This window comes from Pleuronectes platessa, chromosome 9, assembly GCF_947347685.1.
Source record: "Pleuronectes platessa chromosome 9, fPlePla1.1, whole genome shotgun sequence".
In the NCBI taxonomy this organism is placed as follows: domain Eukaryota; kingdom Metazoa; phylum Chordata; class Actinopteri; order Pleuronectiformes; family Pleuronectidae; genus Pleuronectes; species Pleuronectes platessa.
The window spans coordinates 4,905,241-5,027,197 of NC_070634.1; the positions used below are offsets into that span (position 1 = coordinate 4,905,241).

The 121,957-nt window shown below is 40.8% G+C and overlaps 2 protein-coding genes across 3 annotated transcripts in view; one reads left to right on the forward strand and one right to left on the reverse strand.

Moving 5' to 3' along the window:
- Positions 1-10,896, reverse strand: part of brdt (bromodomain, testis-specific) — a 17,609-nt gene extending 6,713 nt beyond the window's left edge. The window contains exons 1-7 of the mRNA XM_053430659.1: positions 10,568-10,896; positions 6,790-7,024; positions 6,456-6,593; positions 6,044-6,185; positions 5,261-5,382; positions 1,671-2,027; positions 1,456-1,584 (exon numbers count right to left, since the gene is read on the reverse strand). Of these exons, the coding sequence (XP_053286634.1) occupies positions 1,456-1,584; positions 1,671-2,027; positions 5,261-5,382; positions 6,044-6,185; positions 6,456-6,593; positions 6,790-6,981 (1,080 nt within the window). The 5' untranslated portion in view covers positions 6,982-7,024; positions 10,568-10,896. The remainder of the gene's footprint in view (positions 1-1,455; positions 1,585-1,670; positions 2,028-5,260; positions 5,383-6,043; positions 6,186-6,455; positions 6,594-6,789; positions 7,025-10,567) is intronic.
- Positions 10,897-19,741: 8,845 nt separating this feature from the next.
- On the forward strand, positions 19,742-88,895 carry tgfbr3 (transforming growth factor, beta receptor III). 2 transcript variants are annotated; one of them, XM_053429851.1, is made up of 17 exons: positions 19,742-20,016; positions 25,176-25,359; positions 41,578-41,765; positions 55,020-55,157; positions 62,671-62,854; positions 65,391-65,553; positions 65,985-66,132; positions 70,109-70,295; positions 70,533-70,783; positions 71,596-71,751; positions 73,167-73,316; positions 73,792-73,977; positions 75,469-75,762; positions 76,404-76,530; positions 80,705-80,734; positions 80,982-81,089; positions 84,679-88,895. In XM_053429851.1, exons 2-17 carry the CDS (start codon positions 25,299-25,301, stop codon positions 84,795-84,797), a joined length of 2,490 nt encoding a protein of 829 aa, XP_053285826.1. In that variant the 5' UTR covers positions 19,742-20,016; positions 25,176-25,298; the 3' UTR covers positions 84,798-88,895. The 2 variants fall into 2 exon arrangements, with proteins under 2 accessions (XP_053285826.1, XP_053285827.1); XM_053429852.1 differs by having other exon boundaries at positions 80,708-80,734.
- Positions 88,896-121,957: the final 33,062 nt, after the last annotated feature.

Genomic DNA, 121,957 nt, shown 5'->3' on the forward strand with positions numbered 1-121,957 from the left:
ACTACATAAGTGGAATTTTCATACGATGGGTCCTCTAAAGCACTCTGTTGAAACAGTGGAGCCAGCCGTTACTGATAAGCATCACAAAGATTTAAAGGGGACATATTATGAAAATTCCACTTTTGTAGTGCTTCTACACGTTAATCTGGGTATCTGGCATGTCTACCGTCCCAAAAACTCTGGAAAAAAACAACTCCCGCGATTTGTTGTGGTTCCTCTATGTCATAATACGCTAGAGTGCGTTGAATGGGATTACGAGCGAAAGGACGTCATAGCCACACCATGCCCGTGTAGGGAGTCTTGCTACATGGCCGGAGCTCGCGAGCTAACGCGGAGCCTGCTCCGCGAGCTCCGGCGCCCGGCACCAGCCGGCTCCGGCCTGGGAGCGGCCTAGCGTTAGCTCGCGAGCTCCGGCGCCCGGATCTGCCGGGGAGCCGGCTAGCGTTAGCTCTCGAGCCCACCTGACTTTGGTTCAAAACGATATGGTTGCAAGATTGTATCTTCGTCTCCAGTAGCCATATTTCTACAGAGGTAATGGATAGCTAAAAATCTAGGCGCTTGTATCTCGTGAAGGAGAGATGAGGGGTGGGGGGAACTCAAAACCGGTCAATCTGAGGAGGGCTGCTTTAGACAGGTTAAAAAGGGTGCCGTTTTAAATGATCTTTGTGGTATTTTGACCAAAATATGTTAGACATTTCATTAAGACCCCAAGGGACCATATCAACTGTGGTAAAATGGGCATACGATGGGCCCTTTAACAAATAAACAGCAATGCCCACAACCACTTGTTGCCGTCCATACTGACAGTGTACAGAGGCAAGCCAAGAACACTAATGTGCATATGCAGAATCTGAAGTGAGGTACAAGATTTTGAATCATGAAGCCTCCTGGTTTCCATTTCTAGTTTGACCGATAACGTTTGAGCTGTGATTGCCCATAGGAAGACTCTTCATGTGGATGATGGAACACAAGAGATGGAACACATTGACCAAAATGCATCGGCTATCAGGTTTTTGATTGATCTGCATTTATATACACATGGCAAATATACATATAAATGATGAGTCGAAATGTTGTAGGGGACCTAAAACACTTTCAGAAATGTTTCGGTTTTGTGTGGAGAAAAATAAGACTCATGTGATGGGAAAAACCAGACGGTGAACAGTGTAAGGCGCGGATATCCACCGGAAGCCCTAAAACATCAGTTGTTGTCCCCAGAGACTAATTTGTCATCAGACGAAGCCAACAGGCTCCGAGATTAAGAGGACAGAGACACTTTCCCCATGAAAATGGTCACTGCTAGCGGGAGTGTTAGCGTTTAACATTAAAATAAGATACAAATGCGTTTGATAGACCCTATGGATTCTCAAAAATGCATTTTGGTGAATAAAATCATGACTTTGGCAACTGAATTGTTCGACACATAAATACAAAAATGAATAAGTAAAAGCATACCTGGAGTTTTCTTGCCATGTAGACGACTTCATGTGTGGGTGGATTGTATTTGTAACAGTTGGAGAACATCAGCCTCACGTCACCAGCAAACTCCTTTACAGTAGCATATTCTCGTTGATCCATTTTTTTCTGAGGATATAACAGTCAGAGAAACTGCTCTAACAAAAAAATTATATTATATACACTACAGTTAATCATCATTATAGTAATTTTACCCTGATGGTGTTCAAGTCCATTGGCTGTTTTATTACGTCATGGTAGTCGCGCAAGCCCAAAGCCACGGCATCAACAGGGGTATAAAACGGCCATGCATGTGCATAGTGTCTCTTTGAGAGCAACTCCTTCAGGATGTCACTGCAGTACGTGAGCTGCTCAGACAACTTGACCTTCTTTTCCTCAAAGGCTGGTAAGTCTTTCTTAGGAGGTTTGATGGGTCTGCCGCCACCGCCGCCTCTCCTGGAGGATAATGTGCCTGGTGCTGCATGCTCCTCAGCAGGGGTTAACGCAACGTTGGTGATCGCTGAGGCGGTGGAGGATGGGGGTTCTGCTCTTCTTTTAAAACCTCTTTTAATCTATATAGTTAGAAAAACAAAAAAACAGTAAGTCATCAAAACTGACCAAAGTTAATTTATCCTATGTTTTACATCTTGGCATTTTAAAAGTTGTGTTAAAGGCACAAACAGGCTATGAAAATAGCAGGGTGATTTTGATATGACAAAATTTGACTTTGGCCACTAGGTATCTCTCAAACAAGACATCAACAAAAGACCAAGTTTGAAGCATCATCTTGAAGCAGCGTTTTATTCATGGGAGGCTTCATTACGATTGCTTATGAAAATCTATTTGACTCGATTCAGGTGTACACGGATGAGGTAATGTATTAAAGTTTTATTCACATTACGCAAAAAACTGCAGTGAATAATCGTGATTCATTACGAGTGACCCTCTGGTCAATAATAATAATAATAAGATAGTAAGTCTATATAATTCCCCCTATAATGGGTTCACAAGGTAAATCTGTAAATTATCTATCTCCTATTCTTTTGTAATTTTATTTGTAAAATATAAGATTGATAAGATAAACAGAGGATAAATAATGAAAGGACATACAGACAGAACATAATGCAGTTTAAGTGATGTGTATGATAATGTAATGATGAAATAAGGGTTGTGTATGCCTGTGAGCGATGTCTGCATGACTTTATGGTACATATCCATGTTTATAGAGCTTGTAAGGTGAGGTGTGGCACCTGACCAGCCGTCCGTCAATGTGAGCGAGGGCCCCCCCCCCCCCAACTGTTCCACAAGCACCCACTAGAACCACAGGTGCGAGCCCAATTTGAGGACAGGCGGTGTAGGTCAGTGAAAGTGGCCCTCCACTTGTCCTTCTTGGCGACTTCAACATCCAGATAGAGAAGTCGTCTTACTAACTACAGTTACTTTCTTAATTTGCTCTCTCGCTCTCTCCTTCCCCACCTACTCATAAAGCTGGCAACCACCTTGATATTATTTTTACCAGGCACTGCCCTACCTCCAACCTCACTGTGAACCCACTTCACGTCTCTGACCACTTCATCATCTCTTACTCTCTCCCCCTCTCACAATCTGACAACCCTATCTCATCAACTCTGTAACTCAGACTCTGTACCTGTCCATCACAACATTCGCACCCTCTCTCCCTCATCCATTTTATCAGCCCTCCCTTCATCTGACTCTCTTACTCATGTGTCCTAACTCTGCCACAGACACTCCCCTTTCTACTCTGTCCACCTCTCTTGATTCCGTCTGTCCTCTTACTTCACGACAGGAGCACTAGTCTTCCCCCAACTCTGTGGTTGTCTGACTCAGTGCTCGCCGAAGGGGCCACTATACAAGCACCAGAAAGGAAATGGCGAAAATCAAAACTCCCTGAAGACCGGCTCACTTATCAGTCTCTTCTCTCCCCTTGTCTGCCTCTATTTCTGCAGCCAAACGTTCTTTTGCTCAGACAAAAATTGATAAAGAGAAAACTCTTATCGGTGAGAACACTTCCCTGTCAACTGTCTGTTTCCCCAACTCTCTTAAAGAGGCAAGAGTGAACCCTCTCCTCAAAAAACCCACCCTCAACCCATCTGAAGTTAACAACTACAGACCTGTCTCTCTTCTTTCTTTTGTCACCAACACACTTGAGCATACCATCTTTTTAATCAACTCTCCTCCTATCTTCATCCTCACCATTCTGGTTTGAAGGCAGGACACTCAACAGAGTCTGCCCTCCTTGCCGTCTCTGAGCAGCTTCACACTGATAGAGCAGCCTCTCTCTCCTCTGACCTCATCCTTCTAGACCTTCCTGCTGTGTTTGATACGGTGAACCACCAGATCCTTATTTCCTCCCTTCAGGACTTGGGTGTCTCAGGCTCGGCTCTCTCTCTGCTCTCATCCTACCTCAACCCCGCACTTAATGGGTGACTTGGAGAGGATCTGTGTCCGAACCTTGTCCTCTCACTACTGGGTTCCCTCAAGGTTCAGTCCTGGGTCCCCTCCTCCTCTCTCTGTACACCAACTGTCATTCACTCACATGGCTTTTCCTACCATAGCTATGCAGATGACACCCAACTAATTCTCTCTTTCCCCAATCTGAAACACAGGTAGCAGCACAAATCTCTGCCTGTCTGACATCTCTCAGTGGATGACCGCACACCACCTGAAAATTTACCTTGACAAGACCAAGCTACTTTTCCTTCCAGGGAAAGGCTCTCTCACCAATCCTCCAAACCTTACTATCACCATCGACAACTCTGCTGTAGGCCCCACCCAGACCACAAAGAACCGGGGTGTGACACTTAACAGTCAACTCTCCCTTACTGCCAACATTACTGCAACAACCTGATCGTATATATCCTGCACAACATCAGGAGAATACGTCCCCTTCTCACTCAGAAGGCGACACAGGTGCTGGTCCAGGCTCTGGTCATCTCACACCTAGACTATTGTAACTCCCTCCTGGCTGGTCTGCCTGCTACTGCCATCCGAACTTTGCAGCTCATCCAGATTGCAGAAGCTGGACTGGTCTTCAACCAACATAAGTTCACTCACACTACACAGCTCCACCACTCCCTTCACTGGTTACCAGTGGCTGCCCACATCTGCTTCAAGACATAAGTACTTGCGTACAGTGCTGTGAATGGATCGGGCCCGGTCTACACCCAAGACATGGTTAAACCTTACACCCCAGTCCGTCCACCCTGCTCTGCCAATCAGCAAGCAACTAAACAAAATCACGACTGTTTGCGTCCCATTGACGTCAGGAAAGCAGAAAGTCTACACATCTTCCGCTGGCTGAAGAGTGAATTGACATTGGGCTGGGATGGAATTGAATATCTTAATGAATTTCAAAGGATTTTTTTTGACAGTTGCTCCAGGTATATCCAAGCAATATTGTGGTTGGTTTGATGGATCCATTTAGTGAGTTATTGTAACTGATGTCAAGTAAGTAGAAGTTTTGAGCTCAAGCCCGCCAAGAGATTTCCTTATTTCTGTAGAATGTAATGGTGTCAGGCAACACCAATTCCCTAATAGAGAATGTTTTCTGTTGTTATTTTTGTATTTGGTGTGGTATGGATGCAGTTGTTATGTTTTCGGTCCAACTGCCACAGAATGAGGACAAGAAAAACAGTGAAAAAACTAAATATATTTTCCTGCCAACACGTTTGATTTATTACTGAAATAATATTTAGCTTCAGAACTGTCTCGTAAACAAAAAAAGACAATTGACTCCTTGAGTTAAATTGAGTATCCGGTGTGCAACTACCATTAAAATACTTACTGCTGTGTCAATTTGTGCAGAGAGCTGTATGGGTGGTATGAACTGAGGCACATGAGGAGGGATGACCGTCACTGTCTGTTGGAGAACAACTTCTGAAACGAGGGATCTCTGCTTAAACACACCTGCATGACAGTAGTTAAAGGGCATCATAACCTGGTACAAATTTTGATTGTAAATCAAATCATATAATTACTTTCCAGAAAAAAGATGCTTGTTCTGCAATAGCAGTGCATGTGGACGATACCGATATTTACATCCTTCACATGGCCAATACACAGATACTGACAATAATTTCAAATTCCTTAAAAAGAAGTGCATAGCCTGTAGTTTATGCATACCTGAGGGTACAATTGCACAATATAGTAAGCAATATGGATGAATTAACATTCCATTGTTAACACAAACAAATACATAATCGTAGCAATTAGGAACTCTAAGGTGACTTATGAGATTGGTAGTGTTAAAATATGCAAATATGTTTCCCCTTCTATGAACTTTTGCACATTTGTTGCAACAAACACTGGTCCAGGCTCATGTCATCTCACGGCTAGACCTTAACCCTACAGTCACTCTCAGAAAGTGCTTCCACACCAGGGAAGCAGTTTATAGTTCTGACATATGGACAGCCACGGATGTATGACGTCATGAGCACGTTTATTGGACGTTTTATCAGCTATCATTTCTAATTCCAATAAATAAATAATGTAAAATTCCCATAATAGAGCCGATAATATATCGGACCGATACATACCGTGCAGCCCTAATTATCATTGAACAATATACCTGCATTGGACTTCTTCACCTTCACTGGTTCCTTCACTGGAGTGACTGCTGTAACATTGTATTCGTCCTTTGGCATTTGGGGCAACTTCTGCAAAAAAAGCTTCTCCAGAATCTCTGCCATAACAACAATGTCATCTCCAGGCTGTGGAAAGAAAATGTCCAGAATATAATTAAATAAAAGCACTCATGAGGGTGATATTTACCTTTGTGACAATCCTGTCTGAACTGTGTATATATTAAGCACTGATAACCTAAGAAAAACATTAGCCATTCTGGGTGGGTGAATATGATCTAATATTTTCATTATGATTAAAAAAACAATGTCAGGTTACAGACTCATTTTCAGTGTATTATATTTTATGTTCAGTTGTCAATTTTGGCATCTAACAGCACAAAAATCATATTCTCTTACCCGATTGTACATGTAGCAGTTGGTAAACATAGTGTTGAAGTCTTTAATACACTCATGTGCCTCCCAGTAATATTTGTTCTGAAGACGCTTCATAATAGTTCCCAGATCCATAGGATTTCTTATAATTGTATAATAATCCTGAAAGACAACAAAGACACCAGCATTAATACATTAGTCTTCCCTTCCCAGTTTGCATCCTAATGGAACTGATCCACCGAGACAACCTGCGTTACTGTATTATAAGTAACAGAGACAGAAAACTCATGGTTTACAACATCAGCAGTATATTTACAGTCAGGCTCCTACTTGATCTGTCGAAATTTGTCCCACTTACTGGCAGACTCAGTTTCACTGCATCAACAGGCTGGCGAAAGGGCCATGAAAAGTGATGCTTCAATAATGCTTTGATCACCACCTTCTCCAGATACTGTAGCTGATTGGTTACACGCCCATGCTTCTTGGGATTGGTGACCTCTGGTGGAGGAGGATTTCCGCTCCCAGCAGGAAAGGCGTTTACGTCAGACATTGTGTTGTCCAACGCTCCAATTTGGCACTCATAACACGCTTCCCTAAACAAGGAGTATGGAGTCATTTCAAGCACTTTGGTAAAAATGTAAATTAGTAGTGACAAAAGTCTTACTACTACATCAGTGCTGAATGCCTCTGAGAGCCATTAGAATATTAACAAGCATCCATGCTTTATATGAATGCTTTGGTAAGAACATCCAATTTGGTAACATCACATGTCTAGCCACAACACATTGACTAAGAATGTGGAGCTTTAAGGAAAAGGTCTGGAGATATTCAGTGATGCCAAGTTTATAACCAAGTATTTGTTACTATTAAGGGGGAGTACTTCAGACCGAGGAGGGAAGTCAGAAAACACTGCTAGATTCTATTCTTTAATGCATAATTATATGACGGTCATAGAATTGTCTTTCTTAAACATATAGTCATTGCTTCAATGTAATTAATTTGAATTAAGAGGACACGTTGCAATCCTGAAGTAGTCCATCTGTTTTGTTGAATATTAAACTAAATTATTTAACAGTTCAGGATTTTGAGTTGAGTACACCTGACAGAACCGTCCGTGATCCCTACTGAGGTAAACATTAAAATAAGGTTGATGATCATTGAGCCGGCAGGAAAGATGCGATCACCTGCGTACAATCCTGTGTTATATTGCTCTATATACCAGATAGCATTTTTTTTTAAATCTTATGGAAACAAATCAAATAGAGAAGAGGAAACATTTTCCAAGATGAACAACACTAGTAATCACCTCCACCTCTTTGTCATGGCATGGAAAGTAAGTAGCATTTGCTTAAAAAGGTCAATAGTGGTCATCAACAATGGCTGCACGTAAGGCATCTTTCCAAAAACATGGGTAATATTGCCATCTAGTGTACCTCCCAGAAACTGTGCCATTTAACATTTCAAGGAGCAACATTGGACTATGACAGATGAATGTTTCTAAATAACACTTTCAGTATTTGAAGGAGAAGGTACTACAAGTTAGCTAAAATATGTCCCACAAACTCTGCCTGGAGGATCCTAGTACCCATATATTTACATTATTATAATTACAAGCATGGTTAAAGGAGGCCAAGCAACAGGGATGGTCATTTTCTATTACATTGTGAAATAGGGCATTTTTCAATGGTTTCTGTGTTTTCCCACAGAATAGTGAATAAATGAATCTAGATGTAAAAAAGCAGAACTTTGTTTTTTAATCTTTGACTTAATTTAAGGATTGTTGGTCCTTGGCAGAGGTATGTACTCTCTATTAAAGAGTGCTATTCTAGTTAAAAACTGAAGTTTGCTGTCCAACAGACATCTATAAAACTGATCAAATGGGCCATCATTTTATTCTCAGAAGCACTTTCAAATGGCCACTATACTACTTATGAGATTAATAATTAAGAGTGGGGCCATACAACCTGCACATTCTAAATGTTTTCCTGTCCCATCTTTATTTGTGACCCAACCCAAAAAATTAGCATTGCAAATTCTGTTCATCTTAGTTGCATTTGGTTTTATTTCCAAAAAAATACAGCAAGCAAACAAAACTTTCACAATTGAATGAATCTAGTGAAATCCAGATTCTTATTGACCTATTACTCCTTTTGTTTGGTTTATGTAGGCGCCAACATTGGTGAATTTCAAGGAGCTGTTGATTTAGATTAAAGTGCATAGTCCTTACACTTTACTATGTCTTGCTGTCACAAAGACAAGGTGATGAGTTAGTCGTTCATTTGAAAAGTCCGGGGGGGTCATGAGCTATTGTACTTTTAAATTCATCATCAAAAAAAAAGGAGACAAGTATCAGCATTATTGTCTTTTGGAAATTACAAATAAAACAGCTAATTATGAGTAGGGATGGGGAAAAAAAAAAATCGATTCAGTTACGAAATGCGATTCTTATGAATGACATGTATTGTTTTTATTGGGGGGGGGGGGGGGAGGATATATGGGGGGGAGGACCAACCTCACCCCAGAGCATGTTGTTTTTGCACAAGAATCTAAACATACCCAAGCACTAGCTTTGCATAGCCTACATGCAAACAACAGTGAAGCCTACTTTTTGTTTATTTCAAAGTTTATATTTTAAGTAAACTTTTATTCATTCTATTTAATTTAACTTGTATTTATTGTTTAAAAGTAGCCTAAGTGGCATACATTTCTTAATCTGTCAGTTTGTGAGCAGTTGACAGGGACTATACAATAATAGGGCACATTTTAATTTATTTTCTCAATTGGCTGTCCAGCAATCATTAAGTTAATGGTAATATTTGAAATAAAACTTGTAAAACTCTAAGTGAATTTGACTGTTGTATTTGAACGGTATGATTCAACTGTTTTCCACGGTCCAGTATTTTAAAAAAAAACACAAAAAAACGCAAGAAATCGTAATATCGAATTGCAATACATATCGTATCGCCACCTAAGTATCGTGATTGTATGTTATCAGGAGGTCCCTGCCGATTCCAATCCCTAATTTTGAGTAAAACGTTGGTGCACTTTGAATATTCAGACAGAGGTTTTTAGGTGAACCTGCCATGCATTTACTGGTGTCCTTTAATTTAAACAAAATATACACAGTTGCATCCTTTAAACCCGGCCCAGTAGGTTTACTCCTAATCTGGAATAACCTTTAATTTTCAAAAGGAGTGTGATGGCGACAATAAATTAATTTCCTCTTAATAAATTTAACACATCAACTGTTTAACAAATTCTGCAAACACACTTCTGCACTGGTTGTATTAAGGCCTGAACATGTAAAAGTCACCTTTTCCTCTAGTGAGGTACCAGGCGATCTATCGTTTAACCTTACTCCTGTTCTAATGTATAACTATGAGATCAAAGTATTTTAAACACTATGTTAGCTAAGATCTGCCAAACTTGATTTCGCGATGAATTCAACAACCACGTGCAGGATGCGTCCCTCCAGGATGTGAACAGCAGACATGGCGGCATGCTGCACTGTTGACACTCCTCTAGCCAACACGTGAAGCCAGCAACACACCCACTGCTGGTTGGTTAGCATAAAGCGTCAGCCGGCTCGTTTGCACATGAGCACAGCTGAGAGGAACAATGGTAAAGAGAGTAATGACGCTAGCTGTCAGATTCGCGTGGCCTGTAAAGGGAACAATGCTCGATTAGCTAAGGCGGTCGCATTAGTTACCAGCATCTGTGGTAGGTTGATCAGCTGAGAAAAAAGGCGAAGGTTGATCGTCGCCCTTGGGCGCTACAACTTTAGGATATTTGCCGGTTGGTCGGTGCTCGTTAACTAACGACAGATTGTCATTTTCCTCGTCGTGTCATTGGTGCATTTATGGTTGTATCTGGGGAGACGAGGCTAACGAGGGTTGTCAGTTGCATTTTCCTAACGTTTCGCACAAGTGTCTAACCGTAGCTGTGTTGTGCTAAAAACGGCTAACGCTGCACACCGGCTGCCCGTTGAGACGAAGTTAACGTTACAGATTCCTTGCTAACTCGTGTTAGCTTCCTCCACCGTTTGACTCACTAACCAGTAAACACACCAGCTACACGGAAACACGTTTACACCGGACAAAGTCTACATTCAGCAAGTGTTACCGTGCTAGCGTTACCTTCAGGGCATGACAGCTTGTTGCGTTCAGCTCCCCGGCCGCAGAGGTCTCTACGGTAACCGCCTCACATTTATAGCCCTCAGCTCGAGCCTCCACAAGTGATTGGTCAGCGTGCGACTTACACGTGTTGCTGTTCGCCTTTGTGCGGACAAACGCGCTCAGAGCGATCCCTGTCACGCAACAACAACACGACCCGGTGTGTGTGTGTCCTGCAGAGGTGCAGTTGACTGTCTTTAAAGAGGAGGAGAAGTACGTTTTGTTAAGTTGTTCCAAACAAAAGGGCAGCTCGGTGTCACGGAGGGGTCCTGGAGCTTTTTCACTCGATGCTGACACAGGCAGACAGGTGTCATGTTGATAAAGTGTGTGTGTGTCAGGCAGCAGCAGCTCGCACACTGCGGCTTTGCGGCTGCAGACAGAGGAGCGACATGTCTGAACTGAAGCGGGAAAGATGCAGGACTGGGATCTGGGCGGAGCGTTGGTTTCAAGTCCTGATCCACACTCGGAAAACTGAGTTTCATTCAGCACATGCACGCTACCAGACTCTCTAGCCACCTATGAATGCTGCCTATAGTAACTGCGTGATACAGTAGATGGCAATTATGTAAAAATACACATATTAAGCGATATCAAGGCATTTACCTGCTTTGCAATTTCACTATTTGTACCATATTGGTATTTTGGGGTACTTTAAATGTTAAACCTCAAACTGAATGAACAGAAAACTGAAAGAACTATATATTTGCACGGTAGAAGATTATTATAATAGTTTCCTTAGTTACAGAATGAAGAAAGCTTATAATAATAATAATGAAGCGAGTGAGTTTGTGCTTTACGAGGAGCACTTGAACTAGATATCGCTTTACTTCCTGTGAACTCAGCCAGGTTGTAATGTTTCAGGAAACTACAGTCTATCTATGGTCAGGACCAGCCACGTTGATTTGTTTATATTGTGTTCATTGAACATAATATGATTAAAAAGTATAAATATATCAAGTAGAAAAAATTATAAATTGACTTTGAGATAATTCCCCCTCCTAAAATCTGGTCCAGGTCCCCTGCTCTAAAAGGGCATGCCCAAAATAAATAGTGTTTATCTGCAGCTACAGGGTCGATATGAGTAAACTTGGTATCTACAGTATATAAACATTACGCCTGGGAAGCATCAGTATAAATGGAACTCGGCTAGGGTAGATACAGATAGAATACAACATAAATGAAAGATTTCATGTCGGCCTGAAATTTTAATTTGATTATGTATATCCCATATGAAATCATGAGATACAGCCCATTACCACAATGTCTCAGTGGACTTAATGTACAAGGAATACATGTGGTATCTTAGCTTATTGGAAATTATCATCAGCTGTTAATTGTTGGATCAATAAACATAATTAAGCCTTATTACTGATTTACTTGCATTGCAAATATAAATATCAAACATGATTACCCAAGGATGTTGTGAGCAGTGGACTTTATTCACTTAGAGTGTATAGTGCACTTCTGAAAACTGTCTTTATACTGTATACAAAAGGTTTGGTGATCAAACAATGTTAGGCAGCACAAATCTATATAACCAATTTTGCTAAAATAATTATTTTATCATTATTTTATATTTGTTTTATTGGACTCTGCTAACTTGACTTTATTTAAAACTGAAAATATGCTTAAAATGTTGTACAATATACATATTCAGGCTATTACTTGATTACTATAATAGTCAGGGAATGTGTGACACGATTCCTCCCGACGTTTCTCTGCAATCACAATAAAAACTAAACTAAATAAGTTTCTTGGAAAATCTTACATCCCCAGTATTTTAGTTTTTGAATAAAAGTACTTCTAATCATCTTCGAATCATTTACAGTTTTTGCCCACAAGATGGGGCCATGAACTAAAATGTATGGTTTACTTTATCCAAGGACAGAGTGGCAAAAGATTGAAGAAAGTTGTTGTTGTCTGTGATTTACGGGTTGAAAAGTGACTACCGAACAATGTGCAGTTTTGTTTGGACAAAGAAATGTACCTATATGACACATGACATAATGGTCTTTGGCTGCTAAAAATAAAAGTGGGAATTTGTTTCTTTTTAGGAATGGTGTTTGTTTTATGCAAGGAAGTACTTCACATCTTTGACTCTTTAATGGAAATGATGAAAACAATTAAATGGAAATAAATGTTTAATTTAAGTTGAGTTAAAGACAAGGGAGGAGGGGGGGGGGGGGGGGGGGGGTGCAGCCATTTGTCATCCAGCTGGAGCATTTTTGGTTTAATTTGCTCTTCTGTTTTTAAATGATTGATTTAGAACTTGACTAATCATTCAAAGTTTCACCAAGAAAATCCTGCAGTTAATTTGTAGCTCAATCTTATTATTCATGGAAATTTGGAGTTGGAGAGCAATAGAGACAATTTTAAGACGACGAGGCACATTTTCAATATGGCAGTCTGCAATACAAAAGACAAAAGTCAAGTTTAGGGAAGTTTAGAAAGGGAAAGGAATGTATGGATTGTTAGATTGTCAGATGTCCTAAATGAGCTTTGAGTCGGACCATAAATACTGACACAGTGTCTGTTCCCCGGACAATGGCAGGAAGCTTGTTCAGAAGGGAGGAGGTCATAGAGGAAGAGGCTCTGCCCCCTGATGCTTGTGAGGAGTAACACAGGATATTTGTTATTGAACGAGTAAATATAAACTCCTCAAAACAAGAGAGAGAGAACTATAGCTGACACTCACTACTTCTGCTACTTAGTGCTTAAATGTAAGTAAGTACATTTACTCAGGACCTATTTTTATAATGTCTACGTACTTGTAGTATATCTGGGTATTTGTTACTAAAGGCAACAACCTTTGCCTTTTGTAAAGTTAACTCTGATGCATTTCTGTAGACTACAGCAACCCAAATGTGAATTTGTTAGTCCTCCACCTCAAACAGCTGCAATTTTAAAATAAGTAACATGCAAGTAATAATTCACTGCTGCTATTACCACTACTACTAATGATAATATTATACCAATAATAATAGCAATAAAAAAAAAAAACATTAATTATATCAGCATTTTTTTGTGTTTGTAGTTAGAAGTGTGCGAAGCACGCTTCACTTGTTTAAGGATAACCTGGATCTGAATCATCCATAAGAGGGCAACAAAAACAACATATATTTGTTGACAAAATCATTGCAGTACATGGCACTTTGTTTGAATTTTAGGATGGATTTCTTTAAGTGTTATGTTTAGCTTATTGTATACATAAAATGCTGAATTATGAATTATAAACTATTGTCAATGTGCACTTCAAAGAGGAATTCAATAGTCTAAATTTATGGAAGCATTCCATCTGTTTGGGTGTGGAAACAGGTGGTAGAGGCGCTGAAAGAGATGGGTCTGACTGTTAAAAAAATACTTTAAAAGTTGACTTTTTTTGTGGAACCCCGCAGTCGACAGGAGCAGCACGCTCGATGCACACAGGGATCGATTATTAAAAGGCTTTTCACCTACTAAGTTTATGCTTAATGTGTCCCATATGTTGGAGGTAAAAGATGTGGAGTCAGATAACCAAACACGTAAGGAGTGGTCCAGTGGCATATGTTTTAGTTTTAAGGATTTTAGTTAAAGTAATAGAAAAGTAAAGTTTAAATATAACTCAGATGTGTCTCTGCAATGATTTAGGGCATAAAACCCGGTATTACAGAATCATGAATGCTCTACAACAAGGAAAGTCATCTCGTCTTTCCTGTTATTGGTACGTATTCTGAAATTAAACTGAGAACATATGAGAAACCGTCTCAGTCTGCTTAAAGTCACTGCTCGGTAAGAGCCAGCTGGAATCGAGTTTTAATGTGGGATTTGGCCTTATGAGGCAGTGGATCCCTCTTCACTCTGTCCATCTGATAACTCAGTAGCAGTCCAACAACTATCTCTCCACAAATCAAATATTTACAGTGTCCAAAAGACATGGCTGGAAAAGGGACAGAGCAATATAAAAGATTAGAAAAGAAAAGTAAAAAAGGCAGGAGACATGTTAAGTGTTATAGTTTGTTACAATAGCAAGCATCAAGTATACTGGTTCTTTTGAAACTTGTAGTTACCTCATCCACTCCACTGGCTGTACAACGTCTACTGCTGTTTACTGGCAGTCATGATGAAAGGGCCTATTTAAACAAAATTTAATTTACGTTTCTCTTGGAATCAATTAACAAGTTCAGCCTTCTTTCATTTGGAGTTGTAGCAGTCCCCATGGGGATAAGGAAACGTCATGACACTGCTTTACGAATCAACTAACACTCCTGGTATTTTGAATCCCTATTTTTCTTTAATAACATACAGACGGTCCCTGTTGCAGAATGACATCATGGACCGCAGAAACATTTCAACTGTACATTTTCCACAAACACAACATATATTCTCTGAAACATTTTATCTTATGTTGTCAACTTCACTTAGTTCGTTGCTCTAGTATTAACTATTATTACTTACCATAATATGATTCATCCTTTAAAGACTGTGCATTTCTTAGAATTTTTTTCGTTTTGTTTTCTTGTTCAAGATAACATATATTTTTAAATACAATTCTACTTCCTTTTTAAGTAATGTAACAATTTCTTTAACTTGTTAAACTTGACTTCTTTGGTCTTTTCTTATTCGGCCTGTATCTATATGGTTGAGAATAAAGGTAAAACTAATTATATTTGTTCCTCTCTTCATGGTGACGTAAACATGGTTTTACGGCTAAAGCACTTCGTCATGTGCTATACAAATAAATAATTACATTGACATGCTGCTTTCTTCGTGGAATCGGCTTTACTTCCTGTATGTCTTGCACATTCACCTTTAAATGAACCTGTTTAATGAGTTGAAGGTGACAGTTCCTCATCCTCTGGACACCAGCTTCCAGGTCTGAAAATCACTGAGTGTCTCTTCTTCCACTTTTGGGATGCACACAGAAGAAATTTACATCTGGTTTCATCTATTCACAATGAAGTTTCGTCATAAACTCATTATGAAAAGTAAACAATTGAATTCACAGTGTATGGTTGACTCCTTGATGCAAATATCATCAAGGAGTATATGATAATTGTTTGAATTATCATACACAAAAAATACAAGAGTAAACGTAAAAAACGTATACAAGAAATACAGGCTGCCTAACCTCTAAGTGAAAAATAACCATAACCCCATCATATAAATCAACAAAGGTTAACTATTTATTTTCAAAAACCATTAACCGCAGCTTCTTTACTGACATAATATCATGCAGTACTGATATTATTTGTTAGGACCTTATATTTTAAACCCTGTCAAACTATTTGTTTGTTTGTCAGCAGGAAAACATATAAAACTATGGGACAGATTTCCACAAAACTTAGTTGGAGGATGGGACATAGGCCAAGAAAGATCCCATTATATTTTGGGCAGATCCGGACAAATAGAAAAAAGATCTTAAGAAAATTTAGCAACGTCTTATGTTTATTTAGTCTCTCACCTTACAGATGGATCTGAATCTTGTATTGCAGTCTGAGGAAGGGGTGAGTTGGGGTAGAATGTGTGACAGTTTGTGGTCAGAGGCTTTTTGGTTTTTATGTTTGTATGTTGTTTTCTCTCTCTTTTGATATTAGTACATATTGAATGAGACCCCATTCAGGTGACAGTATTAATCTTCTGGTCCCTTTGTTATTCAGATGTGTATGTTTATGTTTTTTTATATGAAGGCATGCTATTTTTTAATGATCCTTCATAAGATATTAAACAACAGATCTGGTTAAGGGGCTGGATCCAAGAGTTCGTCTCGCATGAATTTCTTTGACATTGTGAGATATTTTTTTGACACTCTCACCAAATTCCCAGATAACACATGACTGCATAGGAACCCCCCCCCCCCAACTGATCTTGCACCCATCCATCTCCCCATAACAAGGACAGTACCATCTCTTCCCCAGGACTGTAACATTCAAACCCACCAGAACTACATATGTTGTTATTTTACTATAAATGCTGCTATTTTACTCATCCTGTGGAAGAACATTACTTACATAACAACTGCACATTATCTGTACATTAGCCATACTGTATTTGAACTGCTCAATCAATCAATACAATTTGATTTGTATAGCCCATATTCACTAATCACAATTTGTCTCATAGAGCTTAAGTAGGTACGGCTTCCTCTGTCCTTAACCCTCAATAAGAGTTAGTAATAACTACCATTTTGGAGGGGAAAAACGTAGAAACCTCAGAGAGAGCCACATGTGAGGGATCCCTCTCCCAGGATAGACAAAAGTGCAATAGATGCCCCATTGTGTGTTGTGTACTTATATGTTGTGTCAATTATATGCTGTGTACTTGTGATTTTACTTAAATGTTAACACCCATAGATACACGCCATTTCAATCCTGTCTATATGTGCATCCGGAAAAATTGACATAAAGTTTTCTTTGACTTAATAATTCTTGGATCTTGCTGAAAACAAATCAGGCATTTTTATGGGACAGATATCCTGTATGTGAATGTGTGTAATTTGGTGCAGCTTGATTGAATTGAAGGGGTCTGTTGGCTCTTGATGAATGTACGTTCTCTACAGAGTGCCATTATAAACACTGATACTAGGTAGCGTGATCACCTAACTCTGACAGAGCATGGTCTGGACTCGACAGCTACAGTGTGATCAAGTGGGTCAATACAAACCCGATGATACGAGTGACATAAATGCATCATGAAGATGCATCTGACTACCCGCATTTTTTATGTACTGTTGCCTTACCCCCCCCCCCCCCCCGCCTTCATCTCAGCTTTATTCACAGCCCTAGCCCACTGTAAATAAACAGAGTGGGACACTTTAGTGGAGACATGCATATGTATGAGATATAAAATAACGTGATCCCTTTGAGCGTTTCCTTGTCAACTCTCACAAGAGACACATCAGTGAGTTTTTCTGCGTTTGCCACAACAAAAGTTTCCTTCCCTCTTTGCACAGGTGCCATCTCATTAGTAGTAAATCACTGAGCTGACACATGTGTTGTACCCACTCACACAGCATCTCCTCTTCAGCGGAAGTCTGATATCACAGCAAAGCAATGCAGTGTTTGCTCAGGAGAGACTTCACATCAGTCTACACACACAGTTTAGTGCTGTGGTTGGAGGTTGTGGGGGTGAAATGACAGGATGTGACAAAAAAGTCTTGTCAGAGCTGCAAAAAATATATTTTACATCCTAATATTAGAAGTCAACTAAAATTAAAAAGTGTAAATTGCTGAGAAGCTTAATATGTGATTCATGTTTATTGTGATTTTATACATCACAGCGTTAAGATTAAAATAATAAGGAAGTGCCTGCTAACTCTTCTTTGCATAAAAACAAGAATTATTCATCATAATGAAAATCATTTAAGGGGTTGAGTGCACTTGTTGCTGAATGACTGTCAGAGAGTTTTTCTCTGCCTCCACATATTCCATTGATTACAGTGAATTATTGTCTCTGGTGTCTTGTTGTTCCTCAGAATCCTGCAGTGGTAAAATATTGTATGTTGTCCCTAATTAGATCATTATAGATCACAACAGGAACAATTTATTTGTGTCACTGTCATCCAAGGTTCCTGTCACAGTCCCATCAGACAGATTAGCAGAAATAGAAGTGACTCTTGATGTAATTGTTTCTGTTTCAGTGATGAGTTTCTGCTCCCGCGATGTTTGAGGCCGGCCCTTTGCCATTTTATATTATCACATAAGAAATAATAACCAGATTTGGGAAATTGACTCATTATTCCCTAAATAAACAAATACAAATGTAAAGATCTTCCCCGTGGGGAATCAGCGAGTCACAAGATAAGTTTTGAAGGGTCATGGCAACTTTTACACAAATTTCCCTTCGGGGATGAATAAAGTAATCTATCATCATTACTATTTAATCACATTATATTTGTTTCTGCTGTAACAGTGAGCACACAGAATTTGTCTCTATTAGTTCAAGGTAAAATGCAGATTTCGTTTAGTGTCGGGGTTAGTTATTTTCATTATCATTGGATAGGATCTTCACAGAGATTATACAACATTACACGTCCATGTATTTTTAATTAAAAGCTTAAAACTCCACAATATTACCGGTATATAAAACTTTTTAATTGTTGCTGAACAGATTTTCCCTCTAGCCAGTCAGGCAGTATTGCCGATAAAACACAGAAAAATTAGTAGGTATTAAACCGTATGGGTAATGTTCTGGCTATTGTCTAATAATACATCGCACACAGTGTATGAAAATAGTTTGACTGATGCTTAGTGTCATGCATTTTTATGTCATTATCAATCGATTATATCAATAAGCTAAAGTTCTACATTTCTGGTTTAGCCCACAGGCTTTTCACCTGTGTTTAGTGTCCCCACTGATCTACATGCAGCTGTAACTGGGATATACTGAAAGGATGCAGTGCATGCCAGTCTGCACTACTGTGTAAATGGTAAGGATGCAGTACAGGTTTAGAGTGTGTCTTACAGTGCATATTGTCAAAAATGTACGCAAGCTTGTTTTTATTGTCAGGATCGTATAGCTGAAAACAAAATAAAAATAGCTGAAATTGTATGGACAGGCTGGGAACTACAAATGCATAATGAGTTCAAATAGAAAAACAAAAGTTGCCTGCTAAGGTGGTCGTCGTTTTTTGTACATTGATTGATATTGGAAAGATTGAATCTGTAAAGCATTTTAAGTGTAATAAGATGGGATACATTCATCCTTTATGAGTCCACAATGGAGAAATCTTACAGCCGCAAAGGGGAAAGTAAAATGACTTCAGTGAGTAAATGTGCAATATACACATAAGAAAGTATGGAAATAGCAATAATATATGAAATGTAAACAGGATTCCTCGTTGATAGATATGTATTATTGTAACAACTCAGACTTCAACATAATCTGGAATGAGGACCCCCGTGCAGCTACACATCGCTCTGTGGACCGGGCCCCCATGTTATAAGCCTAGCTTGTTGTTACAACACTGTAAGTATCGCTATTCTGTCTGCAATGTAAATGATTGTCACTGATTTTAAAACTCACTCCAACTTCACACAAGTGACAAGTGGGACCTGATGACCCAGCAGCAGGGGCCCCTGACCAGCCCGTGCAGGCCGCTCTGGGGACCCTCTGCAGCGGCCACTCTCTCGCTCTGTCAGCCTCCTCCCTCCAGGCCCCGCCTCCCGCGCGAAGCCCTCCGCAGAAGAGGAGGCAGACAGAAGACGGTTTAAAACTCCGAGCCGGAGACGCTGTTTGTCCAAACTTTGTCAAACTGTCGCCTCAAGCTCGTCCTCAGCTCAGTGTTTTTTTTATTCACCACTGGAAAAAAACAAGGGTTTGAAGAGGAGAAGAAGAAGAAGAAGGAGAGTGGGTGATATCCGCCTCCAGCAGCAGCGGAGCGACTACAAACTTTCTCCCCAAGTTGACTTCACAGTTCTCGGGAGACTCTTCACTGGGTACGTCCGCTCCTTTTCTACCAGGGCTACTAACAAGTACTCACATGTTAGCTTGTTTGTAAAAGAATGCAGTTCATTCAGTGGCTGTCATTCTGTCAGAGTCGCCTGTGAGTGGAGTAACACACCGTATTTTCCAGTAAGCTCGTGTTTACTTCACCGCCCTTAAATGCAGCTGAACATCTGGGTGAAGACATGCAGCCATCCTCCTCCTGGAGCTACGAGCTGTTAGCTAACACTCACGTCAACACGCTCCGTTCCCCTGCCCAGGCTGGCTTATCAGAAAACAAACAGGTAAACGGAGGTGAACCTCTCCAGAGAGAGAGAGAGGCAGTGGTGTTTGGTGCAGCAGATCTGACTGTCAGTGGAAACACGCGTGGATGTCTTTTAAACGAAGGAGTGAGTTCATCTGCACATGGAGATGGAGGCTGGTTGAAATGCTGCCTTGTGCGTTTGAGCCGCCGAGGTCAGTCTGTGATGCTGTGACTGGACGAGCTGGGTAACAATAGAAGCAGCTGAGTTTTGATGGATGAACTCAATAAGCACAACTCATCTGATGATGAAGTGACTGTAACCCTATAGACCCCTGATTGACCTGCATCTACTTTATTACATTGGTCCTTTAGCCTTTAGTCCTTCTGTTGTATCTGCACACGTTTGTGTTTGTAGGATCTTCCCACGTTGTGTCCATGATATCACATTTGATCGATCAACTGAGAGCTGCAACTTATCATTAGTTTTGCTATTGGTCAATCTTTTGATTAATCGTTTAGTTGCCCGGTCGATGTCAACAGTCCACAATCCTAAGTAGTTCAAGTTCATATCATACATGAATAATGATGCTTTATTATGCATGATAAAGTGAAACACGACTGAAATGATTGAATGCAAAATATCTACAGATCAAGTATCTTGTCAAGTAATTAATCGATTTTTCAAGTAATCATTATATCTCTAATTTAAGAACCTATATATCAAGTAAGTAAATAAGTAAGTTTATTTATTATGGCACAGAACCTTTCACAGAGCAAGTCACAAAGTGCTTCAGAGGAGAAGAGCTGCTATAGTGCAGATAAACAATAAAAGAAAGAGACAATTTCATTTGCACAACAAAACAAACTGAGACCAATACAATCAATATTAATATAGTTTATAAGAACTTGCCATTTGGTGGACTTGTGATCAAAAGGCTACATTGTGACCAATACAATCTGGTTTAATTATTTGTTTTACGGTCAGTCCCAGATATACATTACGGGTGCAGGCTCTGTGTGCATGGCAGCGCAGCAGGACAATGTGCACACCGTGCATCACAGTCTCAACTCAGCCCTGGATGTTTTGAAGCATTTTCTTACCTGAAGGTGTTTGTGTGTGTGTGTGTGTGCTGACATGTGTTTGGCTCTGTGAGAATTAAGGCCATGAGAAAGACTTGTAATCAGTCATCCAGAGCCGCATTTTTCTGATGTAAGGGGGCGAGAGGATTGGTGGTTTGCCAGTTTGACCCGGCCACACATTCATACTGGAAGGGGAGAAAAGCTCAGGCAGGATTATTCAGCAGGTCATCTGACCACGCTAACATCTGTGATGGCAATTTTACGTCGTCGTCAGGAATAAAGAGTGAATCAAACAAACAGATTGTTTGATTATTTTATTACGAAGCTTCGGACACAAGTCAAACACAGAGCAAGGCTGTCTGCTTGAGAGTGCAAAGAGCCTCTCAGAACTCGCAGTTTAAGAAGCCCCTCCGAGTTCCGCAAAACAGTAGCAGGAACTTAAAAAAACACATGTACTGTACACATGGAGCAGGCAGATCATCTGATCAACACAATAACGGTATATAAAAAACAGAAGTTCAACCTTTAAGAAACAGCATTGAAACAAGAACTTTGTCTAGACACAGTCTGGCCGCACATTCTGGCCGCAGATTTTTAGAGAAAGTTTCAGAACACACATACATTCAATGACTCATCTGAAACTAGTGGTGACAAACATTGTTTCCAACAATGTTTTAATGTTAGCCTGGTCACTGATGCAGATGTATCAGATTACAAATTATGATTAGGTAAATTTGTACCTGTGTTGTGTTTACAGGCACTACAGGAACAGTAGAATTTTCTATTACACATCTCCATGACTTATTACTGTATGAAAGCGGCTGCCTGATGAGTAAGTCTTGCTCACCCACCACTCAATGCAGAGTGTAACGCTGACGATACCTCAGTCTTTTGTTTTGCTGCTCCCTTCACTTATGGCTTTGTGATTATGGAAACACAGTGTAATCCCTCTTCATTCTACAACATTTAACTGCAGTTGCATGCATACGCAATGACTCGGATAAAAGCCAGGCCTTTAACACTGAAGTGACCACAAGTATGCAACTCGCTTTCAGTAACGTGTGGTACCTTCAGTCTGGGGTCTGCACGCGCTGATGTACTTTCCAGATCTTCTCTGGGTGAAGTAGCGGCTTGGTTTAAGACGGTCAGGGTTGAGGAGAAGTCACATGAGGTGATTTCGAGTTGTTGCTGCAACAAAACCGGGGCCACGGCACGCAGCTTTTGGTGTAAAACCGTCACGCTCAACTTCAAGACAAGCTCCAAAAGTCTCTTGCGGTAAATCTTTCTAGATAATGAGAATGTTTTTTTCCCAACAGCTCTTTTAATCTTCTACCTCAATCTGAACCCTGTTCCAGTCTGAGACGCATCAGAGGAGTAAGAGGCTGTTTAGTTTCAGCCCCGAAAGTCACCTTCCTTTGCTTTGGTGCAGGTCTCACAGCAGAGTTTACCTTCGATTAGTCAGTGAGGAGGTGAATGTCAAAGAGGGACATAAATCAAACAGAGGTCACTGGCTCTCTCTCGCTAGCTGAAAGTGCAATATTTGTCATGATCTTCCAAAATGACTTCCCAGCTACCGCAGAATGAAAGGCCCTTTTGTCCTTTGCAAGCTGCTCTCGCCGCAGGGCGATGCACCTCAGTACCCTAGGCATTACTTCCCATTGCAGCCTGTGCATGAGTCGAGAGGTGCACATCTGTTTCTTCCACGTGGTTCTTTTACTCGTCACACTGGCAGACTTTAACCTGTGAACATGTGCGACTCCTGTCACAGCACCTTCAACCACATGGTTCTGACATTAGACGTGAGCTCCGGTTCCAGGCCTGTTGTCGTATAGCATCAGATATACCTAAGAGTAGTAGTCTGCAGAACTTTGTCTGTGGATCGATAACAATCAAGAATTAGAGTTTGAAAAGATATTGGTGTCAAATAAACCTGGCTCAAATTTTAGAACAGCTACTGTATTAGTTCCCATGTCTTTTTATTGTATATCTTATTGAGTATGAATGCATCTAACCTAGAATCCTCTGCATGGGTATTTCCTGTGGCAGCAGGTGACAACTGCGGGGCGGCATTGCTAGGAGACCCGCTGACATCTTTCACGGCGCGCTCTATTAACCACAGCGTGTCATAGCCTCATAAAGACGACGGATGTTGATAAAAGATTTTACACAATGTTACTTTTTGTTTATGCTTTCAGCACCAACGTAATAGAAAAAGGGGGTGTAGTGAGCATTAGCTGTGGCTCCTTCCCCAACAGATGTGTTGATGGTAATTTATCAGACTTAACAGCAACAGGCCTGCACCCTCGTATCACAAATGGCACCATAAGGGATGGCTGGTTTACTGACTCTGTGGCTGCTGGAACCACAGTCACATACCAGGCAATTTTCTGCGGTCGCCCCCACATGTATATTGCACCAATCAAATTACAGCACCAGCAGAGTCAGCTGTAACCAAAAAAGTTACACCCTTTAGGGAACACTAATGTAGACAGAAATAAATTAAACTGCAGTTTCTTCTTTTTGATATACTAGTGCTGTGCCCGTTTTAAAGGTTCAGTGTGAAAGCTGGAAAATAGGGATGTTTTCACTAGTGAGATTCATCTAAATCGGACAAATTGTTGTTTTTTTCCCTCCAGAATGAGCTCTTGATATTTTAATACTTTATATTTACATCGGGAGCGGGTCCTCTCTACAGAGGCCACCACGTTCTTTGGAGTAGCCCAGACTGGACAAACTAAACATCTTTTGAGTTTCTATGACAACTTAAGGCTACCACAGGTTCTCTTTCATGTTTGGAAGGGGAGGGTGAGGTGAGGGGCATTCAGCTGCAGCATGAAACTTCACCACCAGATGTCCCTAAATCTTACACACTGAAACTTTAAACCTGCCTTTTCGAAATTTGTGTTATATCTACGGAGCTACTTCCGAATGATTCCGTGTCATTAGTGAGTCCTCCTCAAAAAGTTTTACAATAAACTGTCTATTGTTATTGTTTGTGTGCTGGATGTTATGTGCAGAGCTTTTTATTAACAGTCCATGGGGCAGAGTTAAGGTATACAACTTTGTTTTCATCTTACCTGGTCTATCTGCCAACAAGATTTTATAGTCAGTGTTTTTCACAAAATGAAACTGGATTTGTTTCATTACTATTCACGTATATAGATTATATATACAAGTTTGAATTGTTGACTCAACTGCTGTTATTTTAATACATTGCCACATACAGACAGACATTTGTGGAATTAGTTGGTAGATTTTGATCAAATAAGAACACGGGTCAAAAGTCAAAAAATAACATTTCAGTTTCAGAATCTTTAGAAGTTAAATCAGTTGTCACTTCATTGCGCACATGTGTAACTCATAGTTTGTATTTGTTATAAACTCTCTCCAAACTGAATAGTAGTAATTTGTAATTCATGGCAGCCAGTGTTTGGAGTCAGATTACTGAGGTCAAAGCTTCAGATGAGGTCCTGCTGATTAGCTTGGTGGTATTAAGCTTCTTACCCAAGACCCCACTCGAGCATCCAGTGTTGCCTGACACCCTCAGTGAAAGTGTGTTAATAACCTGTGGCATGTTCAAATGTGTTTCTCACCCAGCAAGCCAGCAGCCGTCCCACCCTGCTCACACACTTTGAGCAGCGGGAAGGTGTGTGTGTGTGAGTGTGTACCACGGCCCTTCGAAGCATATATGTGACCCCCCCCAATTAACCCTCGAATTAATCCCCCAGTCTCCAAACTGCTGCTACTCATGTCTCATCTCATCATTGTCCGAGCCCATAACCTCCTGATTCTTCAGGTTGACTTTCTCTACTTTTGTTCACTTTGCAGCTAGAGCTGGAAGCTGACTACCTGTACGCCACTTCATAGAGAGGGAAATCCTTGTGGAGGAAAGCAGGAGAAAGGCCCGTTCATCCACCGTCCTCAAGCTGGAAGCTGCAGGATAATATCAATATGGCCTTAAGATCCCCCGTTCCTGTGTTACTTCTTGCAATATGTTGCCTAGCATCTGCAGGTAAGTTTCTCTCACTGCTTCTGTTTATGAAAATAATGCTCTTAACAGATTCATGTGACGGTTGTTTACAGCAAAAATCTTGGTTTTGAGCCAAAGTCCTACCCATTTAAATGACACTGATCAGATTCTGCATGTGAATATACACATGCATTTTGTGACTGTTTTACCAATCACTTTTGAACATGCTTTGGTTGCCGGGCGGTAAACAGTCCATGTGGAGAGCAAACGAGGCAGAACACATTGACTGAAATGTATTAGCCATCAGTTTTTTTATTTATCCGGATTCATATGCACATAGCTGTAAATATTAGCTGAAATGTTGTCTGGTCCTAAATCATCTACGAAAAGTATCACTGTTTGTTTTTTGTGTGGATAAACGTTCGACTCATGATGAAAGGAAATGTGATCGAACTGAAAACAGTGTAATCTTGTATTAATCCCTTTAATAGTTTTAATTGTGGATTGACTGACTGACAGAGTTTGCCATAGTGCCCTACTGCTAGTATGGCTAAAAACAGAATTAATATGCTACATTCTTCTTCAATGTAATAGCCTAAGGAATATGTTATTTTCATTGTCACAGAAAGGTAAATGTGCCAGTTAAAATGTCAATGGTGTAAACAGAGGTTGGCACCAGGGGAACCACTTTGGCTTTGGCCTTTTTTTATATAACTGGGAATTACGACAATGATGATGTAATTGAATTTAATGTTTTCATTATTGCAGAAAAAAACTTGGATTTTCTGTTTCTGGTGAGAAGTTGGGCTGTAGGCATATCTGCATTGACCAGAAATGGGTGGAGTTAGAAGTTGTGGATTTGGCCTTGAGGTGTAATAAGAAGAGCTGTCACTGCTGTAACATTCACATTGGCTTGAAAATCTAATGGCGGTTTCTGTAGCTTAGTAACGACCAAAATATAAATAAGCCCCATGGTTTGATGAAAAATCAGTTGGGCTACAATCTGGCGGTATCTGCACTGAGAATACTGTACATTCCTCCTCTATTTTTCAGACTGTGATACGCTCTGTTTACAGACACTGGTTTTACAATGTATGACTTTGGATTTGAACTCGCTCCAGCTTTAATCTGCAACATCCCGTGTAGTTTTACTGTGGGTAGCACAGGAATAATGACCCAGTAGGAGAAATGCTGCATAACAAGCTCTACATAAAAAAGTGCGGTTCGCATTTTTCATGCATTCAGTCGGATTCCTGTCAAAGGTTATTATTTCAAAAGTTCTTCTCCATCCTCTGGAGGTTTGAACCGCACTCCAGAGAGTTGACTTTTACTCAAACAATAGCAGTGCAGTCAGTATGTGCTGTGGGTAGAGCAAACATAATTTCTCCCACAATACCAGGATCTCCAACACAATGAAGTCGCATATGAAGTTTTCCTCTAAATTCTTCCACATACGGCAAGAAGCATTGTTGTACTTTGTCACAAGGGACAGATATTTACAGTTAGATGACCAAAGGCCCCTTCCTCCAAAGTGCACTTGCAGAAAGTGTGCTTAGTGATGTATGGTCTAATCTTCAGATGCTCTTGAGTAAACCAAACACTTCATTTGTGAACAAGTAAAATACAGATGAACATTCATTTTACAAGACATTCTTCCATTTATTTGGCAAAATTAACATCTTTGTATACATCACCAATACAGATAATTTTCACCTCTCCTCTCACTCTCTCTTATTCTGTCTATTTCGATTTTCTCGTAGCATCTGTGTAAACAGTCACATCTGCCCCTAAAACTTGTCAGGAGAGCTCTTACGTAATGTTTAGATTAGTCTGCAATGAGTCTTCTCTCAGTGTAATGCAATCCAGGATCTGGGCCTCCTCTCATAACTCTTAAAAGTCAGACTGAGAGCACCTTGACGTCCATATTTCAAGTCTTTGGTCTGCTGCTTCACTCTACTACTTTTTGGTGTTTTATAACCCCCCCCCCCCCCTCCATATCCTTACCACAATTTTGTGGCCGTCTCTCACCAGCTTGCCAGAACGGGTATTTTATGAAGGACACTGTATATTGTGGAACTTCGGGCTGACCGTGGGTTGTGCAGGAGCCAGGCCAGATATTACAATTTAGGCACTTGCCAGAAACAGCTCGGGCAGGATGCTGGTCATACTGGCATAACGCTGTGCTGGTCGCTCACTGAAAAACAAACCAGTGTTATTGAGTGCTGCAAAACATTTGCCTCCTCTTATATACTTTCCCCGTTTTAGTTATATGGCAGCTTGATGAATGATGAAGCAATCAGAGTGACTCTTTCTTTAGCTATTCATTGTTGAACCACATAGTCTTGCATTGGGATTGTGGAACTAAACAATAGCTGGAAAAAGGAATTGAATGGTGCTTGTATTAACAAACCATATGTTTAACTTAAGGATTTGAATCGCTCTTTTTTACAGTAAACAACTTTCTCTCCATCTGCGTTTTTGTATATTCTTGGCAGACGATAGTCAACGTGATGCCAAAAGTGGTTGCAATGTTTTTTTCCTCCTGTAGTTGAGCAAAAGGTCCGTCTCTATACCCACAAGTCTTTCTTAGGGCCAGTCAGAGGGGGGACTGCCAAAAGGCATTGTGCAACCCCTGTAATCTGAGAGGTGGGAGAGCAAGGGGGAGGAGAGAGGTAGGCGCGGGCGTGGGGCGCCTGGTCCAAATCGACACACTCCACTCACGTACGACGTGCCAAACCGACAAAGTCCCTTCCAGCACGCTAAACCAGATGTTGCTTCATGAGAGGAGCTGGAGCGGCGCAGCACAGAGGCTGTGTGCTGCTAGGCAGAGTGGTTGGGATGTTTACATAGCAACAGGAGTCCTGAGCGTGTCTAATTACAGGTCTGCTCTCCCCCGCGATGATGCCTTTATCTTAACAGCGCTGTCAAGGAGGAGGCAGCCATTCTGGCTCTGACCGTTTATTTAACTTACTTATTTAATGGATGTCCCCCTGGTATTACCCAGTTTAATTAAAAGCAGTTTATAAATTGAATTATGGAGTATTTACAAACTGCTTTACTTTATCTCACTCACTTTTTAGTTTCCAACTCAAACACACACACACACACACACACACACACACACACACACACACACACACACGCACGCACACACAAACACACACACTCACACATACACATACACATACACACACGCACACACACACTTGAATGAGCTTCAGCAGACAGGTCTCATATCTCGCGTCCAGGTCCATCGTTCCTTGTCAAAGTGACGCATATGCAAATAAGCTGGAGTAAACCGAATCCAGCCCCTTTTTTTTCTCTATCTCTCCGTAGTTCCAGTAAGAAGGCGTATAAATAATTTTGCTCAGAGCCAGTAATGAGAGACAGCTGGGGTGATCGTGCGTTTTCCATTGTGTTTCATTGCCCTGTAAAAAAATATAAAAAAGAAAAAGAAAGGAAAAGCCATCGGAGCAGAGTTGGAGTAAGAGAGCAATGCAGAGTGTGACTTCATTGAAGAAAGAGAAAGTAATAATAAAAAACTGGACTACCTCTGTTCAGTTAACCTTTGAAAAGAAAATGTTGCGCTATAAGGTTTTAATGCTTGAGGTTTACACAGCTAGTGTGAGTTTACACTATAAGAACTTGCGTTGCCTAATCACGTTGCAAGTCAACTTTTGAGTGCATGACTCTATCTCAACAACAGTCCTAATATGGGATGCTAAGTGACGGCTTCCAGGTGGTGGGTTTCATCAGACCAAACCCTCGCTGGGCCTCACCTTCCGCACTCCATTTCCACCAGATGAGCCCTGCTGAAAGGCCTTGTCCCAATTGTTTCTGAGCTTCTGTCCGAAAAAATGACAGAAGACCCTTCTCTGAGCCCTCATCTCAAACACACACTGCTTGTTTATCAAAGTTTTATTTCAGATATGAAATATAGACAGAAGTTGTGATCTAGGCTGCTGTAGCAATAAGATATTCATAGGTGCAATGGTCCCTGACAACATTGGCTTTATAAAGGGTGTGATACTATTAGAAGGGGCAGCACGGTGGTGCATCCCGGTTCAGCCGGGGGTCTTTCTGTGGGGAGTTTGTATGTTCCCCTCATGTTTGTGTGGGTTTTCTCAGAGTCCTCGGGCTTCCTTCCATAGTCCAAACACATGCAGATTTAGGGTTAGGTTAATTGGAGTCTCTTAATTGATCAGCGTGAGTGTGAATGGTTGGTTGTCTCTGTATGTTTGCCCTGTGATGGAGTGGCAACCTGTCCAGGGTGTACCTCACCTTTCTTGGTGATGTTAGCAGGGATTGGCTTCAGCTCTCTCCCCAGTGACTCTCAAATGATAGAGCGGTATAGAGAATGGATGGATTGGTGCACTTTCTCTTCCTGGAAGCATACTTCATACACAAAGCATTGTAGCATTTAATAAGTCATTCTTCTTCTTTACTCTCTCCACCCTGAAGACAAAGAGGACCGGTGGCCTGTAGCCCCCTTTCAGCCTGTGTGAAAACGCTGTCTGCCTTGCCCTTTTCACCTTTCTGGCTCCCTCACGCTGGGCTCACACACTGGCACAAAGGCCGGACATTGTTTCACTCTTTGCTGTCTGTCGATGGCAACCTGCTGCTTCTCAGAGGCCCCTAATATCACATCTGAGTGATGAGGAACAAAGGCATCTTTCTGGATTGTCATTTGATTGATGTCAAAGAATGTACTTGATTTAGCAAAGTCCTCTGTGCACGCTGAAGTGGTTGTATGATTTGCTTAAAGGTTCAGCTTTGTTCAGTAGCTGTCTGTAGAGCTGACTGATAGTTACATGTAAAAAATTATACATAGTGGTGCCTCACAAAATCAACTTTGGCCATGTAGACAGTGTGCATGGAATAATTAACAGTACAAAGTTTCGTATCTGTTGTTTCAGCAACTCAGAGAATTAAAATTAAGTAGCCTCCGCTAATGGCACAGTCACCAGCTTAAACACCTTTCACAGCTGTTATTTTGTTCAAACGAAACTGAAAAGTTCAATGGTCTGGACCAAACAAGGTAGGTGTGAAAGCGCCCTAAGAAAATGTGAGTCTGAGGAGATTGTCCATCACCTAGAGGGTTGTCAATCTTCTAGTCCACATGCTGAGGTGTACCTGTAGTGTTACGTGATTTGAGTATTAAAACTAGAAATGCGCTGTACAAATCCAGTCCTTTTGCCATTACATTTCATCTTGTGATTTGTAATAAAAATACCAGCTTTTGCAATTATTTTATTGCATTCTTTCAAATTGTGGTTTTGATGTAAAACATCTCACTGTTAAGCTTTAAGAGTGGAGCTTTGGAGTGTTTCGTAGGCTTTACAACATGTTTTATAACCTCTGTTTTATAACCTTTTAGAATTTTCTGACTCATAGATGGTAATTTAAGTATTCTTCAGTTTTTCAACTGAACTTATTCCCAACCCTCTCCACCTCCATGACTTTTCATTATGGGTGTGGATGATATTAAGTTATGTACATGTATGTAAATTGATGAGATCTGGGAAGGCAGATGATCCAACACAAACCAAATTATGCTCATATGCAACCGCACAAGTGACCCCAGGGCGCGCCTCCCTGATTCCCCCGCTGATACTGAATCTTTGTGGATGCACGTTGATGAAGTGGTTGTTCCTTTACCCCCCCCAAGCTTCTGTCAAAGACTGTGTCTTATACATCTATGACCGATGATTGATATGCACTCGAAGCAGCGGGACAGACTTTTGTGCCTTAGCCATGTTTATTCAGGCACTTCTCCTCCGTGTTCTGGGTTAGCTGATGCCAGCTCTTAGGCACTGATGGAAACATGCATCTTAATTTCTTCTACTTCTTTATTTGTATATGTCTATACAGTGACGCTGCACCTTTTCCAGTGCAATGTTATGACATTCAATGACATTCAACTGACATTGGCGCATAAATAGCTATGATTGTTTGTGTATATGTACATTTTGAGAACAAATTGCAACAGCAAATGTTTCTCCTTATCACGCAATATGTTTCACGGTAACACCACGGTCCTTGGTTCTTTCTCTGTTGTTTGTTGTATTTTCCACCTCCAAACTTGTTTCTGGAGCATTCGTAGCATTGATTATGATTCACCATGTATCTCACCCAGGGTCTGAGATATTAGAGGACTGTATTGAGAAATACACCTCGCAGGGAGGGTCCAAAAATGAAAATGAAAGCCAAGAAAAATAAAACTTTCACTTTCCAGTTTTATGTCCTTAAAGGAAAAGAGTCAATCGCCTTTTTTTAACGGGAGTACCTGCATTTAAAAAAAAAAAAACTACGTTTATTCAAAAGAGGTATTCCTGTCGTTCTATATCAAGCTTCAGTTGTCCTGGTAGTGACAATAAATAATTTGGATCTAATTGTTCTCTCATAAACAATCATTCATATTTTACTCTCTTAAATATTTGAATGCATTTTAAACACTTGTTTTAGTTTACTGATGCTGGACCATTTGTTCAGTTGGTCTCATCCATTCACTACTTTCTGGTTAAACACACTCATTCAGTTCTTGTTTCCCGATTGCGCTGACGTTTGTCTTCTTTAATAATATAGGTCCAGACAGCACATGTCAGCACCCATCAGTAAAGACATACATCGGTAGCACATTCAGTAAAGTCTTTATTCATATACACACACTCTGGATCTCTCCCAGCGGTCTCACTTTACACAGTGGCTCCTGTGTTCCTCTGGGAATTAGCCTAGTCATCCACCTCTTCAAAGCCCTTTGATTTACTGTATGTCTACTTTTAGAGGTAGAAAGGAATGTGGCCACTTCATCTTATCTGCTCGTAGGTTCATCTGCTGCTTGTAATTAGTTAAGATGTCTTTTCCAACTAAGGTTGATGGTTTAACAACAGGTGCCCAACTGTGTCTGTCACAGCTGATGAACAATAGCCAGACTTTCTGTCAGGAATGGAAAGTGTTTCATATTGTTCAAAATCAGTCCTTTACAAATCAACCTATACTGCCATTACATAAAAAACGACAGGTCATTTTATAGTTTTATTGATTTATTTGATGAAATCTCTCTAACTGACTCGCTGCTTAAATCCATATCGAATAGGCTCCAACTCAATCAAAATGTTTATTTGCTAATCCAACTCACTTTCAATTCATCCCGTGCCCTCAAAACCCTGCCTAGGGTTTTGCCTTTCAGGCCATAAATAGGGGGCCAGTGTTGCTGAGGAGATAGAGCAGTTGTCCTCCAACGAGAAGATTGGTGGCTAGGATCCCAGCCCATGCCAAAGTGTCCTTGGGCAAGACTCTGAACCCCCCCCCCCCCCCCCCACCAAATGGCCTTCAATGAATGCCAATTTTAATTGTCGCTTAAAAGCGTCAGCTAAATGACACGCATGTAAAATAGGCTGCTGTATCATCTGGCTAAGAAAGAGCCAGAAGCGGAAGACGATAAGGCCACTCAGAGAGCACATACCTCCACCAAGGCTGATCACCATAATGCATATACATCAGATACATATACCAACAACTTAAATATAGGCAAAATATTGTTGAAAGGAATATTTGTTACATTACAGTAACTGAATAAAGATAACTCCCCTAAAGATACTTTATTTGATTCTTAAAATACAGATCATTTGCTGGGCCTGCACCTCATTTCACCTGCTCTAACCCTAACCCTTTTCATACAAATATCTGCATTATTTGTTGACAAATTCCCAAATAATTGAAAAACAACATTAAAGAAAGTGACAACAAAATTCCTGTATCCACCCCCATAATTGAATCTGCTCCAAAAATAAATGGGTTCTTTCTTTGCCACACCCCACCCATCCACTAAGTTTCAAGATAATTAGTACAGTAGTTTTCACATAACATACAAACAGCAAAGCAAACTTAACCTCCTTTAAGTTAAAAAGGACTTGAAACATTTTGGGGGAAAACCAAGGACAGGTATGAAGTTGGTGTCTTGTTCAGTCTAAATCACATTCCTGCTATGGGCATGTAGTTCTCTGCATGCAGAACTTTGTAACACCCGGTGGCTGAGAAGAGAGCAACATAAATGAGTTGCTCTCACTGACTATGCAGTCATCAGAAACTGCAAACGCTTTTGGCTGGCTGTTTTTATTTCATTTAAAATATCTTAAAAACTATGCAAATTTGAACACAGTTGAAAGAGAGGACAGGAAGTGTTATTTTTCGTAAAAGATGGAAATACAACATTATTTATCGTGTGGTTTCGTAAATAAATGTGATTGTACTTTTCACACATTAATAATGAAATTGTATATATAGCATTTCTAATCTTTAAACTGGTGGTTTAATAATTTCTTTTTTTGTTGTTATTCTGTCATTAGGTATTCACAATTAGTTATTTAAAAGATCATTAGCCATTTTCCTTGACTGTTTCCCCTTTGCTTCCCTCTATGTTCTGTGTCTTCACTGTTGCTGAAGCTTTTACATCCACAGTAATGTAAATCTTTGTCTGTCCACCTGTTATCACACTTAGGCTTTGCTTACATATCCATACTTGTATTTGCGTCACATCTCCCACACAAATGAAACACAACCCATTGAAGCTGCTGTTTTTTCACAGTTTTTTCAATCGCATGCCATCTGACAAGACCACGATAGATGGATCTACCAACAAAGTGTTTGGGTGATATGGAGTAACGGACAGGTTTGGAGGATATCAGACGTTAGATTTTACACTTTGATGGGGAGAGTTTACGACTTCCCTGATGGAGTCCGGGCTCACCCCTGCCCTCCCCCCTTCATCCCATTCCAGCTTCCTCCTCTCTTGAATCCAATTTTACAGTCCAGAGATAAATCCTTTCATAGGCCCAGCCGATGAAGTGAACTTACACTACCCTTATGAAGGGCTTTGCTCACTTCCTGTAGTAGTGGCTTCAGGTTCAGGGGTGAGTGGGCTGTGCTAATGTCAACACTGCAGAACTAGTTATTCTTTAGTCCAAAGCCCCTTAGGAAAACAAGAGCAGGCAGAATATTACGTTCCCTAAACTGGTCTGCATGGGTTTTGGTTCATGGGAATCGTGCCCTGCAGTAAAAAAAAAAGTCCAGAGGATTCACGTAATCCTGTGCTTCATAGGGGAACTGGGATAAAGATAAGATATAAAGCACATTTTTGAAACAAAGAGGCCCTTTTCTTCTACTTTGTATTTATTGTAATTAAATTGGCCGTATTATATCTTTCCATTATTGAAAAAGTATATTCCATATGCATTAAGTTTCATTATTGTCTTCCTCATTGTTTTTCTCATATGTGGTATTATGACATTGGTTTTTACGAGGCATGTGTTGACATTAGTGAGGTTATCTTGACTGTCCTGACTGAAGAAACACAATCGGCCTGCTTGCCGCAGAACACTGGGAAACTTGACATGTGAGGATGTGTACACACACACGGAGGGAAGGTTCTGTTTGTTTATCTTCGGAAATGGCTTTGTGGGAATATCAGATTTGTCCCTAACTGGCACACAGGCTTACATCACTTCCTCTACCCAGCTCTTGGCTCAGTGCCCCGATGTGGAGAACAACAAAGTACATTCTCTGGAAACAGATGCATTTATCTCTTGTAGGGCCTAAGATACCAGAGGACTGTACTGATAAGTGCACCTCGCAGGGAGGGTCCAACATTTGTTATCTCTACAAAATTAAACCCAATTTTAAACACACCATCCACTTTTCAGTTTTATTTCCTGAATAGGTGGTAACAGGGGTGCATGCACATGTGCACGAAATGCAAATATAGGTAGTGACAGGTAAAAGATAAGATATTCTGTGAGAGCACAAACTGCATTGCAGGCCACAACTGCAGCTTAAACTATGAGTTCTTACTGTCTGCGTGGACAGTAAATACATAATGGAACATAACACAAGCAGATGGTAGCCCCATCAACTTCACTTGATAGGGTCATACTGTTTCATTATTTTCTCATGATACATTTTCTTAAATTTAATATTATTTGAGCATCATTTTAAATCATTGTCAAGAGAGTTCCACAGTTTTAATATATATAAACAGAAATACACTTCTGCTTTAATGTAATGTTTGCATATGTACTTTAAACTTCCTTCTACGATCCTCGTCACTTGTCAGCTAGCAGTCCATTGCTGGCTTCGCACATAAATGCGTTGATACTTTCTGCTGCTAAAATACGATGTGACTCAATTTTGAAAAGCTTCTATTCTGAGAGGTGTGAATAGGAAAGCAGAACTTTTGATCAGCTTTTATATGCGTTACACTTGTCTGGAGTAAATGTGTGTTGGATTTAACTGAATTTAATATTGGTGCCTTATATCCCAATGGAGGTCACAGTCCACAAGTAGCCTCTCAAAGACAGTGAGTAGTGTCTGATGACATCACTGCCTTGACTTTACACTGTTTAAATATATCAAAAGTCCTTATTTATTCAGTCTCTCCCTCTTTAATTTGGATATACTATGTTTACTTCCTGACTTACCCCCGACAGTATCACATTTTAGGCAGTGGACAGTTTAATCATAGAATAACTTAATTAAATTTCTTCACAGAAAATAAATTCCTCTTGCATGTGGTGTTATAATGCCATATCATCTCTTATTGTTTCTTTTAGGAAAACTGTGTGTTTATCTGGTGCTAATCCCCACAAAGGCATTACTGAAGAAACAAATATTTAACTGGGGGATTTTGAGAGAAAAATGTGTAAGTTGCACGTCATGTTTCATAATCATATCCTTTACTTGCCGTGTAGAATGAGTCACATTATGGGCAGGAATGAACCACCATTAAAGAAAATATCATAGTAAAGTCAAAATAAAGCTAAAGAAATTAATCTAAAATGAATTTTAAGTTGAAATTCGGGTTTATTGCTGTTAAGGATAATTTCACCTACTTATGGAACTTGTGTTGGACTGTATCCACACTATTTCAATTACTTTTACAACCGATATGTAAACAGACAATTCAACTTCTTTCATTTTACTCTTCATTTAACATTTCAACTGCTTTCAGCATATATGTCAACGTAAAACGTACGTAGTTCCAGAAGTAAAAAAATTGCCTTCATTTTTTGAATAGATATTTGATTATCAGCCATAATATTTTAACCATCCGCAATAGACTTAACGCAGGCTACGAGATTTTGAAACTATGTTAAATGCTTCTGTAAAACCCACAAGTCTATATTATATCAAAGGCATTTTAAGAAAAATATTCACAATTTCAAGAAGTACTTCCCAATCCTCAGGCTCAATAGTGATGTGACGTCTTTGATTGGTGGAGCTCGCTGTTACCATTGAAATGTATACCACAACCACGAAATTCTGTTGATGATGATCAGCTTGTTGAGCATTATCACGCTAGGGTACTACACTATGCACTATATAAAATGAAATATACATACATATGAGCTACAATATACTGCAACATTGTGTTAACAACAAAGTTCAATTGAAGAAGATATATTTTGCTACAAATCTAATGTTATATGGTAACGAATCATCTCATAACTGATTTGACTGGTTCCAGGCAGGTTCCACTCTGTTTATATGGATTGTCTGAACCGTCAATGGAGAAAATGAATGGGAATTTCAGTTCAGGAACCATAGATGTTCTAAAAGTGGGTAGTCACTGTTACTCTTTTTCATGTTTTTTATGAAACACTGAAAATATAATGTGTTATAGCTATAGTTTTATTATGGTAACCAGTAGGTTAAAGACTATCACCTAGAAGTAGCTCAGGAAATAATCCAGCTCGAGTCATTTTAACTTCCTGTGCTCACCTAGTGAGCTGAGGGTGAAAGTTGCGATGGAAGTTTATGTAGTTTTTATCCAACTCGTAAGTTCCCTCTGTTTTGTACTTTCACAAGTGACACCACAACATCTTTTTTTTCTGTCACACTTGGCTTCATGCACATGCGGCATTTGTCATAGCTGCCAGTCCTGATGGCAGATATTTTGAAGACCTAATTTTCAACAGTTAGTGAAATCCAGCCTGTTCTATGACAGCAACAAAGACGGTCTTCTCTTTGTCTTTACAAGAACAGATTTAATGTTGAAGGCCCCTTCATGTTTGTCCCACTTTATTTCGGACAGTGTCCGATAACAAGCATCTTTTAATTTATGCCTGATCTATTTCTTATAATTTGTGTGTCAGCTTTCAAAATGCCCCCTGTCAGTCACATTAAAACGCAACAGACTGTCAGTAGGTGGCACCCAGTCTAGTTCAGATTCGCTTTGTTCACAAGTTTCAAATCTTCCCCTTGTTTAAACAATGTCAGAAATCCCAGCATGCATTTCTAAAATGGCACATCTGAAGGTATGAAAAGAGCACAATGAATCTCCATGAGGCATTTTCTAAGACTCTGAACTGACCTCATTTTAAATGTTCAATTACAATACAAAAAAGGGACAGCAGGTCACAGCTTGACCGGGTGGAATGATCGGGGCGATGATGTGATGTTGATGCTGAGTCTGTTGGGTCGGATCAGGACCTGGTTGTCCTGTTAACTTTTGGTCCTGATGCCTCAAATGCTGTTGATTTAACCTGACACAGACAGTCCAATGAGAATGAGACTTACGAATGTCAACAAGATTAATTCAGGATTTAAGTTATTGTAATGTCAATACGGTCTGGTGGCCATGGTTGGCTTGGTTGAGATTGATGGGATCATTTACCATATATTATCTCAGGTATCATGAGTCAGATCTTTGGGAAATGAATCATCCAACCACTTTATTCCTGTATTTTCAAAATAATGTTAAGCTCCAAAACTTTGCTGCAAATAGCCATATTTTTGTAATGGATCATTTTCATTTAATTTGCTGCGGTTTGAAGATATTAGTTTGTTGCTTTCAACGATATAGCTGTATAATTTTGTACTGTGGTACAAAATTACGGTGGTAATAAACAAAGAGCCTATAAGGATCCAACTTATTTTTTTGGGGCATACTTTATTATAGGATGTAGTTCGGGTTACACTCTCAACTGCTGCCATATTTTTACACAGTTGTGTCTCTGAAGACGTTTAATAAATCTCAGAGATTACTGTTACAGCTGGAGAACCAGATTTACCGTCAGATTGCGTTGTATATTTCGAGTTAAGGATGCATTTGTGATGTGTAGTCTGCAGAGTGTCTGGTAGGCTCAAGCTGGACTTGTTTTTCTGGCAGAGTGAACAACAGTTTCTCTCATTCCTCTGCTGTGGGCGTTTGGCCTGGCCAGCTTAAAGCCACTAGTGGCAGCTGGACAGGACATACTCTGTGCTCCATCGATGACCAGGGAAAAAGAAAAGGTGGCTCTAGTGGAGGAGAGACAGAAGTGGGGAGAAAAACAGACAGACAGGCAAGGTGACAGAAGATACAAAGCTTTGGCAGGGCCAACAGATGTGAGCTTTTCTTCCTCCACAACTTTTTTTCCCTTTCCATGGAGGTTGTAAGATAATGGCAATGGCATATGTGATGGATTAGAACTCAGCTGGTTTCAACTTGATAGAGTAACTGAATGAGTAGTGGAAGCTATTGTCTGTTGCTTTGTTTTTTCTATTGCCGCACTTTTTTTTATAACTCATGATTTAGTCATTTGCAATGGATGATTTGTGATCGTTTAAAGTAAATATAATTAATCATTTTCAAATAAATGAACTCAGTTTAGTTAAAAATGAAAATTGTAACTTTTTTCAGCTTCCTATTTTTTAATTAAACAGAGCATCTATTTCTGCATCAAAAAGACAAAACAAGGTCACACATATATGCGATGGCCTATAAAATTGACACTGTCCAGGCTCTGATCTTCACAAAGATAGTTGTGATTCATCCTCTGGGGGACATGAATTACAAATTCCATACAAATCTGTGTAGAATTGGGTGAGATTTTTTAATCTTGAACAAAGTACACAGACTAATTTCAGACTAATTTTGCCTTTCACCAACTTTGCAAAATGAAACATTGAATGTCCTTCTATTCTGTCAGTCTGGTACCCTTTTTTTTTTTTCCTTTTCTGTTGGATTTTTTAGCTATTAAAAATCAGATCACTGCCCAACAAGTTCTGTAATCTTTTGGATGTCTCCCAGGGAGAGCTGCATTTTTCTTTGTTTTTCTGGCAGTTGTTTGTTATTCTCCATGTGTGAGGGGAAAAAGTGAGCTGTCGTGCCCTCAGACCTGTTTGTGGGAGTGAGGCGTGATGACATGGTTCAAGAGGGAATAGGCTTCAGCCCTGTGGGAGGAAGAGGGAGGAGGGGAGAGGTGGTTGGGGGGGGAGGCTGAAATACTGATGCACCACAGGTTTTTGCCATTAAACCCTATAGCAAGACTTTGCCATGTTTTAATATATGTTTGCTCCCAATAAGAAGTTTAGAGTAAATCTCTTCAGGCTCGCGGGGAATTCAAGAGAAACGAGCAGCAGCGCAGAGTCCTGGTTGAGACATCTGTGAAGAGCTCAAGAGGCAAATATGGCAACAATGAAGCATCTGTGTTTTTCTCGCTACAAGGAGAGATGAGCCATGCCATGATCTCTGGCTTTATGCTGATAAAACATATGCTTATTGGACAGCACGAAAAGTGAAAACAATAGCTATTTGTTCTGAGAGAAAAAAGATTAAATAAATAAATAAAAAAGTTCCCCCCCTGGATGTACCCCACTACTTTGGCACTGGACTACGTTGGCAAGAATTTAACATTGTTATCGAGCTGTCTTCCAGTTAGACTTTAATTATTTCCAAATGTTCCATGCGATCGCTATTGGAAACCTTTACGTCTTCCGCGTGATGTGTTTGAAATGTGAGTGGGCCTAGGCTGGTATGAGGGTATTGGGTAATACACGAGGTCTGACCCTGAGTGAAAAAGTCAGCCACAGAGGCTCTCATACTATAATGGTAAAGAGCTGTTTGGTACCTCACTCAAACCTCACTGTAGAGTTTTATTGTGCAGCCCTGACGTCATGTGAGATGTATCTGAGCACATTTAAGTTGGTCATGAAGGTGTAAAATGTAAAGGAAGTTTGCAGTTTGAAAGATCTCCGGCTGTGGTTAACCACCTGAAAGCTTGTGGGCGAAGAACAGGAAGTTCCATGTCATGCAAGAGTTAATGTGCAACCCTATATACATTAGACAAGCTGTGTTTGAGTCAAGTTGTCCCGACATTTGAAGATCACCGAACTCTTCATTTTCTGTGACTGACTGAAATTAGAACATACAGAACATTCTACAGAGTAAAGTGTGTATGTCTGTGTTGTTGTTGTTGTTGTTTTGCGGGGCCGAGGCAATGATTTACAATAAAAGCTTGAGTTTTGAATCACTTGAGACAATTCATCAGATTTTCTGTAATTCTTTATCGAACCTCAACTGCTAGTAACTTGACTACACATGACTACACATGTGTAGTCACATGTGTAGTTGACTACACATATGTAGTCAAGCACCCCAATGTACTAATACTTCTGCTCTAACTGTTTTGATTGTTCAGTAAGGTGCCCTATACAGCATCACTTTCTTCATACTGTCCATCGATGCAGCTCATCTTTTCTGTCTCTGAAACATGCAAGAAAAACTTCCAAAAACTCTACATTATACACTGAAGAAAAGATAAAAACTAAAAAAGCATTATGTGTCCTCCTTAAAACATCATCTAAAGCAATTTTCAAATATTCAAGCATGTCGACCATCACCAACACCATGCATCAATGAGAATAGCACTATAAATAGTTAAATGTTAAATGTTAATACTTAAAGGTTCAGTGTGTAGAATTCAGTGACATCTGGTGGTGAAGTTGCATGTTGCAGCTGATTACCCCTCACCTCAACCTCCCCTTCCAAACATCAGAGAGAACCTGTGGTCACCTAGAGTTGTCATAAAAACGGTCTTTAGTATGTCCAGTCTGGGCTACTGTAAAAAAGATGGCGGCCTCCGTTGAGCGAACCCGCTCCCGATGTAAATATAGTGTATTTAAATATAAAGGGCCCATTCTACAGTAAAGAAAACAATTTGTACACTTTAGATGGAACACACTAGTGCAAACATCACTAGGATTATTTCATTTTCAATTTCTGCCAACAGATTTCTTTCACCTATATCCAACACACTGAAGCTGTAACTACATGCCCTTATCTGTTATAACCCTGAGTTCTATTCTGGAGTACATAATTTTGGCCATGGGACATCACCATGTCCTCTAAGTACTCATACAAGCTTTCAATAAACAAGTTAAATCACTTATTTATTAACTTACTAATGAACTAATTTACATGATTGATGTTTTTCATCACCGCAGGTCCGTTGTTCCGCAGCCCATGTGAGCTGCTGCCGGTGGGGATGGCCCACCCGGTGCAGGCCATGTCGAAGAGCTTCACTGTCCTGTCAGGCTGTGCAAGCAGGGGCACTACCAGCCTCCCTCAGGAGGTCCACATCATCAACCTGAGAGGACACACTCCAGAGGGACCAGACAACACCCCGGCAGAAGTGAGTCATCTCTGGGGAAACACACAGGGCCTGATCTACTTTGCGCATGTAAAAACGTGTGTAAACTAGATTTCACCTCTACTTACGGTGCACACTGAGGATTGCTTGCAGAATAACACGCTCTGTCCTTTTTGTACGTTTGCCTTAATGAATATGCAATATCGGGCATTTCTACCCTATTCAAATACTTTCAAATACTTTAGCACATGGTATGGGATTACAAAGCCTGAAAATAATTGTGTAGGTTGTGACTGCATCTATATTTAGTACGTTTGAAAGTTAGGTGCTAATCGGCACAGCATTAACGCACAGATTGCTGCAGTTATTGTGGTGAGGAGGAGACGGCATGGAAGAAGACGGAGAGAACGGGTTTTTTCTGCTAGTGTTAGCATGTTTGGATTGACAGAGGCCAAAAATAATCCCTCTTTTGCCAGGGCGGCCATTGTCACACCAAATACAGCGCTGACCCGCTGCCTGGTGTGTGCTCCGTGCCGCGCCTGAGCGCTCGTGCCACAGAAAGGGAAATGCACCTGCTGCTAAATATTGGTCCGAGGCATCTCTTCCACAGCCCCCCCACCTGTTTTATTTGAGGTTATTTTAATATTTCTCTGCTGTAGCTCAACAACATGTTTATTTACCTCTTCCTCTAACAGCTCTAATTCCATGGCTTTAAATTTGCTTTGCGCTTGCGATCACGTTGCTCTCTGTGATGCTCCATGGTGGAAGCCAGCAACACACGCAAAACATTCATTTAAATACCACTGCCTCTACCATTTTTGCATTCAATTATTTTTAGTTGATCACCCGCAAAACGCCCACAATCCAAACGTGCAATCTGTTATAATGCACACACAATTTAGCTCTCTGTATAAGGAATCTTAGTAGATCAAGACAATATGTTGGGCCACTTTTTTCTACCACTATAATTATTTCTACAACAAATGCAGTTTGTACTTGACTTTAAACAGCAGAGAATAAACCAATCTTTAATTCCATATTTACTCTTAGTAAATTAAATATAGATAAAGATCTAGAGGCAGAAAGTTGTTTAATCTGTTTTCAAAATGATCAAGATGGTCTGCGTTCTCTGCCATCTCATCCACAAGAAACTGTACTCTTCAGCCTGATAAAGAGTTTAAGATCTGCTGCACTCCCACTGCTTTTGTTTGCTCTGTTTTAATCAGTGACTGTGATAAAGGCCCCGCCAGACCTTTTCCCCTTTAGCTTAGAGAAAGCATCTTGGCCAGAGCGAGGGAGTTAAGGCCTTGTCACATTGAAGCTTCTTAACGTGTCCACACAAGTGCTGTTTGCATGGTAACTGCAGAACAAAGGATCTGTGGTGATGAAAAACATGTTAGCAACAGAGTCCTGCACCAAGTGAAGAACCTGCGAACAGTGAACTAGCTAGTGGATCAAATAAAGACAAAAATGGTAACAGGTGAATATTTACTCAGTGGCTCTGCTGCTTGTAAAAAGTGTCAAAATGTAGTAGCTTTGGAAAGCAGCAAGCTAGGTGCTGCGACAATTGATGGTTATTTTCTCTCAAACTCAACTCAGCCGCCAAAGCAGGGGCATAAGAGGGTTATAAAACATTTGATGAATGTATGTAGGCATATATGTTAAATCCATTTAAACAGGATGGGTAATGCGTCATACAATAACAGGGTGGGGAAGGCTTGGATACGATTTTTTATTAATTCAATGCATTTTTTGCTATAACTTCATACACTAATTATTAAATTCCTTCAAAGTCTTCACAACATATATTACATTATATTACATAAGTCTTATAAGGCGTAGAAATAAGGGGCAGCAGTGATTCTAGTTTTACTCAGGTTAGAACACCATTTCAGTCAACAAAGATTTATTAAAAGTAAAAAAATTGTTTTACCATACTCATTAATTCAACAGTGAGTTCACACAGTTTATTTAGAAGATATTTTTGACACTTCTATATCTTGTCTTGTAAGTAAATCATTGCTCTCTTTGTGGAGTGGTTTAATCTGGGACCCAGGGGGTTATTTAATAGTTGATAATGCTTCACATCTAATCAGCTATAATAGCTTCCTCTATTTTGAGCTTTAGGGCTCTGGGTTGCTCTGCGTTGCCTCACTGTCAGCATGGCTCATTGTTGGTCGAATGCAGGAATTTGTTTTAAGAGTTCACCAAATATGAACTGGACATGAAAATAATTTACAAATTTACTTGGTCCTCATGAGTGACTTCAAGGGTGGCAATTATATCAAAATTAACGGATTTCTCTGCAAAATACTGTTATTTTAAAACCCTTGTGGCATGTCCTTAAAACATCCCTGTTGATGTCAGTGTTGTTGGAGACTTGAAAAGGCTCAGTAAAATATATTCTTAATTTCAGTCAAAGCTTACCTCACCGATCTGCGACCTTTGAGATGGTGAGAAAATTAGACAGTAATAAAACATTTAAATGTTTCCAACTGCTCACTCGTCCTTGTTTTGAGCAGAACTGTTTATTGCACTCTTTCAACTGTCAACATATTAATGTTCCAAAACTCTGAGCTGTTTTTTTTAAAAACCACTCCCTGTCTTCAGGTGTTACACATCATGTCTTATGGCTTGGCTCCACAAAAGTTCACCATAGTTTGAAGATGAATCAGAGGCCCACGGCCTTAGAAAACGCTGTGTCTGTATTTTTTAAACTGTCCCAAGTTCCCATCCCCCTCAATCACTGCAATGTGAAAAGCAGCATGTATAGACTTGCTATTGCAAATTTTGCTGCTGATGTCGGCTCAAACATTGCCAAGCCCAAATATGGCACCTCCACACACATTGTATGTGAATGTGCGGCATCAGCAGATGAAAAGAGAAATGTACTGTGGTTTCAGTGGCTGTGCTTGTTCCTGGATGTTATTGTTATTGATATCACAACAAGAGACAAAGAATTAGTCTTTGTTGTAGTCTGTCAGGTTTACTCCACACAGTGTAATGTAGAGGATTTGAAGCACTTATAGTGCTTTTTTAGATATGTCAGATTATGTTCTGTTTGCAGTCTGATATTTTGTCAGTTGCAGGTTGTGTCAGCATTGACATTGCAATGAAAGCGTTTGCAAAATACCTTTTCCCTGCTGGTTAGTTACTAGCATAATTTCGTGTTTTTTTTTAATCTCAAACAAAAACAGTGTAACCTAGCTGATAAATCGTATATTCGATATTTATTCAATTAAAGTGCGGTCTGTGGTCTGCTTCCATCACATCAAAACATAGTTTGTAATGCCAGGATTTGAGGTGGTGTACCTATCAGCCCTTAAATCCAAACACATGCTGCTCTGAGTGCACTGTACTTCTGCAGAATGCTGGAGTGTCCTTTACCCTGTTTCATCTCAGATATCCCTGTGTCTAGGTGGATTAAGATGAGACGCAGAGCGATGTTCACACAAAACAAACCAAAGAGGGTTTTGTCTACACCTGCTTTCAGATAAGACTGTCAGTCTCATGCATTCCACACCTTCAGGTATTTCTCAGAGCGACTGTCTGAGTTACCTTTTGTGGGACAGATCGCTGAGTTTAAGTTAAAGTCTGACGGTCAGCTGTAAAGATTTTCAACGTAAACACCAAAGATTGTTCTTGTTTTTTAACTTTTGAACTGTTTAGACAATCAAATCCATATTTTTGCTGTTGTTAAAGCTGTCCCAACCCATTAAACTGGCTAGCAAATCTTGTTTTTACTTGCTCTCAGGGGAGCCTTCTGTTGGTAGTGATGAACCAAATAGAGGGTCATAGATACAGTTGACTCACAAAGCCTGTCTGTAAAACAGATTTTCATGCTTTAACCCCCTATTTCATCCAAAGTTAATATTTTGGGTCTTCTGCCTAGTTTATTCATCAGGATTTATAACAGAAAGGTATAAGTGCAACAGTGAGGAAAAAGCTTTCTTGTGACTTTGCTACAGTTTAAGGAGCTTAGGACTTTATGATTTTTTTGCGTTTAAATAAATCTGACAGCTGGTATAAAGACTTTTATTCGACAGTTTAAACAATGCAAAGAGGATGTGCATTTGTGTTTGTATTTTACATAGAAAATGAAGTTCTATTTATTTCTCTTATTATAAAGTCCCTGGTTAAACTGTAAAATGTCAAGCCTCAATTACATTTCAACCTAAGGGTTTGATAACAAAATAGGCTTTGGCATTGCCAAAATCTATATATATCTATATACACATATTGGCTGATTGTATCTTACTTCTTAAAATCGGTATCAGTCCCCAAAATCATGTTGGATGTGATCCCCACAACTCCCAAAGGGATTCCTGCCAAATTTTCTAAAGAATAATACACTCTTTAATTCTAAAAATAACCAATCATAGCATTACTACTTTAAATTCACACATAATGCCTTTGGTTTGAGTCTGTAGATCTATCTGTACACATCAGTTTGGTGACTTGTAGGTAAACCTTCACCTTTGTGGTCAACTGAGGACTTAACACAGGAGGCTGAGTCCAGCTGTCTGTTAACTTGCCTACAGCCTTGGCTGCAGAGGGTCCCTCAAGCCCTATGCGGAGATTATGTGGCCCTGCAGAAGCTCGCTGCGTGACCAGAGGATTCTGCTTGTGATTAGATAAGATCTGCTTAAGGACACTTGGACACTCTGCCCACTCTCGCCCCAGTCCTTGATGACTTTTCCACCTGAGACATGGACACAGATCGACCTGTTCAGACACATGCAGCCTCCTCCTAAGTGCTTAGCCTTCACCGGGACAGTGTTGGAGGGCGCATGGTGCGTCAGACAGTTTCATTTACACTCTCTGCCCCTGATCTTTCATGACAGGAGGAGGTGTTAATCCAGTGGAAAAAGGAGTTATAGCTTGAAACAAATAGTGATTTTAAGCCGTTTAAGACCGTTGCCAGATTTGGGCAAGGCTGCTTAAACCTAAAGGGCTGCGGAAAAGGACAGCATCGCTTTTATATCCTTTATCCTTGACCATTGGGAACCTACTGCAGGAACTTTGTTCCTGGTTATGAAGAATGTAAAATCTGAGTCAATGGAAAGTATTGTAAAATTCCTGAAAACTAATTTTTAAAAAAAACTAAATTAAATGATTAAGGCAAATGAGGCTGATACATTTAAATAATAACCTCCTTGGCAATACTATTTAATCTAAAATAATTCATTTCCAGTTGCCATTGACAGCAGCTCCATAATTTGTGCGTATTAATCCATTTTCTTTCGTCTTTTGATTTGGAAGCATGCAAATTAATTTGACTCACAGTAATGGGTCTTTTCCCCTGTTTGCCTTGGCACATGTATCCTTTGCTTATTTTCTAAGTCAGCAGCGAGGTGCCTGGTCAGTCTGTGATTATGTAGATTTCCCCGACTTCTCCTCTTCACCTCTGCCGATGGGGAGGAAGTGGTGTCTGGGCCATAGAACAGACTGTATATGGGTGTTTTGAACGATGGCCTGACGTACAAGAGGAGCCTGTGGCTGGGACCTGGAGCTGCTGGAGAACACGTCGTGCCCCAGTGACTTCTCACAACGTTTCTGCAAAGGAAAAAGTCACGACCCGGCAGAGGAATAAATCTGCTATTTCACATGGTGCGCATGGACTAATATGGATAAGGGGATCACACGGTCAGTTTCAGACACATTTATCCACACAAATCATCCAGCTGCGATGTGTGAGGCCTGCTTCACATCTCTTTCACGTCCGTATGGGAAAGTAACGGCTCACTGTTTGTCTATATTTTCAGTGAAGACGTGAGAGCAATGAATTGTTTCCGGCCTGCACCAGTGAACCCATTCTGTACGGGTATTAACTGAGGGGTATGAACTGTTACCCGCAGAAAGACACGCACAGCTGGACTCAGAATACACACTCTGGCTCTTTGCCAATCTCCACACCAAAGCTGTGTTATTAAGTGCAACAGAACACCTCAGTAGTGACTGTGCATGGCATTTAAAGGGCTCGTAGTCACCATAGAATAACAGACCAGAAGGAGAAAGTGGGATAATTATTCATTTAAGAAGCTAGGAGTGCAATAACATTTTGGGTAGTATTCCAGCATGTGTGAGAGATCATGTCTGCATTTCTGCACAGGTGATGGTAAAACATCATCTGAGCAGAAATGTCTGACCGTGATTCAAAGTTGCTGATGCTGTAAGATTGAAAAAAAAATAAACGAATGAATTCAAATGAATGAATAAATCTTGTTTTTTTGTTCTTGATGAATCCATATTATGGATCACTTTATAATAGAGGTGCTGTCGATTTATGTTAACAGCTAACAACAGCTGTTAGGTTCAACACGAAAAACATGTGATTGTTCAGGTCAGTTTTACAAGCTTGAATCACATTTGTGCAGCTGCCTCACAACTGGTCCAGAATTTTATCACCTGGTTAAACATTAAAACTCTTCACTAGTGAGCAGCTAATTACTTTCATATTGTTGCTGTAGTGAATCATGATAAAAAAAATCATAAGTCATCGTTGTGATAGATTCAGTCTCACGTCAGTGCTGCCTTCACTGTATGCTGAACACCTCATTATATTTCATTATTTATTTGTTTTACAAACAAACTTTTCAAATAGCATCTTCTATCTAAGATTTGAATTGATCTCCATTCAGTTTACCACTTTGGTCCTGACTGAAATGAGTAAACAACTATTTGATTGATTGCGATGATGTTTGGCACAGACCCTGGCCGAGGATGAATTTTAACAGCTTCAGTAATCCATTTAATTTCACTTCTTTCAACACCATGACAAATCTAGTTTGTCCAATACTTTGATTTAAGGCAAATAACCACTAAGATATTTAACCATATGCATTAGCTGTGTGTTTTGTGCTAACTAGCAAAAGTTAGCTAACTAAGACGAGGAAGTTCTTAAACATTGTACCTGTTTAATATCAGGTTTTTATTTCAGTGTGAGTTTTTTAGCAGGTCAAATTCGTGTTAAGTGTATAGTGCAGCCAACTTTGCTGTAGAACCTACGAACTGTTAGAGACCGATATAGTTAAAATAAAATTTGTTTATGAGAAGAGACAATTAATGTATTATTTTATTAAACAAGATGCAATGGCTGACAAGCTAGAGCTGCACTGATCTATTAAGGTGAAAAGGACTATTGTGTTTGTTGTGTTGTTTATATTGAGACATTGATAACCACCTCACGTAGTACCCACTGACCAGTTAGACCAATTCATGAGCTGGCTTTATATGTCTACTGTTTGATTTCAAACAAACACTCTTTCTTTTTTCATCATATTCTGGCTTTTCACTTAAAATCTCTTTCAGACAGTGGGCTGTGTGTTTCAATGACCGCTCACCTGGACAATAACTTTTTTTCTTAAGTGTTATTCACATTTGTCTGAAAAGTGATGGATTCCTCAGCTTCAGCTGTCTCGATCAAAGTAGAAGAAGCCTGTGTTTTTTCTCTAAAGAGAAACAGACCAGTTTGGAAAGGCAGTAACCTCGGATTGGTCTAGTAAACTGACTATTGGTTGGGCTGTGCCAGGTCGAGTCTGTGTGTTTCAGAAGTCAGTGATTTCCTCTAATAATGGCAGAATCATTTTCACATTTTATCAAAATTCATTATGCTTTTTAAAGATCTACTCTTGTAGAGTGAGAAAACAAATAATACATTCAAAGTTACATTCAAAGTGAACTGTGTCGCCGACTACTACCTCTTGGGATTTGGAGGCAAATTAGCTTTTCTCAGGTTGACTATCGACCTGGAGGTGTTGGTGTTTTGCCACTTAAGCTCTACCAAAACAATGACCTCATTCTGGTCTGTTCTTTTCTGTTCCCCTTGCTCTGGTTTGACGGTGAAGGTATCAAGTTTGAACATTTTTCCACATGTTCCCCTCTGTCACATGCTAAAAGGGGCCTTTTGCACCCTGATAACAACCCTCCACAACATGTGCTTTGATGAGGAGCTTGGCATTTCGGGAGACACCTTGTTCCCAAGTTGCTTCAAATCTGAGAACAAAAATAAGACAGTCAAAAGGGAGGCCTGTCGGGCCATACAGTCGGTTGATAGGGTGGAAAATAATCAAAAGTGGGCCAGTGATATCGCCACACGGCCATCTTTCTCTAATCAGTTTACCAGAGGCGGACATCTAACAAAGCCACTGGCTCTGAATCAGGGTGAGGCAGAGCAGAGGATTGTTTTATCAGCTGGAATTCGCAGATATCTTTCAACTGTGCTAGTGACAAGCTGGAGGGGCTCACCAGGCACAACAGTTGGCGTGAGATACGACTTGCACGCTAGGGCTGAATTCTCTCCCAGGAATTTTCCTGATGTGAGTGCATTTTGTGATGAAGGTAGAGGGATGAAAACGAATTGAATAAAAATCTGAATTATCTCTCTCTTTCGCTCACTGTTTAAAGTAGTTAAATATAAGCTATAAAGATACTGTTTAGCCAATAGCCAACATAAGCATTTTCCCAATTTTGTCGGGGAGCTGACATATTGTTTGTTAACAGTTTTTACTTTCTGCAACATTCAACATAGGCTACTAGATTCACAAATGGAAGTCATCGACTGCATACAAAGATCAAAAGTGAAACCAAAACATCTTGATCGCCACCTGGTGGCTGGCTGCTGTATAGTTCATAAATCCCATCTCCTCTATTTCCATTACCTATTCGCATACACATTACATACAAATGACAGCACTAAGTCACCATCTAACAATACTAACTAACGAAGACAAAATATATTTTTTGAGATTTTTTTAAGTATACAATGTGCTTGAACAGGGAGCACATTTTCCAAATTTTTTCTTTTAAGCTTAAATCTAATCAGTGTAATCTTGGCCTGCCCTCCTGACCTCGGCCTCACTGCTTTGTTATTTTCTTCTGCATGTCCTGCAAATCTGCCATATCACTCAAAGATTACTATCCAGAGGCCCGGTCTCACTGTGATGTCTTTTCAAGCTGATTCCTTGCAGAGCGGTGTTGAGCCGCAGTGCAGGCCGATTAGCATCAGAGTTCAGGTAGCATCCCCATCTGCTCCCATATGTGGGTGCCACTGATAAGAGCCTTCAACAGGGTTTGGGCCGCCACCCCTCTGTCACTGAGCTCCCCTGCCCTGGCTCCCATTCTCTTTTACACTCTCAGTGATCCAGAAAGGACCAAGATCCAGACAGACAAGGCACACGCACAGAGACACACATCAGATTACAGCCTATGATTGGTCCCAGGCTGGGCGACCATGTAGTTCTTAGCCAGCCTTCTTTGTTTTCAGGTTTTGCAGAGCTCTGAGGAACACCTTGCAGCAGTTTGTCTGCCCAGTTTAGAGTGTTAAACATTTTTTTATTCTAATCTTTGACATGAATCTGTATTAATTTATAAAAGTTCAGTTGAATTGTTATTCAGACACTGCTCAGTATGTCTCTATTTCATGCCATGCAATACCATGTGCAGTATTTCTTGCTTGAGTTCATTATTATTTCCTGGGAAAGAGATTAGTCTTACTTTTTGGCTGATTAAAGGATGTTTGGGGTTTTCTCTGAATCGTCATGGATCATCAGGCACTTAATCAACTCTGTCAATAAAAGAAAACTCCCTTTTCCTGCAAGGACATGGAGTCGCGCTGATACTGAGAGTGACTGCTGCTTATACCTCTGGAAACAGTATTCATATATGAAGGCATCACATCGCAGTGTTTATGAGAGTCGCCCATTACAATTTACAGTATCACAGGTATTTAAATATAAATCCAACTATGGAGTTGTGTTCTTGAGTAAAGACTTGTGTGCGATTTGTATTGTGGGTTTTCACTCCAGTTGGCACTCTGTTTGTTGTTGGAGCTGATATAAAGCTTCGCGTTGAAGCCGTCATTTTTTACATTTCTATTGTTTACACTTGCTACCACCACTAATGGTATGCTCTGTGACGGGCCTTGCTTATCCTGCTACAGCTGTCGTCCCTTGTGTGGGGTTTAATTTCAGTAATGTGATAGGTCTAGACAAGCCTCCATCCCTGGCTGCTGGCAAATGTGCTCCTTAACTGTAATGTACACTAGTCCCCAAATCTCTATGCCAGCCTCCTGATAATCAATCAGGCGTGGCCTCTCATCCCCAGCAGACTCCCCCTCTCTGGTGGCTTTGATGCCTGGTGCCTCTGCACCTCTTCTCTCCACACCCTGCGTCTGTGAAAGCCTCTGCTGCCAGTCTCACACAACCTCATTAAGGCAGCTCCACGGCCAGAGATGAACATCAGCTGCTGTTGACTCCGCTTCATTGCTTGTATTGTGCAACCCAGCGCAGCACCTTCGCCTGTACCAGGGGATCAGTCAGCGCAGGTGATCGAGAGCTGTTAGCGGATTGATCCTCAGGTTTAATAGGCAGCGGCAGAGCTGCCCTCCAAGAGACGCACAGAGGACTTAGACACTCAGGACACTGATCACAGAGACACACAAGAGACCCACACAGGAGGAGAGACAGAACTGCAAAGCTGAAGAAGTTTACGTTGAGGTTGATTTATGTTTGCTCGTGTGTGTGTGTGTGTGTTTGAAGACATTCATAAAATGTGCTGCAAAGCGACACCTTTTTATCTGGCTGTGTGTGGGAGAGCCCCGTTGTATTGTCAACTGCCACAATATTGTTACTGTTAGCCCCAAATTACCACACTTTTCCCTTTCCCCCCCTCTGCGCCTCTTGGCACTTCCTCCCCCCTGCTCGTACTCTTCCTTTCTGTTTATTTGTGTGTTTGCAGGTGACTCACGTCTTTTGGAAATGTTTCTGTCTGGTTTTAAAATTCTTCATCTTTCACAACTCTCTCCCTCACTCTCAATCTTTTTTTTTCTTCTGCCTCCCTCCTCCATTCTCAAAGCCAAGGGCCTCAAAGCCAGGCCAGGTATGACTATATCTTGGTTGCTGTTATTCTCAGAGGAGCAATGCATGCACTTTTTCCAGAGTCTGGACAAAAAAGGTGGGGGGATGCAAAAAAAGAAAAGAAAAGAGACTCTGATGTGCTTGTTAGGATCACATCCATTTGCCTCAAAGATTACCATTTTTCACAGCATTTTCATGGAGTACAACACTAAACGCTCTCTCTTTTGTCTCGCTCTCCTCCACGGCTTACATCTGTGAAGGTCTGATATTTAGGCTTTGATGCTCCATGTTCGCTCTGGTTGCTGACAATGTCTCTTGTTAAATGACTTCACGCAGCATCACAGTGACAAGTCTTTGAATGCATAGTATCTGTCAGAATATGAAAATCACACTTTGCTTGTGGAATACATCTCTGTGGCATGCAGTTGGTTTGATACGAAGAATGTTTTTATCATTCATACAGAGAGTTAATGATTTCAGGAAAATATCTCATTGGAATTTTTCGGTTCTGTTGTAATTTCATTCAAAGTTGTGATTTTAAACTCTAGACCTGTGTTTGTGGTCTGCTGAGCAGTGAACAGGAAGGTTTATTCTGTGTTCAAAGTTCAAACAGCACCTGAGGCTTTGTTTGATCTCATCACATGAACTTCATCCACTGATGAAATTCACTGAATATCCCAAAAAAGGAGAGGATGAAAGAGCACTGTTATCACATCAGGGTAATTGGTTTAAGAGGTGAATGTAAGGGAGGTCTGAGACCAAGTAGAAACATCACACAAGATATGTTGTTTACCTAAATGTGGTTGGCTGAAATAAAGTGTGTGTGATTTTGTGTGATTGTGTTCCAGCTGGACCTTTTCATCAATGTGACATAATAGATAAAAAAGGTTTGTTTTAAGCATAATCACAATCTTATCTTGTTTTGCCACGAAAGGAAACTGATAAAAGCTGCAGTTTCTCGTTGTTTATGTCCTTCTAGGAAACCTGAAGCCCTATTAAGCATAGTTAGTTTTACTGCTGAAACAAACCAACAAAATTGAGGTCATTACAACCCTTTACAGCAGTGGTATACTTGAAAATGTAACGACATAGGTCTGATGAAATAACGTCTACGCGTCATACAGACATATTTAGTGGTTTATTTAGCCTCCTTTTCTCGCACAGACTGTTTTAAGATGCATGTTGCCTTATATTTTCAAAGTCCAGCGATATCAGTGTGGTAGGAGGAAATACACAATATATTTTCTTTCTCTTATTCTGACAGTATTTACTGTGGTTCAGAAGTTAAAATGCACTGGTTTTGTGATTTAAATAAATTCCATCTATAATGTAGATCTCAATCTTGATAATATACACAACAACATCCAAATAAGTTATTTCTATGAATGCTCTTATCAGTTTTTAATGTTTCAAACAAACTCATTCATTAAATGTTAAACTGCCACTTCATCTTTTATCTCATCTCAATCATTGTGATGAATAGATCGTTGGTTCCATTATTAGCTGCAGTGGAGGCACAAAGGCTGCTTTTATTGTGAAATATAGATACAAGATTTTTGGGAGCCATGACTGATGAAGTTACTGTAAGGGTTGTTGTATCATATAATGTGAATCCTTGTGGGTTGAATTAGAGATTTACAGGCTTTTACTGTTGAGACACAGGATGAGGTTAATGGGATTAGTCTGGGAACACATGGCTGAGAGAGAGGTTCGCAGAGACAAGACACTTTCTAACAGTTGTTAAGAGAAAAGAATCAAGGATTTGTAAACACTCTCTTGCAATGATAATGTTAACCAAATGTATAAAACTATTCAAAAGCTAAAAGAAAGCCATATCTCTGCCTGAGATGGGTTTGGATTCAGTGAATTAGCCAAATCCGGACTTCCCTGATTAGTCAGACAAGTCCAACACTGAAAACTACAACAAAAAAAGCAGTGTGGGTCCAAAAACATGTAGTCTGTTTTCCCTGTATCACCAAGAGACTGTGCAAAACTTTTTTTCTAAAGGCATGTTGTAGAAACCCGCCACATTTATTTAAATTTGTTCCCCCTCTCTTAACAAAGGCTCCACTGTGTGAAAGTTCATATCCCACCGACACTACATATCAGAGCAAAGCAAGTGCCTTTTAGGGAGAACACAGCGTGCTGTCTTTGGGAGTTTATCAGTAGAGCAAGTACATAAACAGAAAACAGGATAAACAAGAACAATCTACGACATGATGGTGCTGCAATTACACCAGGAGTTTTGCTTATATTTATGAGAACATGAGGAAAATCAAAGTGCTGACATTTCTACACTGTGTGAAGTGAGATTGTGTGATGTACTGTGACTGATCTTGTTTGAAGCTTTCTCTGTTTATGCCCTTGTATCTTCCTCAGCATACCGATATACCGATGTGTTGTTACTTTATGTGACTTTTTCTTTTTTTTGTCTCACCAGGTTGAGTTGCGTCTGAAGCCCATCCAGTCTCTGCTTCGCCACCAGAAGCCCCTGGTCTTCGTGCTCAGCTCCCCCCAGCCACTGATCTGGAAGATCAAGACAGAGAACCTGGCCCTGGGCATCGAACGTACCTTTCATGTGAGTCCAGCATTACTAAAAGCCTTTAAGTCCCACTTCCTAAAACTGTGTATTCATTTCCTCACAGGCTAAACCGTACTACCAGTTCAGTAGCCCTCTTCTCTGGGCAAAAATATTTCAAGCCATGTAAATTTGTAAAGGAACACATCAAAACAAGTTCCCATGATAGAAGTTTGATCTGGACAGCACATGGGGTAATTGTTGGGGGGGATTAGACTCTGTATATTCATACATAATGTTAAATCTGTGTACTCTTCTCAGAACTGTACAGATTAACTTTTAATGTTTTATATTGTATGATAATAGATAATAGACAGTAGAATATATTAAATGTAGAATTAAAGCAGTACAAGTTTGAGTCGTATGAATACTTTTTGTTTATGATTAACCTATTTGATTTATTTATGTGCATGCACTGAATCATTATTTGTTTTTCACTATCATTATTTTGAAACACTCAAACAAGTATCACGCCCTCACATCATGATGTACAACGTATTTGAAAGCTGAAATGTGCTTTGTCAGCCTTATTCACACTCCACAACCACAGGTCATATCCCCACTGCTTCACTCCCTCGCCTAAACGGCCCTGTTGATAGTTTGGCAGCTGTTCAGATCATTCAGCCGGTATCCGTAAACCACAAACACCCTAACAACGGGGAATGTGTGGAAGCAAACACCAAACCACAAAAGCTCTGATGAAAAAGGAGTTGATCTCTCCCATCACCCACTGATACATTTGGTGAGATCCTGAAACAGGATAGATTGTCAGTTGGCTTGTAGATAATTTAGATCATAGCGGCTTCTTTTCATTCTCCACAAGGAAGAGCGAAACCAAATTTCATTGCATCAGTGACTACAGTTACATAGACACCAATAATCTGATTATTGACAATATTCTGGATCAAATACGGCTCCAATTATGATGTTTGCATTAGTAGATAGTATATATATATATAATATTCCATTCATAATCCTGTTTACATCTTACAGAGAATAGTCTGATGTCAACATCAGGTTTCTCCCTCACTACCCAAAATGTAACTTCTCTTCCGGCTAGCCTTCTATGGCCATGAGTGGTTATTACAGGACAATGTCATGAGGAGTTTGCTTACATTTACAGATTATTTTGAGTAGGTTACTAAATGCTAAAATGTAAACAATTAAACTTATTAAGGTTAGCATCTATTGAAAGTATGCTAAAATTAGCAAACATTTCTGGCAACATTACTATTAAAAATGCTACTGGTTAAATCTGACTAAGTAAGGCTGTCGCAACAAAACTTCTGAGTGTATTGACATTTTTAACGATACTTTTATTGTCCATGACCTCAGATTTTAATTTGTAAGAGAAAAAACATGAATTTTTTCTTAAACTAAAAGGTAACCATTATTTTGTGTGCTGTAGATTTGTAGGGGAACCTCAGTAGATGGAGCCAGGTCCCCTGGAGAGCCAGCCATATTTAGTAAAGGCACCAGGGGACCACGCTGGGAAACCTCATAAAAAAAAAGGCGAAATGGTCCCCTTCAGTGCTCTTGTTTGGGACCTAGAAGCCTCGGCTGTTGTTGAACTACATTCAATTACTATGAAAACCTATGTCCTTGTCTTTATATAAAACTGTTAAGTCTCTAACCTCCTAGAAATTATCCTTTCAGATGTGTGTTAAGCCTACAGCAATCTGTTAGAAAGCAGTACAGGTACACAAATGGTTTCCAATGTGCGGCTGAGTGTTTTCTTGCTTACTGCTCACATCCTGAAAGCCAATGTGACACGGAGAAGAATACACATTTATTGCAAATTCCTTGTGTTATGCACAGGCACACACACTCACACAGACACACACATGCACAGCACAGGGCTATTTGTTCCAGCCCCCTTGGCATTTAGAACAGACAGAGTATTAATATGTCTCTTCTAGATCTTGTGAAACCTTTTTTGGCTTATCTGACATGGGGCTTTTATCATGCTAACATAAGTACTAATCACCTTTGGATCAGGACTGATTACTCTACACTAAAAATGCATTGTTGGAAGATTGGGTATTTTTTTGTCTTTTTTCATTTAAGAGAAATGTAGGATAAAAGTCCTTCTAAAAACACAACAAAAGCCTTTAAAGAAGTTTTTGAGGTGGATTTCACCAAAAGTCATTTGACAATTTTCATTTGTGTGAGTTGAAAGATCACAGCTTTGATAAAAAAAAAAGCACGAAGCCATATGAGGCTCGGGTGCAAAAAACTCCCTTAAATTGTTATTTCCTGTAGTAATGAGAATGTTCTCATGTCAAGAGAAGCTACGATGCCCTTCATGGAGATGAATGTGCTTCTTGCCTGCTTGTGTTTTCCTAAGCTGTGCTAATGTGTGGCCAAAGAGATGGGTGTTTTCTGCAGAGAGCAGCAGGTCAGCATCACAGTAAATGTCTCCCCTTGTCAGTGGTGGCAGACAGAGAACAGCTGACAACCATCGTTAAAACCAACAATCCAGCCAGAGCCACTACTGGGTGTCTAATGATGGTGGACATCGGTGGTTTTGCAGAGCAGAGACTTTTCAATTCTTAATCACAAATGAACATTTGTTGCTTACTTCTGACAACGATGTCTGTTTTAGAGGAATTTGTAACTTTGGATTAATTTACATGTAGCTGTGCATTATCAACTTTAGATGGCCATGTCGAAGTTTCTTATACAATATTTACAAAAGCCTTATACTTAAATAAATATCAAGTTATTTGTGTAACCTATACTTAGGAAACAACTTATATCTCGCTTTGAATTATTACTTAATTCTTGTAATGTCAGGAAGTTTTCACGTCACAGTTGTCACATCAACTCTCTGATTGGATGTTATTAAAAAAACATCTAATGTTTTCTGTATAAGCTTTCTGTGTTTGTTGTCCAGTTCCTCAAGTGGGTCGAGGACAGATAGAGGGATTCTTAACAGTCAAGAAGGAGGCCCCTGCCGTCTCTATGTTGTCTACAGGGGCCCCTGCTGAATTGGGTGTTGAGTATGTTGGTGTTTGAGTGACAGCACTAAGTTCTCTGGCAACAGAAAGCTGTTGATATCTTATCCATTAGCCGGACAGTACACTGTCACATAATCCAGAGGAGTCCCAGACGCCGCTCCTCTTCTCAGGTTCTCTCCACAGTGACACAACACTTAACGTGCCGCAGAACTCAAACAACACCCAGAATCCTCGCCATCGTCAGACTTTTATTTGTTAACTGTCAACATCCACTACATTCATAACACTTAAATAAATTGCAAACTATGCTGTCAAAGCTTTGTGTTCACAGAGATATCAGTGGCAGACTTATGACCTGAAAATCAGAGTCATTTTCTATGACAACAATTGATCCTGCAAGATTGGAGAATACATGACAGTGGATGTAATGTTTTACTGCACCTGATAACCCACAAAGTCATGTATTGTAGTTAGTTAATGATGTGTATCTTAGTAAGTAATGCCATGTATGGTAAGCTGGACTCGCTACCAATCAAAGCTTACACTAGAACAAACATATTTAATGTATAACTTACATAATCTTGTTTAATGTTATCTAATGGCTTTCAAAAGGCACAAAATAGGACACCACCCTCCAAACTCTTAAAGTGCTGAGTGTCTTTGTTTCTTCAGCCGTGTGTAGAACCGCTCCAGCATGTGGTGAAATCTGAAGCTCGGCAGGCCTGCCGTACCTAGTTATGGTTGTTATGTTATGATTGGATAATCGCTTTGGGGAGGGCTTTACCAAAACAGTGAATTAAATTAAAAGCTTGCATCAGCCACAAGAGTATACATGTATCGTGTCCACCGATGAAGAATCAAGAGGGACTGGTTTGGGCTCACTGCTTCAAAACAGAAACCCGTTGCCACGCCAGACCTCCCTCACTCTGCCCTTCCATTGGAGAGGCTCTTTCCTAGGGCTAATTGGACTCTGCATCAGGCCTGCCAGTCCTTGTTTCCTGGTCCCAGCACTCACAGTCCCGTGGACACAGATGGGCTGGTTGGACGAGCTTCAGAGACGTCGCGCACACTGTTGCTGTTGGCCACTCGACCCTGTCGGCTTTTAGAAAGCCAGAATCCAGACTTTTGTTGTAAAACATGCTCTCTGCAGTACACGCTGTCAATCGGCAGCAGGCAGGAATCACCAAGGGTCTAAAATGTCGTGAAATATGAACATTGAAATCAGGCCAAATTTTATTTTACCAAGGGACACAAGAATTGCAAGTGAGACACATGTGCAGAGTGTGCTGTGTTGACTTTGTGGCCAAATGTATATATTTCTTTTGGGAGGTTTGTGGGAGAAGGGTTGCGTTGCATCTCTGTTTGAAAGTCTTGCTCCGCAGCGAATGTTTTATGACTCTTGATGGAACAACTGTAAAGTTTTGCTGTTGGCCCTGAGCGGCCTACTGTTTGTTTGCCAAGCGTTGCCTTTTCACTCTTTCATTAGTTGAAGGTTCGTAGTACGAGTCAATTTTGCTCTCTCACACACATAAGCACTCTCCTCAGTGTAATTGTTAATGGAAAACAGGGGAAGCCACGATGGTTTTTAGTCGGAGACAGAAATGGCAGAGGAGCGCTCCAGAGTGGCGCTGAGACATATGGTATTGTTTTGTCCACAACAGAGCCTGCCAGTTCGGAGGAACACATGCACGTCTGCAGCGAGCAGCATGATTAGCTCCCTGTATCTCATCAAGAGAGGGGAGCTCAAATCAGCCAAAAGAGCATCACCAGAGAGCTATTGCGTGGTCACATTATCTATCAACCTTTTCTCCCCTTTCCATCCCTCCTCCTCTGTTTGCAACACCTCTTCATTTCCAAACAGCCATTTGGGATTGTCCAGGCTCAGGGTGTTGCTTAGTGAGAACGCAATGGAGGATAACAGCTCAGTGATAATTGATCTCAAACATTTGGCATGCCTTCTCCTTTTTACTTCACATATGGCCATAATATGCTGAGGCGTATAGGCAAGAAGATCACGGAATATTCTGTTCAGTGTTCATCGGCCCTGCAGGATGATCAGTACTGGCAGATTATCGAAGCAGATGAAAGAGAAGAGTGTTATGTCATAATGCAAACTGCATTAGAATTTAACTTAAAGCATGTATGATACTGAACCGACACACGTCATTGAAGTGTCCATGCTGAAGCAACATACCTGACTGCAAATACCATTACAAACAGGAGTGCATGAGTTTCTACCATTACCCACAGGAAGAGCACGAGTCTCAGTCCCCATGGTATGAAGCAAACTTCTCCTCTACATTCTTTGTTTGATCTCACCTGCCAAGTCTGAGGAATTCTTCTTAAAGTCCAGGTAATATCCAGTTTTCAAGTATTTCAACTTCAGAAGAGCATTACAAGCCCCATCGAGAACAAGTTTGTTGGAAATAACAGCAACAGAACACTTAATAGGAGATGAGCTATACTGTCAGATAGTGAGGATAATATTTACTTGAAGGCTGCTTCAGATGTTTTAGAAATTTATAGGTAGATATTTTAAGAAACAAATCACGCTCTGGTTTATAAAATCAATAACATAAGATTTTCATGACCGCAGTAGTTTTCTTTCAAATTGTAAGAAGGCTTAGCTGATTTATGTGAGTGCATTAGTAACAAAGGTATCAGCCCTTAGTGACAGTTTATGTTAATAGTATGCAGTATAATATTTTAAGATGTTGAGAGAGAGAGAGAGAGAGAGAGAGAGAGAGAGAGAGAGAGAGAGAGAGAGAGAGACTTAGTTAAAGCCCACAGTGGGTCCCTCGCTTCCCTCTTTCAAATTCCTGAGGTTTTTCGGTGCTCTGGAAGGCCTGGAGCTAATTTGACTTTCAGTCTTTCCCCTCTAATTCTTTGCGACTAATTACAGTCATATTCCCGCAATTAAACTGATAAACTCTGCTGAGCTTGGCAAGGGAATAGCGAAGCAAACCCCAACCCCTACTCATCGCCCGAAGCCACCACTTCTCCCCTCTTCGCTGTCTCTCCCTCACTGTGTTCCTCCTTATCATAGTAAACACACTAAAAATAAAAATCAACGTGAGTTCTTCGATAGAGTCCGTCTCCGCGGCCGCAGTATTTACTGCCTCTGGTGACAATGCCAGGAACATCCTCAGGAGCGTTCCAGAGGTCAGACAGCCAGATGTTGTGCATGAGGGAAATTTGAATAGTTATGTCTGAAATACCTCAACACCCCAAAGGGATGTTATTCTATTACCGCTAAAGCATGATTGCAATTTAGCTTCAGAACATCATCACAAAGACATGATCTCACGTATTCTCTTGGATTAAAGTGAATTTAATGTTTTAATTGGGCCTGCCAGCAATGTCTCCGCACATACACACAGATAGGATACCTTGGGAGAAAGAAAACAAGCAGGGAAATAAAATGAGGTAGGCTGTCTAGACTGTGCGCTTGGACTCGTACGGTTGTTCGGGAGGTTTTCAGCACATGTGAATGTTTATCTGACTGAAATGAAGCATATGGGCAGAGCTCCACTAAGTGCCAGAGGTGGTCCCTCCTACGACTTTGACAGTTTCCCTCCATGTCAAACTCAAATCAGCGCTTCTCTACGCTCCATATAGTTCAGACTTCTTCCTGATTTTTTTTTTTTTTATGACCACCAATACGAGCTCTGAGATCAGCGGATGGAGCCCCACTGGTTACTCCCAGGTCACACCTCGTCACCATGGATGACTGAGCTTTTGCTATTAGAGCTCCCAAATAATGGAACTCTAGACAGACCTAAGTCTCAAATAGAGACCAACTGATTAATTGATTGGCGAAAATATACAGAAGAAATTTGGATTTATATTTTTGGCATCTTAAGTAGAAAAATATATATGAATACAAACATATTATCTGTTTAATTGTTCAATTCTTGTATTGCTCATGTTCTTTTGTCTTATTCTCATTTTATCTCCATGTGTGGTGTTATTTATTCATGTGTACTTTGTAACATTGATAAGAATAGTGCTTTATGAATAAAGTATATTGGCAGTGTGTCTGTCTGTCAGCTCCTGTGGCCATTTTGAAGCAGATGTGCACATATGCAATGACTCACTGCGGCGCAGCACCCTGTGTAAACACTGGAAACAAGACACCTTATTGTGAAGGGAAACGTGTGTAAAAATACGCAGTGCATATTTGTAGAGGCTTTCAAATAATGGGTGGGATGGAGTGCTCTGCCTGCAGGTTGGTCATTTCACTGTCTGAATTTTGCTTGTCTTAAACAAGGATGAATGTTGATGAGATAAAATTGATGTGCACTTTAAAAGTAGCACTAAATATAGATTGAGTGAAGGCAGATAATGCCTATATTCCCTCTTTAATGTGTTTTAATTCAGTAGAAAACTGAATAGGATGCTGGGCCTCATTAACACTGAATTGACAAAAGAAAACATACAGTGATCTCTCCAGTATTTTGACATGTACAATCGTATTGCATGGAGCTGAGATAAGAGCTTATCACAGCTGCTCCTTTATCCTCTAACTCTCTCGTCTTTTTCTCCTCCTCAAGGTATCGGAAGGCTCAGAGGTCCACTTTCAGCCAGGAAACTTCTCGCTCACCTGCCAGATCCACAAGGAGACACTTCCCCATGGCAATGAGCACCTCCTCAGCTGGGCCCAGAAGAACTACAGGGCAGTCACCTCTTTCTCTGAGCTCAGGATGACTCAAGATATCTACATCAAAGTTGGAGAAGGTGTGTGTGCTGCTAGATTCTTAAAATTCCCAAACATAGCTCTGGGCCCCCAAGCCAACACCTCCCCATTCCCCTTCAGCTCCCATAACTTCACTTGGCTTTTGTGTTGCAGCTCTGCCTCCAGGTTTACATGCACTAAATGTGCTAAAAGAATTTATTTCTCTCAACAGGCTATTTAACAGGCTTTCTGTGGTGTTTCTGAGTCGCGGCTGCTTGTAGCCTTAAGACCCCAGGAGAGTAAAGAATGTGCAGGGATCATGTATTTGAGGATTTCGACTGAATGACAGATCATTCCATGCAGTATACAGTAATTACAAATTTCAAATGTAAACACAAAACCCTGGCTCTCTAGAGCTGAAACAATATATTAATTGATTAGTGGATGGACAGAAAATAAAGCAATAAACCAATGAACCAGAATTTGAACTCAGCATAGTTGGTTGCTGACTCTGCCAATAACACTGTAAAATCAGGTTTAGAAAGATAATAACAAATTAAATATTCATTGCCAAACAGAATTTCAAATATAAATAGTATCAAAACCAGTGTTAGATTTAAAGAAAATCATAAGGTGAAACTTTGGATGGTGGAATTTAATTTAATTGCCTCTTGTGCACAGTTTTGTCTGACTGTGTTGACACGCACCCTTGTATCCTGTTTATTATCAGGTTGTGGAAGTTTCACATTTTAGTGTTAAAGCATATAAAGGTCTTATCAGTGTCCTGCATAAGCCCTTGTCGAGAAATGCGAGTTGACTTGAGTACCTCCTTAAGTAACACAGATACTAGTCTATATATTAACTACCTGTGCATAGTAAATTTATCATTTTAAATTTAAACAACACAGCGACCTGAGCTAACATGGTTATGAATGCTAATTGTAGTAATCATGTGTACGGGGAATAACTAGATTTCTTACTATTAGATGTCAACTCCATAAGTCAAATGTGATCAAAACAGCGAAAACCCTCATGACCAGGATACCCCTGTGCATGTAAACAGTAACTGAGTTGAGAAGTAACAATTTTATTTTTAACAGTGAAATTAGAACAAATTTAATGTAATGTCTTCTTGTGGCGGGAACACATAACAGACGTCAGTGGAAAAGCAACAGAGGTCAGCAGGAGATAAATCTCTTCTATAAAGATAGGGGGAAAAAGGAGGAATTAGACGTCTGAAGGGAAGAAGCACAGGGGGATTGTCAGGGGAGATGAGGATTGATTCTCACAGACGTATGAGCTATGGACTTGACCATTCTTTATTCTCTACTGGCCTGGTCCACACGGTGAACAGACAACATGTCCAGACTTCACAATACACAAGCTCTCACAAAAAGGCATGTTTTTAATGAGCATCTTTCACGACATGGAAATTAGGCACAGCTCATGTCTGGAGAGACGCGATGGCTCCACTCCTCCTGGTGATAGGTTCTCTCTCTGTGTTGTTGGTTGCTGTTTAGAGCAGAGTGGTTGCTCAGCCTTCAAGCTTTTGGCTCATGTCATTAGGGGGCTGTGGTTTTGGCAAAAGCCCAGAGTGCCATGATGTTTACTTCAAGCAAGTAGCTGTAGATTTCCACTGCTTCATATCTTCAATAGCATTTTCATGAAGATGGACGCACTCTCACTTTGCTTCCTACCCAGCGCTGCACTCCAGGTCTCTCCTGTTCCGGAGAGGAAGGTGCCAACCTTCAGTTTACACTTTGTCCAAGGCTCTGCTTGCCAAATAAGGAAGCATCTGTCTTGTGCTTTCTACGAGTGCTGAGAAGGAGCTTAACTTTTCTTGTTCTGAAGGTACTTACATTTTTGAAAAGTGGAGGAAAAAACACTAGAGGCTTTGATGAAATGTTGTTGTCCTGTCATTGTTGAGGTAGTCTGATAAATCAGGATTAGTTTTCCCATGTGAAATAAAAAGAGGAATATTCCTGTTGATAGGAAGTGAGTCATGCCAACACCTCATCCAGGAAAGAAAATAAAAAAAGGCGGAGGAGAGACAATTGGAATACTGGTTGCAGGGTTGCAGAGAAGCTGTACTCCAGCTTGAACGGAACTACTCCAGAGTCTTATAGCCGCTTAAACTTAGAAGTTTGTAAAGGCTGCTGGCCCTGTTTTAGTTTGAAAACTCCGGTTCTGTGTATAGGTCTGGATGGGCAGAAACTGAGATGTTTGGAGACAATAATGAAGAACTGTTCAAGAAACTGTTTACATTCAAAGGAGATTAGCTATTATTCGAGCAATCTGTATAGGCCCTCACAGCCCCAATGAGCATGATGTGCGTTTTCAGTCGTTTTAGTATGGATATGGATTAAACTGATACAGAGCTAAAATGCTTGAGTGGACAGAAAATGTAGTCCTATGGGTGTATCCCTAGTGTCTGCATGCAGGACACTGAAGCCCTCCCAGAAGCAGGGGGTGCTGACCTTGGACCCTGACTCCCTCTGTGCTAGAGGGGCAACAACAATCCATTCATCTCCACTCTTGGGAGGCCAAAATAGCCTCACAGAACCCCCACTACTAACACAAACATCTCTCGACTTTCAGACCCAGTGTTTTCTGACACCTGCAAGATTGATACCAAGTTCCTGTCTCTGAACTACCTGGGCGGCTACGTCGAGCCACAGCCTTCAAAGGGCTGCGTGCTGTCTGGCCTCGACAAAGACCAAGAGGTCCACATCATCGAGCTGCAAGCCCCCAACTCCAGCAGGTGAGCAGCAAAAGCAGCGGAGGCCAAGAATGCAGGTTATCAGAGTTTTTTTGTTTGGTTAAAAATGCTCCTAATTTCCAGTGGATTTTTTTTGGGTGGAGGAGGTGGGAGATTGGGGGGACTTAAACTTAGTGGTGTTCGTTTGAGGAAAATATTTCAATATTTACTCTCAGAGTCCAGGTTTCAGATAATCTCCTCACTCCCCTGCAGAGCGATTATTCTGTACACCCCGAAAGACCAGAAAATCCTAGAGGGAATGTGTTGGTAGCTGAATCTCACTCCAGTGGTATCTGGTCTGTCGTCCATATGTCTGCTCTTTTTGTTTTTCTGGGAACTCATCCAGCTTTTTAATTAGTTGGCCAGACACAGAAGGTACGACAACACTACCCAACCATCCAAAGATTCCTTTTTCCCTCTCTCCCTCTCTGCAGTGCTTTCCAGGTGGATGTCATTGTGGATCTAAGGCCTTTGGAGGAAGATGCCCCCCTGCATCGCAACGTAGTCTTGTTGCTCAAGTGCGCTAAGTCTGTCAACTGGGTCATCAAAAGCCACCGTGTGACGGGCAAACTGGAGATTGTGGTAAGCGAGCACCATCACAACACACAAAAGCTTTCCCCCCAGAGATGCCTGTTTTTTGCCTTCATTGGCTTTCGCCGCTGAGATTTGATTCAGTCTTGTCACACATCACCGGGGCTTACAAGTCCTGTCACGGACTGAGATGTCATCACTTTGCACCACTGACCCACAGAATTTCTCACACCAGAATGTGTGGCGAATTGGCGCCTGGTCCCAGCTGCACGAGGGGGTGGGGGATAACAGGTTATAGGAGGAACTGTGAAAATGTCATCGCGGCAGCTCCAGGGATTGACATCGCATTCAGAGAGCCAGGGGCAGGATCGGTGGGGCCAAGGCTACTAAAGCAATTCAGCTGCACATAAAGTCTTCCCATCATTCATGACGTGAATCACGAGCGTGATTGCTTTAGGCATTCTGTTAAGCTGCGAGCTGTTAGGACCTGCTTGCCACACACAGAAGATAAACCCTAGTTAATTACTATTATATATCAGTGTGACCTTCACTAAGAAAAATGGTTTCATACATATCAACACTGAGCATGAGTATACAGTTTTGATATTAAATCTTCATTAATGTTACCCAGGTCCCTCAGGACCCACAGAAACTATATGAATATGACACCAGTGTACATTTAGGAAGAATAGTTGAACCGTAGTTCATGCTGATAGGCAGCTGGCGGCTGTCCAACAACTGAAATTGTTTCAGGGATGAAATTTAAAACCCAAGCACTTGAACCAAAAATTCTGTGCTGTAAAAACGGAAATAACCCAGTTTTCTATGTTTCCCAGAACATTTCACTTGTGCTGAGTCTAGTGACTTGTGTTTACTCTATGGCTGACCCGTGCTCTTGTGCGAGCCCCTCTGCTCCGTTAGACCTGTACTGATTTCAGCCGAGGTGTGCGGGAGGTTCTGTGTTTCCTCAGTGTGTAATGCTGATACTCCAGTGGGGCAGCTGTAACCATGATGCAGCGCTTTTGCCAGCGTGTTTGTTCAGCTGCCTGATCACTGCTGTACAGTAAGTCAGTCAGGTTGTTTGAGTGTAATGTAAGCTCTATGCCTGTGAAATGTACAGAGCAGCACACATGGATAGCAAAGTTTCTGATGGAGGGGCATTACAGAAACTGTATATGTTTTCTTATAAGCACAGAACACAAGGTCCTTGTATAACAATACAACAGCTTAGGTCAAGAATCTAAATAACTCTCCTGTGTACATTCTAGATTTATTAAATAAAATACAGCACACAATAATCAAGTCAGTCACTAATTTGCACATTAAACATACAATTAACAATAGATTATCATCGTTAGTTAATCAACTGATTAATAACTTGTCATAAAATGAAGAGGTTTCCAAAGCTGAAGGTGAGCAGTGTCCTTTGGCACTGGTTCTAAAGATGCCAATATAGGTCAGTTTGTGAGCAATGTCAAAGCTCATTGGCTATTGCTTGATGACAAATTGGCCTCTGGCAGCAACAGACAATATTTTGGGGCTTCCGGTTTAGAAATAGCGAATATCCTGATCAAGACTCAGTCTTCCGTCGCCCACACAAGTTGAAAGTTTCTCCACACAAAACATTGATAGGGAAACTTTTTGTAGAGACAACATTTCTATTAAACACAAATGGAAACCAGAAGTTTTCCCGCCCTAAAATGGTTCCTCACCTACTGATTCTGCATATTCACGTTACATGCTGAATCTGTTTATAGAGATTAGTTTCTGAGTGGATTTCTTCAGATCCTGCTTGCACTGAATTGTAATAAGTTGGTGATCATCAGCCTTGTTGGCTAATCCCACCAACATTTCAATCAATCAATCAAATTTATTTGTATGGCCCATATTCACAAATCACAATTTGTTTCAGGGCTTAACAAATGGGGGGAAAAAAATTGAAACCTCAGAGAGAGCAACATGCGAGGGATCATGCGAGGGATGTGCAATAGATACCGCATGTGTTACTGAACACATAAAATAACACATCAGTATTTACAACACTGATAAGAAGAAAGTTGTTTTATTATAGTTTTAATTAAAAGCAAAATATACATTTTATTTCATATTTGTCTGATAGAGATGAAGGGAGCAGCGATGATAATTGAAATGTATGAGTGATTGCCAGTAATGGTAGTGTAGGTGAGTCATATTGTGTATCAAGCAATCTTGTTGTAATCATAGTCCACTATCAGCTGCCACCACCATCATGATCCACAATTTCTACGATCACCATTACAGTCCACTATCACATTCATGTATATAGCTGTTCTATATTCACTGTGAAAGAGTAAATGTTAGCATGCTAATATGCTTAATAGAAATTGTGAACATGTAGCAATGAAAAGAATTAATAGAAAATCATAGACCATAATGCCAAGGACATGCTGAGAGGATTGACTATGACAGGTTATTGTTTGGCTCAAGTACATTTATTATTTCAATGAGTAATTTTAATGCTACAACCTTAACTACAAATCTTCCAATATGTTTTTTTATGCTGTAATGTGTACTATATTCAATTTTGCAATGTATGAAATATAAACATTTTCATGAGACGCTAAAACAACAGGTGAATATGTGTTTAAATGGTCTCCTATTCATTTGAACACTGTTGTGATAACTACACAACAAGACTCCACCAGCGGAATCTGCTAAAGAAACAAGTACTGGCAAGTGCTGCTCTGCATTTCTTCTTTGTCAAATGTTTGAGATTGTCAGTCTAAACATGAGGCCATTTAGTCGTTCCAAAATATGCTGACCCGATGACTTTTACGTGACAGCAGGATACTCTGCTGTTGCAGTGAGTGTTTGCGAAACCGCCAGCTATCCGTGTGATATGACCAGTGTTGCCATAGTTACTTTGAAAAAGTAACTTAGTTATTTTACAAGTTACTTGATTTTAAAAGTAACTAAGTTAGATTACAAGTTACTTGATTTTAAAAGTAACTAAGTTAGATTAAAAGTTACTTTATTAGTTACATTCAGCAGCTGCCGACAACACCCCCGCCGCCTCAACATAAAAATGACAACCGGTTTGGCCAACACTAACTTTATTAGACACCGCCGGAGGCCCCCCCCCCCCCCCCCCCGCGCGAACGGAGGGTTCCCCTAACGGGCGCTGTAGCTGAGGTGATCCGCGAGAAGAGCCCGACACACGTCCAGAGTCGCTGTCGCCGACCGTCGTACCCGGTCCCCTCCAACCGGTCCCCGCCTTCCGCAGCGCCGACGGACACCGCCCCGCGGCATACTATAAGGAAAGCCCCCGCACCGCGGACGAGTACCTCCCCCCCTAAAAAAACGTCGAGGAGTGCCGCACACCGAGCCTCCGGCGGCGTGGTGAGGAGGGCGACGGGGCGACTGCTCCCCCAGCCGCAGGACGTGCCCAGCGGGCTAACCACAAATACCGAAATAGTAACGCAAGGTGACTTGGACAAGTAACTTTAATCTGATTACTGGTTTGGAAATAGTAACGCGTTAGATTACTCGTTACTGAAAAAAGCGGTCAGATTAGAGTAACGCGTTACTAAGTAGCGCGTTACCGGCATCACTGGATATGACAGCCTCGTAAAAAGTGAAGCCCCACTTCTCTCAGAATCTGGGTTTTCCTCTGCTTTGCACGAGTCATTTAAAAGAGTGGGAAATGTTCTGTGAGAAAGAGTCAGCTTTCTCTCACACAGGGAGAAAGCAACCGAGCGTGTGCAACAGGTCAGGATACACATTTTAGGAGCAAACTAACATGTTGGCTCCTCTGCATCGATCAAGCTGCGACACGCCCTTTCCCTCGCACTCATACACATGAGTCACAGTTACCACTTATATACGTGCAGGGCTGGACTTGAAGTTGAAAATCTGTAACAATTCCTGAAGAGTAAATCATGTCTTTTGTATCTGAAGATCTGTAAAAAAGTGCTCTTAAATCTATGCTCTTTAATAAGAAATATGCAAGAAGATACATTTTTGTATATCTCTGCTTTTTCATCCTCAGGCCTCTGATACCGTGAGTGTGAGCTCCACCACAGAGAGAGAAATGCAAGTGTTAAAATCCCCCAAGCAGCAATTGCCAACAGGATCACAAGCCTTGATCAAGTGGGCAGAGGACCGTGGTGGTCCAGTCACGTCTTACACCAGCACTCCTGTAGCTAACCACTTCAGTATCAGACTAAGAGAGCCAGGTAAATAGGAAAAAAGCTGTTTAGATTGTACTTCTTCAGAAATAGTAATATTGTGTTAAATAAAAAATAAAAAATTTGCTTAATGCTTAATGCTTTTTCTGACTCCTATTGCACATTTCTATGTCATCGCAGATAAGCTAGGGTGATATTGTGGAATGGTTTTATAGTCGTCGCCCTGTGTAATTTCCCTGCCTGTAAAATCAGTCTCACGAGGCCATAAACATGTGTGACTTCCAGATGTGGTGGATCCTCTGGAGAGCATGTTTACCCCAGAGCTCCCCTTCCTGCGCGACTCCAGTCCTTATCCAGGAGCAGGAGTTGCTTCACGACGCTCAGGTCTGCCCTACCTGCAGCTTCCCTCCATCCTCGACGATCGGCCCTGGGAGAACAGCGAGCCAGAGGAGCATCAGGGCGTCCTGAGTGTTGGCCATATTGTGCAGTGCGAGGACACAAGGATGGTGGTCAGCATTGACAAAGAGAGTCTGCAAGTGAGTGGACAGCAGTGACGTTATTCACCACAGATCCTGTCTATGAGCATACACAGCTAAAACTAATGATTGTTTTTGATAATGATTAATACTTTAGTTTAATAAGATTATGTCATAAAACAAAATACTATGGCGCACCTTTTCAATATTACACAAATTAAGAAACATAAAAATCTGTTGAAATCGGAAGCTGGAAACTATTTGAACTTACTCAGTATTGCATCAAATTAATTATATTATTTACCAGCTAAAAGTCAAGTAATTGACACAGAACAAGTTTTTATCGAATGAAACAGTGAGGAGCAAGCAGATCTAAACGTTTGTAAATCTCTAGGAAGGATTTATATTGATTTGTTAATGTTAAGGGGAATGATAGTTGGTGCAGGCATCTGTAACTTTTTTATTATTGTATATTACTGTGATCATTCAGTGTAACAATAGCAAACTGTAGTATTCGTTTTAACACACAGATCTAAGGGTCACTTGTGGTTTAATCAAAATAAGTAGATTTAGTTTGTGTTCCTGGCTCATGCTGGCTAACACTGAAGCAAGTAGGACTGGTCCCGACACTTGGCATCTGTTCATGGGGACAGCTCAGTCAGCCCACATCACAGAATGGAAACTGGCATAGACTGTAATTAGGGGAAGCTGGGGCTGGAGCGAGACCACCTTGTGGGATTTGTTTATTCCTGGGAACTTAAAGTTTCACACAACCGCTCAAGTGTTTTTTTTACTATTCTTAAAGTGAGTTAATAAAGGATTTATTTTTTAGATCTTCATCCAGTATTACCCTTTTTTTTATGTTTCCACAGGCGAACGGATTTCTTCATGCCAACCTCACGCTGCTAGACCCAAATTGCAAAGCTACAGTCAATGCCACCCACTACACGCTGGAAACTCCTCTGACAGGCTGTGAGACCACCGTATTTCCCATTCAGGGAAGCCCTACAGCCCTCCACTTCAACTCTGTGAGTAAAATACCTGGTATCGCATTGTAGTTTTAAACAAACAACTAAAAAAATAAACCTGTGATTATTACATCAAACCAAAGAATGTATTTTTAAAGTGTCTCATTAAAAGAGAGAGAGAGACAACTAACGCTAGTTCAACTGCGTCACTGAGCAATGGGGTACAAACACCACATCGAAATACAAGGACTCAGAATGTATTCAAATAACCACACAAATACAAGTACCTCATAGGAGTGTTCACGTTAGCAAGCAGGGCTAACTAGCTCCACTTTTCAACAGATAACGCCTGTACCCAGAAAAGCTAGTTAGCCTCACATCCTCGCTATGTGAGTTTCTTCACAAAGTGAGGAAAGCACCATCCTTTTCAGCTGCACAGGACTACGATGTTCACAACAGACTTTCCCTGCGTGTCTTCAAATGTCCTCAGACGTCAGTCAGCTTCTCAAAATGGGAAATGGCCACTCGGATATCTCAACCCTGTTTCCACAAATATGTCCATAAGCAGTTTTATCCTCTTTTGTGGATGAGTGGAAAATAGAGCAGAGATGCTACAGCTCCAGTGTCATGTTTTATACAGCCTTTAAATGAAAGGAAAGAAGTGAGAGGAAAAAGGAAAAGTGAGGGATCAATTTCCTTTTCGACTTTTAATGTCACAGTAACCACTTGATCCTGGGATTCAATATTCATATGTGACATCCCCGGTTAACTTCATTATTATGGAACGCATTCATACAGCGGGTTTGTCCTAACAAGCAGAGATGAATCACTTCCTACCCGGCCTTGTGAAATCCTTTGTGGGGGGAAATTTGGAGGAACACGTATTCAGTCAAAAGCAGAGTGAAATGCAGGGCACATGTCCAAGGTCATCCTTTGTGTTTGCACTTGGATGCAGGGATAACCTCTGATCTCTGGTCAAAAGAGATTCATTTTCTTTGTCCAAGTCCCCACACATCATAGATAATCTGCTTTGGCTGCTCTCTCTCCTGTTGTTTTCACTCAGCGGTGGCACCAACAGCAGATCAGCTAACAAAACAACACTGTTAGCGTCATTGAAATGTTCCTCTTACCTCATTAAATCAAAATCTTCCCAAAGCTGAGAGTCCTAACCACAGACTCTGACATGCCTCTGCTCTGCTGAGGAATCAAAAGTGTGTTTTGTGTGTTTGACCAGTGCTAGTCCCAGTGCTGAAGCCACGGGACATTACCACATGTTAGACCCAACTCATTGGTTACTGAATATTTTGGCAATCCCTCTCGTAGATTCAAATCTCTGCCTGAATTAAGCAATACTATACTTGCAACAGGATCTGATTGGGACAAAAAAATCTGGAAATGATTTTTGTGAGTTATTCTTTCACTCACTCTGCTGTGCCTTGTGTTTTGTGAGTAACCGTCTCCTGTGTGGATCGCAGGTCTTGATAAGTCATGCTGAGAACAAGGATGGGAGTGGTCGACCGCTGGATTTTGGGGATCTGGAATCCGGAGACGTGCTGTTCCCGAGGGACCCGGTTGAGTTGGAGAGGACGATCAGTGAGCCACCACAGCAACAGTCTGTCATCGAGGTAAGAAAGTGGACTTATTATTGTGGTTCTCTCTCTGTGCGAGCTGCACTTAATCGCAGGGTTAAAGTTGTCTACTAACAACTGATCATCTACATCTCAATGTAAAACATGCTGAGTTGGAAGAGACTGTTACCCAGAGTCCCTTGGTGCTTGTAAAATAAAGAAACTGGCTCCTGAAATCTCTCTTTCTCTTTCCATGATGGCTTTTTCGTGAACTTGAGCTGACATTTTCCAATTTGAAGTTTCTCAACATTCATCTCTCTCCTGACTTATTTTCCTTTGTCTCATCCTTTCCTATTCTCCAGCTTTTTCACCTCGTTTATACAGTATCTCTTGGGTTCTTTGCGTAATTTCTGGTTCGTCTTGATGTGGCTTTATTGAGACACAGTCATGTAGGGTTAGGGTCCTCTGCGATGGAATCTGATGTCAGAGCCCTGCTGATATTTGTGTTGGCTTTGTCTTACTCCCCTCCTAGTTCAACTGCACATACAGAAAGAACCAGGGAACCTCTGATACACTTCCCAGGATTGTACCGGGACCGTCCAGGCAGCCGGTCAACAACATGACGTTCACTATGGAGGTGTACAACACGCTGTCGACTAACAACCCCTCGCGCCAGGCCTTCTTCCCGGTTTCACCAAATCAATCAGTCTTTGTGGAGGTAAGCCTTACATCTCCTATATATTAATCCTTATTTCAGCACCATGTGTTTTCAGCTTAATTCCGTGTTTTCTTATGTAACTTGTGTTTTTGTATCAAAATTGAAACTTTCATAAGAGCAGAGGAAACTCAGCTTTGTTTGCTCTGTCTGGGATTTTAGCTCTTCCTGCTTTGATCTCGTGGTGTGGCATCCACAATGTCAATTTGTGTTTTGTCTGGTTGGGGCCACAAAGCTAACACTCACTTTCACCCCCGAAGGCATTATTGTATCTCCCTTTTTATATGTGTTTGTCTGGCTCAAAATCCTTGTTTTCGCATCAGTAATTGTGGAGGTCACGTAAGAGATGGCAGAGACTCGAACTCTCATGTCCTTTGAAGAGATGATTTATGATGGTATCAGCAGGAGATGCTTCAATGACAGTGTGGACACCGAGCCAGCAGGTTACAAAGAGATGTCTGTGCACGAGGCTTTGGCATGAGCCTCTCCTCAGAAGTCACACTGTGCTGAGACCTGACCCGAGGCTGTGGCCAAAAGGGGCACAAATGCACTTTGATGCTTATAGAAGGGCTTTTTGTTCGTTCAAAACAAACCTCCCTCCAGTAGTGCGTACGTGATGTATTGTTGTAAATACATGTGTCGTCAAAATGTACTTTTATTATACATAATAAGCCTTAATCTGCATGATTTATATATTGTTTTTATGTGTCTGCGTCTCGCTCCTGCTAAGACCTTTCTAATGAGGATACCATTACTGACATATCCATGAAAAGGAAAGAGGAGGAATAATAACTTGAGAGCCTGTCTTGTGGTTACGCATGGAAATATAATACTACCAGCCTAACTCAGACTGAAATACTACTTGAAGAAATCTGTTTGGGTCCTGTCTTGTGTCAGTGTTATGGCGGTGGTCGTCGATGTGGTTTCCGGACACTGAATAGTGACAGCTAGATTTGGACAAATGGCTCAGTGAGCAGCGATGATTACGATGCACATCTTTTCTTTAGTTGAGGTCTGAAATAGACAGATATCGTTTAAGGTTTTCCTGCCACAGCCACATTTTTTGTATAAACAAATGCAACATTAAAAGTTATTTTGGCCACTTAGGTGCAGTTAGTTGTAGTTCATATATTAATTTATTAGCAAACAGTTGCCTGTGTACTCATTCAGATACTGAGCACCCTTAGTATTCATAATGAGTTGTGTCTGTCAAGTATTAACTCCTGAGAATAATATCTAAGCTCCTAAGCTGGAGAATGCTCCTCTGTGTTCAAAAGCTGGTTGCTAAATTGTCTGTCTGTTGTTTTGTTTCCTAACTATTGGATATTTTTTTTGAGTGAATATATATGAACATTACATTTGAGACCCTAAAACTAAATCAAATCAATCATGATTTCAGTCTAAATTTACATGAAGAGACTTGTTATGATAAATGTGAATTCATCCATCTATTTGAATGATGAATATAATTTTTTTCTCCCTTGTGTGCTTCAGATCACATCGACCGCATCGGACTTGGATCTGGGGTTCACCATCATATCATGCTCTATTTCTCCCAACTCCAACCCCAGCGTGGACTCAGACTACTCCCTCATTGAGACCGTCTGCCCCACAGACGAGTCCGTCCATATCTACCCTAAGATGGACTTCCCTATCCCTCATGCTCGTTTGGAAAAGAAAAGTTTCAACTTCACCTTCAGCTCAAAGTTGAACTTGTCCCAGCTTTTCCTGCACTGTGAGATGTCTCTGTGTGCCAAGAGATCCCAGAGCAGTCAGAGTCTGCCGCCGGTATGCAGCTAAATCTTCTCCGAATTACTTGTATTCTTTTGCATGTTTAATGATTTTACTGCACAAGCCATCAGGGTTATTGCAGTCTCTCCAGAGCCATAAAGCATTAGCAGAGTTTGTTTGAGCAGAGGTCAGTGTTGTAGTGCTCCACCTTTTCTCTGGCTCGGCAGCATCAAGTCTGCACCCAAAGCTAGCAACGAAACATGGATCAATGGACAGTTTGCCAAGTATCCAGCTGCAGAACAAAATAAGCAGTGGTCTTAGCCATCAAATTCATTTTTCACTTACTGTGTTATGTGTCCAACTCATACAATCTCTTGCAAGTTATTTTCTCTACTTTTGTTTTACCCTTTCCCTTCTTGAAATAGGGACGAGGCAGCAGTGGCCTGAGGCTGAATTGTAAATGTGAAGCTAATTGTTAAGCTCTGATATTGATCAGGGTCAGGCTAAGAAAGTTATTCATTTGTTTAATTTGCAAGTTTTGTCCGTTATAACAAAAAGGATTTACTCAAGGTTGAGAAATATAAATGCCTAAATGCTTCTGAAGATAAATGAGTTACGTGTTCTCTTTTGGATTTCCTCACTGTAAATTTAGTTGTTAATAAGTTCTTAGTTCTCTTATTTTCTTTCCGTCCAAACAGTGCCTGCAAACCGGTGAGACCTGTGACTCTTTTAATATGGACAGTATCCTCAAGATGATGATGAACAGAAAGACGACTACCCAGCAGCTGCTTGTGCTGGATGGCTCTGTTCTGCCAGTCTCAACAGGTTAGTGAGGGGAAAAGAAATCACGTTTTACACCCATTCAGACCTCACGCCATGAGCTCAGCTGTGTGTTAAAGGCTCTGGTTTGCATGACTTTGATAGTGCGGTGCTTGATAAGAAACCTGAAGCGAAGGAAGAAGCCGGTCTCAGGGCGAAGCAGCCAGAGAAAGCTTGGTCCAGCGCTTGGAGATTACACCAAACCACAAAGCTCTGCACATCACTTTTCCACATCTAGCCATCGTTAAGCTTGTGTGCGCGTGTGATGTGATTGTGTACGCCAGTGTGCACTTTTGGTGTGTGCGTACATGTGTCGGTTTACATTAAACATCTGTACATCTGTGTGTGTGTGTGTGTGTGTGGGTGGGTGTGGGTGTGTGTGTGTGTGTGTGTGTGGGTGTTTGGGTATGTATACATCCAAGCTTGTTGTTGACGGCAGTATAGGGGAGTGGGCTAACGCTGAGAACTGTGGCTCTGGACCAGCCCACGCCGAGGGAGAGGGGGAAAATAGTCATACAGCATCCAGCTCCAGTTGTTTTTACTTAGGACCTTCACTGTGGCCTCCACTTTCCACTAGAGAGGGGGGAGAAGGGAGGAGTGAGAGAGAGACTGTGTGTGTGTGTGTGTGTGTGTGTGTGTGTGTGTGTGTGTGTGTGTGTGTGTGTGTGTGTGTGTGTGTGTGTGTGTGTGTGTGTGTGTGTGTGTGTGTGTGTGTGTGTGTGTGTGTGTGTGTGTGTGTGTGTGTGTGTGTGTGTGTGTGTGTGTGTGTTTTTAGGGGAGTAGTGGCCCTCTCATTGGCTTTGTATCTCAGAGGCCGTGAGTGCGATCTGTGGGGGAAGGAGCGGCCTGCAGGGAGGGCCTGAGGTCACCACCGCCACATTTTACTAATTATGACCTAACTTAATACGGGGTGATATCATGAATGCCCAATATCTAGTGGACTGCCAGAGTGTTTCATTTAAACATCCCCTCTGAGCAATGACACCAACAAAGGGACCTGTGGTTAGCCTCATGAGTCAACTTTACTGACTCATGAGTTTGATATAATTTACGTCATTCTATCTGTGTGAGCTGGAGCCAGAGCGCATCTATATATATATATATATATATATATATATATATAGCATGGTCCATTCTGGCTTATTACAGATTTTATGTATCGACAGCTGTAGTCAGTAATATGTATTTTCAGGATCTCCATGATTTTAGAAACAGCTAACAAGGGTTTTTAGATTTTTCCACCTGACTAACTAGAGCGATACAAAGATGGTATATAAAAACAACTTGGAGACTAAACATAAGCCCAGAAGGAGGTACCGGCCAATGACGAGTTAGACCTTTTTTAGTGACATATTGGGTAACCAACCAAATTGTAGGCACGAACCCTGGGATGTGCCCCTTTTAACTAGCCCACTCAGAACTAAAACAGTTACTGTACACTTCTAAAAATGAACTTATAATTTAACCATAATAAATATGAATAATAATAACATTAATAATAACAAAAACCCTTTTCATAGTATAAAATCAGTGTTGGACGGGAAAACGCTGAACAGAAGTGGGTGTATTATTAACATTTTAACCGGACTTAGGGTTTTACCATTGGGAGATTTCCTGGTTGCAGTCATTTTTTACCACACAAGTGCCAGTGTTGGTGTTGGACAAGTTACATTTGAGGGGAGAATTGAACTGAGACCGTAACATTTGCAGTAATGAGTGAATGAGTAAGCTGAAATGTAGCCCAGAGTAGGCAGGCACCAGGATGCAGTGCCACACCACTGTGCCAGTGCAGCGGGTTTACTTTTCCATGGAGGAGATTAAGTAAACTCAGATGTGTAATAACCAGTGAAGAAAAAAAAGTCACACAGGGGCATTGCTTATGGTGGGATGGGAAACAAAACAAGCAGCCTGTTCAGGCTCCCAAGTTCTGCCCTGGACTGCAAAGAGCTGAACTTGATCTTCTAATCAAGAAGGCCACTTGTGGCCAATTTGGTGCATGGAAAAAAATAACAGCCGCAAAGCCCTGCCATCAAAAGTAGATTCACTGCTTCACTACATCAATACATTTATTTGATCCCTTTTTTTCTGGTGACATCCAGGAGAAGTTGAACAGTGTCATTTGTATGAGAGTGTGCAGATCGTCACACCTATACAAATGTATTGATACATTTTGGTCTGCACAGAGTACAAGAGGAAGAAAATCTTTAATATTTGGTTGAAAAATATTGGAAAGGCTCATAATGCAGAATGTAAAATAAATACTCAATACTCAAATTGCTTTTCTTCTAAGCAGCTGATATCTGTAAAAGATATCTGTAATGATGCCTCACGTTTTTCATGTGGGTTTTGCTGTTTTCATTAGCTGCTTTTCACATAGCTTTTTATTATCATCCCAATTATCAAAAACAATGTAGTTAGTAGTTGAGTTAGAATACTGCACTAGATAGTTATTTATTGATTATTATTCTATATACTAATCATTAATTATTATTCTTACTATACATACATATTCTTTATTTAATCAGGCACTCTCAAGGAGGTTTTTCGATCAATACAGCACAACAAGAAATGAATGAATAAAATCAACAAAGCAATGACTTAAATAAAACGATTACAAGAATTGTTAAAAACATCATATAACAATGATATAAGAAATGTATCTAAGAAACAAATTGTATGTAAAAATGGATGACTGCAGTTGTAGGAAAGGTTTCAGCTCATTCTATCTAAAAGGTGCATAATACCTGAACCCAGTTCTGCCCACATTAGTGCGAGCAGAGAGGATATCTAAGGTGATGTTGGTACTGGATTGTGTACTGTAGTGACTAGATGGGAAGGTTGGAAGGTTGTTCAGTCGAGCTTAATAAATAAATAACATGACTGTTTCCTCTTGAGTGTACAGATGTCCATCCAACTGAGTGATGCAGAAAACAGTGAATTCTACGAAATATGTAATTTGTGATAAAAAGTAATGCACCATGATACACAGGGTTGAAATGCTAAGGCTCTGATGGGGAAGCATGACGATTGACAATGTCTCCGTACTCAGGGATGGATATGAAGGCTGCACAAGGGTTTTAGATCGGAAGACAAAAATCCTTTAAGGAGTCAATGAATATGGCTTGTACTGGTGTTAAACCGCTCAGGGACCCAAGATGCTTACGTTATAAGGATTTGAACTGTCAAGTTCAACTGCAGCTGCTTCTAAATGTAATGAAACCCCAAGATTCAATAGTCTTGCAGAAGTGACGTCAGTGGTTTGTGCCCTCTGTGATGAGAGGTCAGAGTTGAACACAAACAAGTCATTAGGCAGGACTGCTCACTCGAAGGCAAGTGCCTTCACATAAACAAATGACATCCATACAGATATCTTCGCTGCTCCAACTCTGGCAACATCTTCAAGCTGCAAACTCAAGGCATGAGTCTATCTTCTGAAGCTCTGTCTGGTTCTGTTAAAGCAGGGAACATAAGTCAAGACCTGACAGAGGCCCAGCAGCACATTGTTCCCCGCAGACGTCAAGGCATTATTTTAAAAAGCACTTTGAGTTTTTTCAGCTTGATAACTACAGACGTTCTCAGCCCAGAGTCGTATACATTTTTCCAGTGTCAAGTTATATGGTTTTGCTTTAGAGCGCTCCTCCTATCTCTTCTGCTCATGGGCTGAAAGCATCCCTGGCCACCCTCTATATTCTAAGCACAACAGGTCACACTGGATAACACTGGAGTGGAGGAGTGGAGGTTGAGAGTGGCAGAGAGGACGTCCTCTGGCTGTCGTCCCCTCTGAAATTATAAAGTCCTTTCTGATGACTTGTCAGTGTTCTTTCCAAGAATAGCACCCATTGTGCCAGAGACTTGGACACGTACCAAACTTGCCTCTTGAGTTCGCCCATACACAAGCGCCTTTGTATTGTTTTTTAAGACATCATTACAGTTAGTTTCACTTTTGGAGGCATTCCAAATGTTTAAAAAAATTGGGTAAGCAGAACTAGAAGGCTGTAAGTTGATCCTTTAGGACGCCGTCGTCTCAGAGAGGAGATTCTCTCTACAATATCAGCCCACTCACAGCATTTGTTGTATTATTATTCGAGTAATTAATACAAAATAATGTTTTATGTAAACAGAGACAGAGTAGACAAGATGGTCAACTTGCATTGAAAATATATTTTTCTTTTCATTTTAGCAGTGGATCCTCCAGACAAAGTACCCCAAAGTAAGTTGTCTTACAAAAGTGTCCTTTTGTCTTTTTACTGTATTAGTATGCGTGTGTATGTATGTGAATGTTATAGGTCTCCACAGTGATCAGTATATGAATTATATAAATAAACTGTGTAAAGTAAATAAATGAACAATCATCCCAGTATCATATTTTGTCTCACATGATAAAACAAATATGTACATTTTACACAATTTGTCTTATTTGAAAGATTTAAAATATATCTATGCTGTTTTTCTTTCAGACACCATGTATGTGCTGGACACTCCAACAGTCGTGGGAATCGCCTTTGCAGCCTTTGTCATCGGGGCTTTGTTGACCGGAGCCCTGTGGTTCATCTACTCCCACACAGGTAGGTCCTTCACCTGCTGCTCCTGGGGGGCCCCGGCTCACCTTTCCACATTAATGAAAAGATAAAAAAAATGCAAAGGAATGCTCGAGCGTCTCCGTGCCAAAAATGTGCCGCTGGGATTGCCAAACATCCTGCTGCTGACAGGGGTCAGTTCACAATAACATATTCACTCCTTCACTGTAAATATATCCTGTTGGTCAGCAGCAAGAGCTCTCCTCTTTCCTGCCTTTGAATGTTTCGGAGGCTCCGGGTTGGTCAGCGAATATTCTCAGTACAATGGGCTGGAGACAAGTTGGAAATCCCCTTGTAGGGTGTAGCGGGCGCTCGGAGGAAAAGACACACAATCCGTCCATTAGATGCCAAGACTTTCCCCCATCATTCCCAGCCTGCCGACCCCGGCCGACCCCTGATGGGAAGTGCTCTCCCCTGTTCTCGCTGGCCTGTGTGTTGACTGGTGCTGCACTATGCCCCTGACCTGTGGCCCTGTGGCTGATCTGTTCTCCATGAATGTATCTCATAGACCCGGTTGAGTTTAGAGGTCCAGTATTTCACAAAGTAAAACAATTGGAGTGTTTAAATTTACACTTTGGAAGGAGGTCACACAGTCTGACAAAGCTGGATAGTTCCAGTGGTAAATCACTCTCACTGATAGATGTGAATTTAGCAGCTATACAGGAACTTGTAAAAACTGTTACAAATTGACATACTTTTTAAAACTGCTGTCATATTGAAAAGTGTTTACTGAACATGATTTAATTTAGCAGGAAAGATCAGCTGTCAGATTGCGGTACCCTTATCTTTATCCCAATATTGGTTTTGGCTCCTCTTCAGAGAGTCACTTTGTTCAAGCTTTGTGGGCGTGCAAGAGCTACCAGCTATGAAAAACCACTCAAACTTCCAAATACATCAGATGTCAAAAGTGAACGTGTACGCAGAACAGGTGTAAAGATAGAATGTATGTTAAAACAATACACATGGCCACGAGTCTTTAATACAGACACATGTTCTTGTGAATGTTATTTTAGTAAGCGTAGTGTAGGGTAACTATGGACGGACTTGTTTAGCTGTCTTGGCTGAAGTGACCTTATATGGTGACATTGGTGTTTCCACATAAACCCCAAGAATGTAGATCCCCCAAAACAGCCACCAAAAATACCAGAATATTCTAAATCAGTGAACAGGGAGATGGAACATAAAAGACGGATTTGAGTCTATCCCCTGAGGATCTGAGAAAACAGACAAACAGTTTTTAATGTTACATATAATCACTGGAATTATATTTGGACTTGTTGTCCATCACAGATTAATTCCATATAAGGCAATTAGAAGCATTAATGCTTTACCAGCAACATACGGTATTCTGGCGTCTTGCTCACTATCTTGACTTATACAACAGGTCTTCACTCTGCCAGGGCTGGAGTTAATTCTGCCAAGAGACCAGCTCAGCTGATGAGATAACTTTTAAAAAAGAAGAACAAATCTAACCAGTCGTGGAAATAGTCTCAGCTCTCAATCATGATGTTTGACAGCGTTTGCATAGCAAATAACTAATTAAAAGCAAACTTAATGGAAAAATTTGCAATGGGATGTACATCAGTGTGGTTAGAGAAATATATTTGCATTGTGTATTTTGATTTCTTAGTTTGTTCAATGTCCCATAGAGTAACATGGAGGAGGCAGGGTTTATGACATTTACTGCAGCCAGCTACCAGGGGGCGATTGGGATGCTTTTGGCTTCACCTTTAAGCAGTCATCATGTCGTCCATCCTTACACACAGCCGAAGATTGGTCCACCACTTTAGTTGCATACATGTCAACAACCACTAGATTGATTAACTTGTAATTCTGCAATAACCCAGAGGATGATCCCCTGACTTGTCCTCAAGTGATGATGTTTGTACCTTTTAGTTTTCCGTCTGGAATGGAATTAGCTTTACAGGTTCATGTGCCCTTGAGGATGGTTGTTATATCTTGGTTATACAATCATTCATTCATTTCAGTGTCACCACAATTGCTGGCATGTTAAATTTTATTTTTACTTTTGTTCTCTCATATATGCTCTGTAACCTCTTTCTGTCTGGTTCTCTCACACAAGAGAGGCCATCATGCTCGTAGGAGCTGAGTGATCCACAGAAAAGCCTCCCATTATTAGATTAAATTAATACCTGGAGTCAGATGAGACTGAAACGTGTTGTGGTGAGGTGATGGCTGAGAAGGACACAAGTGAGAGTCAATAGATGTCCCTCTGTTTTTGGAATACTGAGTTTCAGAAAAGTCTCAACCTTTTCCAGGACTTTTGTATCATCTCTCACTAGATACTTTGTTTCAGATACAATCAATTTGACTGTGCTGTTGTGGAAGAGACACTGAGATTCTGCTCATGCATTTTTAATTCCCCGTCCAGAGATTAAATTGTCTCTGAGGGATCAACATCTGTTGCCACAACTGGACACAGAATAATGTTGAGTGTGTCCGTGTGACATACAAAGCTGCCTTTATCTCTTCTATCTAGAAAGATAATATTGGTCTTGGGAATTTATATTTCCTCGGACTAACGAGGTGAATCCAAGTCCCTTTGTTTTGTAGAGAGCAGGATCCTGCTGGCAGCTCTGCTCTGGTAAACATTAGCAGAACTGAGGGGCCCCGAAGAGGGAGCGGGACATAGGATCTGAGCCTGTGGACACACATATGCTGCTTATCATATATCTAGGACACAGGAACATACTGTACACACACAAGTTCCAGCACACACTAAAGACTGTTGATGGGAGCTTATTAATCTATGGCACTTTCATTTCTGTATGTGCTCTCAAAAGAAGAAACCAGGGAGAGACTGCAGGAAATGTCGTGCTAAAAATTCGGATTAAACACAGACTGGGCCTTATATCAAACTCCACCATAAGACACTCTTTTTTTTTGTACACAAATATAAGCACTTTTATTTGCCCCTTGGATTAGCGTCGGATCCCAAGAGTCTACGAAATGACATGCTTATTTAGACACAGAACAATAAACCAGTCAGTGGTTTGAGCTCCAGTCAGAAAGTCCTTTGTTGTGTTTGTTCTGCTTTATCTTCTAAAGCCAGGCTAATTGATTCCAGAAAACAAAAAGAAATGAACTCCACGAATGGGAGAACCTCCTCGTCTTGTTCTGTCTAACATATCGTCTGTCAAAGAGAATGTGACTGGTTGTTTTGGTATTTGTGAGTTGACATCTTTAGAGTCCCAACATGTGAAAACTCTGTGCTTATGTGTTTTAAGATGGTAAAAGTGAGGACAGATGCAGTGCAGAGTTCTCCTAGTACTTTTCACTGTTGCCATGTGCTTTTACTTGAGTAAGAATGAATTGGGGTTCTTAGTAAAGCATAAAGTATCTCATTTCAACCTCAGTACAAGGTTAATGTGGAGCAATCAAACTCGTAGTAAACAGCAGAAGATACAAAAACAGTCAATTTGTAGCTCCAAACATATTGGTCTTATTCCTCCCTACCTCTGGCATTTTCTCATCTACATACATTTTGTCTCCCTCTCTCTCTCCCATTGGTCCACCCCCCCCTCCCCTCCCCTCCCCTCTCCGGCTCTGTGTCTAGGTGAGACAGCTGGCACACAGCAGGTCCAGAAGTCCCAACCCGCCTCCGAGAACAGCAGCGCGGCTCACAGTATCGGCAGCACGCAGAGCACGCCCTGCTCCAGCAGCAGCACAGCATAGCCCAGGACACTTCCCCAGCGGGGCTCGGCCCTGCTGTGGCTCCTGGAAGGGCCCCGGAGGTTCACAGGGACCGGTTGATGATTTCCTTCGGTGGAAGGAGTTATTTTTGGAGGAAGTGGTAGGAAGGAAAAAAATACATATATAAAAAGACAATTTTAAAAGAAGAAAACACACAACCGCACCTGTAGTTGTTGTGTTAGTCCCCTTGTGCCACCTCAAGTTAGTGCAGTAACAGTTCTGAGACTCAGCGGCATCACCTCATTTCTAGCAGGAAAAAAAAAATCTACAAGAATCAAATGTGCGTGTCAGCCAGACATTTCTTTCTAATCCAAATCCTGCTTTTTTCTGAGCACAACAGAGCCGTTTGCTTTGACCTTAAATGGTTGGATTTGGGCTGTTTGTACCAAGCAGGTGCTCTGCAACAGCAATGATGTCAGTATTAGTGAGTGAGATGTTGATGGCTGCACTGTAACATGTTACTTTAGGAAATGCAGCACTCAACATGGGAGAGCAGCAAAGCAACCACTATTAACATGTGAACAACAGTGTTGTATTAGCAGGAGTCGTCATCTTGAGCCAAAGAGAGATACTGGCTTTTAAGAGACGCAGGGCAGAGGAGGTATTGAATGTATACACAAGAGTAAAAAGCCAAAAAAATGTGAAAGAAAAATGTGAAAGTCTTGCTGTTGAATGCCACATTTCATAATGAACTAATTACACTCATCCCACCCCTCACAATGGATTTATACACACAGGTTTTATTTCTGTAAAGTAGTTATAGTTGTGCATTTCGTTGGGTGGGGGTCTGAGTCTTAATTTCATACACAAGTTGTTACACAACTTCACACGGGGCATTATGGGCTCCTTATTATTGCAGTAGTTTTTAATAGAAATGTTCAACATTTTGGGAAATATTTTGTAAAAGTAAGATGAGAAGATGGATGCCTCTTTTGTGTCTGTGCGTTAGATGTGGAACACAGTGCAGGAGATGATTAGCCTAACTTAGCATGATTCAAGATTCAAGATATCAAGATTAACAAACCAATGAGTTCAGAGATCAGTTCAATGTATTTAAGAACGATTCACAAAACAAAACTCCCCCTAAGACTAAATTCTAATTTAAAATTTCTACCTGTGCAGGGAAAGGCGTTTATTAATTAGCTTTAGATATACTGGTATCCTTAGCTTCCCTGTGCGTTTTTTATGCTAAAGTGGCACATTACTTCACATGCTCTATCTCGTGTGTTGAATCTGCAAACAAAAAGAAAAGTAAATGCAGTGGTGTGGTGTTTTTAGGGGGAGGTTCATACATTATATTCTGTTGCTAAATGCTAAGCTTTGCTAATCAACTCCCGGCGTCGGCACCATGCGAAACTCAGATGTGAGAGTTGCTTCGATCTTGAAAGCAAATAAGCATATTTCCCAAAACTATTCATTTCATATGTGTATATATTTGTTTGTATATATTGTAAATACCCATGTAGCAGAGTGTGAAAAGGATGTTTTTGTACTTGTGGACTGGACAGTGTAAGGTCCAAGTTTTCACCGTGTCATATTATTAAAGTGACTAAATACCCGTGTTGAATAACAAAAATAGGGGCGGGGGATTTTTTCGGACATATTTTCTAATCATGGCTTCGCTTAGCTGATGCAGTTTGGATCCCACTGTCTGTGCCTATACACCAGAGCTGCCACTCAATACTATTTTCATATTGATCTATCGATTATTTGTTTTAAAAAGCTATCAAATTTAGAAGCTATAAAAATGAATATTTGGCATTTCCCTTGATAAAAAAGTGTAATGATGGTTACATTTCTACCAATTGATTATTCAGCTCATTGTAGTCTTATCGGACAGAGGCCAAGGGAGAGTATTTTTTTATATAAGGCCAGATGTTCAGTGTTTGTTTATGTAAATCTTGGCACTTACAGTGTTGAATAAGCTCTAGCCTAAGCTCTTTGTTATGAACATAAGTTTGCAAGTGTTGGTCAAACTGCAACACCTCAACTGCCCCACCGTCTCAGAATAGCATGAATGTTTGCTGCAGTGCCTTCCTTCATTAACCTGCATGTAATTGTATTAGACTGTGTGTGGGACTAACCTGTAACGATTTAACCAACAAGAAAAGCAGAATGTATGTTATCTCAAAGCTTTTGATCTTATTTTTCTTTTCATATGTAAACATGTATAAAGCTTTCTACAGAGGGAACAGAGTATAAAGATATAGATATATATATTTGTGTATAAAATAATATTCTGGAATATATATATATATATGTATATATATATATATATCAAGAGAAATTGATCGTTTTCTATGTGTGTTAAGTACTGTGAATTGTGGATTTGCTCATACATAAGTCTTTATGATTAACGTAGATCATTAATAAAAGCCCTGTGCCAAGTTTATGACCCTTTGACAAATGGACATTTTTTATTGGAAATTATCAAGTTTAAAAAAAAAAAATGTAATTTTTAAACTTAACCGTTGAAACTTTATTCAACAATGTGTCATAACCCAAGCAATGGGTTTATGATGAATACTACATATAAATATGTAATTTCTTCTGTACATGGAAAAACGTTTCCTATGGTTTGTTAAAACATTGTGATAGTTTGTGGTCTAATTTTCGTACATGCCAATAATGTTTCATGACTGAAGCTGTTGCGTATTGATGCTATTTTGTATAAAACATGTTTTTACTCAAATATTTTCTCATGAAGTAAATAAATCGGATGTTGAATTTATCCATTTGGATCACAGCATCTCAGATATCAGTTTCATATTTTCGGAGATAAGCTGTAATAATGACTATTTTATCATAACATTTAGTGAGGTTCCCACTATAAAACCCACCTCCCCAAATCGATCCCCTCTTTTCTTCCTCCCATTGTCATAATCAGTAACAGATATTGTATCCCCATTGACATAATGAAAAATAATTCAATCAAAGCTGGACCACTAATGGCAGCAGGGAAATCACGTTTGAAATAAAAGCGAGGATTGGGTAATAAATGTGGCTTAACTGGAGAAAATCCAACCTTTTCTTATTTGGTTTCTGGAAACTCAGCTGTTTTCACTAACAGTTGAGAAATAACTTTAATTCAGTTCTATTCGAACCACTTGACCTTGATTGTTTTGTCGGGCCTCGGGCCAGGAGGGTCTCGGTCAGCTCAGTTTTACAGTGACTATACAGAAATGACATGTCGCAGCATTATTGTGAACAGCATTGTATCCCACTGTAAACAGAGCATACTACACATCGTACAGAGGGGACATATAATCAGCGGTCATTGTGGTCTCTGGGCTTTCTGACATTCCTGTAGTTTTTTTGCGGTTTCTCTTATCGACTGTTAGTGAATCCATCCCCCCGTTTGTTATTACCCCCCCTCACTCCCCCCCAGCCCGTGTGTCACGCCGTTCAGCTGTGAGCCTCCGACTTGTGCTCTGGATGCAATTATCCCATTTGAGATCATTTCTAGATATTCCTTCACTCAAACTAATGATACGACTTCAACATTCCTCCTCCTTCTCTATTACCCCAGTGCATGCTGGAAAAACCACTTCCCCCCCATAGTAGAGAATGAGGATTAGTTACATGCTGTCAATATGAAACCATGATGCTGTATCACACTAGAGTCTCACTGCTGGTCGATGCCCATCTGACAACAGCTGTAATCGGAGCACCAATCCATTGATTTAGTCATTGATTGTATTTGTTAAACCATTTTGCTACCTCATGTGTTTTTCTATGAATGTGTCATTTGTGTGTTTGTATGTGTGCGAGTGTTTTCTGTGCATGTGTGTGAACTCGAGAGAAGTTGAAACTCTCTTATAGACTATACTGCAGTTTGATGATTTCGGGGCCCTGACATTGTTTTACTGCAGTCCACATGTCATTTTTCTTCTCAAAGTAAACAATGAAGTGGTCGATGTGCGATCACGATGTTGATGGGGGGGGGGGGCGTTGTAAATGTGTAGAACTTTTTTCAGCAGTTACCGTTTCCTTTGGAGTTTGAAAACTTTTTATACGCTGTAAATATGCATGATATTTGTATACCCATTATGTCCAATAAATTGTCATGATAGTCCACGAGCCTGTTGTCCTGGAGGTTTCTCTGCTGCTGTGTGTGAGGGCGCCGTATGGACACCTCCTGTACGGGCTTGGTTGAGAACAATGAGCTGTAATAATGATTTGTTGGGCTTGGCTCCGCTGCGGTGAAGTCATGACTCGTCTCTCTGGTGAGCTCATAAATGATACACACCATGTTGGCCCCTGGCTGGAGGTTTTTCATGGGAGACCAGGGAGATGAGGGTCCCCACCTCCCCCCCCCCCCCCTCCCCACTGGCTTCTTTGCTTTTGATGCGAGCTCCCTGGAGACGGCGGTGAGCAGCGTGCCTCGGAGTGCGTTGGAAACCTCAGTGATTACAGGAGGCCAAGGGCGAATGGTGAAGCGGCCTCTCGTTATGCCAGCTCAGGTTCAGGGTGACTGGTCCACATGTCCCACATCCCACTGACCCCATCCGTGGCCTTTGTGATGTCAGATCTGTATCTGACATCAGATCTGCTCAGATCTCTTGACTTTTCCCACACTGTACTCGCTGAGGCGTCCTCAGGCGGCGAGGCTCTCTCCAGCTGTGCTATGTTGAATTCTTGAATGCTCATCCACACAGTCAGGCTGTAGATGGTGATGTAAGTATTTTCATTTCCAGCTTCCCCCTCTGGGTACCTGGAACACACATTTGTTGTTCTGCTGTTTGTCCATTTAGTCACTGATTGCACATGTCCCAAACAATAGTGCACGACAAAGACCGACTCCGAACACTGGCGCTGAGGAGAGCTGGATTAATCTAGACCAGACCAGTTTCTTCTAACATGATTACTTGAATTATGGTAAGTGAGATGCTCAGGAGCTCTGTTGGCTGCAGAGTGGATAAGACCAGATTCACAGGCCGTGTGCACCTCCCCTCACAGCACCTCTTCCGGTCACAAGGTAAATAAATAGGCTATAATGTGGCTGGAAGAAGAACAGCACATAGGCCTCACATTCTCTCCTGCACACACACGAAAATGAATTTAAAACAGATCACCCAATGCCTTACGAAGCTTCCTTAGGGATTAAAGCACACGTACAAAGCAAGAGCTCAAAACAGAACTAAGAAATAAAAACAACAAAAAACAGGAAAACAGAGAAGGGAACATGATAGAATGATATAAAGTTGATTAAAAACATAATAATCTGAAAATAAAAACACAAATGATATGATACAATAAATGGTCAAATAAATCAAATTAGATTGAAAGCTATGTGCACATAATAAATATGAGTACAATCCCCAAGATGCATCTTGGTAAAATCAAAAAAACTAAAATACATCCATTTGCTGAGCTCTAATTCTCTTTCAATTATAAGAGCGGCTTACAATGAGCAACAGCTATATTTTGATGAACTAGAAAACCTTGACCTCTAGTGCATCAATAATAATAATAATAATAATAAATTAATTCTATAGCACTTCTCTAAACATGGGTTCAAAGTGCTTTACCAAATGGGAATAAAATGACACAGATCCAAACACGACAAAAACAAAAATAAGAAAATATTAAAATGTATTCAAACCAGATATAAAGCATTTATGTAAAATGACAACAAGTCTACAAAGCTCAGTCCCCGTTACCATCCTTGACTTGGACTCAATGAGCATCAGAGGCTCATTGCATCAGAGGCTCATTGGAACTGTTGTTCTGTTTGAGAACACAGAAATGTGTAAATGTGGCTCTTGCTTATAATCCAGTGATCTGGTCTCCACAACTGGGAAGAACATCTGGTTCTACAGCTGCTGGATGAGTCTCATGTCTTTTTAATTGAAAACCAACTTAGAGCTGAAAGAGGCTGAAACGCTCCTCAGAAAGGCTGGTGTGATATTTTCTGCCTCCTCACAGTCATTTGAACCAATGTTAATACAAAACATACAGATTATTTCTGCTTTGATTTTTCTCAGAGGCTAATCGATAACACCAGGATTCCCAGCAGTCACACACATGAATCTGATGTTCAGTGATATTATAAGTATTAGCATTATTCACATAGCTTAACATATTGAGATATAAAGGTTCCTGTCTGGTTCCAGTTAACATACTTTTCCTGTTGTTGAGGGAGTTCTTCTTCATCTGTTCTTAAACTGCAGCCCCTGACTGAGGTATGCTAACTTTAGCCTCACAGCTGGTTCCTATGCTGCACAAAAAATATGACTACCCTACGATTCATATTGCAGCCAGAATCCATAAAACCGTCTCATTTTGCTGACTTGCAAACTCTGTTTTGATTGTGGCACATGGGTACTGCATGTGTGTATTTTTTTTAGAGATTTGAGGCCCTCGTACTTATTGCTGGAAAACACTGGAGTGTTTCCAGTTGGAAGAAAGGGGGGAAAAAATCCCCTGAAGCCTGAAGTTACTCTGCCCATAATGAAAAAAGTTCAATCATAACCAGATTTCTACCACAAACATCTCCCAATCAATTCATGTTAAAGGATTTTTTTCTTGTGGACCCTTTTTTTCTCATTCATATCCAGCACTGCACAGAGCTTTGCATGCACATGTATATGCACACACATGCAGCACACAAACACACACAAACACAAACAGACAAAAGTTATACATCCGAAAGACAATCAACCATAACAACCAAATCCCAAACTGGAACCCTGACCTAAAGTTAATTATTATCCTAAATCCAAGTCTTAAAACGCACACAACCCTCTGGTAAGAGCCAGCTAAAATGGACTCACAATGATTTTGTTGAAACAATATTGGCCCTAATACCTATAGAAAGACAAGCACATCCACACACACACACACACACACACACACACACACACACACACACACACACATACTCACACAACAAACAGGCTTCCTCCCCCATGCATCCTTTCACTGAGTGATTTGCTTCCCAAGCCACAAATCCAGACTGAAAACGTAACCAAACTGGTAAAACTGAGCCAGCTTCACTCTCCCAGTTCATTCTGTCTATCTGAGAAAGCTGCTATATATCTGCTCTTCAAATGGAGCCCTTGAGCCACCACAAAACTTAAAGCTGAGGGCAACAACTAGCAACGATGAGCCTCCTCACATTAGCCTCATTTGCTGCTCCGTCCATCCAGATCAGCTGTGTCTGAGTACATGCGGCCTTCGCCCGGCCACATCTTCTCTCGCGCAGCCGAGGACTGATTACAACGACTCAACTGTTTCCTGTGAAAACAACTTTTCCTCATCGGAGGTGGTTTTTGTTTCCGCTGGTGTGGTTGAAGTCGTAACTTTTTAAGGCGATCAGAGCGGCACACGGGGCTCATGCTGGCACGTCGTTCATCTCGACTTGACAGACTGGTGGCCTCAAACCCAAAGTGATTCAAACCACTTGGGGACACTTTGATTTTTTTCCAAAATACATGTAGGAGATAAACAAGTTGGAAACCATAATATGCATTAGTTGCAAATAACACTGTTTTTTTTATACCACTGACAAATCTGAGATATGGCTGCGTTACTGTTCCATCTTGAAAACAACATTGATCCATTGATAGTGTTTAACCTTCAGCGAGTTTTGGGATCCTTGTGAGTTAATCTAATTATTTGGAAACTCACGGAGAGATGAACGACCACCGTTTATTTTCAAGGAACTTTTAGCTGGGCTCATTTGGATTTGTGCCAACACAAGCACATCATCTGTGCTACAGATGACATTCACGCAGCAGATGGTGCCTTCCTCCGTTCTTGCTATTCCCACTTTTTAAGCCTCCTGGTTTTTCAATGAACATATTGATAATAAATGGTTTAATGAGATTTTATTGTGCATTTAATCTTAAAGTTCCCTTTTAATTTGTTACTGGATAAAATGAAATCTTTAGAAAAAAATATTTATTTATTGGAGCAAAAATGATCCAATGTAGTCGGGACAAGTTTCCCAAAAGAAAATGCACATAGTATTCTTCTATTTAACAGTAGTGTAAAAGGAAAACAGGTGATAAAAGTGAAGTTCTGATGCAGTGTCCATTTTCAACCTGCCTGCTTGTCCTGTGTTAATGCCGTGGAGCTATCTCTTTCTTGTCACTAGTGAGTCCTCCTCAGATAGTTCTACAATATGCTGTCACGTTTTATTATTTGTGTTTTTGAGTGTAGACAGAAAACGTTGCATTCGTTCTATCTGGTTTATCTTTAATGAACATCTTATGGTCAGTGTGTTTCATGAAACTGAATATTCTTTATTTCGGTTCTCATGTCCGGTTTATAAATTAGAATTTTATTTTCACTCATTGCCTCTTAGCTTTTCAAAAGGTCTGTAATTCAGCGCGATGTAAAGTTTTGCAGCAACAAAAATAACAGTTTTCTTTTACTCTGAAGACAAACAGGAAATTATTTTAGGAATGTTGCTGCCATGATGGAGACTAGCACCTGTGCTGTGTGTCTGCGTCTCAGTATATATGGTGAATTAAATTTTTTTGATTTTATTAGTAGGGGAGAGCGGGGTAATGTGGGACATTTTTTACATTTGCTCTCCTCTAGGCGAGCTGAAATGATATATCAGTAAAATGTACACATTTTCCATTAATTCAGGATGTTTCTCAATCAATGGAAATGATCAGAATGTCTTCAGGACAAAGGGCAGTGAAAATATGATTGTTTTAAAAAAAGTGGTGTTGTGTCCCACTTTACCCCGGCTTACTTTTTCCACTTTAAAACTACTATAACAACACAGTTAAAATCCCGACGACTAGATTGACAACCACTAATATCGGACTAGTAACAGAATCATGGGGATTGGTCAATTAAGTACATTTATGATTATTATGATTCATGTGATCTCCTGCACACCCTAGCTTACCTGCACATTGTTTCTCTGTCCAATTGGCAGGGACAGGGATATTGTTTTTCTCTGCGTATTCAAATGCTAGTTCACGGCTCTTAACTGGAGCAAGGCCATGGAACTGGTCAGCTAGTTGTTTCAAGTGTTTGGCTCCTCCGCCATCTCATCATCAATATTTCTATCCCTTCCAGCTTTTCTTAAGGACTTCTTTCCTTGCATGACCTCAGCGGCTGCACTCTCCATCTCTGTGAGGGGGGTTTGGCCCCAGGTTGTCTTCCTGGTGTAGTTTCTTGGCATGATGGCTTTTCTACAATGTTTATGACATTACAAATAAAACATATCTAATGTAATATTACACTAAAATATGTTTAAGACTAAACTTAACTTGTGCTTCATGGTGGGGTAAAGTGAGACACTGTCCCACTTTAGCCCACAGCATTTGTCCCACTTTACCCCACAGCCACCGTTTTAGAAAAAACAACATCTCTTATCAATTCAGGCTAATCTTCAGCTAGCATCAATCACATGGTTTTATATGTTGGAAGTTCACCAACATGTATGATATAAGTTTTTCTACCTGATTCAATTTGTTTTGACACAACAGTTGATTAAGTTCAAAGCAAGAAAATTTACATTTACATGCAAAAAACACACTTTTGTGAAAAAACATACTTTCCACAGCACCAGCACCAACTTCTCCTTCATGGCGAGGGGCTTGAAAACATAACGGTCAAATGACCACAAATGTGTTCTACTGCCTAGATACAGGGGGTGTCTCACATTAGCCGATGTCCCACATTACCCCGCTCTCCCCTAAAATTATGTGAACGAAATGTTGACCCGCGGTTTGACCAAATGGCCAACGGCTGTTGTAATTTACCCCAGAATGTAGAGAAGAAAACCTGCTAGCATGCTGCCCACTTCCACTGAGCGCTGGACGACCTATTGTGTGTCCAACTTGCACAAAACTCAGCACTGCACTTTCTGAGGTCATTAATCAATCAATCAATCAAATTTTATTTGTATAGCCCATATTCACAAATTACAATTCATCTCATAGGGCTTTAACAGGGTGTGACATCCTCTGTCCTTAACCAAACTACTAAAAACCCTTTTAACAGGGTAAAAATATGTAGAAACCTCAGAGAGAGCCACATGTGAGGGATCCCTCTCCCAGGACGGACAGAAGTGCAATAGATGCCACGTGTAGGAGAACATCACCAATAATCAAAGTCTCTAGCAGCATTTGATGAGGGTAGACATCCCGAAGGACAACCCCAACATGACATGCCAAGCAGTCCCGCTGCAAGCACAGTCCATGCTCAGCAACCATCTAGACCACGATCCACCATCCAGACCAGACGCCACTCCAGTCCTCAGTCACCGTCCACCGCCGCCCACCAGGACCCATCACAAGCCACCACCGCGGTCCTGGTCCACCGCCCGTGCCCAATGCCAACGCGACACAGGGTCCGCCACCAGCACCACGATCAGCCCACATGACTCAGAATCCGCCACACTGGATCCACCACCGCGACCCCCGGTGCGCGATCCACAAACCGCAATCCATGGTGCGGCCACAGAGGCCCTGGATCTGCGGGTGATAAAGCAAAGGGATTCCGGGGAAGGGGGATAGGGATGGAGAAGAGGAAGGAGAAGCTGGAAAGAGAAGCTCCGTGTGTCATGTGTCATAAAATAGAACAAGTAACGTTGAGGCGCACTAATTAGCTCTAACTATAAGCTTTATCAAAAAGGAAGGTTTTGAGTCTACTTTTAAAAGAAAAGATGGTGACTGCCTCCCGAACTGAAAGTGGTAGATTATTCCACAGCCGAGGGGCTTGATGGCTAAAAGCTCTGGGTCCTACTCTACTTTTAGAGAATTTAGGGACGACAAGTAGGCTTGAATTCTGGGAGCGGAGTGCTCTAGCGGGTTTACAGTGCCTTGCATAAGTATTCACCCCCTTTGGACTTTTCTACATTTTGTCATGCTATAACCACTGATTAAAATTTATTTCATCATGAGTTTATGTAATGGACCAACACAAAATAGTGCATCATTTGGAAGTGGGGGGAAATATTACATGGTTTATATGTATTCACCCCCTTTACTGTGAAACCCCTAACAAAGATCTGGTGCGACCAATTGCATTCACAAGTCACATTTGCAAGTCACATAATTAGTAAATAGGGTCCTCCTGTCTGCAATTTAATCTCAGTATAAATACACCTGTTCTGTGACGGACTCAGAGTTTGTTGGAGATCATTACTGAACAAACAGCATCATGAAGACCAAGGAGCTCACCAAACAGGTCAGGGATAAAGTTGTGGAGAAATATGAAGCAGGGTTAGGTTATAAAAAAATATCCAGAGCTTTGAACATCTCTCTGAGCACCATAAAATCCATCATAAGAAAATGGAAAGAATATGGCACAACCGCAAACCTACCAAGAGGAGGCCGTCCACCCAAACTGAAGAGTCGGACAAGGAGAAAATTAATCAGAGAAGCAACCAGGAGGCCCATGGTTACTCTGGAGGAGTTGCAGAGATCCACAGCTGAGGTGGGAGAATCTGTCCACAGGACAACTATTAGTCGTCTACTCCACAAATCTGGCCTTTATGGAAGAGTGGCAAGAAGAAAGCCATTGTTGAAAGGGATCCATAAAAAATCCCGTTTGGAGTTTGCCAGAAGCCATGTGGGAGTCACAGCAAACATGTGGAAGAAGGTGCTCTGGTCAGATGAGACCAAAATTGAACTTTTTGGCCTCAATGCAAAACGCTATGTGTGGCAAAAACCCAACACTGCCCATCACCCTGAGCACACCATCCCAACAGTGAAACATGGTGGTGGTAGCATCATGCTGTGGGGATGCTTCTCTTCAGCAGGTACAGGGAAACTGGTCAGAATAGAGGGAAAGATGGATGGAGCCAAATACAGGGAAATCCTTGAAGAAAATCTGATGCAGTCTGCAAAAGACTTGAGACTGGGGCGGAGGTTCATCTTCCAGCAGGACAATGACCCTAAACATACAGCCAGAGCTACAAAGGAATGGTTTGGATTAAAGAATGTTAATGTCTTAAAATGGCCCAGTCAAAGGCCAGACCTCAATCCAATAGAGAATCTATGGCAAGACTTGAAGATTGCGGTTCACAGACGGTCTCCATCCAATCTGACTGAGCTTCATCTTTTTTGCCAAGAAGAATGGACAAACCTTTCCATCTCTAGATGTGCAAAGCTGGTAGAGACATACCCCAAAAGACTTGCAGCTGTAATTGCAGCGAAAGGGGGTTCTACCAAGTATTGACACAGGGGGGTGAATACTTATGCACCCAACAGATGTCAACTTTTTTGTTCTCATTATTGTTTGTGTCACAATAAAATTTATTTTGCACCTCCAAAGTACTATGCATGTTTTGTTGATCAAACGGGAAAAAGTTTATTTAAGTCTATTTGAATTCCAGTTAGTAACAGTACATAATGGGAAAAAGTCCAAGGGGGGTGAATACTTATGCAAGGCACTGTATAAGGTACTAACAGCTCTTTAAGGTAAAAAGGCGCTATATTATTAAGGGCCTTGAAGGTGAGGAGGAGAATTTTAAATTCTATTCTAGATTTAACTGGAAGCCAGTGTAGCGACGCTAATACTGGAGAAATGTGCTCTCTTCTCTTTGTTCTCGTCAGGACACGTGCTGCAGCATTTTGGACAAGCTGTAGAGTCTTTAACGACTTACTGCTGGAGCCTGATAATAATGAATTACAATAGTCCAGTCTCGATGTAACAAAGGCGTGGACTAGTTTTTCTGCATCTTTTTGGGAAAGGATATGTCTAATTTTTGAAATATTACGCAAGTGGAAAAAAGCGGTCCTAGAAATTTGTTTCAAGTGACTATTAAAGGATAAATCAGGATCGAAGATCACTCCCAAGTTCCTGACTGTTTCATTGGAAGCAAGGGCAATGTCGTCTAGCGCAGCTATATCATTAGATAATGCATCTCTAAGGTGTTTGGGGCCAAGTATTATAACCTCTGTTTTGTCTGAGTTTAATAAGAGAAAATTGCGGGTCATCCAGGTTTTTATGTCCTTGAGACATGTTCAAAGTTTAGTTAATTGATTACTTTGTTCAGGTTTTATTGACAAATATAACTGGGTGTCATCCGCATAGCAGTGGAAATTTACCGAGTGTGTCCTGATAATGTTTCCTAGTGGAAGCATATATAATGAGAATAAAATTGGGCCGAGCACAGAGCCCTGTGGAACACCATGGTTAACTTTGGTGCGCACAGATGACTCATCATTAATTTGCACAAATTGGGAGCGATCAGAAAAATAAGATTTAAACCAGTTAAGGGCGGTTCCATTAATGTTAATTAACTGTTTGAGTCTTTGTAATAAAATGTGATGGTCAATTGTGTCGAATGCTGCACTGAGATCTAACAGAACGAGGACAGACACAAGTCCCTGATCTGAGGCTATTAAAAGGTCATTAGTGACTTTGGCCAAGGCTGTCTCTGTACTGTGATAATATGATCCACAGCTTCAAGTCATCATGGTTATGGTAACCATTTGCATCACAGTGAAAAACAAGGTAATAGTTACAGAATCCATGTATAAAGAACTTAACGTTGATTGAACAAACCTGATCTGAAAATTCATTTTCACTTGCAGGTGTTTTTGTAAAATAAAGTACAGGTTTGTCTCGGCATCGCAGCAGGAGGTGAGTTCAAAGATCCATTATTGTGTTTCTTGTGGATCTAATCTGAGATTCCACTTCGGTATGACACATCTTTTCCAGACAGTACGGGTGAATAGGATATCAAATATTAGTTGATGGTTTACAGTCAGCTACGAGCTCAGGTCATCCAGGATCCATACTCCTCTGCCTGATAGTTTCTATAATTACACCTATAAATAACAGATGTGATATGTAGTATTTCTGCAGGTTTTTCCTTCCACTGGATGACGCCAAGTCACATGCTGAAGATCTATGTAACCTTATGTCTGCATTGACATGTCACATGTTCTGTGCAATACCATGCTCGCCTGCGCTTTATTGAAAATTCTAAATAAAATCGAAAATATCTGGTTGGAGCCAGAATTTAAAACAAAAGTGCAAATCAAAAAAAAGTTTGGAAAACAGATTGAATGAGATCTCATTCAATCTGTTTTCCTCTTGACTATTTCCTCTTGAGTCCCATTTTTTGTTGTACTACAGAAATGAAGATGATTTACCAGAATCCATTAAATGATTTGGCAAAACCCTGAAATATTTGGTTTGTATTATATATTCAGGCACTCAAGGATTGGAATGGTTGACTTTATTTTTTTAGAGTCTGGAAAATAAGGGAAAGAAAGACCATTTAATTGTATTAGCAGCACTCTGGTTGTCATTTATTAGAATGTTTTAAAACTGTATAGTTTTGGGATGGATTTAGAAAAGTGCTACATAAACTGTTGATGTAGATTTTCACATTGATATTATCTCTCTCAGTCAGGACTGATGTTTAGGATCAGGTGAATCTGGAGTTCAATGAGTAAGAGGGTAGCTGGCCATTAAGTGAGACTGTTGAATATTATTAGATTCTTAGTAATAGTGTTTTTCTTTGTTACCTGGAAATAGAACACAACTCAGGTCAACGGCTTCAGTTTCATGTTATTTAATTCTGATCCCTCTGCAGAAAAAAAGCCAAATTTATATATATGTCAATCAATCAAATGTTATTTGTATAGCCTATAGTCACAAATTACAATTTGCCTCATGGGACTTAACAAGGTTTGACATCTTCTGCCCTTAATCCTCAACAAAATTGTGGAAAACCACCCCCAACCAAAAAAAGACTTTTAACAGGAAAAGTATGTCGAAACTTCAGAGAACCACATGTCAGGGATCCCTCTCCAGGGACAGACAAAGGTGTAATAGATATAACAATATTTACAACATTGATGAGAAAAGGCAGTGTCTAATGTAATTATAAGATTAAGCAATGCCAAATGTAATGATAGAGATATTGCCAGTAATAGTAGCATATTGGCATAATGTATATCCAAACAGTCTAGTTGTAAACATAATCCAAGATCAGCAGCCACCTCGATCCACGGCTGCAGCTGCGACCATGGATTTGCAACAATAATGCAGAAGGACTCCGGGAAATTAGTCAAGTCACTAACATGTATCGATCGGAATCAGAAAAAAGCTCAGTTCAATTTAAAGGATTGAGATAACAGCTGATGGTCCTGCAGAAACCTGTCAAACTAACCATTGACTGAGGAAACAGAAGTGTATCTTTTTCACTCACTGACAATCTGTTATCTGGTAGGTTTTCCTTCGACCCTCCTTATGAAAACACAAGCTCTTCTTGCTGCCAGGTCTGCAAGCGACACACAGCACAAGTGGCAGGAGGGGAGGCCAGACTTCATTAAGATTTGTTTTTCCATCAGCGATCCTGTGCAGAGAGTTGCCTCTCCAGGCCCCCAGAGTTCAACTCTGCACTGCAACCAACCAAATAAGCCCGGTCCAAGTACCCGCTCCTGAATACAACCAGATGTCTGCCCTCAACTAATAATCAGTGAAAACACACACCTCTCCTACGACTGGGCCAGCCGAAGCCCCAGCTGATCAGTGAAAGCTGTCATCCAGAAAACAGATGTGCAGGAGGCCTGAGGCGGCACTGAAAGGTGAATGGAGCAGAGGTGCAGTTAAAGAAAATAGGAACATATAGCACAGAAATGGAAGCTGCAGCACATTCTTCTGCAAAAACAAAGAGAAGAGCACGAGAAGTTTTTAGACGTGAAGTGTTTGTGTTTTAAAGTTAACTGTTTTAAAGTTGGCAAACGGCCTCTGTTCATGCATTGCTCATGGTCTCTTACTTACTTATTGAAGTTTTCAGTAACAAATACTTAAAACTGCAAATGCTGGCTTTCACTCGTCGATAACAGAGCGTAAAATAAGATTTAAAGAGCCCTCCCTCAGAGAGAGAACACCATCATCACATTTAGTAATAAGTGAGAGGTCTAGTGTTGAATTGTTTACAGTCTGAGATGATAGAGCAGATTAACAACCTCGGTGGGAGTCAGGTGGGAGACACCACATCAAATTTCACAAAGTGGCCCACAAACCCTGAGGCGGCCCAGAGGCTGAGAAAAACAGTTCCAACATAACAACCATTATTGGAGTTTACATCAACACGAGGCAGCAGGTTCCAGACAGAAGACTGGAGAAAAAATCATTAACATGTTACTATTTTATACTGGATGGGAATGGAGTGTGCTGTACTTGATATACGTGTGATGAGTTACATCATGCCATCTATTGCCCCTCTGTGTGTCCAGGGAGAGGGAACCCTCCCATGTGGCTCTCTCTGGGGCTTCTACGTGTTTTCACCTGTTAATATTTATTTGTTTTTCCGAATTCTTGTTGAGGGTTGAGGACAGAGGACAGAGGATGTCCCACCTTGTTAAGCCCTATTATATATATTGGGATTTGTGAATATGGGCTGTACAAATAGCACAGTGTATTTGATGATATATAACGAGCCCTTGCTAAGACTGCAGAATTACTAGTTTTACAAACACAGAGCTTCAGATTAAAGGGTCTCCTAAAACCAAAATCACACATCATTTATAATATTTGATCAGTCATATAATGATGTCCACTGTTCAGCGTTATTTTTATGCCATTACATTTGTAAACATATTTAATTTTATAATTATTGTATTTTTGTTTATTTTTTATGCTGTAAACACCATAAATAAAATTCTATTATTTTCCATTATTATGTGATGGCCACAGAGCTCTGTGAGGTGGTTAACTCAAAACCTGGACAACCAGAAATGAAAAAGATTCATGTCAGGTAATAGGTTTGTGTGAACCAACTTCTTACACTTAAGCTCAAATTAAAAATACTTTCCTGGGGAGTAAAATATAAAACACAAAAAAGGGGAGTGAGTAAGAGAGTGAGTGACTCATCATCAACACTCCTCCTTCACTTTCTTGACATGGACCCGCCCACACTCACCTGAACCACCGGTCTGCCTTTCCTCTTCCTTACTTGTTCTGCAGCAAGACTGAGGATCCTCAACACCATGTTGTTCCCAAACCAGGACTCTTTGGTGGGTTGTGAAGGAACACATTGTAAATAGCTAGAGCAAGAGATTAAAAAATAAAATAAAACTGAGAATGGATAATAAACACGTAACTAGAGCTCTCACCTTGTTCATCTCCACGTGACGACTGAAGTGATCAGTGACAGCATCACTTGCTGCAGGTCAATTTAAAGCACCATAGAAAACAAATTTGGACATGTGCACATAGGTGATTCTTTTGCCAACTACCTTAAATTGAAATCTATCATTCACTCAACCACGTCTGGGGAAAACGGGCGTAATAAAAGTCTTCTTTATTGGCACATTTATTTTGGAAAGGTTTAGGAAGCTGCTCTGCATCATTCTAGCCTTGAAACTAATTTACTTATTTATTTCACAACAGTAAATACAGCTACGTACGATTTACTTAATATATCAATGGCAGTTTTGTTCCTATACATAAAATAAATCAATTGATTTAACTTAATTTTAAATAAATATAACTTGTAACTATAATATATTAAGTTACATTTACTTAATATTTCCATTGATTTTAAGCTTAGAGTTTAGAATATCATTACTGGCATGTGAGTTGCTCCTGGTGAGTGGTAGTTGTGTAATTGTTGTAAATTGTTGAGGAATTAATCCAGCGTGACATCAAGGGAAAGCGGCCACGTGGGATTATGATCTATTCAATGTCAAAGTCAACTTTATGGTCAATTCTGCAATATCTCTGGTTCGTCTCTGGTTCGACTCCACGGAGAGACAACAAAAGACGAACCTGGATTGATCTGTCCAAAAATCCAAGAGTCTCTCTCCCCTGTCTAGTGCCCCTGAGCAAGGCACCTTACTCCCCCAACATCTGCTCCCCGAGCGCTGTACGCGGCTGCTCACTGCTCTGTGTGTCCTGCACCAGATGGGTCAAAAGCAGAGATTAAATTTCCCTACCTGCATGAGTGTGCCTTTGCATGACTGTGCATGTGTTTGGGACGAATAAATGCATCTTATAAATGGGATTGAAATGCTGTTTCTCTCTGATCCCTGGTGAAACATATAAGTAGACAGAACATGTCAGTGTGAAACATATTAAATACAAATGAACATAGAAAGCAGTCCAAAGGCTTATGGTAGATAGGATCTGGGTAGGGCAAACAGGAATAGGAAAATACTTCATTCACAGTAATGCACATCCACAGGGTTATTGAAAATAAATACAAAAAAATAGCAGCAGATGTAGAAAGATGGCACAGTTTACAGTGAAAAAGACAACAGGTTAAGTGACGACAAAAGGGATGTTCGCAAGTCTAAATAGAGGTTCACCTATTCCTCCACATTATGGAGGTAGAGTGATAATATCTATTGAATTGTACCTATGTAGTTTTTCACTCAGATAAAAACCATAAATTATGGTGTTGATGTTAAAATTCCTGTGAACCACTCCACTATCATTCCACTCTGTTTTGTTATCTCACAAAAAGTAGAACCATGTATATTATTATATTGCTAATATCCGATAAAGCAGCTGGTGGTGAGGAGGAGTATGAACCGGCAGCCAGGTGTCACCAACCAGCCTCACAGGAGAAAGCTGTCTGTCCATGTCTTGGGGTAGCTCGAGGACAAATGTGAAATATTTTCTTGTCACATTTGTGCCAAAGACAAATATCAGCACACACTGGTCAAAGGCCTCCCCTTGAAGAGGCCAGCTGTGCTGGCTGCACCGGGCTGAATTCCACAGACACGCTACGGTAAAGACTCCCAGAGGAGGTTTCATCTCTGCTCTCAATCTTATTAACAGACCTGCAGCCAGTCATAGTTAAATCAGACCTGGCTATGGTTTGTCTGCTCTTCTCCCGTCCTCCATCTGTGAGTGCAGGTCCGTCCCCTCTTTTTCTAAACACTACACTACTTTCTTTTCTTTTCTTTTTATCCGGTCTGCCTTGATTTGATTCTCGGTGTTGTGAAGGGAGTCGTGCTGTTTGAGCAGCTCCACATTACGAATCTACTAGTTTCTACATTCTGACAACCGGGCTTGACTCGCTCCCGAGTTCCCCTGAAGGTCAATAATGTCCTGCAGTCAGCGACGGTAGAATCACATAAACAGCTCTCATGATGAGGACCCATACACGGCACGGTCACTGCATAAGCCGCGGAGACGGAGCGCCTTTCACACTGCTCTCCCTCGGGAGGCTGTTGGGAGTGGAGGGGCAGCAGGCAATGCTAATTTATTAAAAGAAGCCCCAGGATTCTTATAAAAGCATTGGCGGCCTAATTGCTCTGGTGTAAACAGTCCCCGCTCTGCTGATCCAGCCACGCTCCACTGCCCTGCGCAGTCTACACCCTACATGGTCAGCAACGTAGTAAAAACACTTGGGTTCGAGCCCAAAGCAAATCATTCCCGGGGACCTCTGTTTATGGAAGCGTCACCGTCTTGACGTTACACATTTTTGTGAAGGTTCCTGTCGTCTGCTGGAGCCCAGCTGCACCAAAAGTCCTCCCTCAAAACACAGGAAAATGAAACATTATCCTCCGCAGTTTAAGGCCTCGGATTAAGTAGAGCACCTCAGCGTCATAAATCCCTTATGATCAATATGTCACACACACAGGATTAAAGTTGACGTCCATGCAAACGCCATCGTGTTTGGAACCTGCGAAAGCTCCGGCAGATGCTGCTCATTCTCATGCAGTTTATTACGCATGCACATGTGTTTCTTTTGTTCACCAGTTTCCAGTAATTCACTGGTGCTCTAACACCTTCGGCACTGGTGTAAATCAGATGTGGACGTGATGCAGAGCAGAGCGTTATCCCTTCGCCTGCTCGCTGCTCGGCACACAGACTGCGTTTGGGCTGATCTGCTAATTCGTTGTGCAGCTGGCTCCAAGTACGGAGGTCTTGGACGAACACGCTCGGGAAGTTGATCTTATCACAAGATGTTAATGCTCTAGTTATTCAGCGGAATTATAACATACTAACAATTTAGATTTTTAAAATGATTTGAGAGTGTGAAGTAAAAAATACTTTACACAAGACAACCATTAGTGCATTTCAAATATATTAGAGTCAGTATGAACACCAGTAAGACTGGCAGAACAAACACTAACACACACTCTGCTGCTGCTGCTCTTTGCACAAAATGCATGTGTATATACATCTTAATCTTAATCTTAAAAAAAAATTATAATACAATAAAATAATAATAAAAAAAAAGGGAGAGGCGGTGGACTAGTGGCAGAAACTTGGACTATGGGCAGAAAAGGTCTCTGGTTCGTCTCTGGTTCGTCTCCACGGAGAAAAAACAAAAGACGAACCTGGATTGATCTGTCCAAAAATCCAAGAGGATTCTCCCTACCCTGTCTAGTGCCCCTGAGCAAGGCACCTTACTCCCCCAACATCTGCTCCCCGGGCGCCATACATGGCTGCTCACTGCTCTGTGTGTCCTGCACCAGATGGGTCAAAAGCAGAGGTTAAATTTCCCTACAATTGCATGAGTGTGCCTGTGCATGTGTTTGGGATAAATAAATGTATCTTAATCTTAATATGTATATATATATTTATTTCAATATGATTTTATTTTTTAGCTATTCTGTATTTTTATGCTTAACCTTGCGCTAGTTTTTTATTTCCATGCCATTGAAGGACGAGCAAAGTAATAATTTCCTTGTACGTGCAAAGGCTCTCTAAAGTCTGCATATGACAATAAAGAATCTTGAAGTTGAATTATGGAGAGGTTGCGTTCAGTCTGTGCTCCATGTTGGCTCTTCAGGGGCAGGCTTTGCTTTCTGTCCCTCTGTCATAAAATATGTTCCAATTGTTCACAGAGAGGCTTCAATAACGACCTGCAGCACAAAGTAAATAGAGACCCCACAAGACGTATACAAATAAGTACAGTATATTGTACACACATGTATGCATATGTGTACATGCAGATACTGATCACCCCTCACCCAAAAGAGACTATATATGTATATAAACCCCCAAAAAAGGGGTCATGTAAAATTAAACTAAAGTTATAACTCGGGTCTTTAAAATCAGTCAATCACGACTGTTCCTTGAAAATAATACTTTCTGTTTTCCTACCTTGTAAAACGTGATACTTCCTGAAACCAGGGACTGGGAGGGGGGGGCGGTCAGCATTCTTTACAGGAAGTAAAATGACTCCTTGCACTAAAGGTCAGGAGTCACTGTTTACCTGCCTTCCTGCCTGCCTAACTTTTTGGACTTCCCAAATAAACCTTTTTTCTGCCTTCAATCTGCCGTGTTCCTGGTCTGCACTCTTTTTGGGTCCGCTTAAAAGAAGGATCTTAACAATATATCCTTTTGACTTTTATTTTTCCATCCTTCCAAAAAATCTATACCACTTATCCTTTGAGGTTCAGAGGGTTGCATGAGCCTATTCCTGACATTTGGCGAGAGGCAGACAGATCGGCAGGAAATTCCAGGACCGACATAGAAAGACAAACATTCATTCACACCTACGAATATCCCAGGATTCATTGCACTTCACCGACAAACTACTTTTCAAAGAGGTAATGTCAGTCTTCAACTCAGCTGAGCAGCTAACTGTGCACATGCTAAGGGAGAATTCAAACCTTTTGCCCATGTCCAGCTGCAGCTCTGTTGCTAGGCAAGCCGATCACTCCTTTATAGACCAGACCGTGTCATTTGAGGTTGACCTTTGTGGTCTTCGTGGGCCACATAGACATAGACCGGGTCCTCCAAAGGATGCAGCCCCTGAATTGAGACTGCTCTCATGTGCATCTGTCTCAAGTGTGGACCCTCATTTTTCTACTTGATATGATTGGCCTGCACCAAAGCAAATTCCTTGCTTGTGTAAACCTTCATGGCAGTCAACATTATTCTAATTCTTCTTAACATCTTTACTACAACCACTACTAGAGTCATGAGACACATTTCCATATTTTGCACCCAGGCTCAACTAGTTCCCCCTGGCATCAGCTTCACAATATTTTGTTCCTAAGTCTTTCTACCCTGGTACAGAGACAATCGAATTTTCTGCAGCTCTTTCCACTAACGAGCACAAAGTGTTCTGATCTGGGTGCAGGTCAATGGGTGACAACAGAGCATCCTTGGTTGCATCTTCAGAGAATCATATCAAGTTTTCCGCCACAACCTGCAACGAACCCTCCAGCCAGATTTCTTTCTCTCTTTCTATACCTTCATCCTGTGGACCAGTCTTGTCTCAGAAGAGGCCTTGACTCACCTTGGTCCTTCCTCCGAACAATATATTTACTCTACAAGCCTTGACAGAGTGGCCTTGCTGTATGAAGGCCGTCGTATTTCTGGCTGTGTGCCTCCTTTTATTTGTCGTATCCTGTCCCTGCTGTCTGAGCGCTCACTGACTGGGTCTCCTAACCCCCCCCCCCCTGCTGCTGTTGAGGGTATTGTGGTCATCAAGGTCAACACTCTTGACTCTGTCAGCATCGTCTCCGGCTGGTCTTTTGTGTAGTCCTCATGGACCCTCAGCCCAACAAGTTTGTCTTTTCTTAACTTTGAGATAATTTTTTAGCACCAAAGAACCAGATATTGTTTTGTTTTTTATAAGTGTAAAAAATTTAACAATTAAGCTTAAATGCCTGACTGTAAAATCCCAGTTTGCCTTATGGGGTTAAACAATCTGTCCAAGAAGTGACATCCTCTGTCCTTAACCTTCAATTTTATCGCTTACTGCTGCCTGGATTCTTATAGGCTACATATATCGTGATCTGGGACTTTACCTCCTCTGCAACTCTGTGAAGGAAAGATCTTTGTAGAAAACTAAACTGGAGCTAATTGTTTGATGTAGATATTTATTAAATTATTACCTTTGTTGTGGAAAAAAAGCCCTTATGTCTGTCAAGCAGTAAAACACTGTTACTAACATTAAAGCTTCAAAGTGTCTCACTGGGAGATTGTTGCACACTCTGTGATACGCTGGTGTACTCAAGTAATCCCTTTATTCTTTTGATACAACAAAAACATTGGGAATATCAATATTAGGAGGTAGAATAGCGTTCCAGAGAGCATATAAGGCCCAATAGATCCCTTATGAAACAACATTTAAATTGACTAGATCCGGATTTTTAGTTGGATATGCACCAATTTCCACACAATCATGAATATCAGTCCCCTAAGTCTCCATGAGCTATTCTTCAGAAATCAACAACAATGTTGAAAAAGGCCCTTAGTGCCATTTTGCACGTTGAAGAAAGTGAAAAAAAACTACCTGGATCCGCCCCCTAATTTAAATCTGCACCGTAAATGAATGGTTTCTTTCCTGAGCCTCACCACATCGTCCAAGTTCTGTGGTAATTGGTCCATTTGTTCTTTGAGTAATCTTGCCAAAATAGAAAACCAACCAAACAGAGGTAATATCATTTTTTAAACCAAAATATTATCTGATACTCAAATTATTTATAAAACAGGTTCAATAAAAAGTTTAGAAAGTGTATTAATCCATGAGATTTGGACTGAAAGGCATGTGTGGCCCCTCATTGCTACCTTTTTTGTGACAGTGTTGGCCCCGGGACTGATGCGTGAAGCGTATGATGTGATGTCTACTTGAGATTTCAAAGCTACCCTTTGGGGCAGCACACAGAGCTGTGAATGGGAGGGGTGCAACTGTATGTGTTGCGGCAGTGGGCTCTGTAGTGCATGTCATTGGGGACGTGCTTGGTCCACTTTGATTTGACAGGTTCACTGGGATCCTGTTGGGGGTGTGTTCAGTCCCTAAAAGAGCTTCATCTGTTCCGCCGCAGGAGCTATGGTATCGCTCCTGCTCTTCATCTTGTGTCATGCTGTTGATTTTGGGACTTCAGTGGTAAGTCGCTCACAGATACAAAGTCTCTTTAATGAACCGGATCAAACGTCAGCACCTATGCCCCATATTCCCTCTAATCCATGTATGAACAACAACTTTGTATTGACTGCTGCCGGTCATCTACCTACTAATTCCACATTCTGTCTGTATGTGGAAAGCATGTCCTGCAAAATATTAATCTAAACTGTTTCACGATTGGCATTTGTATTGTATATTGCCAGACACTGCAGTGCTGAGTTTGGTGCGATTTGGACCCAGGATATGTTTAATATACATCAAGAGCAGCGTGTGGCAACTGGGTCAAACCAGGGACAACAGCTTGCAAGAAGGTCATTTTGATGATTTGATTATTTTTATTTCACCATATGAGACAGACATAGGTGTACAGCAGAAGTGCTGATATCCGTCATGGCAACAACAGTCATAGAATCCCTTCATGTTTGGCAATTTGTCTTCAAGTATATTGTTCACACTTGAACAGTAATCTTCAGTGCAGATAAACCAGGTATATTGAACACAACGTTTTCTAACTTCACTCGGCATAATAGACTGTTAACAGAAACCTCTGCACACAACAGAGAGGCGGTGGACTAGTGGCAGAAACTTGGACTATGGGCAGAAAAGGTCTCTGGTTCGAATCCACGGAGAAACCACAAAAAGACGAACCTGGATTGATCTGTCCAAAAATCCAAGAGGATTCTCCCCTGTCTAGTGCCCCTGAGCAAGGCACCTTACTCCCCCAACATCTGCTCCCCGTGCGCCGTACATGGTTGCTCACTGCTCTGTGTGTCCCGCACCAGATGGGTCAAAAGCAGAGGTTAAATTTCCCTACCTGCATGAGTGTGCCTGTGCATGTGTTTGGGACAAATAAATGCATCTTAATCTTAATCTTAACGTTCAGCACACAAACAATACTGTTTGAGGAGGACTCTAATGACAGCAAATCTTTCTGAAGTAGCTCTGGAGCATCAACACAGGACAAGAGAACAGAACATTTCAAATAGGCAGGTTTAGATCAGGCACTGCCATAGTTCATCGTAAGTTAACCATTTAAATGTCTTCACGCAGTCTGATATCAGATGTGAATACTGTGCATAATGAGGCCACCCCCAATTATTCACCCTAAGGACTTAGTACTAAAAAAAATAGGTATTATTTTTTCCTGGTGGGCAAGGAGGGGCAATTCTGTTTGTGCAAGCTGTGTGTTTGTGCATGCCTGCAGCGTACTGAGCTAAGAAAAGAAAAGATGCTATCTGTACGTGGCAGTCAGATTCTGAAGTAAAAAGCCATTTAGCTGTTATATTTAAATGGAACGTTTGGTACTGATAGAATGTACTCGTTGCTGTTAAAAGGGTTCAGTGTAAAGCCCTCACATTGTGCCAGTTTAGTCCAGGTCTGCATCACAGCCTGATTAAAACATCTGATACACTGCGGTGCCAAGGAAATGTAGTGTGTTGTGAAAAAAAGCAGACTGCGTGCTTATGGCGGGCTCAGAGCGGATAGGGACCGTCTCCAGTTTAAACTGCATGGTTAATGACGCCCGCATACAGCGCATGTGGTAGCTAGGCCTTACTAAATCTCCGTTCCCAGGGGTAAACACAATCACGTGGGCAAGCATTAAAATGCAGGCTCTGTTGTGATCAAAACTGCGGTGTGCACACAAAAAGCTCCCCCCACTCTTACAAAGCATATTTAGACCATTAGATTAGCCACAGCCGACGATTAGGTTTTTGGCAGCCTCTCTCTGACACACATTTTCCCAAACGTGGTTCGAATATTAAACTCAATCTTTGCACGGAGTGGGGAAGGGGCGTCCTTATCAAACGCTCAGAGTTTTTATAGCTGTTGAAAGTGTTGATTCAGGGTGGATCTGTTTCTTTGTGGGCTTTAATTTGCATGTGCATGTCCATTCCATCTTACTTGGGCCTGATTTTACTGTTTACATCAGACTACTGTCAGATGTAACCTCACATTCAGAACAGCAAACAGGACATTGCTAAGGAGGGCAACAAATCATTTAAATCAGATCCATGAGCTCCAGAAATCTAAACAAAGGTTTTGTTATTCCACCGCTGACTGGGAAAGATTAATTGTTTGACAAAAATGTCCAGACAAAATCACTGTAAAATAATTTCTAGGTATAATATTACATTTGTGAATGAGGCGTCTGTGACCTGTTGAGGTCTTTAATGGTTTGGAAGCAGCGCATGACATTTTCCCAGACTGCTCCTGTTCTGGAAGCTGCAGCGGCGTGTACCTGCTGTCAGACGGCCACCTGCTCCTGCCCACAGAGCAGCTAAAACATCTGTGACCTGGAGAGCTGGCCGGCGAGTGTGAGCCCAGTGAGCGGACACCAAATCATATGAGGGGAGAGCAAATAAATATGCAGAAATAAAGAAAGAGAGACTTGCAGATGTTGGATTGCAGATTAATGCTAATGATCCGCATAAGGACAGGGAGAAAAAATAGTCTGTGATCCAGATGTGTGGAGGAAGCGACTCCCAGTGGGGACACTCCTGGCAGAGGAGTGGTGTCTCCTCCAGAGAGGAGGGAGGAATAATTCATCCTTATACGAACGCTCCAGACTCGCTGTGGATGTCTGGTGATCAGAATAAACCTCACTGTCTCCTCCACCTGCCCACTGTCACCCATCCAAAAAGATGGTGACAACTTAAAGGATACACCTGAACAAACAAGAGCAGAGGGCAAAAAGATTCAATGATGCAAATCCATCGATATTTAACAAAATCAAAGAAGAGCCTGCACACTCATGCCACTCAGTGCCACAGAAAATGTTTGAGTCAGACTTGGATCCTCGTCAGGTCCGTTCATGGTTAGAAGAGAACCACCCATAATTAAAGGGCACGCCAATGGGCTGTTAGGCTCAGTGGTGGCGGGTGAGGTTATCTATTTCAACCACTCCAGGTGAAACTCATCTACCAGCAATCACAAATGCAATCACTCAATTGGTCAGTACAATTCAGAGATAAATGGGCAAAACCTCAGCAAAGAAGTACAAAATATATCAAAGACGAAGAGGTTGTGTCTGAGGGATAGAGTGGTCGTTCTCCAACCAGATGGATATCAGTTTGATCCCAGTCATTCCCAACTGCATGCCGGGTTAGGATTAGTCTCCTTTGCCGAGATAGTAAACCCTGAATTGCCTCTATTAGTTACAGGACGTCGGTTTGGATAAGATCGTCAGCTAAATGATGTGTAAAAAGAATCAGAGAAAAAACATTGATATTTCCCAGTAATCATCGGTAGGGACCCACAACACCTGCCATAGTTACCAGTGTCCAAAACCAAATAATAAAACAACTCTAGAATAATTGTATTTTAAGGGGAAATGGGATGGCACTCATGGAGCACATACCTCCGTCAAGGACTAACAGGTCTGTCAGAAACCACATGTAAAATATATTTTTTATTTTGATCAGAACCAATTTACACACAATCACTAATACCTGTTCTTTTGATCCAAAAAGATATTCTTTGCGAAATCAACAGAAATCTCAGAATGTTAAAGAAATTCTGGATCCTCCCCCTGATCCAGATACGCACCAAAATTTGATGGGTTCTTTCCTGAACCATGCCTATGCCATCCTCTGGCCAAGTTTTGTCATAATCCCTCCAGTAGTTTTTGCATAATCCTGCAAAAAAAGAAACAAAAGCTCCTTGGTCGAGGTGACTATTGTACATTTACAAATTTTCACTTTTCCTTACATTAAAGTAGCACATATTTACATGCAGCTTATGTCCTATAACAGTTAACAAAAATGATTATGTATAAAGCACATATTCAATGCCTCTTTTACAAACTTTGTAAAACATAATGAGTTTGCTGGAGACACTGTTTTCAGCCACTCATAAAGCTAAGTAGCTTAATGAGCTAACGGGCAAACTCAACAATTGGTTGTCAGAAATGAGAATTCTGCCTCTTTCTACTTTTGAACTAAATCAAAAACCACTTGGCCCAAAAGTCACAAAGATTTGTTAAGGACGGATCGCGGGAAATCTGACAAGTGTCCCTGTCGTGTCTGTTGTCTTAAACAAATTCTATTCTCTTACTAACAATAAATATGACAACTTGTTAAGAATTCCTATGGAGCTAACAGTAAACAAGGAAGGACTTGTTTGAGTTTTGAATGATACTGAAACTATCATGGATTCTTGAGATGAAACAACACCAAAGCAACACTTTTATTTGTAGCCGATGTACTTATACCCAGGTCACGGTTACAGCAGTCTTACACAGCCAGACCTCAACAGCACTGTGTCATTCTGTTAAAGAGGGGGAAGAAACAAAATGGCATGTTGTTATATAACCAATTACCGTGGGGGGCACTAACAGAGGATGCAGTAACCAACAGTTGCACATCTTTAAATTGGCTCATTCTCTGCAGAAAATGCATCACGAAAAGAAGTTGAATATGTTGACTGTGTGATTGCATGACCCATATCTGCTTGTAGGTTTCTAGCTTGTTTACTCGTGTTGTTTTCCGTAGCAAAGTTTTTTTTTTAAACAGCATCAGGCCTGAAACAGAAGAGGAGGAGAATGCGGCCTGAAATACACGCCCAATGAAAGGCTTATACCCCCACTCTACATCCAGTGGGTCAGACCAGGGTCACAGTGGCGAAAAGAGCCGCTCACACACTTACAGTATTTGTTCCTGCTGCTTCCTCCAGCTCTTCCTGAGGCCTGGCTGGGAAATGTAGTCCTCACACACACTGAGTCTTGGCCCTGCAACATGCTTTCCATCCAGTCAGTTGTGTACACTTCCAAGAAGAGGCGTGGCATCAGTCAACACCTCAAATGAGCTCATAAGTCTTAATAAGACTACAGCTGACGTTTCGCTATTCAGCAGCAGAGGGAAAGGTCAAGGAGGAGCGTGGCTCAGGTCCCAACAGAGACAATTAGCCCTGATTATTGATCATCTAACTCTGTGAGGGGGTGGCACGGCCGTTGTGTGTTCTTCCTTGCTATGGGACATCACAGACGGCACAGAGAGCCGTCTCTGTCGTTGCCTGAGATGTGTTCATTGGCACCGCAGAAGGCCATGCTAACACACTCAAGAGGCAGAGAAGGTTTGTTTTGGATGAGAACCAGCAGAGAGGGTTGCGCAACATTTAGCTGAGCTCATTTTGCGTAATATCTGGGATAGGGAGGACAGAGGCCGAAGACAAGCCATCGGGCCGATGCTCATGGAGGAAGGGAATCGTCAGGGGGGGCAAGCCGTCCATGAGGACAACTAGTCCTCCTCTAATAAAAGGTGATGAGTGGAGCGTAACTCAGACTCTGTCAGAATGAGCTTAAACCGGGACCCTGAGTGTGTTTACATGAGTCAGTGAGTAGGAGAGGAGAAGAGCTGTGGTCAGGAGGTGAAAACAATGAGCTCATTTTCAGCACAGTTAGGACAAACTGTACGATGAGATAACACACACAAATCATATTTCTCTTTTAGGTCAGTGCAGATACACTGTGCAGCTGCGTCATCGCCACAAAATCCAGGTGTTGGCAAACACATACACACACACACACACACACACACACACACACACACACACACACACACACACACACACACACACACACACACACACACACACACACACACACACACACACACACACACAAACACACACACACACAAACACACACACACAAACACACACACACATATCATCAGCAACCCTGTTCTTTTGAGCTGCACACACACATGCTTTCCAGATGCACATACAGTACACATAATGTATACACTAGGTTGCCTTAAACAAACACACTTGCACACAGTATGGGCACGATGCAAGATGCACAAGCCGCACATACACACAGATAATTGTATAGATATGTCATACATATTATTATTCACCATATGATGTATGTTATACGAATTGAATGCAGCATCAGTAAATACAGAAATAACAATTGTCTTTGTGTGGTTGACTGCTGTTTCTAGGGTGAAGGCACTAAAAGGAATTTGTTCAGCTCTACCATCCTCTACTGGAAATAAATTGCCATTGGAGCCCAATGCAAAATAATGGGAAAAGCCTCTGTAGCTGCTTAATTCGGTGTTTCAATAATGAACAACATAGACAGCATCATGGGAATCATTATTATCAGTGTAAATGGTTTTGTATTTATATAGAGCTTTTCTAGTCTTGATGACCACTCAAAGCTCTTTACAATACAGTTTTACATTCACCCATTAACACACACATTCATACAGTGAATCTAATCGCAACACTTTGTTAGTCTATTCAGGGTTCAGCATCTTTCCCAAGGACACTTCGGCATGAAGATGGGTCAGACTGGGAATCGAACAGCCGACCTTCAAGTTGGAGGACGACCACTCTACCCCTCAGCCACATCTGTATATTTTCATTACAAGAGTAAAAGCACAGTCACCCTTATACTAAGGACTGAATTCACTGCTAAAAGTAGATGAGGGAAATGTTGGGTGTGTGTATATTTGTATTGATGTTTATATGAATCAGTGTAGTTCCGTTTTTCTAGTTAGTTATAGTCAATTATAAATGTGTGTTGCAGCAGCTTGAAGAGTAATTTGTTAAGGGAAATAATAAGCTCTACTTTAAAGGTTATTAATGGAGGGGCGGGGGGCAGCAAATAATATGATAAGTAACATATGTAAATATGTATATATAATGCATGTATATAATCATATGTAAAAGAGAAATATAAAAATAAGAGGAAATAAGTTAGTAACCATATGACGTTTGATGAGTCTGTATCTCCACTGATCTCCTCTCCTGCAGTTGGCAGTTTCTCAAGAGTCCTGTTCATGTACAGACTTGGTGACCTGGCCAAGAACAAGTACAAGATATACTATCATGTCCCTGGTCTCTGTGCAGCTGGAGTCTGTGCTGCTTTTATGTATTTTTTTCTGTGTAACTACAGCTATTTATACAAAAACATATACACACAATCACATAGGATAAAAGCTGTTGGACACTGTTGAATTTAAGGCTTTGATGAAAAAAAGAAAACATTGCTACATTACTTTTCTTTCCAAAACAACACTTCATAAATACAGATGCATTCACTCAAATGTATCCTAGTTCAACATTATTAAACTCTTACTGAACTCAAATGCTCTGGTGCCCCAAGTTCATCTTACATTTAAAAACCTGCAGACCTGTTTGTCTCCATGCAGACCTGTCCATCTGATTTCATCATAATAATGTGGAGCATCTGCAGGGATTTTTCAGGAAATCTAGTGTCTCCGAAACGTCGGACCTTGTTTGACCATTGGAGGAGTACAGACTTGGAGCTCACTTAAACACTTGGGTTCAGTATGAATGTGACTATCATTTTTTCTCTCAGCCTCACAACAAAGCCAAAGGGGCTGAACTTCTCGTGAGGGTTTACGCTATTTGAATTCATGCACACAGTGTACCTAGCCCTTTCTCTCTCTCTCAGCTTTGAGATGCATCTGAACTTGACTAAACCTCCAGCACAGAAAGAGACAGAGTGTGCAGAGGAGTGCAGACTGCGACCCACTAGCCAAAGTCTGCATTCCACAGCAGTACAGTACAGTTATTACAGCAGCTGGATGTACAGGAAGCTGCTTGGCTGGTCGAGGGTGCACATCATGCCAAAGTGTCGAGGATAACTGGCGGGGGCTGCTGAGTTTTAAACTGTACATCACTTGCTGCCACACTCCCACTAAAATAAAATAAAAACAAGTGAAACCGCCCCACTACTGTCTGAAAAAACAAAAGAATGAATCTATGATATTGAAGTTGACACGACGCGGGCAGCTGCACGCCACCATCCATATTCAACTGGGATGTGATTTCACAGAACAGATGATGACTGGGAACAATACAATGGCTCGCAGTGGGCTGTCGTTGAGAGATCAGAGTGCAGGGAGGCTCAGTTCACTGTGGATCTAACTTTTTCTGGCGGGGAATCATTAAAGCAGTCCCATTGCTTGATTCCCCCTATGGCAGCGTTGCCCTCAGAGCCAATTGTTACTCAATTAAATTGAAAGCGTTGCAGCATGCAAGTGCAACAGTAAATAATATGACTGCATGAAAGCTCAAAGACTGTCAATCAGTTATCCCATTAGTGAAAAACTTTACAGAAAGTGTCCAAACAGGCTCTTGTTTGTCTTGTGTGATTATAAACTCAAGCAGACTGGCTGGTTCTAAGGGGCAACAGTCTGAGGCAGACTCATCTAGTCCATTTGAGGCAGTGGCCCTGATAACAAGGCGGATGGGGAGGCGGGCGGCGAGGGGGTCCCACCGTGACCTCGCTGCTACCCAAACCAGCATCTGTTATTCTTTTGTGCAAACGCATTAACTTAACAACAGAGCCAGGGTCGTCCTCTATTCTCTTTCTACAGCAATCACAAGAGGCAAAATGGGCTTATTGAAATAATGAGCATGCACATACAACATCTGACACGGACTCACAAGATTTCTCCGCGCTTTGAAGAGAACAAACACATCGGTGAAACTTTAAGCATTCCCTTTATTTCTCTTCCTCAGATATGCGGTGTGAAAAAAAACAAATATCATCGGCAGACTCCAAAGCCCGTGTTGCTCGCCCAAGGTCTTCCCATTTTTTATTAGCAATGTTTCAGCCCCCGAAGTGAGGCAACATGAAAGAGAAGGCAGACCGCTCAAAAGATGGCTCCGTCTTTGCAATTTGTGTCAATCTCACTTGCTTTAGCGTGTTTACAGAGAGATCAATTCCCAAACTCCGAGGGCCAACATTGTCAAAAATGAATAATTTAATAATGGTAACCTTAAACTTTCTGTTCTCCCATAATTGCCTCTGTAATATTCTTCCTGCTTTTTTTCCGTGCCAAACAGACATGACTGGAATCAAAGTGGTGCTGCTTGTTTATTTCATATAGCAGGGGCAAAAAATGTTTTTTAATGGCTTTGACCTTCGCTTGTTCACAGATTTGAAAAAGAGGCTTGCAAAGCCTTTGTCTGTGATGTCCTGATGTCTTCTAATCTCTTTTAATGTCTGCGTAGTTTTTAAATGACTTTGCCAGCTGAATTTAAGGACTTTTAAACACATTCAAAGTTCACACAGATTAGTTTTCCATGCCCTCTACTTAGCCCTTTAAATCAGTTTGAGGCACAGTTAAGGCCGGCTGCTGCGCACCACAGCTCTCTGTTATATCCATTCCACAGCCCAGATCTATTTAAGATCTCATATCGGCATTAGGACGTGAATATCTGCGCTCCACATGGCTCATCAATGAATTATGGCCCACTGCTTTCTAAAAAGATACCACTGTGTGAGATCTGCTTAGCCGATGAAAAATTACATCAACATCAAAGACGTCCTCTTAAAAGAGCAAGTTTAGAAGAATTAATATTTGATAATGCTGAAACCCTGCATAAGCACACAGGCACTGAGTGGCTGATAATCTCTTAAGAATATTAAAAGGCCTAATATGCCATATTTACTGATATTAAGGATTAAAACAGCATATTATATGCATTTAAAAATCGTTTTGCATATAAAAATACAATTTGTGAGCAGTGATTTAATGGTACTTATTAAGACTCATTTCAAAAGACATACTGGGAACAGTCACAGCAGGATTCCCTCTGCCACCCTGTGGTCAGACAATCCTACTGCAGGGATGAAGGGGTGCTTACAACGGTGTTCTAGGGTCCATATCTTTGTACATATGTGATGTAGAGTAAAGGTAAGAGTAAGGTAAAGCTGCAAGTCACAGATTTCACACACTATGTTATTTATGACAAATATTGCTCCAAGTGTATGTTCTTCTCTGTGGTTCAAGAGGAGCTTTTTGTCAAGTACTGAGAAAAACGCTGAGATGGTTCCTCAGGTTATTTCAGTCCAGGCCGGACACTCTATACATTTAAAACAGAAACCTATACACTGTGGGTGGAAAACCAAATATCTGTTTGGAAACCAAATATCCGGATATTTCGAGCTCCGCTGCTTTAATTTGAACAGAATCTGTCTGAGGTTTCTGGAACGGACAATAATTAACAGGAGTGCAACTTCAAGATTAACAGGAGTGAAGATACAACATTAGGCCACATACTAATATGTTGATTTTATTGTGCAACCACTTTATCAATGATGAAATGTTAGTATACTTACTATGAGGTACATTCACATATAAAACCTTTAACCAGTTTATAAAATATGATGCAATCTTAAGATAATATTAAGCAAACGTAAATGGGATTTATTTTCTAAACTAGCGCCCTCTCGACCTACTACAATATTAAAATACTGCTTATGTTCATGCATAAAAAGGAGATTAATTATTAAATAAAAGTGCTGCATAATGAGCAAATTCACTTTAGAGGCTTTATTTATATTTTTCGCTATGTACTTTTACTAAAGCACAATTTTTAATGCAGTGCTATTACCTGTAGAATACTTTTGTATTGTGGTGTAGCTACTTTGACTTCACTAAAAATACTAATTTCACTAAAAATACTAATTTCACTGATGTAATTTCTTAAATACATTGAATAAAGCTTGATTTTGTTGTCGGTGCACGTATAATAATTTTTCTGAGTTAGTTTTCGTTTGTCTTCCACAGCAGCATCATGTGTTCTGGGCAGATCCCCTGCTGACTCTTAAGTGTGTAACCACAGGAGACCATACTTTAACATTATCTGCTTTGAAATTAAAACTAGTCTTGTCTTTTAAATCAAAGGTAAAAATTGCTGCTATTTTTGCAGAGATGATCAGACCCCGTCCTGGAAAGACATAATGGCACGTCACAGTAGGAAGAGCACAGATGTAAATAAAGTATTGATGTCTGGTTGAGAAAAGGTCATTACTGGTGCTCATCTGATGCAGACATGGAACTCGCATTGAACTCTAAAGCTTAATCTATAATAGAAAAAAATGAATTTAAAATACTGAAGAGTGGTCGGGCACTGACCTTGAATTCCTGAAGCCGCCTTTATTAGTGAGGGAGTTCACCTGTATAACCGCAGAGAGACAGGCTGTGAAATGCTGCATCTGAGTGAGTGAACTCAGTAATTCACACAGCGCCTGGTGCCCTGTGATTTAAACTGGTTCTTTGCCTCTCTTTGTTAACTAGCTTCAGTATAATGATGTAGTTTTCTGTGATGTTCCAACACCATGGCTGGAGGCACGAGTTTAGTCAGCAGCATGCAGGAGCAGGGAATAAAAAAAAAGAAGTGAGCCACTGAAAATGGAGAAAAATGGCTCGCAGTACCCCAAGGTAGGAAATAAATTGCAGACGATAACTAGCGAAGCGAGGCACAAACAGCATAATAAATTGTTTGAGATTTTTGCTCTCATTTTGCAGAGCAAAATCTAACTTTGGAGGGCACAGTTGGCAGGCCATTAAAAGAATTACTTCATGCTCTGAAAACAGAGGGCTTGTGTCAATCCCTATATCTCACACAAAGAGACAACACACTCCTCGGAATCGCTTTGTGTTTTCTAGGTGGGTGAGACGATAAAGCTCAGATCACAGCAAGCCAAGCACAAATACAGTAAGTGACTTGGAAATCACTTTAAAAGAAACATATCTCCGTTGAATAAGCAGCTAAACCAAGTGCTAATGCACACTGGCGTGGAGTAGATAAATATTTATGCACAAATATTTATGTCTTACAGTTTCTCAATATATCAATATTAATGATTAATGATCTGCATCCCACACATTAAATAATTTAGCAAAAATAAATAAATCATATTTTGCCCACTCTATAAATATTAAAAGGGTTTGGTGAAATTTTTGTTGTCTGCAGACAGTTTTCTGTTGATAATACCAATGTATATTCAAGAATTCCTTGGTTGTTTGCTTAATCCAATCAATATTTCATATGTTTTTGAATGTGAGAATTACCACTCCAATCACACTCTGCAGACACCACACACAGACTGCTTTCCTAATGCACTGGTCAAAGACTTACTGACTTTACATGAAACATAAGCTTTCCGCCGAACAAGGGCCCTGGTCAGGAAGGGGAGCAAGAAGCCAATGATCACACCATCAGAGCTTTGGAATTCATTTGCAGAGACGTGAGAACCAATCATTACATTTCATTTCACAATCAGAAAGATTAAGGAGGACTAAGTACCAAGCACTGGGGTGAATAGCCTACTTATTTTTAATAAATTGGTAAAGATGTCTAAAAACATGTTTTACTGTCACTATATGTTGATGTCAGTGTGGATTGAAAAGTTTAAAAAAAATGACAGTTTTATCTTAATATAAATCAATCTATAACTCATATCAATTTATTTCTATAGAACAATAGACTATGCTAAAAGGGAAGGGGTCTGAATGATTTTTAAAGCCTCTGTAACTCAATAAGCTAAGCTGCTAGTTTAGTTTAACATTGAATAAATAGTATCCAAACAGAATCTTCTATGTAATTTAGTAGTATACTATTGAAGAGACAGGAGGTAAAGTAAACATATATTAATGCATCATCAAATTTAACTCTGCTAAAAATTACAAGATACTGAAATAACATCAAAAGTAACAAACACTGCGATAAATGTAACACCTGTTCCTAAAGACACTGATGATGAGGGCATGATTCTTCTCCCCCTCTGACTTGTGAGGTTTTCATGTGGAAACATGAAAATCACACTAGGGCAAGAAAACCCATGCAACAGTATTAATAATGCATTTTCAACATGCATGCTGCATCATTATTCTACAATTTAAATGGGGGTTAAAGCTCACTGCTTTACTTGTACAAGAGCAATTCAACATTAAATATACAACAGTCGGCATATTTTCTTGCCAGCGGTTCTCACATTGGAACCACATTGAAATTCAGTTAATGGTCACGTCAGACACAATCCAGTCCTCTCGATCCTCGGTCCAACTTCCTGTTACAATCACACTGTTGTGGTTTGTTCCACCCATGGGAGTAACGGAGAAACAGTTCAGTCAGAAAACACCAGATACCCTTCCCTAGACTTGAGTAAATATAAATGTGTCTGCATTTGTCTGTCAGGATTATGCAAAAACTACAGGTAGAATTATAATGAAACTTGTCTAAAGGATTTGGTATGGGTCACCGAGGAACCTGTATTTGAAATTCAAATTTCTGAACGTTATGTTATGCATTTATTTTCTCATTCCTTATTATAAACAGTAAACTGTCTTGTCGTCTGACACAGTACTCTTAACAATCTTTGCATGACACACTTCACTGCACATCCAAGAAGAGGAGATAAGATGACCACCACCGGAATATTGTTTTTCAAAGTGTTCAAAGTACAATTCATTGATGTTACCTCTTCACTCTGCTGCTCATTGTCACATCTCATGTACACAACGTGTTGAGTCTTTCTGCAGGCGTTGAATTAAGTCTCAGAGAAACCGGCATTCACTTTATTCTTTTTATTCCACAGAAATCCACACCACAA

Coding starts and splice junctions, on each gene's coding strand:
- tgfbr3 (XM_053429851.1), top strand. CDS start 25,299: ATGGCCTTAAGATCCCCCGTTCCTGTGTTACTTCTTGCAATATGTTGC. Junction 65,554..65,984: donor CAAGCCCCCAACTCCAGCAG/GTGAGCAGCAAA, acceptor CCCTCTCTGCAG/TGCTTTCCAGGTGGATGTCA. Junction 66,133..70,108: donor CGGGCAAACTGGAGATTGTG/GTAAGCGAGCAC, acceptor TTTCATCCTCAG/GCCTCTGATACCGTGAGTGT.